The sequence below is a fragment of the Euprymna scolopes genome, chromosome 9 (assembly GCF_053919585.1).
Source record: "Euprymna scolopes isolate OS-2025 chromosome 9, ASM5391958v1, whole genome shotgun sequence".
NCBI classification, from domain to species: domain Eukaryota; kingdom Metazoa; phylum Mollusca; class Cephalopoda; order Sepiida; family Sepiolidae; genus Euprymna; species Euprymna scolopes.
Genome location: NC_136490.1, coordinates 83,098,301 through 83,242,479, shown reverse-complemented (window position 1 = coordinate 83,242,479; position 144,179 = coordinate 83,098,301). Strand labels below are relative to the sequence as shown.

The window sequence follows — 144,179 nt, the reverse complement described above, 5'->3', positions numbered from 1 at the left end:
CGGCTGGAGCGTATGCACAACGGAATCGCAAGTGAACTCCCCATTTACATGCAAATGCTTGGAACATATTGCTGTAGAAAGCTGTGTCATTGTCTAAAAGGAGTTCATGCGGCGTGCCACGCTCGAGGAACACTGCCTCCAACTGATGAATCACGCTTGCCGAGTCCTGCCTTGCCAATTTCCTCCAAATGGAGAAATGCGATGGACCACAGTCTGTTAAAGTTAAAAAATGGAAGGTGCCATAATGCGTGATATCCATTCCAATTCTCTGCCAATTCTCGTTAACTTCCAGCTTTCCCTTTTCCCACCTGACTGGCGCTGGGTCAATGGACTGACATCCCTCGCATTTCTGTATGACCGTTCTGACAGTTGCTTTTGTCGTGGTTGGACATATTCTCCTGACAAAGTAGGTACTGCGTCGCACCCCCGGATGTCCACTATCTTTGTGAATAGCGATGATTTGACTCTCATCCAGCTCGTCTGTGTGGACCGCGCCTATCACTGGGTCAAGACCGTTTTTCTTTTTCATTGCCTCAAACCACTGCTGTGGCACTCGTGTCAGTCGGTCAGCAATGTTTCGTGCTGATGGAACCAGCGTCACATCCACTGTCAGCCCGTACTCTTTCACAAGCTCCTTAAGAGTGCTTAATCCCAGCACCTGTGCACCATCCTTCAACTGCTCCGGGTTCTTGCACTCCAACCCGAACTGCGCGAGGTGTTCTCTCACACGGGTCGCGGGCACCACGTCTTCATTGACAAAAATGTCATCAATGTAAGCAGATGCTGCGCGGCTTATAACTTCTTCCTGAGATAGTACTTCGCTGACAATTGCTCTCATTATCAAGGGAGCCACATTCAAACCAAACCCCAGACGGGTCAGACAGTATTTTTTCCCATCGATTTCCACAGTCGGATATGGCCACAGTGTCTCATGGACCCGGACTTGTAGGTATGCTCTTCTGAGGTCCAGTAGAGACACGTTAGCACCTTTTTGTCTCCACTCACGCAGCTTAGCCGCACAAACATCTGCGTTGGCCGTAAATGCGTCTACGTAATGATTTAGCTCCCGGTAGTCCATCACCGGGCGCACTTTGGCTTTGTTCTGCTGTATCACAGCCATCAGGGGAATTAGACCTTTGGGGGGTCCCAATTTATCCTCTGGGTATGGCACGAGCCAACCATTATCTATCCAGGTGTGGAGCTCCTGCATGTATTCTTCACGAATTTCTGCTGGCACTGGGTACTCTGACACTCGATTATGCAGCCTTTCAGGGGGGTGGTCCACAGACCATTTCCACGATGCGGTCCACGTTCGGTTTTGATGGTCAAAGGTAGCAGTGAAATCTGGTTCATCGATAGAAATGGCTGCGCATTTAATACTTTTCCTGGCGCCCAGCCGCACTGATCCTGTAGGCTTGACAACGACACCTCCTAGAGCTTTTATAGTGTCGATCCCTAGAAGCAAGTCAAATCCCAGTGGCTTGCCATGCACCACCAACACATCGACTCTGGCAGACACACCTTCATCAGTGGATACAGAGACCGTTCCAACACCGCAGCATGCATGGGACATTCCACCAATTGTGTTGACATTTACGTTTGTTTTTCTCCAAGACCGGCACCGGTCTGCATGTAAAATTGTCCTGGAGCATCCTGTATCAATAAGCGCCAAACATCGCGTCCCGTCAACATGGATGCTTATCACTGGGAGCGTTGTGTTCACATCTTGGTTGGGAAGGAGACTGGCGCTTATGCGTCCTCCCCTTGCTCGTTTCCCGAGCAGTTCCGAGCCCAGTGTCCACTCTCACCGCAACGGTAACACCGTGTTCCACGTTTTCGACAGTCCCTTGCAAGGTGGCCTTTAACGTTGCATTTGAAACAGGTCACGTTAACAGGATTATTCTGGGCCCTGTTGTTGGGTGAGTGTGTGGCCGCAACCACATCCTGATTTTGTTCGCCAGTCGTCGTCAAAATTCTCGCTCTCGACATTAGCTCCCCCATGGTCAGGGCTTTGATGTTCGGCACCTGTTGAAGGGCAATTGAGATGGTGTCAGGGAATCCAGTGACAAAAATTAATTTTGTGAGTCTCTCTAAGCTTTCTCCTGTGAATCCGGCCAATCCAACCAACTGCCTGATTTTGTTGGCGTACACATCCACACGTTCACCAGCCCATCTAACCATAGTTATTTTTCTATATGCTGCAAACGCGTCATCAGTAAATGCCTCCTTTAATCGAACCTCAATCTGGTCTATTTTCTTTTGATCATCCTCCTCCATTTCCATGTAGAGGGCCAGCGCATCGCCTTCCAGGTATAAAGGTAGCAGACTCGCTACGTCATCCACCTACTAAAGTTGTGCGACAAGTCTCACTTTTTTCAGCCACGCTACAACGTCTCACTCGCCAGAGAACGGCTTGATAATATCACTGCTTATCCGCACCTTCGCCATATTCGGGCCGAAATAGCTTGAAACAAAAATGTAGTAGGCAAAAAAAAAAAAATGTTCTGTCAGCAACAGTACAACTTCAAAATAGTCAATATCGCCCACCTCCAGAAGAGAGGGAATTCCTGTCCGTGATAACCGTGGTGAAAGAAGACACACTCCAATCGCCAGAAACACCCACACACACAATTTGCAGGACACTGCCGACTCGTCTCTAGCCTCCTGCTTTTATAGTGGCCGGGAATTATCCATTTGCATAATCACATGAGAAAGAAACGTGATTTTCCGAGAGTTGCATGGGGTAAACGCTAATAAAAACCCCTGGACGTCATCTTGGAATTCTCTTTTCCCCCCAACCGGTGACACAACAGACGTACCCGAGGTAAGCTCTTTTTCCCCTCATTTTAGTTATTGCTACTTCTGCTACAGTAACTCATTACATTGAGACAAAAGGCCATTGTAAAGCCAGACGTTTAGCACCTGAAAAAATAAAGGCTGCAAAAGCAGAATTTCAGCAGATGATGCAGCTTGGCATAGTTCGTCCTTCAAATAGCGAATGGGCCTCGCCTCTTCATCTTGTTAGTAAGGGTCCAAATGCATGGTGGGCATGTGGGGACTACCGAGCTTTAAATGCCGCTACGAAACCGGATAGGTACTCAGTACCACATATCCAAGATATAACAGCAGTGGCCCAGAATAATAGGGTCTTTACTAAATTAGACCTTATTCGGGCATACCACCAGATCTCTGTGGAGCCCGAACATATTCCCAAGATGGCAATTACCACACCGTTTGGAATGTTTGAATTTTTGCGTGTTCCATTTGATTTACGCAATGCAGCTCAAACGTTCCAACGTTTTATAGACCAGGTTCTGCGAGACTTGCCATTTGTGATGACGTCCTCATTGCTAGCAAGAATAGGCAGGACCACATAGATCATGTGCACCAAGTATTCGATCGCCTTAACCTATATGGTGTTGTTTTAAATCCATCGAAATGTACTTTTGGTCAATCCGAAGTTATATTTTTGGGGCACCATATTTCAGAGAAGGGAATTTCCTCATCCCCAGAGACAGTCAAGTCCATCTGAGATTTCCCTATCCCTGCTACAATGAGACAGTTTTTAGGATTAGTTAACTTCTATCGTAGGTTCCTCCCTCATGTTGCCCAAGTACTTTTTCCATTGACAGGTATGCTGACAAATGTGAAGAACTGCAACATTACACTATCAGAGGAAGCAATAGCAGCATTCAACAAAGTAAAGGCCATGTTAAAAGACACCGCAAAGCTGTCCCACATTCAACCCGATAGTGAACATTGCCTGGCAGTAGATGCATTTGCAACTGGAATTTGAGCGGTCCTGCAGCAAAAATGTAATGGGAACTGGCGACCTAATTCTTTCTTCTCCAGGAAATTGACTGACGCAGAAACACGCTATAGCACATTTTCCAGAGAGTTGTTGGCCTCGTTTTCCGCAATAAGACATTATCGGCAGCTCCTAGAGGGACCGCCATTCTACTTGGTGACTGACCACAAGCCCCTATTAGGCGCTCTGCAGTCCTCCTCAGACAAATACTCTCCCCGAAAGGTTCGTCAGTTGGACTATATCCTACAGTTTACATCAGATGTCAGACACATGAAGGGAGCTGACAATATACCAGCAGATACACTGTCACGAGGAATAAACTCCTTCACATTGGGACCTTCCATCGAAGCCAACACCTTAGCTATGGAGCAAGAAAAAGACGAGCACCTGCAGAAGCTTCTGCAGAATAATGGAACATTACTGCAGCTGGTGAAAATGGCACACCCCAACAGCCCTAGAAAAATAATGTGTGATATCAGCACTAACAAACTGCGCCCATATGTTCCAGCATCCTTAAGGAAAGACATATTCAACGCGGTACACGGGTTATCATACCCAGGGGCCAATGCGTCGATACGTTTGATGACAGACAGGTATGTCTGGCCGAGGATGAAAGCAGACATGCGAGAATGGACAAAGAAGTGCATGCAGTGTCAAAAGGCCAAGGTCGGTCGACATATATGTGCGCCACTAGGCACATTTCCAGTACCTGATGAGAGGTTCAAGCACATACACCTCGACATCACCGGTCCATTTCCGACATGTGAAGGCCAATGCTATCTTTTGACATGTGTCGACAGATTTTCAAGGTGGTTTGAAGCCTTATCAATGCCGGATATGACAGCATACACAACAGCCAGAACTTTCCTCGCTGGATGGGTAGCAAGATTCAGTGTCCTGGAAAATGTGACAACTGACAGAGGTAGACAGTTCGAGTCTGAACTGTTTCATAAACTCTCAGGACTTTTGGGCACCAGAAGTATACACACAACAGCATACCACCCATAAGCAAACGGAGCAGTCGAATGTCTACATCACAGCCTAAAGGCCTCTTTATGCGCAGTGCTTACCAGCAATACAAAGTGGTTAGAACACCTTCCTCCAATTTTGCTGGGTTTGCGCACAGCAGTGAAGAAGGATATGAATTGCTCAGCAGCAGAAGCGCTGTATGGTACCACACTACGCCTGCCAGCACAATACTTTTGTGATACACCAAATAAAGTTTGGGACCCTGCATCATTTGTTGATAGACTGACAAGAACCATGGCCAAAATAGCATATTCTCCATCAGGAATAAACAAGTGCGCTAACACATATGTGCCAAAGGCACTAGAGACATGCACACATGTGTTTGTTTGCAATACAGCTAAGTCATATACCCTGCAACCACCGTACCGTGGACCTTTTAAAGTCAACAAGAAAAGCAAGAAGTATTTCAGCGTCCTCATTAAGGACGAAGAACAAAATATCTCAATTGACAGGTTGAAACCCGCAACACTCGAGGATGCATATTTAGAAGTAGATCCCTCACAAAGGATGCCAGTCGAAGTGACATTGGAAAAACGCCCTTATAAAAAAGCATGTTCGGGCAGACAGGTAAAATGGCCTGCCTATTTAAGAAACTTTGTCTCTACATAAAAAAAACAAAAAGAAAACAATCCTCTCACAACATTCAATTAAAAGTACTCCGTATTTTGGGGGGAGGGTGTTGTAGGGGACTAAAAATTAGAGGACACCGGGGAGGAGTAATCTGCCCCTGCTCTAAGGCTGGTTGGTTTTTCCCTTTGGTCACGGGCAGACGTGTTGCCTTTTCCCTCTCAAGAAGAAGAGAACCTTCGTTCCACCACGAGGTGAGGTCTGAGAACTTTTTCTACCAGTCGGTGAGTCTTATCGAACTGTCGCTATTGTATTGTGTTTTATTGTTGTTTAAATATTTGTCAGTGTATAATAAATGTGTAAACTTAATTGGGCAATTGTGTTTATTCATATATTTTTTGTTTAGAACTTAGTATCATCACTCGTAATGTGTCTGAGATGGAATTGAGCTTCTATTATCAAAAATCATCCCTCGACACTCGTTTCCATAAATTGTGTAACAATAATAATAATAATAATAATAATAATAATAAATAGTAGTAATAATAGTAATAATAATAACTAATAATAATTAGTAATAATAATAATGGACGCACAATCAGTTAGCGTAAAACCCCCACAATTTATGGAGACGAGTGTCGAGGGATGGTTTTTGATAATAGAAGCTCAATTCCATCTCAGACACATTACGAGTGATGATACTAAGTTCTATACAGTTATTAGTGCATTTCCGCCTGACATGGTAATAAATATACCTCCAGCAATTCTGCAGTCGCTAAACTATGCTAAGTTAAAGGAGTCTGTGTTGTCTGCATATGAAAAGACCAGACCTGAATTCCTGGAGAAGGGGATGAGGACCACTACGTTAACTGGTCGTCTGTCATTATACCTCCAGGAGATGGTAACGGTCACACATAGAATAGGGGCAAGCGACGAGATAGTGCGCCATAAATTCATACACGAACTTCTGAAGCAAACCGCCCCAGTAATAGCAGCCCACACTGAAATGCCGTTAACAGAGTTGGGTCGACTATCCGACAACTTGATGCCATTAATAGAAAATACATCAGTATTTCAGGCGGTTGAGAGTTGAGTTCGGTAAAACGAACATATTACCACACGACAGTCTAGTGAAACCATTCCAGCCGGCCTATGTCCATATAGAAGGAAACAGCAGCCGAAGATATGTAGAGCCCATATATATTTCGCGGAGGAGGCTCGTACATGTAAGCCATGGTGTAAGTGGCCAAAGAAAAAGAGTAGCTTACAGACTCTGCCTAACTCGTGCCCTTCCTCTCCCACCCGTAGTGATTCAGAAAACTAGAAAGGCAGACTGCGCTTGCTCCAGTAGTGCCACCGTTATTAGAAGTTTCTGTAAAAATAGGAGCCCCTAAAGTCAATTTTATCATAGATACAGGAGCCAGTGTTTCCATTTTACCACATTCTTTAGTAAATGGAATTATTCTGGAGCCAACTCCTGTTCATATCTCTACCGCTAATGTTGAAAGCATAAAATGCTATGGTCAGACAAACCTCGAAGTTAAGATACCCCGTTTGAGAAGATCTTTTCAATGGAGTTTCGTGATCACAGATGTCACTAACCCTTTGTTAGGATTTGACTTCTTAAACAAATTTAACATTATAGTGGATTGTAAAAATAGATCCATCTGTGATAAGGTAATGGAGCGTGAAATTACAATCAATGCAGTAGCGGGAACCCGATGCTGTAGTGATTAACAAAATAGACCTAGCAGATTATGTTACCGAAGTAATAGGTAAATATAATAATGTGTTTTCACCACATAGCGACACAAACAAAGACTACGGTGTAGTGTATCACAGGATTGATACAGGCAGCCACGTACCAGTGTTTGCTAAAGCCAGACAACTTTCCGGTCCTAAGTTAGACGCAGCACAGTCAGAATTTAAAAAGTTACTAAATACGGGAGTTATCCAGCCTTCCAGTAGTGAGTGGGCAACCCCTTTGCACTTGGTGAAGAAGCCGAATGGGTCATACCGAGTGTGCGGTGATTTCCATGCATTAAATAGCATTACCAAAAACAGACCGCTACCCGGTACCAAATATAAATTCCTTCTGCACACAGTTAGCTAATAAATAATATTTTTCCAAAATAGATTTAACTGCAGCATATCATCAGATTAAGGTACACCCTGAAGATGTGCCTAAGACAGCAGTAGTGACACCTTTTGGTTTCTTTGAGTTTAATTACACCATTTGGTTTAAAGAATGCTGCGGCTACATTTCAGCATTTTATGGATAAAATATTTTAAAAATTAAATTGCATATTTATATATTTAGACGACATACTAGTTTTTAGCAACTAGGTTTTCACGTAAGCAAAGAAGGCTTTACTTTAAATAAAATCAAAGAGTTTGAAAATTTTCCGATACCTAAGGACTCAAAAAGCTTACGTAGATTTCTGGGGATGACAGGTTTTTGCCGCAAATTAGTCCCTAATTATGCATCCATAATTTTACCACTATCCGAACGGATGAGGTTGGATCCTGAAACAAAGACCGAGCTTAATGAGGAAGAAAGTAACGCCTTCAAAACAATAATAAGCAAATTATCGGAAATTACGGCGTTAGCTCATCCACAGTCTTCAGCTACAGAATACCACTTAGTTACGGATGCTAGTCAATATGCCGCTGGTGCTGCATTACACCAGTTGATAGATAAGAAACCAGTACCTTTAGGTTTCTTTTCCAAGAAATTTTATCACACCCAAGCCAAGTATTCCATGCTTGATAGAGAGCTACTAGCAGCTTATTTTTCAGTGATACATTTCCACCACCTCAAAGAAGGTCGTCACGCGACATTATTCACTGATCATAAGCCATTATGCGGAGCCTTTTATAGTCAGACACCAGCAAAGTCAGATCGACAATAGCGACATTATCAGTGCTTGCCGAATATATTGCTAACGTGGAGTACATTAAAAGAGCTGAGAATATAGTTGCAGACTGTATGTCTCGGCCTGCATTAGCTGTGCAGATAGATGCATGCGGCTTGGTTGAAATAGCCCAGGCACAAAAAGGTATGGGAGCATCTATAAAAAGAATCCAGATACTTTTGGCCTAGTTTAGATAAAACGAGTAAACAATTTTGTGTAGAATGTGTAGTGTGTCAACAATCAAAAGTTCACAGACACACAAAGTCTGCAGTCCAAGAATTTGAGTTACCATCTGCACGTTTCCAGACGGTACATATTGATATTGTTGGACCCCTGCCCTTAACGCACAATGAGTCCGGCCCTTATCTGAGCCCTTACAAATATTTGCTTACCTGCATCGATCGTGCAACTCGTTGAATTGAAGTACAGCCTATGATTGAGATAACTGCACAGTTGGTAGCAGAAGCGGTTATCAATGCATGGATATCTCGATTTGGAGTTCCACTGCATGTTGTAACTGACAGAGGTAGTCAGTTTGAGAGCGAATTTTTTGAGGAATTAGCTAAGGTAGTACGTTTTTACCAATTGAGGACAACTTCGTATCACCCTCAAATTAACGGGATGATCAAAAGAGCACACCATACCCTGAAAGCGGCAATAATGGCTCGAAAAGAATCATGGATTAAAGTGATACTGGTGATTCTGCTGAGTATAGGTAACACGCCTAATGAATCAGGCTTTTCCCCTTTTACGTCTGTTACTGGGGCTCCGATATTGATTCCTCAGCAGTTGATACACAATCAGAAAGTAGGAGAAACTCCAGTTAATACCCAGTACATATGTGAATGGATGTCCCAAATTGATGTACTCAACAACAGAAAAGGATATATCCATGACAGTCGCAAAACATTTATACCGAAAGGTTTATCTTCCTGTGAAAAAGTATGGTTCAGAGTTGATCGAGTTAGGAAACCATTAGAAGCACCTGTCGTTAATTTACGTTTGTTATTATAAGTAATTGATAACCAAGTTGTGGTTTTATTTGATATAGAACTTTATTACATATTTACATAGGAAGAGAGATTGAAGGTACGTGTGTAGAGGTCTACGCCATGTTGTCGAATACGATATGTATTAGGCGGTTTACATCAATATTCATACGCCATGATTTCCTTGTTACACGTATGAAAGTAGTTCTATGATAACACTACATCCCCCTTACCAGAAGGAAGAAAAGTAGTACACATTGTTCAGATGTTTATTGTTTAAATCTGTTTGGCCTATGGATTTCACGACCATGTCTTGTTATATTTGATGCGTGTTTCTTAGTGTTTATTTGGTTTGAGATGCTTGTGTTAGGGAGTTCAGATTGAGATTGGGTTTGGTCACTGAAGTGAACATGTTTATGGGTTGCTTTTCCATCTGCTCTGATATGGACTCTGTTACGTCTTTTTGACGATCCATCTGGCAATTTGAGGATGTACGATCTAGGTTCTGTACATTTGCTGAGAATTGTTGCTGGTTTCCATTTTCCAGTTTGGTTATCCCACATACGTACGTGTTGTCCAGGGACAAGTGCTGGTAAGTCATGGGCTGTTTTATCGTGATAGGTTTTTTTGTATATCCTGTCTGTGCTTTAGTTCTTCGTGGATATTGTCACGGTTGGGAAATCTGTGATTCGTGATTTTTGCAATCAGGTTCGATTTCATGATGCGACTGTTTAGAAGTTCAGCTGGGCTTGGAAGTTTGTGGCTGATAGGTGTTGTTCTTAAACACAGCATTGCAAGGTTAATATCTCTTCCTGCTTGCTTTGCTTTGACTATTGTTCTTTTAATGGTTTGAATCTGTCGTTCAATGAAACCATTTGATTTAGGAAACCTTGGAGATGATGTGATATGATCGAATTGCCATTGTTGAGCACATTCTTTAAATGCTTCACTGGAGTACTGTGGTCCGTTGTCACTGATAACTCTGGTGGGAATACCATGTTCTGAAAATATCTGCTTCATTGTTGATATGACCATGTTGCTTGTGGCCATACCATTCATTTCCGTATGATTGGGAATTTACTATAATAATCAGCAATTATGAGGTATTCCTGGTCGTTACAGTGGAACAAGTCAGTGCCAACAACTTCCCATGCTCTGCTAGGGATGTCGTGTGGTTGTAACGTTTCTTTTGATTGTGCTAGGAGGTTTTCCTGGCATATTGAACACTTTTTGATCATGTTCTCAATATCAGTGTTAATTCGCTCCCAGTAGACAGTATCTCTAGCTTGCAGACGTGTCTTTTCTATACCTTGATGGCTGTAATGTAGTTGGTCCAGGATAGTTTTCTGCTGATTTTCAGGGATAATAATCCTTGAGCCTTTCATGATTATGCCATCACTGACAGATAACTCATCTCTGTATGACCAGTATGACCGAATTGTCGGTGGTACTTCCTTAATTGAGTCTGGCCATCCTGTTGTTATGGTTTCATGTAATTGGTTGAGTATTGGATCAGACTTTGTTTCCTTTTTTATTTCATTCAGGCGTTCGCTCCTGAATCTCACCAAGTCAACTCGAATATCTAAGTCGATCATGTCAGTGTTTTGAGTACTGGGGAGACGACTTAGTGTATCAGCTATAGTCATTTCTTTGCCTGGTATGTATTCTATTTGTATCTGGTATCCCTGTAATTTGGTCATCATTCGTTGTAGCCTAGGAGGTGCACTGGTCAGTGGTTTCTGTAGTATCATGACCAAGGGTTTATGGTCGATGTGTACCTTGAACTTCCGTCCATATAGGTAGACATGATACCTGTGCACACCAAATACAATTGCTAGAAGTTCCCTTTCTATGCACGAATACCGTTGCTCGGCGTCTGTTAAAGATTTTGACGCGTATGCAATAGGTTTTTTGTTTTGCATTAATGCTGCTCCAAGTCCTTTTAAACTCGCATCAGTTTGCAGTATTGGTACTTCATTCGTGTCGAAGTATGTTAGTGTGGAGTCTTTGGTGATTATTGTTTTAAGCATCTCAAAGCATACCTTGTGATGCTCTTCCCAGAGAAAAGGTACGTCTTTTTTCAACAAGCCTCTTAATGTATGTGTCTTGTCAGCTAAATTTGGTATGAATTGTGATAAATATGTGACAAGGCCTAATAATTCTTGTAGTTCTTTTTTGCATGTTGGATATGGCATGTCTTGTAAGTCTTTAAGTTTTTCTGGGTCTGGGCTAACACCATTTTCACTATATATCATTCCAAAGAAAGATATATTTTTTGATTTTATTTTGCATTTTGCTGAATTAAACACAAGACCATTTTTTGCAGCTACTTGCATGAACCTGTATAAGATCTTATGCTCTTTGTCCGTTTTACTATACACAACAATGTCGTCTGTAATTCCAATTGCTCCGTCAACTTGTTCGAGTATCTGGTCCATTTTCATTTGGAAAATGTCCTGAGATACACTTAACCCAAATGGTAATCTCTGGAAACAGTATCTGCCAAAAGGGGATTGGAATGTCGTTAGCAGCTGAGATTCCTGATCCAAATGTATGGACCAATAACCAGCTTTGGCATCAAGTTTAGAGAACAGCTTGGCACCTGCAAAGTGGTGTGTTAGCTCCTCCACTGTAGGGGTTGCATGGTGTGGTCTCTTTAGCGCAATGTTAAGGCGTCTTGGGTCTAGACAGATTCTCAGGCTTCCATCTTTCTTGTGTGAATAAGCTAGGCTGGAAACCCAGTCTGTTGGTTCTGTGACTTTTCTAATGATCTTGTTGCTGACCATTTTGTCTAGTTCCTGTTTTATGTTGTCCTTTAGGGCAATTGGGGTTTTTCTTGGTGGGTCAATGTGAGGTTGTACGTTTTTGCTCGTTGTTAACCTGACATGTCCAGGCATAGAGCCTATTTTGTCGAATTGATCTGGATAGATCTGTACCAAGTCTTCGATTTTGTTGATTGGTTTGACTATATTTTGTTCTTTCACCGTGCAGTGAAGAGTGACCATTTTTAGTATTTCCAGTGATAGTAATCCTAGAATTGCTGGTCCATTTACATCTACTATATAGAAGGTGCTTTTGTGCCAATCAGGGGTTTGGTAGTTGCATGGTATACTGATATTGCCATAGCACTTTATCGGTGTTCCATTGTAGGCTATTAATTTTTTGTCCTTACTGTAGAGAATAGGAACGACCATTAAGATGGGACACACAAAAGAGTGACACCGTCGTCTGATTAGTAGTATATATAGAGCACGCATGCACGCACCGGAAAAAGAACGACGACTACAACGATAGTCGACTCGGAAACCTTACATGGCGTTACGAACAGGATTTATTTTTCAACATAATTTCTTTTGCACGATTTTTGGAGTATAATGGCGTCAGGACAACACGAGGACGGCCAATACATGCAGTTGATTCAACAAATAATAAATCTGCAAAGAGAAAACAATGAGCTTCGCGGAGGGAGTGCCTCGAGTCGGTCTAACACCAAGAAACCAGACCGGCCACGTATCGAACATGGATTCACCGACGCGGACTGGGCGCTTTTCATCGACTCGTGGGCCCGATACAAACAAATGTGCGGCCTTACCGACCCCGTGGAAATCCGCAATGAACTAAGGACAGCCTGCTCAAATGAGGTAAATAAACTTTTATTTGACTTAGTTGGGCCTGAAACCCTCAATTCTGTCACAGAGGAACAACTCTTAAGGCATATACAGTTCATTGCGGTGAAAGGTCTACACCCGGGGGTGCATAGACATAAATTTCATAAAATCAGACAACAGACGGGGGAGGGACCCGCACAGTTCTTGGCAAAGCTTCGGTCCCAGGCACGGTTTTGCAATTTCACGGTTCTGTGCCCCAACGAGAACTGCCGGCAAGCCGTAAACTATTCGGAGGACATGGTAGCTGGCCAACTCGTAGCTGGTCTGGCAAATGCGGAGTACCAGTGTAAATTGTTGGCCGAAGCAAATATTCTAACCACTGTGGAGCAGAAGCTTCACAGGCTGGTTAGTTTAGAAACTACAGAGACGTCTGCTCCTCAGTTGCAACGAGGCTCAGAGGGACACTCGACTTTTGGCCTACTAACAACTGAGAAAAAACCATCTCGGAAGGAGCAGCCGCTCAAAACCCCTCAGAATAGTCCTTGTGAAGGGTGTGGGAGGATCTCACACCCCAGTGGGTTAAAAGGGCGGAAGAACTGCCCGGCGAGGGGGCTAAAATGTTTTAATTGTGGCGTCACAGGCCACTTACAAAGAGTGTGCCGGAAACAGGAGAGGTCGACGGCGGAGTCAACAAACGATGCCACACGTCAATCGAATATTTTCGGCAGCAGAATGGAGGGGGCACCGGCATGTTACAATAAAAAAGGTAGAATAGCAGCAGTGCCACACCTTGCATGGAGCAGTGGTGGGTTCAGGAGAAGTCCCCCTGAGCCACCACCCTCATTAATGGTCGATGTGTCCCTGATACCAGAGTCTCAGGCTAAATTCGGGTGCGCTTTGGATAAGGGAGTAAGCCGTCGAAAACACTGCATCCAGGCCATTGCAGATACCGGTGCCCAGACGTGTTCGAGTGGCCCAGAAATATTGAAAATATTAGGGTGCACCAGCAGGATCCTGATACCTACCACCCACAGGATACGGGGAATCACAGACGAACCCCTAGATATCAAGGGGGTGGTCCTGACTCAGATTAAGCTTGGTCAGAAGGAAACGCAACAAGTGGTCTACGTTTCAGAAAACACGTCAGGATTCTACTTGTCAGAATCGGCCCTCAAAGACCTAGGAGTAATCAATCGCGACTTCCCGCATCAAGTATCAAAGGCCGATTTATCGGCTTCAGAAAGTGGGACAACACCGTGTGGATGTCCGAAAAGAGAATCCGTCCCGGACAAGCCAGCGAGGATCCCGTTTACCCCCACTGGAGATAATAGGGAACGGTTAGAGAAGTGGTTACGTGAACACTTTAAGTCCAGCGCATTCAACACCTGCCCCCATCAACCATTACAAGTCATGTTAGGGAGGCCACTGGATATAACTTTTACCCCGGGGGCGAAACCATCGGCCATACACACACCCATTCCAGTCCCTCATCACTGGAAGAAAAGGGTAAAGGATGATTTGGATCGAGATGTTGCGTTGGGTATTATCGAACCGGTACCAGCAGGCACACCTACGATCTGGTGTTCGAGGATGGTAGTCGCTCCAAAGAAAGACGGGTCACCAAGAAGGACGGTAGACCTACAAAAATTGAATGCAGCAACGATGAGAGAGACTCATCACACACCGTCCCCTTTTAATCAGGTGTCCGTGGTGCCTGCCCAAACCAAAAAGACTGTCTTGGACGCATGGAATGGGTACCATAGTCTGCCACTCTCCCCAAAAGCCCGGGACGCGACCACGGAATGGGGTCGTTATCGGTATCTCAGGGCTCCCCAGGGTTTTCACGCATCCGGGGACGGGTACATGCGCCGGTTTGATGACATCACAGTTGACATGCCTCGAAAGACCCGGTGTATAGACGACACACTCCTATGGCACAGGTCCTTAGAATTGGCTTTCTGGCATACTGTGGACTATATTACCCATTGTGGTAAAAGTGGGATAGTCTTTAACCCTGACAAATTTCAATTTGCTGAAGATGAAGTTGAATTTGCCGGCTTTGTGATAACCTCGGACGGCGTGAAGCCAACTAAAAAAATGACGGAGGCTATTCTCAATTTCCCGACCCCAACGAGCATTACTGGTATCAGGTCCTGGTTTGGTTTAGTTAACCAGGTGTCGTATACATTTGCAAAGGCCGATATAATGGCCCCTTTTCGAGAGTTGCTGCGGACAAAGAACCGTAAATTTTACTGGGATGATGCATTGAATAGACTTTTCGAAGAGTCGAAGAGGAATATCGTTCAGAAAATCGAAGAAGGGGTGAAAACCTTCGATATGAACAGAGCGACCTGCCTTTCAACTGACTTCAGTAAGGTTGGCATTGGGTATTTTCTGTTCCAGAAGCATTGCCAATGCCCAACGGAATTAGGTCCCAACTGTGGTAAGGACCACTGGAAGATGATTTTGGCCGGGTCTCGCTTCACGAAAGATGCAGAATCTCGTTATTCCCCTATAGAGGGGGAGGCTCTAGCACTGATTTATGGCTTGGAGTCTTGTAGGATGTTCATCCTGGGATCCCCAGACCTATTGGTCACCGTGGACCACCAGCCCCTAGTGAAAATTTTCTCGGATCAGATCCTGGAGAATATAAAAAATCCCCGCCTGTTCTCATTCAACGAGCGGTCGTTGATGTACAGGTTCCAGATTAGGCATGTTCCTGGGAAACTCAACGCAGCACCGGACTGCACATCCCGATACCCGGCGCCGTCAAGACACAGCAGACTAAAAGGCACTGACACTTCCCAGCAAATCGAGGGGAGTATACAAGCATCCATCATAGCTGCATACGCACATGACCCCAAGTTCCGAGCGATCACCTGGGATAGGATAGTCGCAGCTGCAGCCACCGATGAGGAGTGCCGAACGTTGGCGTCATACATTCAAGACGGGTTCCCAAGGTCACGCCACAAACTACCACCAGAAATCCGGCAATTCTGGCCGATGGCAGACCAACTATATTGTCTGGAAGGGGTATCCATAAAAGGGGACAAAATTTTGATACCAAAACGGCTTAGAGCCGAGGTGTTAGAGGCATTACACTCCGCCCATCAAGGGGCGAATGGTATGTTGGCTAACGCCAGACAACGGTTATTTTGGCCTGGTTTAGACGCCAGCATCCGACAAACAAGGGCGCAATGTCGGAGTTGCAATTCGATCGCCCCATCCCAGCCTAGGGAACCACTAATGCCACCCATAAACCCGGAATTCCCATTTCAAAAGACAGTCACTGACTTGCTAGATATGCACGGGAAAAGTTACATGGTATACGCGGACCGATATACCGGTTGGATTGAGGTCGCACCACTACCATCAGGAAGGGCTGCAGCGATGTGTAACGCCCTGAGGGTTTGGTTTTGCACGTATGGTGCGCTGGAGGAAATATCATCCGATGGAGGGCCACCATTCAATTCACTAGAATACAAATCGTTCCTAGAAGACTGGGGCATAAAAAGGCGCATATCATCTGCACATTACCCCCAGAGTAATGGCCGAGCTGAACTGGCCGTAAAAACGGCCAAAAGAATGCTGATGGACTGTGTTGATGGCTACGGACACCTACATCATGATCGGGCAGCACGGGCGATGATGACTCATAGGAATACGCCCAGTCAGGACCTTGGATTGTCGCCGGTGGAAGTACTATATGGTCGAACAGTAAGGGGCCATCTCCCCGCACTTCGCAAAAAATACTGCATCCAAAAGCGTTGGACGGAGACCAGAGATTTGAGAGAGAGGGCGATGGCGAAAAGGCACGTACTTAACAAAGAACAGTACGACATACACAGCCGCCCCCTCCAACAGCTCCGAGTCGGCGAGTCTGTGCAGGTGCAGAATCAGGAGGGACCAAATCCACGACGATGGGCGAAAACTGGGAGAGTCGTCGAGACAATGGGTAACAGGCAGTACAGGATACGGTTGGATGGTAGCGGCAGGATCACATTACGCAATCGCCGTTTCCTCAGGAAAATCAAACCGGTCATGGATACGCCGGAGTATCCACCCACTCAACAACCCCATCAACCACCTCCCCAAACACCAAGAAGGGAGGACAGCAAACCACCGTGCAACATGCATGAGATGATGGAGGTGGAAGAAGCTGATTGTGACACATCAGAAACAGATATGGAGGTGGACCAAGATCCGATCAACCACAAGCCAATGCAGACGAGTCCGGTCCCACGACGCAGCATGAGGGTAACACGAGCACCAAGGCCACTTTCCCCTCAAATGCAAGGACCAACTCACTACTACACGGAATTCTCCAATCACATGACCACAAAACGACGGTAGTGTGGTCACATGGTGGGGGGAGGGCATGTAGAGAATAGGAACGACCATTAAGACGGGACACACAAAAGAGTGACACCGTCGTCTGATTAGTAGTATATATAGAGCACGCACGCACGCACCGGAAAAAGAACGACGACTACAACGATAGTCGACTCGGAAACCTTACACTTACTTTGTTTTTTTAGTTTTGGGCAGCCATCAGTAGTTAATTTCTCAGGAAACATTCTACGGAATGTAGAAATTGGTAATGTATTACCTTAGGCTCCAGTATCGACTTTAATTCGTAGTCTGTGAGTCCCGTTTCGATTAGGTAATTTTATATTTATATAAGCGAAGGCTTCATCTCTCTGTGTTTGAGAGGGTGTGTTAATGGTGGAAAAAGTTAAATTTTCGACTTGTTCATTTAGTTCCTGGCTGTTGTTCCTGGATAATATATCAGTTTGGATGAAGTGTTTTTTCTTGGTCTGGTTCATGTTTAATGGTTTTTGTTTTCCACGGTCTCTGTTTTGCGATCTTGACCTTGATCTTCTGTTATATAAACATACTGTTGCCCAGTGGTTATATTTCCCACACGTTTTGCATTTGGAACCAAATGCTGGGCATGCTTCACATCGACGTTCGTGACTTTTTCCGCAATTAAGGCAGTTGTTTGTCTTTCTATTTTGTTTATATTTTTTAATTGCCTGTATGTCAGTATTGGCGCTATTGTCCTCCCCGTTATTGGTGTTTAACATCTCTCTAAGCTGTTTAATATGTGCGTTTGTTGCCTCATACCTTTTACCAATTCGGATGGTTTCATCCAGTGTTAGCGTATTATCTTTTCGTAATAGTTCTTTCTGGAATTCGACAATTGGGGTACTCGCAATAATTAGTTCTATAATTCGCTGTTTTTGTTCAGTGTCGGTTAGTGAGCATTTTAACGTAAGTTGACGACATCTATTGACGAAGTCGTCTATTGTCTCATTTTGTTTTTGTTTATAAGATATTAATTTTAGTCTGTTAATCCTAAAGTTTTCTTTAGGTTCTAAATGTTCCAAGAATTTATTAAAAATAGTGTCGGGAGAACGTTTTTCCTCATCTGTTAATTTCCAAGTGTTAAATTTTTTGAGACCTTCGTTGCCGGTCTTTAGCAGTATGTAATTCACTTGTTGGTCGGTTTTTATTTTGTTTATAGCAAAATATAGTTCTAACCTCTGTTTAAAAAGTTTAAATGTTTCCGCTGGATTTGGCATTTCCCAGTCCATAAACGGAATAATGTCATTATTGGTAGACATTATTATTAACGCCTATGTATTTTTTTCAATAAACAGAAAAATAAATATGTCTGCCAATGTGCGAAAATCCACACGTGTTTACGGGAACACATACGATAACAACAGTTGACAAAAATTCAAAATGTCTGCTATTGTGCAAAAATCCACACGTGTTTATAGCATCTACGAGAATGACAACAAAGTTTTATAAAATGCACATCAATGGTAAATTAATGAAAATTGGTTTACATGCCTTGTTTTGTCTTCTGTAAACGTATTTTTCCTCTCGTATCTGTTGCCGAAGTTTTTTTTTTTTTTTTTTTTTTTAACTGTTATAAATGTTCGGTATCCATTTCACTGCCACCATGTCGTTAATTTACATTTGTTATTATAATTAATTGATAACCAAGTTGTGGTTTTATTTGATATAGAACTTTATTACATATTTACATAGGAAGAGAGATTGAAGGTACGTGTGTAGAGGTCTACGCCATGTTGTCTAATACGATATATATTAGGCGGTTTACATCAATATTCATACGCCATGATTTCCTTGTTACGCATATGAAAGTAGTTCTATGATAACACTACACATCGTACTCAGAGATGTTATGTCCCTTGGATCGGTGGGAGTTGTCCCCCTTTGTTCAATGTTTATAATGTAAACTCTCGGACGTAAACGTGAATAAACGAGACTTGATCAGTCGGCCATGTTGGTCTGAACGGTCACATATCCTTGTCCTGTTATTATTAATAGAAACCTGACATAACAACTCGCACCTTACTTCAACAAAGAAAACCACCACAGAAAACCGCACAGCAAAAGACAAAACCAAAATATAAAACACGAACATCACAGCAAACACAACTCCTAAGCATATAAACACCAATATATAATTCACATAACAATGCAACCATACAACACCGACTAGATTACATTCACAATTTTATTAGCTTCAAATCGATATAACACATGCATACATACACAAAACAGGCGGTTCACTACAACAAATTATAGCACGATAAACAAACACAATTAAGATAGCAAAATATAAGCTAATTATCAATTTGCCCTGTGTCTTCACCTACGTCCGCAACATCACTATAAAAACAGTAGCCATCATGACAAAAAGTCAGTCGAGCCCAGAGACCGACCCTAGCGTGGCACGCTGTGAATGCGCTCTGTCGTCAACCAGCACCCGATCCATCTCAGCGACATCAGACTCGGAACGTACTACATGGCCCGCGATCCCGATACAAGCCCCTTTCCTTCTTCAGCTGATACCAAATCATCACCTCTCACCAACCCCACTCGTGCTACCAAGACTTGAAGCTTACTATACACAGGTAGTATCGCCCATCTTACCCGCAATCCTGATACAAGCCCCTTATACTGACTCACCACCTCTCACCAACCCCGCCAAGCAACATCAGCTAACAAGGATCGCCGGACACGCTAAGCCACATTCCTACCATCACCGCCTCACACCCAACCGAAGCCAAAGAACTTTGATCGTTGATAAGTTTATCTCAACACCTGAACGGCCGTCATAACAACGACGCCTTAACTCTTTAATTTGGTGAGAAATAAAATATATATTTATTAACCTTACTCGATCGTCTGTATTTTTCTTGCAACCATACGCTTGTTTATTGCAGGTAGTACTAATGATGAACTTATTAAGACAGATGATACCGACAAAGTTGAAGATAAAATTGCTGACACATATAAGTCTAGATCTGGTATGAAAGTAACATGGTAAAAGAAAAATGAGTACTTTTATTTTTAAACAAATTTAGGCAATATACATATTTAATAATTCTGTGGAAGGTATTTAACTCCGTTATTTGGAGGGGAGCTCGTGTAGTGAACTACTACTATGATGCTGCTACGGTATGCTTCCCTTATTTCTCTCTTTCTCCCTACTCTTCTACTTTCCCCTTTCTTTCTTCTCTCAACGTCACCAAAGGTTTCAGCCAATCGGAATAGAGGACTGTCCTGAAGGGAGATACAAAGAAGAAATCTGTCTCAGATATTTAAGGAGGAGATAGGTTCTGTCTATCGCCCGGCTTTCATACTTCTTTGCCTATTGGCCAGGTGTAGAGGTACTATCACAGAGACTCATCTGAATCACCCAATGGTTGACCTTGTTTCCTGACTAGGGCAATGAACGCTGCTTTTCCCCGCTCCCGTCACATCCCATCCCCCTAAACTGGACACAGTGGGGTGCTTCAGTGCCATATGTGTCAGTGCAGTTGGACTGGGCTGGCTTTGCCTAATGGATTTAGGGTACCGGATTGACAGTTCCTGGCTGCTGTTTCCAACTGATAGTACGGGAGCCCTAACTCTTTGGTAGTGCTTAGAGCGGCTGCTCCATCAACAGTTGTATAATATTGGGATGTTTGTAGTGCCATGTCGCGCATGGAAGGGGACCCTGCACTCATCCTCGGTGGGCTTTCCTGAGGCCACAATCCTGTGGGTGAGGACAGCTGATGATATACTTGTATTGCATGTCTGGTATTCTGCACAACCTACTTGTCCCGCACCCTCTCACTCATTCACCCTAACTGAAACTTTTAAATAAAATGAAATGACAGCTCTAGCAAAAGTTACGTTTAAACCAGGACCAAACTCAAAGAAAACCAACCTGCCTCCTCCCTTGAGGCTTGCATTTACAAATATCTGTGGGCTTAGAACTAACTTAGATGATATTGAGTCATTTCTGCTTGTAAACACCCTGGATATCTTAGCATTAAGTGAAACTAACCTTCACTCCTCCATTCCCTCTAACCACTTTAACTGGTTATCTTCCACTCTACCATAAGGACTCGGACAGACATATGCATGGGTTTGGAGTCTATATTCGTAACACCCTCCCCCTGACTAGAGAAATAAAACTAGAATCAGACGACCAGGCCTTTATGTGCTTCAGACTAAATATGCAACACAATATTAGCTACTTTATTTTCTCTATATGCAGAAACGATAGAAGCATCAACACCTGACGGACCAGTTTCCCTGGGTAAAGACTTTTATCAAAGAAATGTACCATCCTCTTTGTATCCTATATCTCGGAAACCTTTATAAAACATCATCAATCCTAAAGTCTCGTCGCACTTAATTATAACCGATGTTTTCTTTTCCACAGCCTTTCTTTTTCAGCATTCTTTTTCTCTCTCTAATGTCGGAGGTGCCCCAAAAAGGGAATCGACCGAAATGGGGACCCTTTTTCAAACGTCCATAGACCTTTTTTTTTTATCATGCGTGTATTTATTTATTTCTAAAACAATCAATTATTAAAAAAAAATTGTTTTCTAATATTGTCAATTTCAATATCGTTTCTTTTTATCATTTCTAATTAATTGAAATGACGCTTAAAAAAATTGTTTTTAAAAAATCCTGCAATAATAAAAATCATCTATTAAAAAAAAAATTCTGTTTTCTAATATTGTCAATCCGTTTTATTTATAAATTGACGTCATAATTTCTCTATCCAATCAATGGCATTCTTTCAACTGGTGTAAGACGATTGCTGTTCCTTTTTTATCTTCCTAATTTCCATTTACTCAAAGTGCAAGAGGGCCAATCTGTGTGATAGTATTCACCATTACCTCCCCTTAAAGAACTCTTCAGTAAAGAAGTCTCGGATATACCTGCACTTCCGTTTGACACGGAACTGGGGTTCAATAAAAAATGGAGACTGTATTCCGCTTCTCATAAATGAATCTCATGTTTTGGTATTCTTTTACATAATGTTTCATGGTGGGAAGCGGTGGTGTTTCCCATTTGGGAAACCTTACGAACAGGTCGTCCCTATTATATATACCCGACAGTAAAAGAAATAAAAAAAAAAATAAATAAATGAATAAAATTGGCCACGTTCTGTCAGTTTATTTAAAAAGAAAAAAAATAAAATAAAATAAATAAACGGAAGACTGAATTTATATCGTCTGGAATTAAACGAAATAAATATAATGGCTACAAACAAACCGTCGATGAATTGGTCGTCCACAGACCTAACCGAAGCATTCCGATTATTTAAGCAACGTTGTAATCTTTACTTCTCAGTTAAAAATATTTTGTTGGAAAAACAGGTCGACCACATCCTGCTACTGTCCGGAGAAGAAGGCCTTAAAAAATACAACACTTGGTCATTCGAAAACGAGGCCGACAGGAATAATCCAGAAATAATGTGGGAAAAATTCGAGGAAAGACTGCAGCTGCAATTAAACTTCTGAATCGCTCGTTTTTACCTGCGCCAGTATAATAAAAAGGAATCAGAGAATTTCGATGACTTTCTGGCCCGGTGTAAATCGCAGGCATTGAAATGCAAGTTCCGGGATATCCAGGAAATGGAGGAACGCCTCATCGAGCAGGTTATATCAGGAACAAAGCACCCAGAACTCCAAAAGCAGCTTCTAGTGAAAGGCGAACAATTGACACTGCCGGAAGCTATAAACTGTGGTAGGACACATGAAGTTTCCATAACCCACATGAGATAGTTGGCTGAACTAGAGCAGAATAAGCATGAAATAGATGCAATCAAGTACAAACAGTGTAACAGATGCAGAGGCTCCCATCCGAGGCAAAAATGTCCAGCATGGGGTACCACATGTTCCGCGTGTGGACAACAAAATCATTGGGCTAAGGTCTGCGCAAGCAAAAATAAAAACGCAGCAAGACGCACAACATGGAAAGATGGAGGTAATAAACCAGGACATGGAGAAGCACAAAAGGACCAGTACAAACACTGGAAACACGGCAACCGTGTGCACTCGGTAAATACCTCTCAGAGGGACAATGAAGGGATTTATAACAAGTTTGAACAAATGTCTTTCGACTCTATTCTAGAACAAGGTGACAGTCGGACAGAGGTTTTCACAGACCTTGTAATCAAGCTTCCCAACCTCCCAGGCACCCATTTTCTGAAAGCTAAGGTTGACACAGGAGCCGAAGGCAACATACTTCCATTACGTACCTTCCGGAAGATGTTCCCACACCTAATAAGTGCAGCAGGACAGCTACTGCCCGGTGCAACAAAGGATGAACCAACTGTTCTAACAGCCTATAATGGTTCTCATATTACCCAACATGGATCCGTTAAAATAGCTTGTTCACACAAAGGAATATGGAAGACCATCAAATTCTTTGTAGTGACAACAGAAGGGCCTACCATCATAGGACTACCTTTAATCAGAGACCTGAGACTGGTAACGTTACACTGTGCAATCCAGGAAACACCAGTCTCAGTACGTTCAACATAGGATCTGGTAAATATGTACCCAAACCGTTTTGACAATATCGGCAATTTTGAGGGTGAATATCACATTGTCCTGAAACCAGACAACACCCCTGTCATACATGCACAAAGAAAATGTCCTATACATATGAGGGAGGAAATCCAGACCGAATTGGAAAATATGACAAAACAAGGCATCATACGGAAAGTAACCGAGCCTACACCATGGATCAGCAGCTTGGTTTATGTGCGGAAAGGCAATGGAAAGCTCCGTCTGTGTTTAGATCCAAAAGATTTAAACAAGACCATCATGAGATGCCATTACAAGACCCCAACAATGGAAGAACTTGCACATAAACTCTCTGGTGCCAAATATTTCTCCAAGTTGGATGCCAAGAATAGATATTCGTCCATCAAACTAGACGCAGCCTCACAACTGTTGCCTGCCTTCAACTCCCCTTTTGGAAGATTCTGTTTCCAGCGGATGCCTTTTGGTCTGGTGATGTCTCAGGATGTGTTTGCCCAGAGAATGGGCATGATTCTGGAGAAGTGATTTTGTCATTGACTTTGGAAAAACCGAAGAGGAGCATGATAGGAACCTCCACAATCTAATGAGAATTGCTCAAAAGGAAGGACTGTGCTTCAACCGCGAAAAGTGTGCCATCAATAAGAAACAAATTTGTTTTTTTGGCGCAATCTATGATCAGAATGGTATGCACCCTGATCCCAGCAATCCCTGATAACAGAAATAAAATGTTACCTAGTCCAGCAAACACTACCGACCTGCAGAGGGTGTTGGGAATCATCACATATATGGCACCTTTCATTTCACACCTGTCCGATCTCACAGCACCTTTGAGAGATCTCCTAAAGAAAGAAGTGGAATACCAGTGGACAGAAAGTTACCAGAGACCCCTCCAGCAAATCAAGGATCTAATTTGCAAAGACATGTTGCTATCATACTTCGACCCTTCCAAGCAAACTGTTATCCAAGTCGATGCATCAAGTAAAGGTCTCGGCGCCACACTCCTGCAAGGAGGTAAACCCATAGCTTTTGCATCCAAGTCCTTAACAGAAACTGAACAACACTATGTCAACATAGCGCGGAAGCTCCTTGCAGTTGTTTTCGGCTGTGAATGATTTCAGACTTATATCTATGGAAGTGCGTTCCAGGTGGAAAATGATCATAAACTCCAACGCATGCTACTACGTTTGCAGGGGTATGATATGACAATTGTATATTGCCCTGGAAAAGATATGGCACTAGTAGATGGATTCTCAAGGTTACCAAATAAAAAAGCTAAAGAAGCTATTTACTTGGATCTGAGGGTGGATTTTGTTCAATTTTCAACCCAAAAGCTAGCTCAGCTAAACCAAGCAACAAGTGAAGATGCCACACTATGTGAATTGAGGGACATTATTCTGAAAGGTTGGCCCGACACTCTCAGAGAAATGGGCAAGAATATGAAACCTTATTGGCCCTATCGAGAAAAACTGTCCATTGAAAATGGTATATTATTGAAAGCAAACAGAATAATAATACCTAAATCGATGCAACAAGAGGTATTACAGAAAATACATTATGGGCACCAAGGGATGGAGAAATGTAAACTCCAAGCCAAAAGTTGCGTTTTTTGGCACAACATTAACAAAGACATCGACAACATAGTACAACAATGCACCATTTGCCAACAGCACCAAAAAATGCAGAGTGCTGAACCCCTGATGCCCCATGAGATTCCGGTGAGGCCATGGCAGATAGTGGCTACCGACTTATTTCACATTGAAGGTCTCAACTTTATGCTCATTGCGGACTATTATTCCAAGTTCCCATTTGTGCAAGTGTTGAAGGAGTTCTCCAGTCAGGAAGTTATTAAACTGACAAAGCAAATATTTGGAGAACAAGGAATTCCAGAGAGAGTGATAAGTGATAATGGCTCACACTTCAGCTCGATACATTTCAAGCAATTCGCAAAAGAATGGGGTTTTGAACACCACACATCCTCACCTAAGTTTCCGCAGTCAAATAGCTTTGCTGAACGCTGTATCCAGGGAGTGAAATCTGCATCAAAAAAGCTGCCTCAAGCGGTCATGACTTGGATATGGTACTATTATGCTTGTGTTCGACTCCTTTAGATCATACCCTTCCCTCACCAGGTGAGTTTATATACCAAAGGAAGTTAGCAGGGAACACCCCAGTCAAATGCACCAACCAAAATGCTAACAAGGAGAAAATAATGGAACGACTGTATCAGAAGCAAGAAAAACAGAAGAGGTACCATGATCAACATACAAAAGAGCTGGCCAGACTGCTCATCGGACAACCTGTACGTGTGTTAAATAAAGAAGCAGGTGAGTGGTTTCCTGCAGTTGTCACACAATTGGACCGAGAACCAAGGTCGTACATAGTACAGACCCCTCCGGAAAAACTCTTTGTCGAAATCGACAGCATCTTAGAGTAATCCCCCCCAGAAGCATAGCACATCCAGAGATGCACTCCACTGAAATTCCTCAGGAACCTACCAGGACGGTTCATCGAGTATAGAGACGGATAGTACACAATGTCAACAGGCACCTTTCAAAGGTACACCCCATGGAGTGCCAGACACGGGCACCTATAGCAACCATACGACAGTTCAAACCACCAGATCTGGACATGTCGTCAGACCCCCCCACCCCACCCCCAAAAAGATTCAGAGATGAGACAGTTACTAACTGACTTTTTCTTTTCTTTTTTTTCTTTTTTTTTTTTATTCAATTTTCACCCCAAACAAGACACAGTGCCACTTTGAAGCAGGGGGCTACTATCAGGGACTTAATTAGCGGGGTCATTATGAAGGGAGATGAGTAGAAAGATGTTTGTTAACATTACACTTGAACTTCTGCATATCATTGCAGTTGGGAAAGCAGAATCCCGGAAGGGAGTTCCAAAGACCCGCAGTTCTGGGGAAGAAACTATTAGAGTAAAAGGCTTTCTTGCACCTAGGGATCTCTACTGTAAAGCGATGAGACTTAGTAGCTTGTCGGGTTTGTCGGGGGTAGTTACGTCGGGGAGGTACAAGTGTTTGCAGTTCGTCAGAGCATTCACCATTGAAGTATTTGTAGAACAGACAGAGGGATGCAACATCTCGTCGATGGGACAGAGGCTGAGGCCTAGATGACAGTTCAGGACCTATCAGGTTGGCGACTCTCTTTTGAACCCTGTCCAGGAGCGAGAGACAAAAAGCAGATGCACCAGCCCAGATGTGACAACAGTACTCCATACATGGGCGAATGGTTGTCTTATAGAGGTATAGGATACTGTCAGGCGTAAGTAGTTTTCTAGCATGGTAGAGGGAGCCAACCTTCCTTGCAGCAGCTTTGGCAATGCTCTCAATGTATCTATTCCAGTTCATATTCCCTGTAAACGTTAGGCCGAGGAGTTTAAAAGAAGTACTTTCAGGTAATGTGTTCTTGGCCATTGCTATTGGTGGTAGAGAAGGTTTCTTGTAGTTATTGAAGGAAACAAGCTTAGTCTTAGCAGCATTGAATGTGACCAACCATTTTTGTCCCCATTCCACTACGGATTGGAGGTCATCCTCTAGCGTTTCTGCCATTTCCTTGGATATGTGTTCATTTGTTTTCCCTTCATATCTGTTATAGAGAGTGGTGTCATCGGTAAATATACCCATCTCTGAAACAATTTTATCAGGGAGGTCGTTTATGAATATCAGGAATAATAGAGGTCCAAGGATAGACCCCTGAGGTACTCCCGCATTTATGTCGTATTGTTTGGATGTACGACCGTCGAGGACAACTTTGATTTTTCTATTACTTAAGAAGGATTTAATTACATTATGAATTCTTCCAGTGATTCCATATGATCTAATTTTCCTTAGAAGACCATCGTGCCATACCCTGTCAAAAGCCTTAGATATATCGAGGGCCACCGCTCTACCTTCCCCTGTTTTATCCAATGAATGGTATATACGTTCAGAAACTACAGTTAAGATATCTGCTGTTGAACGGGCTTGCCTGAATCTATATTGTTTGTCAGTCAGGAGTTTAGCAGCTGTTAGGTGCTGGACTAGGGCTTGATTAACTAAGGACTCAAATATTTTGGTGAAAAGCGGGAGGAGGCTAATGGGGCGATAATTTAGTGGGTCAGTTCTTTCACCAGAATTCTTGAAGACTGGTACCACAGAGACGGTTTTCCAGCAGTCGGGAAAACAAGATTCGTTAAGGCATTTATTGTAAAGTTTGGACAGAACTGGAGCAACCTCGGCAGAGCATTTTTTTATCTCATCATTGTAAATAAATTCCTTTTTTTTGTCTTTCCATTTCAATTATTGAAAGAAGAGGGATGTGATAGTGTGAACCACTACCTCCCCTTAAGAACTCTTCAGTAAAGAAGTCTCGGATATACCTGCACTTCCGTTTGACACGGGACTGGGGTTCAATAAAAAATGGAGACCGTATTCCGCTTCTCATAAATGAATCTCATGTTTTGGTATTCTTTTACATAATGTTTCAATCTGTTTATATTGTTTTGTTTTGTTTCATTACCAGCGTTTTTTTTTTGTTTTTTTTGTGTGACATCAACGAAGTAAACAAATATCAGTAAAATTGAATTAAAATTAATATTAATGCCTTTTAGCGATAAAGAAAAAGACTAATATCAAAATACGTCAATATTAAAAGAAATTCAGAATATTGCTAAGAATAAAACAAAATTCTATTTATATTGTTTACTTTTGGAAAATAAGTTCAGCTTATTTGTAAACTGAACGATATATGGTCACTGTTTCTATGGATAAAACCCGGTGAACGATATAATGTGTCCCTTTCGTTTTTGGTTTGAGTTGTTTTGGGTTCAAAGTTAATCGCCACCTACACTCCAAACCTGCCTATTTTTTTTTTTTTTTTGGAGGGAGGTGTTGCATGAGGAACTAATCTCAGGTTACATCGCTACAGTAATGTCCCTTGGCGGTGACAGACTTGTATTGTAAAGAATGTCGCGAGAATAGAATAAGATGCCAGTAAACCAAGTGTAAACGTTGTGTTGTTTTCATTAATGGGAATCCACATGCAGAGATGTTGGCATAAACAGAGTTCCAAGGAAGAATACAAAATGAAAAACGTATTTTAAGAAAAATAAATTAAGATAAGCAATGTTTGATTTATTGTGTTACATTGCACACACACACACACACACACACACACACACACACACACACACACACACACACACACAAAAGTTTGTTTTGCTTTATCTGGTCATTGTGATCTATTTGCGTTTAAATAATATTAAAAAAAAGTTTAAACTAATTCAATCAGCCGTAAAACACAAGATTGTATTGAGGGGAAAAAAAGTGTCCGAACTTAACATGGAAGAGATAAATAGACCAGTGGCGGGGATATAATCCCCACAACCCCTTGTGTATGGAAAATAATCTGTCAGCGAACTGGAAGCTGTTTAAATTAAGATGGAATAACTATGCTATCATCACGTATCTAGCGAGACAGCCAGCAGCCAGTATCATACCAAACGGCAATGTTGCTGCATACACTTGGAGACGAAGCATTAAAAGTATATTATGGGTTTCAATTTCGGACTCCGGAAGAAGAGAGAACACCCAATTAAATTCTCCAAGCATTCGATAAGTATGCCATTAGAGAAATTAATGAGACATACGAACGATATATCTTCCACACAAGAAAACAGGGAGAAGGTGAAACAGTGGAAGCATTTATCATGGTACTCCGTACGTTGATAAAGACATGCAATTTCTATGAGAATTGCATCTCTTCCATACTACGAGACCAGATAATTCTTGGAGTACACAAGCCCCACACCCAAGCAGAACTGCTTATGAGACAGTTGGATTTACAGAGATGCATAGACATATGCAAACTATCAGAAATTGCAACACTACAATCTAGAATTCTGAGACCCGAGGCAGTTAACAGAGTGGACATGAAACCTAAGGGAAGGCCAACAACCAGAGAAAGTAACAGAGGGTGTAGGGTGTGTGCATTGCAACATGAACCCAGAAAAGAGTTTTGTCCAGCTTTTGGGAAGACGTGTTTCAAATGCAATGGAAAGAACCACTTTGCAAAAAGATGCAAATCAAGAAAAAAGAATATTCGGTTTGTTGGAAAACAAGATGATAGCGATAGCAGTAATGATGGTTTGGACTATGGACACGTGGACAGTGTGACCACGAAAGAAGGAATCAATTCCATCAGACCTGAAGTGATAAAGGCAGAAATGATGGTCAAAGGAAAGCCGGTTGTTTTTCAGCTAGATAGTGGAGCCTCAGTGAACATCGTGAACGAGAAACATGTGGCGGGAAAAACACTTGAGCAGTCCAATAAGACCCTTGTCATGTGGAACGGGTCACAAATGAAACCGTTAGGAGAACGTCGGATAAAAGTGATAAACCCAAAAACAGAACTCAAGTATGCAGTGAAGTTTGTCATTGTAAAGGAAGACTTCCATCCACTACTTAGAGTGAATGCCATCCAGCAAATGGCACTCATTAGTGTGAACAATGACAAATTTAAGAGGGTTGCAAACATATCTCAAAAAGACAGCAGCCAGCACCCGGAGAGCATCATATCCGAATTTCAGGATGTATTCCAGGAAGAATTGGGTACGTTACCTGGAGAGGTTCATCTGGAGGTGAACTCCAACGTAACACCACATGTTGCAGCGGCTCGAAGAATACCAGTGGCTATCAAGGGAAAAGTGAAAGCCGAATTAGAAAGACTGGTCAAAAAGAAGGTAATTGAACCAGTGAACGAGCCAACACCATAGGTAAAGGCCTTATCACTGGTAATCAAAAAAAAAATGGAAAGTTACGGGTATGTATTGACCCCAGACCATTAAATAAGACTCTTAAATGTGAGCATTCCCAGTTACAGGTACTGGACGATCTCCTCCCAGAACTTGCTGATAGCAAAGTTTTCTCAACTCTTGATCTAAGAGATGGATTTTGGCACCTGAAGTTAGATGAAGCCAGCAGTCGCTTGACCACTTTTGCCACTCCATATGGTCGGTTTCAATGGAAGGTTTTAGCATTTGGAATTGCTCCAACCCCGGAAATATTTCAAAGAAAACTTTATAATAATGTGGCCGATTTGAAAGGAATCATCAACAAAGCAGACGATCTTCTGGTGGTCGGGATTGGTAAAACGATGGAAGAAATAACAGAGGACCATGATAGAAAACTCAGAAGGCTGTTGCAAAGATGTCGTGATCGTGGGATGCAATTGAATGCTGAGAAAATGAATTTACGGAAAACATCTGTATCATTTCTGGGTCACAGGATAACAAGTGAGGGTTTACTTCCAAATCCTGAGAAAATAAAAGCCATAAAAGATATGCCACGGCCAACAGACATTAAGGGAGTGAAACGATTGGGAGGATTCGTGAATTATTTGGCAAAGTTTCTGCCCCAGATCTTTGACATAATGGCTCAAATTCACAACTTAACAAAGGCGGATGTGTCATGGACGTGATCTCAGATCCATGAAGAAGCTTTTGAGAAAATCAAAAAGTTGGTGAATGAAGCACCAGTATTGAAATACTATGACCCCAACAAACCATTGGTCGTTCAATGTGATGCAAGTGAGAAAGAAATGGGGGCTGCATTGCTACAAGAAAGTCAATCCTTAGCATATATTAGCCGAGCACTTACACACAGAAACCTTATATGCACAGATTGAGAAAGAACTATTGGCAGTGTGAACGGTTTCACTAATACACATTTGGTAAACAGGTTACAGTACTGACTGATCATAAACCATTAGAAGCAATAATGAAAAAGGAATTGGGGAAAAGCCCAAAGCGACTGCAAAATATGTTAATGCGGTTGCAAGTTTACAATGTGATTGTTTTATACCATCCTGGTAAGAAGATGTTCCTAGCAGACACATTATCAAGGGCATACATTCATGGAATAGGCAATGAATGTATCGATGATGATGATGATGTCCAGGAAACAGAATATATTCCAGTAACTAAGGGAAGATTGCTCGAATTGCACTTATATTTCAACATGCAGAATGAAATGACAGTACAAGATGGATTAATATTCAGAGGAAACCAAGTAGTAGTACTAACAACACAGCTAGCAGTGTTAAAAGAAAAATTGCAGGGGTCGAAGGATGCTGCAGAAGAGCAAGAGAATTCTTATACTGTCCAAATATGAATCATGACATCAGAGACTTTGTCTCAAAATGCCCAACGTGCAGGAAATATGAAGTAGCCAATCCTGCAGAGCCTTCAATGTTTCATGAAATTCCGGAGAGACCCTGGTCAAAAGTAGGAGTAGATCTCTTTAGCTTTGCAGATAGTGACTATCTCTGCACCGTTGATTATATGAGTAATTTCTGGGAAATTGACCATCTCCCGACTACACAAGCTAGAACGGTGATCACTAAGCTTAAGCACCATTTTGTACGACATGGGATACCAGATAAGGTGGTCACTGATAATGGACCACAGTTTAGTAGTCAAGAATTCTCCACCTTTGCAAGAAAGTGGTGTTTTGCACATACATCCGTCAGTCCTTACAATAGCAACACAAATGGAAAAGTAGAATCTGCTGTAAAGATGGCAAAGAACCTTTTCCGGAAATCAATGGAAGATAAGGCTGACTCATACCTAGCGATGCTGGATCACAGGAATACGTCAGCCAAAGGTCACTTATCACCTGCGCAGAAGCTAATGTCAAGAAGAACAAAGACACTTCTTCCAACCAGAGAGGACCTACTCAGACCAGAACTCTACAAAAATCTAAGCAAAACAGTTAAGTGGGACAGCAGAAAGCAAAAGCATTATTTCAACCGGAAAGTAAAACCACTTCAGCCAGTGCAACATGGAGATGTGGTACGTATTAAACCACAAATAAAAGGTCAGTGAGAATGGAAGAAGGCAGTTGTGTGGCAGAGAATGGATGAGAGGTCATACCATGTCAAATCTGATGGGGAGTTGCTCCGACGTAATAGGGTGGATTTTAAAAAAACAGCAGAAGCACTTCCATCACCATCATTGATCCCTCAGTCATACCAAAGGCCTAGCGAGGAGGTACCAATAACTGAACTGCTAAGTACAGAAGGGGTTTGTAATTTGAAAATACCTCATCTCGAAAGTAATAGAAGAGAAGGAATGAGGCTGGCGACACCATCCCCAGCAAACCAAAATACTGAAGGAATGAGGATGACACGTTCAGGAAGACTAGTAAGGAATCCGGCAAGATTCAAAGACTATACGAACTAATTGAGTCCAAGTGAAAAGGGCAGAATAATCCCTGTTAGGCCGGAGGGTAGTCAGCCCAGTGAAGGCCTAGGTCACAAGGAAAAAGCATTGTTTTGTTTTTGTATTTTAGTTATTTTGTGTTTTTGTTAGTGGATCTTTTTTCTTTGTTGTTGTCTTAAAAAGGGAAGATGTTGCATGAGGAACTAATCTCAGGGTACACCGCTACAGTAACGTCTCTTGGCGGTGACAAAATGTCGCGAGTATAAAAAACCAATTATACGCGTTGTGTTGTTTTCATTAATGGGAATCCGCATGCAAAGATAATGAAACAAGGGGATTGATTTAGCAAGATAAAGGACCGTTTGAATAAATTCATGATTTAAATTTGTAACTATAAAAAAACATTTTATTTTCAGTTGCGTCCACTTATGTTACCGAGCGGGTGTAACTATTCTGTACTTTCAGCTAACAATTTAATAAACAAAAAAGATATTCTAAAACTTGAATTTAACTTGAAAATACTATTTAAAAATAAAGCAGTGTAACATAAGTGCATGTGCCGACAACAGTACGGTCACACATAGAGCGACACTTCCAACATTTCATTAAAAACTGCAGAATTTTATAATGTAAATTAACTGAATACGTGTTCCTTTTTGTTGTTTGTTTCTGTTGATAAATTGTTCGTTTGAAAATAATTTTAATGCTGGTTCTTTCTTTGGATTGAGTGCATTCGAATTTAAAATGTTTTCTGTTGAAAAAATTTAATTCACTTCTTGTTGCTTTTGGTTTGTCTGATTTGAATTGAATTGATATATTGTAAAGAAGTAAATAAACGAACAAAAGTGTCAAAAAATATACAATAAAAAATGTTACCATGACTAATATAAGTTTCTTTTCTATGTACATGGCTCATTATTTTTTACTTATATTTTTAGAAATAATCACACAACACTTTAATTTTAAATTAATTTATTCAAACGGTCCTTTGGAAGAGAAATATGTAAAATTAAGTGGTGCTTATGCACTTATGTTACCGTGCTATTTTTTAAACAGTATTTTACAGTTTTACAATATCTTATTGTTTATTAACTTGATAGGCGAAAACAGTGGCGTAGCAAGGGCGGGGCGAGGGGGGGGGAGGGCGGTCCGCCCCGGGCGGCACATTCCAGGGGGCGGTATTTTTAGAGGGTAAAAAAAAAAAAATCAAATAAATGAAAGCTAACAAAAAACTGAAATTTTATGCTGAAAAGGTTGTAAAACATCGGGACTTTTAGAGATATTGGAATCAGAAGAATGTGTCCCTGTTTTATGAGCGGCACACGTCAGGGGCGGCATTTTCAGAGGTTAAAAATAGAACACAGAAAAAATAAATAAAAGCCAACAAAAAAATCATAATTTTTTTACCGAAAATGTTGAAAAAATCGGAAGTTTTGGAGGTATCGGAATCAGAAAAATGTGTACCTATTTTACGAGCAGTTCACATCAGGGGCGGCATTTTGACAGGGTAAAAATAGAAAATAAATATATGAAAATAAATAAATACAAAATATCTCAAATTTTATACCGAAAAGTTTTTTAAAATATCGGAACTTTTGGGGGTATTGGAATCGGAAAAATGTGTCCCTATTTTACAAACAGCACATACCTGGGGGAGGGGGAAATTTAATGAGGATAAAAATAGAAAATAATAAAATAAATAAAAGCTAATAAAAAATTTGAAATTTTATACCGAAAAGGTTGTAAAAAATCGGAACTTTTGGAGATATCGGAATCGGAAAAATGTGTCCCTAATTTACGATTCCAAACCCGATTGTTTTAAATTTTTAATTTAATCTTTCATTATTGGTACTAATAATAAATATTTTTTGTTTTTAAATTATCATTAAATCTAAAATGATAATGACATCAAAATACGAAGTAAATTCATTTATTTGTAAAACAAAGTTTTAAAAAAGTTGCATAAATTCTCTAGGTAACATTTCAAAGAAAGCAGTTGATTTACATGTTCCAAAAATGTTGAAAAAATAAACAAAACATTTTTGTCAAGAAAAATACTTTCAAACATCACTGATAATTACATGATACAACAGAAAATAAGCAACAGAAAAATACGTAATTTTGGAATTGTATGTAGAAAATGTGTAAGGAAAGTCCTTTAAAATTACTGCGCCCTCTGTAGATGTATAAGGAAAATCCTTTAAAAGTACTGCGCCTTCTGTAGATGTGTAATGTTGTAGCAACGTAAAGCAATTCAATAACCAGTAAACACCGGTTCTGCACGGAATCCAACTAGCAAGGTACCTAGACGGACGCGAACGGTTACTCAGAACGGACCTAACAATCGGTTACTCAGAACGGTCCCAACAACGGTAAGATATGCTCGCACCCACACGGCACGAGAAGCAACAGCAACACGATTCCCGACCAAGTCAATCATCGCTCCCCCAACGTCTTTCAATCACCCGCTTTTATGGCTGTTGCAGGCTGGCTAAATTTGCATATTGCGAGAATTCATGTGACTTTGCGAGATATCATCCTTTACAAAAGACGGCGGCCGCCATCTTGATCTTTCTTTCTCTATTTCCGGTCGGCAACGCCGAGCCGGCCCTGAGGTAAGTCTTTCCTTTTCGTCCGTCTCTCTTACGCCCCCACACAACACACAAACACGCGGGTGCTTGTATCCTGGATGCACATTACATTGTAGAAACATTCAGCAAGTACGAAATAAAAATCGACTGTAAACAGATTTTATGATCGTCATATCAGGCGATAAAATTTTAAATAGGAACAAAGCGCTACACCCAATACTATTTAAGTGGCTTTCTATTTGATAGTTTAAATACTGCTGGATTTTTGTCAAGTTTCGAACAATCACAGAGTAATTGATTTGTTTCAAACTATTAAAAAATTTTTATAATCACTGATGTATATATGATGAAACCGAAATTTATTATGATGAATTAATTCTGGTAATATGATTTTAATTTTTTACTTCTTTTATTAATATAATAATTGTAAAAGATAACACAAGAAAATCTCCTTAGAACTCATACCTAACTTTAAAAAATCGACTTACTTGCTTTCAAACAAGAGTAAATATTTAAAAATATGTATATTTACATGAGAGGCACTTGAATCCTATTTAGAAAAATTGACTTATGTTGCGGACCAGGGTATAATAATACCCTAACTCACTACAAGAAAATAATGAAACGAATTGAATTGAAGGAAACAAAAACTCAATTGGTGGATAAGATAAACATGTCATTTATTTACTGTTGAAAGAATTAATGTTTTAGATATAACACGTGTTCATGTCTGCGCAGGTGTAACCATCGTTTGTTGCGAGACTGGTGGTGTAGAAAGAAAAAGGAAATGTGTGTTCATCTCACTATCGTTTGTTCGCGCGTAGGAAGAGAAGTGAGTAATGTCGTAGAAATGAGAATGATAGTCCAGCGTGTAGACAAAGACAAAGATAGTGGGTTAAGCTGTATGCCTTGTTAGCAGTCAGCTACGCGATGGTATTCTCAGGGACAAGTTGTATATGTAGAGAGAGAAAGAGTGTAAAGGTGTACATACGGTCCGTAGACCGACCAGCTCGAAAGCTGGTCCTAAAAGAGGAAGAAGTCGCTTATTGCTCTTTCTTTTATACTTGTTTCCAGTGGTCTTTTGCGCATGTGTGTATTTCCTTTGAAAGGGGAAGTGACGTTGTCCATGCGTGCGTGTATGTTCTTACGTTAGAGTGTGTGTGTACACGTGAATGTGAGTGTATGTACGCGAACGTGAATGGACATGTGTGGACGTGGGCACGTATGTTTGTGTGCGCGTATGTATATGACAAGTAATATAGCTTGAAATGTGAACGTATGTTTTTGTGTGAGACTAGAAAAGGCTCGCGCACTTACTTGCTTTCAAACAAGAGTAAATATTTAAAAATATGTATATTTCTGTGAATATGTATATTTCTGTGAATCCTTTTTAAAACTATATCGCCTTTAAGAATGGTCTTAAACTCTATCTTCAATTGACATTTATTCCTTGAGTCTTAATTTTCATACCTTGGCAAAATTAGATCCCCGGTGTCTAATTTTCCTAAATTTTATTGATTTCAAATAAAAAGTGATTTTTTATGTTTTTGATTCATTTGGGACTTTATTTGTTTTTGCTTTAATTAGCTGATGGGTTTTGTCTGGTGTTCTTTTGTCCGATCTCCTAGGTATATATATATATATATATATATATATATATATATATATATATATATATATATATATATAGTAGAAATGGTAATTAATAAAAACTGAAGAAAGTGCTCAATACTGTTGTAGAGCAAATATGCGTTTTATTTTTCATTACCGTATCTTTCAAGTCTTAATGTCAAAGTTTTTGCCGTCTCGTTGGTCAGATGATTTCTTGATAAGTATGTCTTCACCTGTTGGGTGTTCGCTTAGGTTCGGAGGCGAGCACACACATGCGCACGTACACACATATGTATATATGTGTGTACGTGCGCATGTGTGGCTCGCATGCGTGGCCGCTAGCTAACCCTCTTCAAACAATTAACAACTAATAAAAACTAAATAAATAAACCGAATCATAGCCCCCCCACTGCTTCCGAACCTAAGCGAACACCCAACAGATAAAGACATACTTACCAAGAAATCATCTCATCAACGAGACGCCAAAAACTTTAACATTAAAACTCGAATTTTAAAGTAACCCCCCCTCCTCCTACCCCCACATATTCCCCTTCCCCGTCCATGTATCCCTATGCCCTCAGCCACACCAGAAATTAACTTCCCAGACCCTCACCCACAAGTTCTTTAAACTCCAAAACTAAAACAATACCAATATACCAAACACCCCCTCCCACCTTTCCCTCTTGTCCCTTCCTCTTTTTTCCCCCGCTCTTCTCGCACCCCTTCCCTGTTCATTCTTCCACTCTTTCATCCCATAACAACGAACATTTCTGTAAAAGTCTGAGGAAGCTACAGACGGCAAAAAAAAAAACGACCAGGTAGCTGAAACAATAATGTAACTTAACAGAAAGATACGGTAATAAAAAATAAAACGTATATATATATATATATATATATATATATATATATATATATATATATACGTTTTATTTTTTATTACCGTATCTTTCTGTTATATATATATATATTTATACATATGTGTATACATGTATATATATGTGTGTATATACTAGTGATGGGATGATTCCAAATTTTTCCCCGATTTTGATTCAATTACCGATTCTGTCTTAAAGTCCTCATCCGATATGTGTCCCGATTTCGATTCCGATTATTTTTAAATTTCTAAATATTTAATTAGTGATTTGTTTTTGTCTTTTTTTTTTTTGAATCACTCTAAAACCTTTTCATGTCTGCATATATTTTCGCAAACAAAAAAATGTGTGTGTGTGTGTGTGTGTGTGTGTGTGTATAAGGGACATGTATTAAATATACGGGGGGGGGGTCTAAATATTTTTCTCGAATGTTTTCCTTTTAATTGATTGAAAATAATGAAACAACTAAAGATGCGTTTCTCTTTTAAAACAAAGCCGCTTTGCATTTGCAGTTGGCAAAATGCTATTTGAATATTTCATAAACAATTGAAAATAATTAACGATTATTATGAAAAAAATAAAACGGTATAGGAACAGAATAGTTAACAAAGTCCCCTCTCTATTTTAAACATGAGTTTCTAAATAACATAGTTACTATATAGAAAACAATTTTTAACTTAAGAACGGATATGAATGCATTCTTAACTATTCTATACGTTCTCTGTATCAAAGAATGTTCACGTGTTTATCCTAATCATAAATATTTGCCCGGTTATTACTACTGACGATGTCATAGATATGTAGTAGATTGATTTGTTTTAATGCAAAAAAAAAAAAAAACGAAAAAAAAACAAAACAAAAAAAACGAAAAAAAACAAGGTACAGATAATTATAATAGAAATACTTTTTACTAATATTGTGAGAATTTTAGACTAACACCCTTGGCTAAAAATGATATTTTCCTTTTGTTTTATTCGACTTTCATTTTGTTTTATGCGATTGCATATGGACACCTTGAAAATCATGGGGGGAAACGCACAAACAATTATTTTTAAATTTAAACTTTCGTACATTCATTTAACCTAAAATGTTCCAGGCTACCCTAACATTGTAGAAATGTTCACTAAAGTTGTAAAACTATGCATAATCGTTTAGACCTCCCCTCCAAAAAAAAAAAAAAATAAAGCTTACAGAATTTATTCCCATAAGGAAAATAATAATTTTTGGTTAGTGTTCTAAAATGCTACAATGTCTCTGAAATGAAAAATCATTTTATGTCCAATTAATATTGCTCAAGCGTTTCTCAACTGGAAGGATCTAGAGATCTGACTTGCTGAAGGAAACATAGCTGACAACGTAGAGCAACATCTTATTGAGAAGGAAACTAAGGAGTAGCAGGAAATTGTAGCTAGATTGCTGGACATCATCAGGTTTCTCGCCAAGCAGAATCTTGCACTACGGGGTCACCGGGAAGACATCCATAATGATGAAAGAGATCAAGAAAACAAAGGGAATTTTTTTAGAATTGGTAAATTTATTGGCCAAATATAACCCTGTGCTCCGTGAACATTTGGTGAAAGTTAACCTGGGAAAGAAAATTGCTACTTCTTATCTGTCACCTGAAATTTAATATGAATTTGTGGGCATTTTGGCAAAACAGATGAGAAAAAAAATCATCGATCAGATCAAAGAAAGCATAATTTTTTATAGCACTCCTGATGTATCTCACAAGGACCAGATGAGTGAGGTGTTGCGCTACGTAAAAATTGATGAGAATAAAGTGACAGCAGAGGAGTCGTTTCTCCACTCCATCGAGACAAAAGATAAAGCGCAGAAGACATTTCTAAACTGATTTTGAGAGAAATGGAGAACGATAGGATTCAGATTGGTGACTGTATTGGCCAGGCATTTGACAATGCTGTTATTATGGCAGGCCACCGATCGGGTGTGCAGAAACAAATCTCCGAAATCAACCCAAAAGCTCTATTTGTGCCATGCACTAACAATTCATTAAATCTGGCTTGTGTACATGCCACTTCTGTAGCGGTTCACTCTCTTACATTTTTTGGCATACTGGACCGGTTATTCTCGTTCTTTTCTGCATCTACACATTGCTGGGACGTCTTGAGTCAGTTGATCGGTCTAATATCAAGCGGACTATGGAAACTAGATGGAGTAGTCGAGCAGATGCTGTAAATGTTGTGGTAAAAAAATTATTGGAAGTCGTCATTGCCCTGGAACAGCTTACAGAAGGAGAAAATGCAACCACAAGATCAGATGCATCTTTAATTCTCAACTCGGTATTGTCATTTCAGTTTCTTTTATTTCTGAGCTTTTGGAGAACTATTCTCCCAGAAATCAATGATGCCCAGAAGTATCTTCAAGAAAAGGGGCTGGATCTGCAACAAAGCTCTGTCAGGCTGACAGCATTGAGAGATTGCCTTCTTCAGAATAGAGAAAAGATGGTGGACACTACAATAGACGAGTCAAAAAAACTCTGCTCTGAAATGGGGATAAACATGGCACATCATATTTGCAAAAAGAAACGAATGATTGGTGAATGATTGACTGATGCAGCACTGGGGTTTGATACTGAGTTGAGACGGGAAATGCTGTCTGTCATGGATAGGTTGACTGAAGAAATATCTTGCAGATTTCCACAAGTTCACAATCTTGCAAGTAAATACGCTTTTCTTACACTGTCAAATCTGCTTGATGATAATTATGGTTGTCAGCTTGGTGGAGTTGACGAAGATATAGAAAAAGATACATTCTTTGCTGAAAAGAAGAGATTACAGTATTTTGTGAAAGCTTTAGGAAAAGACAAAATCAATGGACCTCTTGAACTTTTGAACTTTGTACAGAGATTCCACCTTGGGGATACTGTTCCTAATATTGTGATCATGCTGCACATTTTCCTTATCCGAGCTATTAGCGTTGCCAGCTATAAGCGCTCTTTCTCAAAATTGAAACTCATAAAAAACTACTTTCGATCAAAAATGAGCCAGACAAGGCTTACAGACTTGGCAATCCTTTCCATAGAGAGGGAACTTGTCGATAAAGTGAATTTTGATAGAGTTATTGATAACTTTACCGAAAAAAAGCGCGAAAAGTATGTTTGTAAATTTTCAACTGACTTGATGCTTTGCGATAGTTCTCTCACAAAAAATAAATTTATAGCCTTATTTTCAATTCATTTAAACAAATTCTGGTAACTATTTTATAAATGATTGAAAAATTATTAACAACAACAAATTTCTTAAATTTTGCGCTTACACCGAGCGATTATACTCATGGATTTTAAAAAGCACGGATACAAGACGTTTTTTTCTCTTCTGGAGGCTCGACCTCTTAATAATAATATTATGACGAAAAAGAAAAGAAAACTACATCAAACTATCCTCTTCTTGATACAGCCATGTTTTTTGTGAAAATTCGGAAATGACAATAAAAAGTAAATAAAAATGATTTTATCATATTCATGATTTCATGCTTTCAAATGTTCTCATTTAAATTTATAAAAAAATGTTTTCTAAAATGTGTAACTTTCCATTTCTTAAATTTTGCACTTAAACCAAGCGATTACACACAAGGATTTCAAAAAGCGCCGATACAAGACTTTTTTTCCTCTTTGAGAGGCTCAACCTCTTAATAATAACATTGTGGAGAAAAAGAAAAGAAAACTACATCGGAATATCCTCTTTTTGATACAACCATGTTATTTGTGAAAATTCGGATTTTAACAACAACAAAAAGTTAATAAAAATGATTTTATCAGTTTTTAACATTTTCAGGTGTCCAAATGTTCTCATTCAAATTTATTATTATATTTGCTTGTGTAGCCAATTAATTTAACAGTTTTTGATAATTTGAATTATAGGTTTTTGTTTTGGAAAAAAAATATTTCGTTTCTTTTGTTTCATATAAACATTTACATAATTCCTTTCAGATTAATGTTTACATACTTATAATTATTCAAATTATTGAAAAGAAATTGTTTAATGAAATTAAAATTTAAAAAAAGGGGGAATTGTGTAAACATTAATCTAAAGGGAATTGTGTAAACATTAGTTCAATGGAAATAAATATTTTGCGGGCTTTTTGGAATTTTGTAGGTTTTAACAGGTTGTCATATGCCAGCAGTAGGTGGGGGGGCGGCAAAACAGGTAATCATATGCCAGCTGGGGAGGAGAAAAACAGGTAATCATATGTCAGCGGGGGTGTAGCAAAACATGTAATTATATGCCAGCGAGGGGGGTTGGGAACAGGTAATTATATGCCAGCGAGTGGGGAAGCGGCAAAACAGGTAATTATGTGCCAGCAGCGGGATGGGGGTGGCACATTTTCCGACCGCCCCGGGCGGCAAAAACTGATGTTACGCCACTGGGTGAAAGTACAGAATAGTTACAATGCACCTGCTAGTTCGGTAACGTAAGTGCATGCAACTGAAAAAATTTTTTTTTTTTAATAATTACAAATTTAAATCATGAATTTATTCAAACGGTCCTTTATTTTGCTAAGTCAACCCCCCAAAATATATATAATAAAATGATTATATATATATATATATATATATAAATTCAAGTTTTACAATATTTTTTTTATTTATGAATTTGTTAGGTGAAAGTACAGAATAGTTACAAAACACACACCAGCCTGGTAACATAAGTGCATAAGTACCAATAAAGTGATTTTTAATATCCTATTTAGCTAAATCCATAACAAGTGGAACTTGACTAACTGGTTTATTTTATTGACGCTACACCATAATCACTTGATTAAAATTTTCTTTTTTTTTTTTTTTTACACAGTGGTCACCACTTATCAAGGCCCGGAAGCCACTCAGGGATAAGGGTTATTGCAAGTACAGTACGTTAGTGTGGAGATTTGATGAAGTGTTTACTTAAGGGGGCGGTTCATTTGGAATTTGTTAACGTTGGACTTGAAGACATCCAAGTTGTAGTCAGGTGGGAAGCAGACATATGGAACAGAGTTCCACAGGCGTGCAGTTCTAAGAAAGAAGCTTTGTTCATGGAATCCACATTTTGATTTAGGCACAGATATAGAGTGGGGGAAATTTTTCACAGTGGATTCAACTAGACGGGTGTTTTTTGTGAAAGATTGGCAAGGGGGGACCAGAGATTGGAGTTCAGACGAGCACCTGCCATGGAAATAACGATAAAACAAGGATAGGCTCGCAATGTCTCTTCTGTGGAAGAGAGGTTGCAGGGTAGAGAAAAGGGCATCCCCCACTAAGCCACAAAGTCTATTTTGTACTCTGTCAAGGCAGGATAGGCTGTTTTTAGCAGCTCCTGGACAGATATGGCAGCAGTATTCCATTCTTTGACATACTTGGCTTTTATATAGATAGAGAATTGCATCAGTAGTGAGATATCTTCTGGAGCGGTAGAAGGATCCCACCATCTTTCCAGCGACTTTGGCAACAGACTTGATGTACGTGTTCCATTTCAGATCAGGAGTAAAGGTCAAACCCAGAAGCTTGTCAAAACACGGGGCCTCTCCCAGACGAGAGCCATCCATCACAATTGATACAAGATGGGGATCAGAGCGTTGATGATGTAAGGATAGGAGTTTGGTTTTAGATGCATTAAAGGTAACCAGTCACGTCCTTCCCCACTGAACCAAGAGCGCCAGATCAGAGGAGAGAGAATCAGAGAGAACTTTGTCATTTACAGCCTTTGATGTGTTGCCACAGATGGTCGTGTCATCAGCATAGATGTCAACGAATGATTTAAGTATGTGTTTAGGGAGGTCATTGATGTAGATTAGGAAGAGAGTTGGACCCAGGATTGACCAACATTAATACTGCAGGCCTCTGATTTTTGTCCATCGACCACTACTCTTATGAGCCTATCGGAGAGAAATGATTTAATGATTGAGAAAACATTTCCAGTTATACCGTAGCTGGAAATCTTGTGAAGTAGACCCTTATACCATACCTTGTCGAAGGCCTTTGATATGTCAAGAGCAATTGCCCTAGAAAGACAAAAAATTGGGAGAAAAAAGAGTAAAGAGTTCCAAAAATTGATTCTAAAGAATCTTTTTTTAAATAATTATTGAAAATATTGCGAAGTGTTTACATAGCTGTTGTTTGGGATACGAGTAATAGGGGCACCTGACTCCTCTTCTAAAACAAAAAAAAACTTTAGTGTTTTTACTATTTTAAAGCGATTTTTTTCTTTTTTTTTAAGTTTGAGACACAAGTAGAACAACAAGTGCGCACGGCGGAAATTCTTCAGGGTTTAAATGTATTGTAATGCTTTTATGGTGGTCGAAAATCGTTTTTCAATCGCCATATTACTTCCTATTTACTTGCCTCCCCACGAGGGCAGAGTTAAACACAAGTTCGGTTTTTAATGTAGAGAAGCATTTATTACTAAAAAACGAAATGGTGAAATATAAAAGCAAGTTAAGCTAAAAGTAAAAAATCAAATGTTTTTAATTCAAAGAATTAAAGATAGAAAAAAAATTCCAAGAAATTTCGAAACTCATTAAGATAAATGAAGATTACCTTTAAAGTAGTTAATAAAATTCTTGTACATCATATTAAATATGTTCATGACGTTTTTATCATAAATCTTTGAGAGCATTAATCTCACTTCAAACAAACAGTTCAACTTAAAAATATGAGAGAATCCTAATGAAAGAATCGTAAATCTAAGGTATTTTTAACGATGCAATTCTGATTCCGATACCCCCCCCCAAAAAAAATACAATTCTTACGATTAAAGATTCCGATTCTGATTGATCATCCCACCACTAGTATATATATATATATATATATATATATATATATATATATATATAAAAATATATATATATATATATATTTTTTTTTTTTTTTTGACGTTTGTGAGTGTTGAGGTACGTAATTATTTTCTGACACCATGTTGCATTATGTGAACTGTATTAGTAAAGGGTTAGTGAGAACATCGAGAGAAAAGAGAGACACACATGTGAACGAAACAAAAGCTTTATTAACACTGAGAAAGAGTAGTAGTTTTTGCTACTATGATATATTACGTGATTGTGTGGTGGGAGGTTGTAGGCAATGGTGATGGTGGGAGTGATCCCAGTCAAGGGGAGATAACTCGTGTTACTTGATGTATATAACAGAAGGGACACAAGGTAAACAAGTTCGTCTGAGCACATTCTATTAAATGCAGCATGATGGAACAGGGGCTGGAGCTTGCTAGGCAGTGTGGGATCTCTTAGATTAAAGACATTTTTTGGACTATGTAGGAGGGAGAGACTAGTGGTTGATGCACCAGCCCAGATATTGCAACAATATTTTATGCATGAGCGAAGGCTGGCTTTATAGAGATATAGAATAGGGGCAGATGAGTTTTCTAGCACAATAGATGGAGACTAACTTTTTGGCGGAAAATTTGGCAGCATCTTTTATGTGAAAGACCATGTGTCCTCCACTCGATAATATCAGTGACCTCAATACTGTGTGCCGTGGATTTCTTCGTTTTTTCTTCATATGGTTGTATTATCTACTCTCACATTGGAGACTTTCGATGGGGTGCATATGGGTTCACAAGTATACAAAAATAAAATGACAGAAATAAAATGGGCGCAGGCTACAAAAATTTCTGTAAATTGAATTAAGTTCAGCTCTAAGTACGAGTGTAACACAATTTGTGGGAAACTACTCTTTCAGCACTAACATCCATATCTTAGCAGTTGTCTGCCGAGGCTTATTTGTTATCGATTGATCAATTCATTTCCCCATCTCCTCCAAGCCACGATCTGCCTTCGACTCTGTCTAACTTGTCAACTGTGTCCAAATGGCAACTCTGATTATCGTAAAAGCCCTTTGCCAATTCTAAATATATCTCAGATCCTTTTGTTCCAGTCATCTGTCATTACAATAGTACCTAAAAACAGCCCACACATTAATTTTTATATTAACCACACATTAAAATATATTGACCACACATTAAAATATATTGACCACGCATTAAAATATATTGACCGATCTGCTGTTCAGTCCTTTATCCTAACCCTAACTGCACACCTTGTTATTTTAATAACTGCCACACTTTGACTAACTTCCCCAGCTTTCTTTTATGATCCTTTGTTCTCCCCCCAAATTATGTCCTCTTTTCTTTTGTCATATTTCTTTTTCCCCTTTTCCTCTACTTCCCAACATCCAAGGTGAGGGCTCAATAGTATCACATCTGTATTTGTTCCAATTCATATTACCTGTGAATGTTAGGTCGAGGACTTTGAATGTTAAACTCTTGGGTAGAATGCTTTCAATAACATAACAATCGATGGTTTGTAATGTTTCTTATAATTGCGAAAGGAAAAGAAGCTTTGCCTTAATAACATTAAGTGTAACCACTCATTTATATCCCCATTCCACTATAGACTAGAAGACATTTTATAAAGATGCAGCCTTTACCTTGGATATGTGCATATTAGTTTTGCCCTATGTAAAGAATACAGCATGATGTCATCAGCAAATATGTCCATCTCGGAAGCAATTTCATCAGGGAGGTTGTTTAAGATCAGGAATAATAAAGTTCTAATGATCAACTCCTTGAGCACATCTGCATTAAAATCATGTATTTAGGTGTGCGGTTATCTTTTGTCTGGGAAGAATCCGATTACATTAAATGTCTCTCAAGTAATACTGTAGGCATTACTTTTCATGAGAAGACCTTCATGCCAGATCTTTTCAAATGCCTAAATCCATAAAAGTTTGACATTTACTAGATTGATTAATGATGCAAAGATTTTAGCAAAAAGTGATGAAGTGATAATTTTGTGGGTCACTTCTGTCACCAGAATTCTTACACTTTATATTACAAAGACAGTTTTCCAGTTGTCAGAGAAGCAGCATTCTGGAAGGCATTTGTTACAGAGTTTCGAGAGGACAGGTACCAGCTTTGCAGAACATTTTTTTTATTACTGAAACAGGGATCAAATCAGGCCCATTTGCTTCGGATGTGTCAAGTTTTTTGGGGTTTTTTTTTTAACTAGGACATGAGAAGGGATGGTGACTAGATCATCAAATGTTGCTTCTGTACATAGTGGGAAATTTGGGAGTGATTTGCAGAGTCTAAAGCGAACCACTAGGTAAGCGACATCATATTGGTTGCATAATGGGAGAAGTATTGATTGTCTTCTATTCACCATGCTGTTCTAGATTTTCCCGAAATCACAAGTTGCTGATTTATATGAGTTCATGCGTTTTCAAGGTATCTCATTATACACTGGTTTTATGATACTAAAATTATTTGTTTATTGGTAGAGATAACTAATGCCGGTTGAATTGAAAGAATGTTTGTTGCCTCTGCACAATACTAACTGCAAAGGTTCAAGTGAGCCATTGGAAAGAATGGGACTTACTAAAAAATATCTGCATAGAGACTGCTTTGACCCAATCCTTTACCTCCTTTTGTGCATTGTTCGACAGAGAAAAGGTTTTATTTCATAGGGCGTCTCTAATGTGATCGCAGATGGATTCTCAATCAGTCCATTGATAGTATCTTGTTATTTTGAATAACAGCGCCTTTGGTTTGGGGTTGAGAGGTTGGTGATATATATATATAATTATTGATTTGATTTAATAAATTTAATATTTACTTTAAGAAATCCAAGAAAATGAATGAAAAATAAATAGAAACAAATACCACATTTAATTTTGTTTGTATTTTCATGATATTTTACTTTTAATATATAGCGAATCTTTATCCTAAGATATGTATGAAATTGAATTTCTTACATTGAGCTCTGAATATGTGACTATCTTTTATTCTCTTTTCTATATGACACTTTTTCCTGCATCGTCCGTGGTAGATTTTTGGTATCTCATTCAACAAACATTTATTATATATATATATATATATATATATATATATATATATATATATATATATATATATATATATATATATATATATATTGCCGTTTATATATTTGCTCTGAAATTGTATTGAGCACTCTCTTCAAGTTTTTACTAATTACCACACACACACACACGCACACACACACACACACACACACATAATAATGGATCTATTAAATTATTTAAATGTACAAATATCAATCAAGACAAGTTTACATTATTTCATTTGAATTTGATTTTAAAATTGTTTTTAAATGAAAATCGTTTCAGCCACTTGATGTAAGAACTTGAAAAGAACGAAAGATTACTGCAAAAGTCTTGACCTTAATTTTGATCTGACTGAGGTAGGAGGAAAACAGTGAGCTTCTACCAGCCTGCAGTCCTTTGAAAGAAGCTGCTGGAATAGGAAGGTATCTAAACAGCGAATTTGTGAAGAACGCCAGAGTCAAACAAGCTGGAATAAAACAAGCAGAGAATAGAGAAGACAATTCTAAAGAATGTAATTGATATGTCGTGTATAACGCTAAGTAAGTGTTCAACAACCACCTGTTCTAGTTGGTGTCAGTTTATAAATATGAGCTATCTGCTCATATGTAAATTATACTTTGCATATCACCACATCTCCCTATAACCGAGGGGTTTTATGTACTTCTTCTCGTGCCCTCTTGAACATCTTCCTTTATCTCTCTTTCGCTTGGAGATCTGGCTCTATCATGTCTTTCCCTAAAATCGCAGTGTTCCTCCTGCAGATTCTCATCTGTCTTTTCTGCCTTGTCCCATTCTACTTCTTCCTCTTCTAACTCGTCCCTCTCTACTTCTTTCTCTGCAGTCTCATTTTGCAGTAACTCTTCTGTTACGTCAATAATGGGCAGCTCTGAAGGCATTTCCTCATCTGATTGTTCTCCTTGGGATCTTATTTGGTCAGCATGAGCTAAAACACTGTTTCCATTTTCTTTATTTAATATTGCAGTATTATGTTTTTTTCTGCATAATAAATTCTGCTGTCAGCTTCCATATTCCTATTTATTTTTTACCACTTCTTTTGATTTGTGGCATATGACGTAGTCAAAGGGGATCTTAATTATCTGCCCATTAAGGCAGATGGACTTTCTGGTCTGCCTACATGCGAAATTGTTCCATAACTTAGTAATAGTCTTGGTAGGAAAGCATTGATTTTCTCCTTCTGTTGTAAGCATACTTTTATGCTCTTCTTTACTATCTGGACCATCCTTTCCGCTATCCTGTTACTTTGAAGGTGGTAGAAAGGGGTCTTGTAAGGTCTGCATCCTATTTTTCTCAGCCATTTATGCAAATCAGCATCCGCAAATTCTGCCGCGTTATCTTTCACCAATGTTCTCGGTATCCCCTGTCTCTTCTGTGTTTCTGGGGGAACTGCCAAGTCTTGATTACATATTACCCCGTTTTCTATAGTCAGTTTATGTCTTATTTCTTTAAATGGTCTTTCAGTCATTGAAAAATTTCCCCAGTGATTCTCTTTCATCCTCAACACTATTCTATTTAACATTGGTTCATTTGTAGTTTCAGTAGCCATTTTATCTACAGATATTACATCGGTTTCTAAAAGGTGCAGGAATGTCTCTTCAAATTCCTTGTCGTTTTTGTATTTATCATCTCTATAAAACCTCACTCTAGATAAAGCATCAACGTGCGGTATCGTTTCCCCTTAATATACTCAATGTCAAAGTCGAACGCCATCAGTCTGATCGCCTGGACGTTGTCACTTTCGGTACTTCTTTTCTTGGGTTGAAAATAAATTGCAGTGGTCTGTGATCACTTTCAACACGAATTTTTTCCATCAAGAACTGTCTTGCTCTATCCATTGTCCACATTATCGCTAGTGCCGCCCTTTCTATATTAGAATAATTATGTTCAGTCGTTGTTAATCTCCTCAATAAGTACATTACGAGATGACCATCTTGTGACAAAATACCAGATGCGGAATGCTCACTAACGTTAATAGTTAGAGTTATGTCCTTCTTAGGGTAAAAATTTGTACTATTGGCTTTTTTCGCCAGAATTTGTTTTAAGTTTTTAAAAGCTTTCTGTTGGTGTTCTTGTAGCAACCCCCCCCCCCAATGAACTATACTCTCTGGCGGATCAATGCTTCCCTGTAAGTTCTTCGGCCATAGACTGGCCAATCAACAGGCAGGGCGCATTGATCCTACTGTCCCCAAAAAGAGTGCAGGGGACATCCAACAGTCAGCACAGAGCCGCGAGCGAAGACACACCTTCCTCTCCTCCTCGCCCAGCACCGACAGTCCGACGTAGACTTGACTCAAGAACTTCGAGCTCCACCACTATTATCTCGTGGAATAAAGACTTGCAAAGGTTCAATGTTAAAAGGAGTTTGTCGTTTTTTATCGAGGGTTCTAAAAGATAAATAATTAGCTGGGGTACAACTACCCCACTAAAAATGGTGACCCGATGGAACGCTCCTCGTTAAAAAAAAACTTCTCAAACAAAAAAGAATATTTTTTAAAGAGAACGTACAAACTTTCTTCCAAACATTTGCAAAAACAAAAAGAAATTACGGAGAGCACACAAAACGAACAACAACTACAGACTGAAAGAAGAAATAATATTTCATATATATATATATATATATAATTCTTCGAAGGGATTCGCACAAAAAGAAACAAAATTTTTTTTTTACCAACCAAAGAAAAAAAGGACAATTCTTTGTGTTAAAAAAATCCCACGTGGCCCCTCCCTCACCCACCTCCAAAACGCACATACACGTCAAAAGTATCGGCATCAAGGTGTCTGCGGCTTACAAACGAAGGAAACTAAAAAAAAAAAAAAATGAATTTTGGTTAAAACAGCCATTTCCAGCTAACAAGCTCTCTATTTCCCCCCCCCCCCCCCGATAAAAAAAAAAAAAAGCGGCCTGATATTCTCCATAGAGAATATTTTACAAAAAAAAAAAAAAACCCGAAATCATCTTCCAAAAATCAAATACTTATCACCGAAAACCATTCAACAACACCGGACATATTGTTCCCCGGAAAAATAAAAAAACATCCCCGCCGGACACATTCATGCAGTTCAAACACCACGTGTCATATATAGACTTAAAAACGTTTTAAACGGATATTCTTCCCCTGCCAGCAAAAGAAAAAAACAACGTGAGTACTTGCTTCATTTAAAAAACCACACACACACACATAGTTTTTCTATTTTACCAGAAATATAAAAAAAAAGAAAAAGCATAGTCAATCAATTTATTTTATTGTTTTAAAAAAAAAAAAAAAAAATTTTTTTCTCCTACTACGTACAGTTCGATACCTTTTCTAAATACCCCCCGCCACACGTGCTTCGGCTTAAATGTTCCTTTTCCTATTAGAATAGATTTTTTTTTTGTCTCGGTCCTCCCAGAAGGGACCCATAAAAGTATATTTCTTCATTTTTTTTTAAATTTTTTATTTTTAGTACTTGCAATATTTCTCGTGTTCCTTTGGCATTATCCTTCAAGCCGGATAACTGAATATTTTTTGGTCTGTTCCTTTTTTTTTCTTTTCGTTAGTTAAACATGTCCACCGTATTGCCTGCCTTTGCTGGCGACGTGCGAGTTTGGTTTGCCCAATTGGAATCGCATTTTTTGGCAAACAACGTATTGGAGCAGACAAAACTGCACATATTATTCAGTGCATTCCCCGCATCGTTGACGCCAGTTATCAAGGATTTGATAACTGACACCCCCATTAATTCTACCTATGAAAGCATAAAGCGGGAGGTGCTGCTCCGAACCTCAGTCTCAGCAGAGAGGCATTTCCAAACGTTGGTGCATGATGAACTTTTAGGGGACCGTATGCCAACGGAGTTACTCCGTAGAATGAGAGAACTGGCAGAAGACGTCCTGGCCGACAGTGCCCTTATAAAGCAGCTCTTCATTTCGAGGCTGCCGTCTCAAGTAAAGGCAATTTTGGCACCTATGGTTGAGAAGCAATCTGTAGATACCATAGCAGCATCGGCGGATAGGGTGATGGAATTCTCTAGGGGACCTACCACCGCTGCGATCCCTCAGCCACAGGCTGAAGTTTTTACACATGCTGTGCGACTGGGAATGCAAGCCGAGACGCCACGTCTTTGGCTATACTTGACGCTATTGAGCGTCTCACCAAAGAGGTAAAACAATTAAATGCAACTAGAGCACCATCACCCAGACGCCGCTACCGAGGTCACTCACCATCTCCCCATCACTGCCGCCAGTCTAACACGCCAGGGCTATGCTTTTACCATAGCCGTTTTGGAGCAGAGGCACAGAGGTGCACAATGCCCTGTTTGTTTTCGAACCAGGAAAACTAAGGTCTGGGGACTTGAGCACGGCAAGCTCTCCACCAGGTATGCACACAAACCGTGCCTATTTTATTATAGACTCGCTATCCCAGGCACGTTGCTTGGTTGATACGGGAGCCGCTTGCAGCATATGGCCGCTAAAACTCCTCGGTAAAAAACCACCAGTATCGCCAATCACACTGCAAGTGATAAATCACTCGGCAATACCCACGTATGGTCAAATTTCTCGTTCTCTAGACTTGGAATTATGGAGAGACTTTACGTGGGTCTTCACGGTGGCCGACTTACCGTACCCCATACTAGGCGCGGACTTTCTGCACCACTTTAACCTATTAGTGGACATGCGAAGACGTCGGCTGATAGACGCTAATACGGAACTTTCCGTCTCTGGGGTAAAAACAAACACCCCCGCTATCAGCCCTGTATTCTTCATTGCTGCGTCTGATGACCCATACCAGACTTTACTGCAAGCATACCCAGAATTGACCAATTTAAATTTTGTGGTCAGCAAACCCACTCACTCAACAAAGCACCATATTGAGACCACAGGTGCACCCGTGTTCTCACGACCACGCCGCCTCCCTGCTGATAAACTTAAGGCAGCAAAGGCAGAATTTAGCCATATGCTGCAGCTGGGAATAATTCGCCCCTCGTCCAGTCCATGGGCTTCTCCTTTGCATATGGTCCCTAAGCGTGATGGGGATTGGCATCTGACTGGGGACTACCAACAACTGAATGCCATGACGGTACCCGATCGTTACCCAATCCCACACATTCAAGACTTTGCTTCCTCGCTGCATGGTTGTAAGACCTTCTCTAAGCTAGATCTGGTTAAGGCTTACCATCAGATCCCTGTGAATCCGGCCGACATACCCAAGACTGCGGTTACAACTCCATTTGGAGCGTTTGAATTTTTAACTATGCCCTTCGGTTTGCGAAACGCGGCTAGTACCTTTCAGCGCTTCATGGACGAAGTAGTGCGTGACTTAGACTTTGTCTATAGTTATATAGATGACATTCTCGTGGCAAGCGCTTCACCTGAGGAACATGCCACTCACCTCCGCCTACTGTTCGAACGGTTTCAGAAATACCAGGTGAGGATTAACCCTAGTAAATGCGTTTTCGGTGCTTCGTCGCTAGTTTTCCTGGGCCACATTATCAGCCCAGACGGTATATCTCTGTTACCAGAAAAGGTGAAGGCCCTACAAGACCTTCAACCACCTACTTTACTTCGCCAACTAAGGCACTTTCTTGGTCTGTTGAACTATTACAGACGTTTCATCCCACACTGTGCGGATCTTCTAGCCCCTCTTTCCGACCTGTTATGCAACAGGAAGAAGAAAAACGAGCAAATCTCACTTAATGAGGTCCAACTAGAAGCGTTCAACGAAGTGAAAACAAAGCTAGCGATGACATCCTTACTTGCACACCCCATACCTGATGCCCAGTATTCTCTAGTCGTTGATGCATCAGGCACAGCTGTAGGTGCAGTGTTGCAACAGCAGCACCAACAACAATTACAGCCTCTCGCATACTTTTCGAGACAACTGAAACCGGCAGAACAACGTTACAGCACGTTTGGCCGCGAACTCTTAGCAATATACCTTGCAGTGAAACATTTCCAACATTCACTCGAAGGCCGTCAATTCGTGATCTACACCGATCACCGTCCGCTTACATACGCACTGCGTGCTAAGCCGGACAAATATTCTCCCCGTGAAACTCGCCACTTGAATTTTGTTTCACAATTTACTAGCGATATCCGACATATTTCCGGTGAACAGAATGCTGCGGCAGATGCTTTGTCTCGCCTTCCCATTAATTCTCTGTCCTCACCATCGGATATCGACTTACCGCAAATGGCCCTAGACCAGCCAAGTCTGGACACTTTGGATCCGTCGTCACCTGAATTTGCAACTTGCAAATTCGCATACCTGCCTGTGCCCACTTCAGACACACAGATCATTTGTGACACCGCAACGGATTCACCTCGACCACTAGTTCCAATGACTCATCGTAGAGTTGTTTTTGACACCCTACACAATCTGGCACACCCCGGATGCAAAGCCACAGTGAAGCTGATTACAGCTAGATTTTTCTGGCCAAATATGAGGCGTGATATCACTGCCTGGACACGTTCCTGTGTATCCTGCCAAAAGTCAAAGGTGAACAAGCATATCCGTGCACCCCTAGGAGCGTTCAGCACCCCAGACGCTCGGTTTAGTCATGTTCACATAGATCTGGTTGGACCATGGCCGGTCAGTCAGGGATTTACTTATCTCCTGACCTGCATAGACCGTTTCACACGGTGGCCCGAGGCCATTCCCCTCACAGACATTTCGGCTGAGTCCATAGCGCGAGCCCTTATATCAGGCTGGATATCGCGTTACGGAGTTCCCACCACTGTAACCACGGATCGTGGTGCACAGTTTAAATCCCACCTATTCCAGGAACTTTCCAGAATTCTAGGGATCCAACGTATTCGCACGACAAGCTATCACCCAGCTTCGAACGGGATGATAGAGCGCTTCCATCGCCAATTAAAAGCTGCACTACGTGCTTATCCTGACCAACAGAGATGGAACGAATACGTACCTGTTGTTCTCTTAGGCTGTCGTGCTGCCATTAAAGAGGACCTGGGATACTCTCCAGCCGAACTAGTTTATGCTGCACCTCTATCGTTGCCAGGTCAAATGCTGAGCCCGACAGAGTCTGCACAAATGGATTCAGCTCTGTACGTTGACAAACTGCGAGCTTATTTCAATAAGCTCCCAACTATGCATACTAGGGAACAGACCATAAAATCTTCGGTCCCAAAGGACATTTCGTCTTGGACTCACGTTTTCCTTAGGAAGGACTCTGTGAAAGCCCCTCTTACTCCACCTTATACCGGTCCTTATCGCGTGCTTTCACGTACTAACAAACTTTTCACCATAGACATCAGTGGTAAAAAAGAAACTGTCTCTATTGACAGAATAAAAAAAGCCTTTCTGGACACGAAAACGCAAGAGCCACACATTCCCCCTACATACATGCATCATCAACATACACCTGAAGCAAGTACTCCCAATGCAGACAACGACGTTACTACCACGCGTAGTGGTCGTAGAGTGCATTGGCCAAAGAAGTTGTGCAAGACTGTATATATATAAAAAAAATTTAAAAAAAAAAACATTTTTTTTTTTCCTCACACAAAATTTTTTTTTGCACAAAGACATTTTCTTCTTTTATAAAAAAATAAAATAAAATCCTTTTTCTTCATCCTTAGCATGAAAACTCAGCTTTTCACTGAAAAGCAAGAACATTTTCTCATAAAAAAAAAAACAAACTTTTATGAACATTTTTTTTTTCTCTCTTAACAACTGCTACATTTCTTCTTTATCGGCTTTCCGCCTAAGCAGGGGGTGATGTAGCATCCCCCCCCCAATGAACTATACTCTCTGGCGGATCAATGCTTCCCTGTAAGTTCTTAGGCCATAGACTGGCCAATCAACAGGCAGGGCGCATTGATCCTACTGTCCCCAAAAAGAGTGCAGGGGACATCCAACAGTCAGCACAGAGCCGCGAGCGAAGACACACCTTCCTCTCCTCCTCGCCCAGCACCGACAGTCCGACGTGGACCTGACTCAAGAACTTCGAGCTCCACCACTATTATCTCGTGGAATAAAGACTTGCAAAGGTTCAAGGTTAAAAGGAGTTTGTCGTTTTTTATCGAGGGTTCTAAAAGATAAATAATTAGCTGGGGTACAACTACCCCACTAAATTCTAACCAAATGAATTCCACATTTTTTTCCTTAACTTCGCAAATGGTTCTGTCAACTCATATTTTGGTACATATTTTCTATAAAAATTTACCAAACCGAAGAAGGACTCCAACTCTTTTTATTTTTTGGTGTAGCCACTTTTAGAATTTTCTCTATTAGTACTTTATCTGGGGAGATCCCTTCCTTTGATATTGAGTAACCTAAAAATGATATTTCATCACTGTTGGTTACACACTTCTTTGTATTTACTGTCATACCAGCGTCTTTTAGCCGGTTCAGTATATTTTCCGTTTTTTTTCTTTAAATCATCTTCATTTAAATCTCCAACACATATATCGTCATATCATCTTGATAACAGATGATATTTTCAACATTTCCTATTACTTTTTCAATAGCTTTCTGAAAAATTGCACTTGTGCTTTTTATGTCATACGACATCCTTTTCCATCTTAACAGGCCTATAGGTGTGTTTATGGTCGTCACTTCTTTAAAATTTTCATCTATGAGTATTTAGTGGTAAGCTGATTTTAGGTCTATCTTCGAAAATACTTTCATTCCGGCAAGTTTACGTAGAGCTACTTCCATATTCGGAATAGGGTACGAGTCGGCACAAACTTGATGGTTCACCCCTATTTTATAATTTCCATAAATTCTCAAATCACCGTCTTTTTTTTATACCACAATGGCCAGGTTCTAATAAGTCTTCCTTTATTAACTTTCATAACTTAGCTACTACTAATGGTAATAAATGCACTGGTACTTTTCTCGCTTCGTAGGAGGAGGGAACATTTTCTTTTAATTTCAGGCTAGCTTCATAATTTTTTAATTTTCCTGTTTTTCCATTTTTATCTCGTTAATCAACTTCAAATTTATTTTTGAATACATCATTTCTCAATAGTCCATGCGTTTTTCAACAATTTGTAACTATAATGGGTACTACTTCATATTTTTCTTTAAGTTTTATTGAACCTTCAAAGTAACCCATAATTGCTATAATTGAGCCATCAAACTGACGTAATTGTACGTTACCTTTTTTAAAACGATTTTCCCATTTTTTTCCACAGATTTCTGGGTATTATAGTCACTTCACTGCCAGTGTCCATTTGTATTTCAACAATACAATTGTTGATTTGGATTTTTATTTTGTATCTCCATTCGTATATCCAGCATTTTGTATATTACCTTTCTTTACATTAAAAATGTGTCTATTTTCATCCTCTACTCTATTCTTTCCACATTTTTCGTTTTACATACTTCTTTGAAGTGATTCTTTTTTAAACACTTTGAACATGTTTTTCCAAACGCTGGGCATTTTTCTTTTTTCATTTCATGAATTTTTCCACAGCATGTACAATTTTTTCTTTTCGTTTTTTTTTATGCATACGTTTCAGCCATTATTTCTTCGTAGGAGTTATTTTTATTTTGGTTGTAAGTATGTATTAATTCCTGCTGTTGTATAAATTCTAGACACATATTCAAGGGCATGTTTGTAAGTTGTAACTGTTCCATTATCTATGTGCTGAATTATGCATACCTGCAATTAATCTTAGTTGGATTAACTTTTCTTCTGTTCATAGTTTTTCGAATTCACAGTATTAGCTCACAATTCTTAACCGGTGTAAATATTTTACTATCGGTTCATCCACTTCCTGCTTCATTGCCATAAACTTGGTCCTTTCTGCAATCACCAGTCTTTTCTTCAGCCTCATGTTTCCCTTGATAATCTGACTTATTTCTTCAAAAGTCATTTCTTCTAGTCCTCGCGAGTAAACCATTGCAGCAACCTTCATAATTGCTTTACAACCAGCACTAGTCATGAACAAGTCGGTGATTTCATTTTTCCTTCCGCTGTTTTTGTTGTCTTTCGACATTTTGCTTCTGGCATTAGCAGCGGAGCAATGAATGCACATATCTATGTATTCTAGTCTTCAAGGACCAGAGAATATCCACAACACCATTGATATGTCGTGTATAACGTTAAGTAAGCACTCTACAACCAGCCTGTTCTAGTTGGTGTCAGTTCATAAATATGAGCTATCTGCTCATATGTAAATTATACTTACTTTGCATATCCATACAGTAATAAAAATGAAGACCTTTTTGAATGAGCAAAAAGGTTTTATTCAACATAAAATACAACCAGTAGGAATGCATAACAAACAAACGACAAATAGAACTAACGAATTTCCAACATTATTTTTAAGTTTATACGGCACATGCATACTAACGCTACACATCACATCATAACACTCTCCATCACATTTTTATTTAAATTTCGGGTTACGGATGATCTTCCTTCCCTGTTTTGTTGATACTGGAAGAAATCTCAAAGTGTCCTTCTTTGAGTCTGACTTCTATTTTTGGACACTTCATTTTGTCGACTGAAGAGAAAGATTCACCATTTGGTGTGGCATTATTCTTAGAGGGTTCCTGTTGATCAGTCACACTCGATTCAGATTTGATGGGGTAGAATCTGGTAGTTCACAATGATCAGTGAAGACGAGACATTCCAGGTTTGTAAAGGATGGATCAGTGGCAGGAGTGGGAGCTAGATTTTCTGTCAAGACTGTTGACTGATGGCCGTCAGGGAAAAAGGATTCTGGCAGAATTGGGAGTTGCAGATATTATTTCTACTGGTTCCACTAAGAGGTCAGACTTGTGTTGACGGACAAACTTTCTAAAGAGAGCTGGGCCTTCTTGCAACCACTTAGGGAGAGTGTATCCAGTACCCGACCTTCTTGAAAAATTGAACATTCTCTCATGTGGAGTTGTGTTAGTTGCTGTACAAAGGAGAGATCGAATAGAGTGCAAAGCAATGTTAAGTACTTCTTGCCAATGGCAATCATCCAGTTGCTTGGTCTTGAGGGCGAGTTTAATCGTTTTCCAAATGATATCATTTACTCTCTCGCATTGTCCATTGCTGATTGGATGATATGGAGTTGAATTGGTAATCACAACTCCATGTTGCCAGAGAAACTCTTTTAGTTTACCTGAAATGAACTGACTTCCTCGATCACTATGGATGGAATCTAATCAACCAAAGAAGGTAAATAGATTCTGGAGATATTTTATGACAGTTTTTGTTGATATATCTTGGCATGGATAAACAAAAGGATAATGTGATTATTCATCTACGATCACGAATATTTGCAATTATTCGTAGATGGTTTTGGACCCATGAAATTTATTGAAAGGCGTTCAAAGGGAGAGTGAGAATGGATTAAATGACCGGGGGAAGGGGTTGGAGAATCTTGGTTTTAGTTCAGCACATATTTGACATTCAGCACAGGTACATTTAACATCTTCCATAGAGAATAGTAGATTCTTCTCTCACAAAATGATTCAGCCTCAATATTCCTGGATGACAGAGCACTGCGTGCAGATCTTTTAGTGATAATGAGCATAAAGTAGGGCATGAACGATGAAGGAGTATCTGTAGAGCTATTAAGAGAACCTGGTCCAAATACTATATCATAAGAATAGCTGGAAAGTTCAAGTCTTCATCAAAGTAGATTATCATTTTTAATGCGGTTTGGTGTCTTAGTGTTGAACATATATGAAGCGGCCTATTGGTCAGTAATGATGGTAAAATGTCAACCAAGTAAGAGATCACGCCATTTACGCACAGATTCAATAATGGCTGCTGATTCATGTTCTACTGCTGAGTGTCAACACTCCGACTGCGCCAGGGTCCTGGAAAAATACGCTACTGGACGTCCATTTTGAGAAAGGTAAGCTGCTAATGCTGTTGCAGATGCATCAGTTTCTATTGTGAATGGGGCTTCATCCTCAATGGCTGCAACTGAAGTCTTACAAATTTTATCTTTTATTGCCTGAAATAATTGATTTTTGAGATTAGGAATAGGAAATGATGTATTATTTAACAAAGGTGAAATTTGATCAGAGAAATTCTCTACCCATAGTGAACAGTATGAGAAGAGACCTAAGGCTACAGTTCGGAATTGGTAATTCTTTTAGTGGTATGTGTCTGCCTGGATCAGAACTGATTGTTCCATTTTCCAATACGTGCCCTAAAAACTTGAGTTTGGTTATACCATATTCACATTTTTCAGAGTTCAGTTGCAGATTAAAACGATTGACAACTTTTTCAAATGCTTTCATATTTACGTCCAATTCTTTATAAGTTTTTCCTCTGATGACAATGTCATCTATGTAGGCAAAGATGCCTTTGAGTTCGTGTTCTTTGGATTATATTGTGCATAATACGTTGGAACATAGCTACCGAGTTTGTTAACCGAGAAAATTTGTATAGGCCTCCGTCAGCTTCTAATGCTGCATAAATTCTTTCATCTTTATGAATAGGGCATTGGTAATATGCAGAATTCAAATCTAATTTATTAAAAATTTTATATTGCGATAGTTGGCGTATTTGAGATTTTGGGGAGTGAAAAAGCATCAAGAAATGTATATCGATTAATAGTAGCAGAATAGTCAATGACCATGCGACGCTTTTGCCTTTCATTGTGGATTACCAAGACTTGGGTTCTTCATGGGGGATTAGATTTAGTTATGATTCCTTCTTTTAAGAGTTTTTGTACTTCATTCCGAATAAATTCATGATCAGATGCAGAGTAATTCATACCTTTTGTTGCAATTGGTTTACAGTTATTTGATGGCAAAAAGAGCAGGTGGCTCTATTTTCATCTGTGCGATGTTACAGATTTGTAAGGGAGGTATTTTTCCATTAAAAAGGAATTCTACACGGTTATGTAGTTGCATGAATTCTTGTCCAAGTATAATAGTACACATGTTGGCTAAAATAGACAAACGCATATTAGGATACATTTGTCCATTAATTGCGATAGATGCAACACAGTAACCTTGGGTTTTGCTTGTAAGGTTTGAAGAAGCCATACTTACTATGTAACTGGAAGGTAGTATACGAAGGCTGAGTGATCTCACGATGTTCATTTTTATGAAATTATGAGTGCGTCCGCTTTCTACCATAGCTTTCAGACAAGTGCAGTTTATTGTTGCCTTTACAATAGAATATTGTGAACGAGGTGTACATTGAGATGACGCTGTGAAAACAATATAAGCAGATCTAGTTCTTATATTAGGAGGTGTCTGCTTTCTTTTAGATCGACAGACTTTAGAGAAATGGCCTCTCTTTTCATATGTAAGACAGTCAGCATTCCTAGCAGGGAAATAGTTTTGAGAATGATTTTCACACCCACAGAATTTACATTTGTCATAGTGAACTGCTTCATTAGTTCTAAAAAAAGCAGCACATTCTTTAGTTAATTCAGACGTAGGATTATTTTTAGATTCTTCTGGATACATTGATATTTTTGCTACAACTGACGAAGTGTCATAAGCCACTGCATTGTGTTGAGCCATTTCGAAACTTCTTGCGGTTGTTACTGCATTATCCAAATTAATTTCACAGCTTTCTAGTGGTCTTTGTCTAGTTGAGGAAATGAGATCTGTGATAAAGGCATCCTTTATAGCTAGTTCAGCATGCTGAGAAGCAGTGATGTCTTCGAACTTACAATCTTTTGATTTTTTGAAGTTAAGAGGAACTGATCAATAGATTCATCTGGTTGCTGTTTTCTAGTAGCGAGTTGGTGACGAGCAAAAACAGAATTAACTGGTTTGACGTAAGTAGATTGAAGAATACTAATAGCTTTCTCGAATGTTATACAGTTTGATGTCAGGAAATAGACTTTAGGCGATCTATAGTTAATAAGTATATTTAGCTTATTCGGCGGCTTTTCAGGATGAACAGCTGTCAGAGAGTCAATACAATTGACGAGGGTACGATACTAGTGGTTCCATTCGTCAGTGGTTGTTTCCGATAATCCTTCAAATTTACTAGGTCTCAAAATCATATCCGTTGTTACTATTTTTTTATGTTGAATAAATTGTAATAAAAATGAAGACCTTTTTAAATGAGAAAAAAGGTTTTATTTAACATAAAATACAACCAGTAGGGATGCATAGCAAACGAACTACAAACAGAACGAACGAACACGCCAATTTCCAACGTTATTTTTAATTCTATACGGCACATGCGTACTAACGCTACACATCACATCATAACAAAGAACACATGTCATAATAATATTTATAGAAAAAACTGAGATTAGTAATATCATGTCTGTGAGATAGAGGATGCAAAGAGTAAGAAATATGACAAGAGCACACCATAGAAGGTTTGATAGTAGATTTTGTGAGGAAATGTTTGTAGCAATAAAAACAATTGACTTTACGAGAAGCAGAAAGAGCAATGGATCTTTAAAATCCAAAAAGATTTAACTTATTTGAGCATATATATATATATATATATATATATATATATATATATATATATATATATATATATATATATATATATATATAAATTTATTAAAGCAAACCTTTAAATAGAAGAATTATTATTGCTATAATTCTAGACAACATTCTTTACATTAAACATGGAACAGCCACCCGGTCATTCAAAGTGTCATTTGGAAGTAGGAGGAGGAGGCGGAGAGGGAGAGTTTCTTTGAATTCCATTTAAATATTTTTCTCGCTTTTACTCACATTTTGAATGGTTTTCAATGAAAATACAATTATGACGTTAAGAATGAATAATATTAAGCAATTATTTATTAAAATATTGTATAAATTTTCTTCTTTTTTTTCGACTTATTTCTTCCTCTTCTTTCCTTTTCACTTTCTCTCTGTAAGAAATTGGACGCAATTAGATTAATTGTTCTGTGATATCTGTACAATCACGTACAACATGAATATTTAAAATAAAAACATGTAAATGTGAATTCATGAATTCTAAACTACCGTTACACCTACTGAAAGAAAGACACCCAAACATGTATACATGCTAAGGAACGTTTCAAGAAGTACCAAAATATCATCTTTGTTGAATTTTACATGCATCTCCAACTAACTTTTCTTTGTAAAATATTATATTTTAAGACAAACACAAATTATTTGCAGTCATGAAGGAATAAGGTAAATTTAACATTTGTTAAACAACAGCTGAAAAGAAGGTTTAATCATCATCATCATCATCATCATCATCATCATCATCACCACCACCACCACCACCGACCAAAAACACACACAAACGAAGCATTAAGTGTAGTATAATTCATTAAATAATTTAGGAAATATAGTTCTTTTATGATTTTAGCGATAATCTTTAAGCCAAGTTTGATGAACTACTAACAAATTGATTTCGATTGGCAAAGGAAAACATTGAATTGGAGTTCAAATTAATCGTTGAAAAGAGATTACATAAATCGCTTTAGATGAGCCATTATTTTGATGATGTCAGATTAAAATCTGTTTTATCTTTTAATATGGTGCTTATGTTTTAATGCTTCTTTCTGCATACACACACTATGATATTCTGATCAAATAATATTAATTTATATTATCTAAACAGCTCTTTTTTTAGTTGTAGGTGTTATATTTGATTTTAAATGTGATTTTAAAATTGTTAATCTCTTTTTTTTTCTTTTTTTTACATAGGCATCACCACATTATCAAGGCCAAGAGGCCACTCAAGGATAAGGGTTAAAGAGTGTACAGTAGAAATTGGACAATATAGTAATCATTAGTAATGAAAATTTGGTAAATTTGATAACTTATATGGAACGGTTCATCAAGAACTTATTTACGTTAGGCTTGAAGACAACCATATTGTAGTCAGCCAGAAAGCAGGAAAACGGAAGACAATTCCACAGGCGTGCAGTTCTAAGAAAGAAGCTTTGTTCATGGAATCTACGTTTAGGTTTAGGCACAGATAATCTCGTAGCTGTTTCTGTATTTATAAGTATTTTATTTTCATAATAATAGCTTTGAAGATTTGTATGAAGGGTTACATGTTATGATAGTTTATCTAAGGACATCATAAAATTTTTATGCAGAGGAGGGCACTTCAAATATAAATACGTATGACATAGATGTTGTTAGGGAAAATATCAAGATTATATATTTGCAGATTTTTTGCCTGCTTGCCATAAACGCCAAAAGTATTTGACAAAATTGCACTAAATTCGACATGCATCCTCGAGGTGCAGGATGGAGGAAAGAGGCTACTACTACTACTACTACTACTACTACTACTAAAACAATAATAGTGTGCCACAGACCGCTCAGAATTAGTAACTACTACTAATAATAATTATAAACACTTATAGATTACAAAACTTTTGTGTAAAATTTCGGCAGGTTTGTCATAAAGAGCCCTTGGCTTGCCAAATATAATGAAAATAAGAGCATTAATTATGATGTTTAAATAAACCCTCAACATTCGGTGGATTTATATCTCGTGATTATTCAAGCATATTTGAAACATTAGATGCATGCTAGAATACATTTTTTGGCAATATTTTTTGAACTTCTCCAAGCCAAGTTTGCTTCAAATTTTTGAGTTTCTTTATATACTCTACCATTCTACACGTGACCACTTAATCAAGGAATATTTAAAGTATGGACTTTCAAGTGCTTGTTCTTGACTATTCAATGTAATACCTTATCGGCAAACATGATAATATTGGAAAAAGGAAATATCTACAATACCAGAAAATAATCCCAATCGCCACGCGATCTTTGCTTTGTAAAGGATTGATCCATATTCACTGATGCCTGGTTTCACAGCCGTGGTGTGAACATAGATAAATAACTCTCAAAATAATAAAATAAAAGGTGTCAGTAATTAGCAATATGAAGACAAGTTTCAACATTTAATATAGAAATTTATTGAGGAGTCTGTTCCAACCTTCCAGAGGTTCAAACTCTATTACAGAAGACTAAACCAGACCTATTATCCCTTAGCGAAACTGGCATTGGACCGAGTATTTCTCTAGATGAGTTTGTAATTAAAGGATAGTCTAACTTAACTTCTAAATACGATCCCCAAGATCGCCATGGGCATGGGATATGTGCCTACATTAAAGACGGCTTTCCATGTGGTAGGGGCATCTCCAGAGAAGATCCTAATTTACCTTATATGTGCTTCCGAGTTGCACTTGCTCACACTACTGCGGTTATATTTGCACTCTATCGCCCCACAACAGTGGAATTACTATAAGAAGCTCTTAGTATTAATGCTGGAGTCCCTCAGGGGTCCATCCTGGGCCCAACTCTCTTCCTGATCTATATTAATGATCTTCCAAATTACATCCTTACAGCATTCGTAGACATCTATGCTGATGACACTACTATTTATGGTAGCACATCTTAGACCGTAAACGACCAAGTTCTCTCTGATTCTCTCTCCTCTGATCTTGAGCAAGTGGTACAATGGGGAAAGAGGTGGCTTGTAACTTTTAATGCATCTAAAACCAAGCTTTTATCTTTACATCATCAACGCTCTGATCCCCATCTGGCATCAATTGAAATGAATGGCTCTCGTCTTGGGGAGGCCTCATGTTTTGACAAGCTTCTGGGCTTGACCTTTACTCCTGATCTTAAATGGAACACATACATTAAATCCGTTGCCAAGGCTGCTGGAAAAATGCTTGGATCCTTCTATCGATCCAGTAGATATCTCACTGCTGATGCAATTCTCTATCTATATAAGAGCCAGGTACGTCTGGGCAGGAGCTGCTAGACATCCTGCCTTGATAGAGTTCAAAAAAGACTTCATAGCCTTGTGGGAGATGTCCTTTTCTCTTCCCTGCAACCTCTTTCTCACAGAAGAGATGTTGCAAGTTTGTCTCTGCTTTATCGCTATTTTCATGGCAGGTGCTCGGCTGAGCTCCATTCTATGCACCCCTCTCGCCAAACTTTCACAAGAAACATCCGTCTAGCAGAAAACACTATCACTAGTTTCCTCCACTCTTTATCTGTGCCTAAACCTAAGCGTAGATTCCATGAGCAAAGCTTCTTTCTTAGAACTGCACGTCTATGGAATTGTCTTCCATTTTTCTGCTTTCCAGCTGACTACAATATGGTTGTTTTCAAGTCTAATGTAAACAAGTTTTTGATGAGCTGTTTCATATAAGTTAACAAATTTATCGAATCTCCATTACTAACGGTTACTATATTGTACAATTTCTACTGCACACTCTTTAACCCTTATCCTCTAGTGGCCTCTTGGCCTTGATAAGTGGTGATGCCTATGTAAAAAAAGAAAAAAAAAGAAAAGAAAAAGTATATCTGAGAAAATTGATCACATCCTGTCTGATCATCCTTCAGCAAACATTCACGTCTGTGGAGACTTCAATGCAAGTCTCCTAAAGCTTTTTCTCACAACTTGCCCTGAGCTATGTTCATCTTCTGTTCTGTCTTCACTGGAATCTTCTAACCACTCTGTTGTATCAGTTAAGATAAAAACGAAATGTAATAGGTCCTCAGACATACCTCTCCATCATACAGTATATCGGTAGTCTATAGCTGACTGGGATAGCTTTTGTACATTTATATCAGATCTACCTCTGCGTTCCATGTTTAAAAAGAATGTGTCCTTTATAGTATCAGACCTGACAGAATGGTTAATTGTAAGTATAGACAATTTCATACCCTCGAAAAAGTTCAAGTAAAAACCTAACAACCAACTGTGGTTCTCTCCAGAATATGCTGCTACCATTGCACATAAAAATCACTTTTTCCATTTCTTCCAACATAATAGATGTACTGAAACTAAAGCCGCTTTCAGGACCATCAGCAACCACTGTAAAAAAGTAATAAAGAATGTAACTTTTAATGCATCCAAAACCAAGCTTCTATCTTTACATCATCAACGCTCTGAAGCCCATCTGGCATCAATTGAAATGAATGACTCTCGTCTTGGGGAGGTTCCATGTTTTGACAAGCTGTTGCATCAGGGACTGAACAAGAGTTTTCACTGGCTGGAGTTACGCCCCCTTACCGGTGTACTCATGTTTGTCAGATGTAAATAAAGACGCCATTTTTATAGAAGCTGATCTGTCGTTATGTCTTATTCAATCTATTGACATCCTCGATAATGACACATGGTGGCCGCGAGTGGGATAAAGATATGTCTAAGTAAGATGTACAAAAGGATAAGAAGCGGAAAGTTATTTGCAGAAACAGATAAGTAACTTTATTGTTCTTGTTTAAAATTGTAATTCGTACGTACGTCACGTGGAGAAAAAAAAAAAAAAATGTCGGAAGGAAGCATGGAAGAAACAAACAGACCAGTGGCTGGCATAAGACCACCAGCGCCCTTATGTATGGAAGATAATGTATCGGCGAACTGGAAGTTGTTTAAACTGAAATGGCATAACTACGCCATTATTACGTGTTTGACAAGACAGTCATTACAATATCAAACGGCACTTTTGCTTCACACGTTGGGAGATGACACATTGAAAGTTTACTACGGATTTCAATTTCTAACACCTGAGGATGAAAGAACACCCACCGAAATTATTCATGCATTCGATAAATACGCTAATGGGGAAACGAATGAAACCTACGAGCGTTACGTATTTCATTCTAGAAAGCAAGGAGGATCAGAGACTGTGGAATCCTTTATTACGGCACTTCGGATGTTAGTAAAAACATGCAATTTTTGTGACAATTGCGTTTCATCAGTACTCAGAGATCAGGTAGTGCTGGGAATACACAACCCCCAGACACAAGCTGAATTATTGAAAATAAGACAGTTAGACTTACAAAAATGTATTGACATTTGTAAGCTGTCTGAAAATGCCACGGTCCAGTCCAGAATCGTAAGGCCTGAAGGAGTGAATAAGGTTGATTTTAAACCGAGGAGAAAGACATTGGCACAAACTGACAGAGATTGCTGGGCGTGTGCACTGCGGCATGGACCGAGAAAAGAGTTATGTCCTGCATTTGGCAAGACCTGTTATCAATGTAATGGGAAAAACCACTTTGCTGCGAAATGCAAAGTATCAAGGAAAAAGAAGGTGCAGGCTGTCAAAACCCAATATGAGGACCAGGAAAACGACAGTAGTAGTTCAGACTATGGACAGGTAGACAACATAACGATTAAGGAAAAGGTGAATGCTGTGAGTCAAGAGGTGATAAAGGCGGAAATGATGGTGAAAGGAAAACCAATTGCTTTTCAGCTCGATAGTGGTGCGTCTGTGAACATATTGAATGTGAAACACGTGATTGGAAAAACACTGGAACATTCAAATAAGACCCTTGTCATGTGGAATGGAGCAGAAGTGAAGCCGTTAGGAGAGTGTCGAGTTAAAATGATAAACCCCAAAACTGGACAGAAATATGCAGTTAAGTTTGTCATTGTGAAAGAGGATTTCCATCCCTTACTGGGAGCAAATGCAATCCAGAAAATGGAACTCGTCACAATCAATAACGACAAATTCAAAATGGTCGCTAAAGTTTCCCAAATGAATGAATCCAGCACCCAGTACTCGGACAGCATTATCAATGGCTTCAGAGATATATTCAAGGAAGAATTGGGTCAATTACCAGGAGAGGTACATTTCCAGGTGGATCCAGGAGTAACACCAAATTTTGCAGCAACACGGAGAATACCAGTGGCACTTAAAGACAAGCTAAAAGTCGAGTTGGAAAAACTGGTTAAGAAGAATGTTATTGAACCAGTGAGCGACCCAACATCATGGGTAAGTGCTTTAGCACTGGTAACTAAGAAAAATGGAAGCCTGCGAATATGTATAGACCCAAGACCACTGAATAAGGCTCTGAAGAGGGAACATTTTCAGTTACCTACACTGGATGATTTACTACCAGAACTGGCTGACAGCAAGGATTTTCTACCCTGGATCTACGAGATGGATTCTGGCATGTAAAATTAGACAAAGTCAGCAGTCGCTTAACAACATTTGCTACACTATACGGTAGGTTCCGGTGGAAGATTTTACCTTTCGGTATTTCTCCAGCTCCAGAGATATTTCAAAAGACCCTTTTTAACAATGTGTCCGATTTAGAGGGGGTGGTTAACAAAGCGGATGATCTTCTGGTGATTGGGAAGGGTAAAACGATGGAAGAAGCAACAATTGATCATGACCTAAAACTCAGGAAACTGTTGCAGAGATGTCGTGATCGCGGGATGCGATTGAATGCTGGAAAATTGAACTTACGACAAACGTCTATATCTTTCCTGGGACACATAATAACCAGTGATGGTTTACTTCCTGATCCTGGGAAGGTAAGAGCCATAAAAGAGATGCCGTGTTCAACAGATGTGAAAGGAGTGCAACAATTGGTTGGATTCGTGAATTACCTGGCAAAATTTCTACCACACATATCTGATGTGATGGCCCCAATTCGAAATTTAGTGAAGGCAGATGTGCCATGGACATGGTCCCAAATCCATGAAGAGGCTTTTGGGAAAATTAAAGAGTTAGTGAGTGAGGCACCAGTGTTGAGGTACTATGACCCCAACAAATCTTTGGTCATTCAATGCGATGCAAGTGAGAAGGGCATGGGGGCTGCACTACTACAAGAAAGTCAACCCCTAGCCTATACCAGCCGTGCACTGACCGACACAGAAACTCGGTATGCACAGATTGAAAAGGAACTACTAGCAGTAGTCTACGCATGTGAACGGTTTCATCAATATACGTTTGGTCGACAGATAACAGTGCTAACCGATCATAAGCCACTGGAGACGATTATGAAAAAAGAATTGGTGAAATGCTCAAAACAACTTCAAAACATGCTGATGCGACTACAGGCTTACGATGCTACAGTTCTGTACCATCCAGGTAAGAAAATGTTCCTTGCAGACACGCTATCAAGAGCATACATTTATGCATTGAGCAGTGAAGATATGGACGATGAAGATGATGTCAAGGAAGCAGAATATATTCCTGTAACAGAGAGAAGGCTGCTTGAACTGCGCTCAGCCACGAAGGAAGACAGAAGCATGCAGCAGTTACAGCAAGTAATTCTGGAAGGATGGCCAGAAGAAAAAATACATCTTCACCCATAGGTGAGACCATATTTTAACATGCGGAATGAAATGACGGTGCAAGATGGTTTAATTTTCAGAGGAAACCGGGTAGTGGTTCCACTGACACAGCGGGCGGTGTTGAAAGAAAAGCTGCATTCCACACACCTGGGAGTAGAAGGATGTTGCAGAAGAGCAAGAGAATGCTTGTATTGGCCAAATATGAACAGTGACATCAAAGACTATGTGTCAAAGTGCCCCACATGTAGAAAATATGAAGTGGCCAACCCGGCAGAACCATTAATGGTCCATGAAGTTCCTGACAGACCCTGGGCGAAAGTGGGAGTAGATCTCTTTAAGTTTGCAGATAGAGACTATCTGTGCACAGTTTATTATATGAGCAATTTCTAGGAAATCGATCATCTTCTCAATACACAAGCAAAGACAGTGATAACTAAACTTAAACACCATTTTGCACAACATGGAATACCAGATCAGGTCGTAACTGATAATGGGCCTCAGTTTAGTAGCCAGGAATTTTCTACCTTTGCAAAAAAGTGGTGTTTTACACATACACCTGTCAGTCCATACAATAGCAAGGCAAATGGCAAAGTGGAATCTGTGGTAAATATGGCAAAGAACCTTTTCCGGAAAGCAATGGACGATAAGGCTGATCCATACCTAGCAATGTTGGATCACAGGAATACACCAGCCAAAGGTCTCTTATCACCAGCTCAGAAGCTGATGTCAAGGAGAACAAAAACACTTCTCCCAACCAGGGAGGATTTACTCAAGCCAGAATTGCCCAAAAATCTGAGAAAATCAGTGAAGCAAGACCGCAGGAGGCAAGAACATTCTTTCAACCACAAAGTAAAACCACTTAAACCATTGTATCCTGGAGATGTAGTACGGATGAAACCACACATAAATGGTCAAAAAGAGTGGAGGAAAGCTGTTGTATGGAGGAGACTGGATGAGCGATCATACCATGTAAAAGTGGATGGTGACTTATATCGACGGAATAGAGTAGATTTGAAGAAAACTGCAGAGACACCCCCACTCACATCAGGAATACACCAGCCATATGAAGTGCAGAGCGAGTTACCCAAGAATACAGGGCAGAGTACAAAAGAGATATGTAACTCAGAACCACCTCAATATGAAGGTGAAATAAGAGAAAACCTCAACCCGACCCCATCCCCAACAAAACCAAGTCCGGAAAGGTTGCGGACAACACGGTCAGGAAGAATAATAAGAGACCCTGTGAGATTCAAGGATTTCACAACATAAGTGAAAGGGCAGAATAATCCCTGTTAGGTAGGAGGGTAGTCAGCCCAAGGAATGCCTAGATCACTGTGTTTTATAGACTGTTTTAATTCTTATCAGACTTTTTGTTGTGTTTTTTTTGTTGTTTTTTTTGTCTTTATCTTCTGTTTTTATTATTGAGAAAAGGGAAGATGTTGCATGAGGTACTGAACAAGAGTTTTCACCGGCTGGAGTACACCAGTGTACTCATGTTTGTCAGATGTAAATAAAGACGCCATTTTTATAGAAGCTGATCTGTCGTTATGTCTTATTCAATCTATTGACATCCTCGATAATGACATACAAGCTTCTGGGCTTGATCTTTACTCCCAGTCTAAAATGGAACGCATACATCAAATCCATTGCCAAGGTCGCTGGAAACTTGTTTACATTGGACTTGAAGGATCCTTCTACTGCTCCAGTAGATATCTCACTCCTGATGCAATTATCTACCTATATAACAGCCAGGTATGATCGCTCATCCAGTCTCCTCCATACAACAGCTTTCCTCCACTCTTTTTGACCATTTATGTGTGGTTTCATCCGTACTACATCTCCAGGATACAATGGTTTAAGTGGTTTTACTTTGTGGTTGAAAGAATGTTCTTGCCTCCTGCGGTCTTGCTTCACTGATTTTCTCAGATTTTTGGGCAATTCTGGCTTGAGTAAATCCTCCCTGGTTGGGAGAAGTGTTTTTGTTCTCCTTGACATCAGCTTCTGAGCTGGTGATAAGAGACCTTTGGCTGGTGTATTCCTGTGATCCAACATTGCTAGGTATGGATCAGCCTTATCGTCCATTGCTTTCCGGAAAAGGTTCTTTGCCATATTTACCACAGATTCCACTTTGCCATTTGCCTTGCTATTGTATGGACTGACAGGTGTATGTGTAAAACACCACTTTTTTGCAAAGGTAGAAAATTCCTGGCTACTAAACTGAGGCCCATTATCAGTTACGACCTGATCTGGTATTCCATGTTGTGCAAAATGGTGTTTAAGTTTAGTTATCACTGTCTTTGCTTGTGTATTGAGAAGATGATCGATTTCCTAGAAATTGCTCATATAATAAACTGTGCACAGATAGTCTCTATCTGCAAACTTAAAGAGATCTACTCCCACTTTCGCCCAGGGTCTGTCAGGAACTTCATGGACCATTAATGGTTCTGCCGGGTTGGCCACTTCATATTTTCTACATGTGGGGCACTTTGACACATAGTCTTTGATGTCACTGTTCATATTTGGCCAATACAAGCATTCTCTTGCTCTTCTGCAACATCCTTCTACTCCCAGGTATGTGGAATGCAGCTTTTCTTTCAACACCGCCCGCTGTGTCAGTGAAACCACTACCCGGTTTCCTCTGAAAATTAAACCATCTTGCACCGTCATTTCATTCCGCATGTTAAAATATGGTCTCACCTATGGGTGAAGATGTATTTTTTCTTCTGGCCATCCTTCCAGAATTACTTGCTGTAACTGCTGCATGCTTCTGTCTTCCTTCGTGGCTGAGCGCAGTTCAAGCAGCCTTCTCTCTGTTACAGGAATATATTCTGCTTCCTTGACATCATCTTCATCGTCCATATCTTCACTGCTCAATGCATAAATGTATGCTCTTGATAGCGTGTCTGCAAGGAACATTTTCTTACCTGGATGGTACAGAACTGTAGCATCGTAAGCCTGTAGTCGCATCAGCATGTTTTGAAGTTGTTTTGAGCATTTCACCAATTCTTTTTTCATAATCGCCTCCAGTGGCTTATGATCGGTTAGCACTGTTATCTGTCGACCAAACGTATATTGATGAAACCGTTCACATGCGTAGACTACTGCTAGTAGTTCCTTTTCAATCTGTGCATACCGAGTTTCTGTGTCGGTCAGTGCACGGCTGGTATAGGCTAGGGGTTGACTTTCTTGTAGTAGTGCAGCCCCCATGCCCTTCTCACTTGCATCGCATTGGATGACCAAAGATTGTTGGGGTCATAGTACCTCAACACTGGTGCCTCACTCACTAACTCTTTAATTTTCCCAAAAGCCTCTTCATGGATTTGGGACCATGTCCATGGCACATCTGCCTTCACTAAATTTCGAATTGGGGCCGTCACATCAGATATGTGTGGTAGAAATTTTGCCAGGTAATTCACGAATCCAACCAATCGTTGCACTCCTTTCATATAGATAATTTATATAATTACATGGATGCTATATTACTGTTGTGTAGTGGGGGGATCTATACGCCACTAGAAGGAAAATGTTGTATTGTTGGGGGTTGTGTATTACATGGACGAGTACATATATTATATATATGTGCCCAACTCGTGTAATGTCTAGTGGTATAAAAATTATAACAACAGATACTAGGTACAGGCAAAAATGGGGGACCTAGTTTTGTAAAGCCGATTTATCATAATTTTTTGTAGGTTTTCGACTACTTTTTGATTGTGTTTGAAAGATTAAGGACTAAACTTAATTTCCAAAAGAAAAAAAGTATTTGTACACATGAAAAAAAAAGTTATGAAAAATGTTTTCACGGCGAGCTAACCAATTCAGCTAAATTTTGAAGTTAAATAAATTGATTGTAAAAATCCTTTAAAAGATAAATATTAGTTTTCTGGGTCTATTTCAAAGATAATTAGTGAAGTAAAGTCCTAAGATATTGAATTAATTAAAAACACACACACACACACACACACAAACACACACACACACACACACACACATTGTTTGTACAAAACATAAATTAATTATCCGAAAACCGAGTGATTCTGTCGTTTGCAAAATGCAACAAACTAAAATTTTGTAAACACGAAAATTATGAAGGCCCAAAATTTCAGACATTCGAAAGACTGTGACAATGACTTCATATAATTTTAAAAGAGAGCAAGTTCTTTTTTTTTTCCCCTCCAGTCACGCATCTGCACATTTCTTTTCTGAACATTTGTATTAATTTTTGTATTTTTTAATTTAATTATTTTTCTATATTCCTGTTGTTAAATTAATTTTTTTTTTAATTATTGTTCAATATTATATAAAAATTATGTTACGCCGAAAGTTTCACATTCTTGCGAGTAAGGAAATTATTAAAATCTTGCTTATAAAAATTATGCAAAACCCGTAATTCAAAAAAAAAAATGTAGAAATATTTTTTGCAATTATAATTTTTTTGTGTGAAAATATTAAATAAGCGATGCTTAATTCAATGGTAATATCGGTAGTTCGAGAAATTCATTTTTCTTCAAGTTATACAGAATTCATTCATACGGATTTATAGGGCTTTTTTCGTAATGTTCCTATAAAAATTATTTTATTTTATTTTTATTATTACAAATTACGATGCTTTATTTATATAAAAAAAGCAAAAATAAATTCTTGGGTTTTTTATTTACTACTGAAAATCATAACTTTAGTAAAGGTATTTTTTGTTTAAATAAAATAATACATTTCCACTAACATGCATTTTTACAACAGACATATAACGAAAGGGACTGTTTCATTATCTTTACATGCGGATTCCCATTAATGAAAACAACACACGTACACGTGGTTTAGAGGCATCTTATTTATTCTCACGCCATCATCTTCAATACAGGTCCGTCACCGCCAAGGGACATTACTCTAGCGGTGTACCCTGAGATTAGTTCCTCATGCAACATCTTTCCCCTTTTAAGACAACAACAAAGAAAAAAGATCCACTAACAAAAACACAAAATAACAGAAATACAAAAACAAAACAATGATTTGTCCTTGTGACCTAGGCTTTCACTGGGCTGACTACCCTCCAGCCTAACAGGGATTATTCTGCCCTTTTCACTTGGACTCAATTAGTTTGTATAGTCTTTGAATCTAGCTGGATTCCTTACTAGTCTCCCTGAACGTGTCATCCTCATTCCTTCAGTATTTTGGTTTGCTGGGAATGGTGTCGCCGGCCTCATTCCTTCTCTTCTATTACTTTCGAGCCAAGGTGTTTGCGAATTATAAACCCCTTCTGTACTTAGCAGTTCAGTTATTGGTGCCTCCTCGCTAGGCCTTTGGTATGACTGAGGGATCAATGATGGTGATGGAAGTGCTTCTGCTGTTTTTTAAAATCCACTCTATTACGTTGGAGCAACTCCTCATCAACTTTGACATCGTATGACCTCTCATCCATTCTCTGCCACACAACTGCCTTCTTCCACTCTCGCTGACCTTTTATTTGTGGTTTAATACGTACCACATCTCCATGTTGCACTGGCTGAAGTGGTTTTACTTTCCGGTTGAAATAATGCTTTTGCTTTCTGCTGTCCCACTTAACTGTTTTGCTTAGATTTTTGTAGAGTTCTGGTCTGAGTAGGTCCTCTCTGGTTGGAAGAAGTGTCTTTGTTCTTCTTGACATTAGCTTCTGCGCAGGTGAAAAGTGACCCTTGGCTGGCGTATTCCTGTGATCCAGCATCGCTAGGTATGGGTCAGCCTTATCTTCCATTGATTTCCGGAAAAGGTTCTTTGCCATCTTTACAGCAGATTCTACTTTTCCATTTGTGTTGCTATTGTAAGGACTGACGGATGTATGTGCAAAACACCACTTTCTTGCAAAGGTGGAGAATTCTTGACTACTAAACTGTGGTCCATTATCAGTGACCACCTTATCTGGTATCCCATGTCGTACAAAATGGTGCTTAAGCTTAGTGATCACCGTTCTAGCTTGTGTAGTCGGGAAATGGTCAATTTCCCAGAAATTACTCATATAATCAACGGTGCAGAGATAGTCACTATCTGCAAAGCTAAAGAGATCTACTCCTACTTTTGACCAGGGTCTCTCTGGAATTTCATGAACCATTAACGGCTCTGCAGGATTGGCTACCTCATATTTCCTGCACGTTGGGCATTTTGAGACAAAATGGTGTGTGGAATGCAATTTTTCTTTTAACACTGCTCGCTGTGTTGTTGGTACTACTACTCGGTTTCCTCTGAATATTAATCCATCTTGTACCGTCATTTCATTCTGCATGTTGAAATATAAGTGCAATTCGAGCAATCTTCCCTTAGTTACTGGAATATATTCTGTTTCCTGGACATCATCATCATCATCGATACATTCATTGCCTATTCCATGAATGTATGCCCTTGATAATGTGTCTGCTATGAACATCTTGTTACCAGGATGGTATAGAACAATCACATTGTAAACTTGCAACCGCATTAACATATTTTGCAGTCGCTTTGGGCATTTCCCCAATTCCTTTTTCATTATTGCTTCTAATGGTTTATGATCAGTCAGTACTGTAACCTGTTGACCAAATGTGTATTAGTGAAACCGTTCACACTGCCAATAGTTCTTTCTCAATCTGTGCATATAAGGTTTCTGTGTGTAAGTGCTCGGCTAATATATGCTAAGGATTGACTTTCTTGTAGCAATGCAGCCCCCATTTCTTTCTCACTTGCATCACATTGAACGACCAATGGTTTGTTGGGGTCATAGTATTTCAATACTGGTGCTTCATTCACCAACTTTTTGATTTTCTCAAAAGCTTCTTCATGGATCTGAGATCACGTCCATGACACATCCGCCTTTGTTAAGTTGTGAATTTGAGCCATTATGTCAAAGATCTGGGGCAGAAACTTTGCCAAATAATTCACGAATCCTCCCAATCGTTTCACTCCCTTAATGTCTGTTGGCCGTGGCATATCTTTTATGGCTTTTATTTTCTCAGGATTTGGAAGTAAACCCTCACTTGTTATCCTGTGACCCAGAAATGATACAGATGTTTTCCGTAAATTCATTTTCTCAGCATTCAATTGCATCCCACGATCACGGCATCTTTGCAACAGCCTTCTGAGTTTTCTATCATGGTCCTCTGTTATTTCTTCCATCGTTTTACCAATCCCGACCACCAGAAGATCGTCTGCTTTGTTGATGATTCCTTTCAAATCGGCCACATTATTATAAAGTTTTCTTTTAAATATTTCCGGGGTTGGAGCAATTCCAAATGCTAAAACCTTCCATTGAAACCGACCATATGGAGTGGCAAAAGTGGTCAAGCGACTGCTGGCTTCATCTAACTTCAGGTGCCAAAATCCATCTCTTAGATCAAGAGTTGAGAAAACTTTGCTATCAGCAAGTTCTGGGAGGAGATCGTCCAGTACCGGTAACTGGAAATGCTCCCGTTTAAGAGCCTTATTTAATGGTCTGGGGTCAATACATATCCGTAACTTTCCATTTTTTTGGATTACCAGTGATAAGGCACTTACCCATGGTGTTGGTTCGTTCACTGGTTCAATTACCTTCTTTTTGACCAGTCTTTCTAATTCGGCTTTCACTTTTCCCTTGATAGCCACTGGTATTCTTCGAGCTGCTGCAACATGCGGTGTTACGTTGGAGTTCACCTCCAGATGAACCTCTCCAGGTAACGTACCCAATTCTTCCTGGAATACATCCTGAAATTCGGATATGATGCTCTCCGGGTGCTGGCTGCTGTCTTTTTGAGATATGTTTGCAACCCTCTTAAATTTGTCATTGTTCACACTAATGAGTGCCATTTGCTGGATGGCATTCACTCCAAGTAGTGGATGGAAGTCTTCCTTTACAATGACAAACTTCACTGCATACTTGAGTCCTGTTTTTGGGTTTATCACTTTTATCCGACGTTCTCCTAACGGTTTCATTTGTGACCCGTTCCACATGACAAGGGTCTTATTGGACTGCTCAAGTGTTTTTCCCGCCACACGTTTCTCGTTCACGATGTTTACTGAGGCTCCACTATCTAGCTGAAAAACAACTGGCTTTCCTTTGACCATCATTTCTGCCTTTATCACTTCAGGTCTGATGGAATTGATTCCTTCTTTCGTGGTCACACTGTCCACGTGTCCATAGTCCAAACCATCATTACTGCTATCGCTATCATCTTGTTTCCCAACAAACCGAATATTCTTTTTTCTTGATTTGCATCTTTTCGCAAAGTGGTTCTTTCCATTGCATTTGAAACACGTCTTCCCAAAAGCTGGACAAAACTCTTTTCTTGGTTCATGTTGCAATACACACACCCTACACCCTCTGTTACTTTCTCTGGTTGTTGGCCTTCCCTTAGGTTTCATGTCCACTCTGTTAACTGCCTCGAATCTCAGAATTTGTGACTCTAGCGTTGCATTTTCCGATAGTTTACATATTCCTATGCATCTCTGTAAGTCCAACTGTCTCATTTTAAGCAGTTCTGCTTGGGTGTGGGGCTTGTGTACTCCAAGAATTATCTGGTCTCGTAGTATGGAAGAGATGCAATTCTCACAGAAATCGAAACCCATAATATACTTTTAATGCTTCATCTCCAAGTGTATGCAGCAACATCGCCGTTTGGTATGATACTGGCTGCTGGCTGTCTCGCTAGATACGTGATGATAGCATAGTTATTCTATCTTAATTTAAGCAGCTTCCAGTTCGCTGACAGATTATTTTCCATACACAAGGGGTTTGGGGGTTGTATCTCCGCCACTGGTCTATTTATCTCTTCCATGTTAAGTTCAGACACTTTCTTTTTTTGATACAATCTTGTGTTTTATGGCCGATTAAATTGGTTTAAACTTCTTTTTTCATATTATTTAAACGCAAATAGATTAGAATGACCAGATAAAGCAAAACAAACTTTTTTTTTTTGTGTGTCCGTGCGCAATGTAACACAATAAATCAAACATTACTTATCTTTGTTTATTTTTCTTACAATACATTTTCCATTTTGTATTCTTCCTTGGAACTCTGTTCATCCGACCACTGCCAACATGTTTCATTATCTTTACATGCGGATTCCCATTAATGAAAACAACACAACGTGTACACGTGGTTTAGAGGCATCTTATTTATTCTTGCGGCATCATCTCCAATACAGGTCCATCACCGCCAAGGGACATTACTCTAGCAGTGTAACCTGAGATTAGTTCCTCATGCAACAGGAGCAAATAACAGTTCTCTGCGATTGTAACATCGATTGTAACATTAGGCCAATCAAAGAAACATACCTGTCCACCCATGATCTTGTTTGACAGATTCTCAGGAACAGCTGTAACAAAGAAACATACCTGTCCATCCATGCTGCAAGGAAGTTTTAATCACAATGAATCAAAAAATCTTGTCTGCAACTTTTATATCCAATATTATTCCATTGGAAAGTTGGCGCTGGTCCTAAACTAATGCATTTTGTATCCCCTCTACTAGGAGCCATCATCCTCCGACTCGATCGGCTCCCTCATTTTCCAATCCTTCTGGGTCTGCTCCCTCTCGCGCTTCCAATCTCTAACTCATCAAATCATTGTATTTTTCCCAAAAACTTTAACTAAAGTCCATGTCACTTTAAAATGACCTCTAGGTAAGAATTGTCAGACTCTAGAGGTCAATCTATTTTAAATTGTTGTTTATGTTCTATATTTCTTAATTTTCTAAACATATTAACATAAACAATTTTCTCTGTAAATATTTATTTTGCTAAGAGTCATTTTATCTATGAAAGCGTATATAGGACCGCATCGATTAGGTGATGAAAATTTAGACAGTGGGGTTTGTCATGATATCGATTATCTTACCCTGCATTGTTGTTTAGCTGTACGAGTTACGTCTCCTTGGGGAATAATAAAAATTGTTCCCTGTAGCTCAATAACGTCTCATTATTTTTTCTCCTTATTATAACTTATTCATACTAACAAATATTTCAAAAAGGTACAACGTAGTGGGAGCAGGGGGGGGGTTAATTATGGAAAAAAAAAGAAGAATCTTTACAGAGTCCGACAATATGTCAATCTTATTACCGACCAAAGAGAATTTCGCCCACGTGTGTCCATAAAGATGCAATATTGAATTTACACCAGTGAACTGCGAATTGTCTAATGATTTCTCTTCCACCCCTTATATTGTTTTAAAAAATAACAAGAATAATATCGAATCATATATGTTGCTGGAAAACGACGAATTTGGTGAAATTCTTCCAATTTTTTAAGCAAGCAATGGGAGTTGATTTTTCCGTAAGAGATAGTGAATCACATTTTTGTTGTCAGGGAAAGAAGGGCTAAGGTGATATTATTCTTAGTCATTTGGAAACGAGGCTCAAAGATGCAATTCTGCATTCTTGCAGGATTGCATTCGGAGAAATTTCTGGAACAGATAAACTCTGAAGTGTCGGAATTTTATTTTTTTATCGACGTCGCCTTCAACAGTGCAGAGGAAAGTGGGGTGGGGGTCAGCTATTTTGGTTAGCCTGTAGCATTCATGTTACCCCCTTTCCTTCTCATCTTGGCCCCGTTGTCTAGCAGTCGTTTGAATCTGAAAGGCATTTTCAGCTGGCAAATGTGGGTGCGTGCGTGTGTCACTCACTCACTCACTCTCTCTCTCTCTCTCTCTTTCTCTCTCTCTCTCCCTTTTTTGTCATATAGTCCTCACGGACATTTCTTTCTCTCTTTCTCTTTGTAGCGTCTTTCCTTTTTCTTAGTAGTATTCCATCATCATTGCTTGATGATGATTGGCTGTTCTGAAAACAATCCCAGAGATCCTTTCTTGCGCCCTTGTTCAAATCAGTTCCGGATAAGACTTTGTGAGAGCAAGTCTCTTTTCTGGGATTCCGTCGAGAGGAGATTGGCATAAAAACACTCAACCTCTTCACTAAGGATAGAAGGCCTTTATTCGGCAGTCGGAAATTGGTGTTTTAAAATACACCATTTATTGAAGAAGTCAACCCTTTCAGTGAAAAGGATTATTATTTCTAAAGAAGCAGAAGAAGAAAAAGACAACTCTTTAAAAAAAAAAAAAGGGAATATCATTTCAAATGAAAAAGAAAAAGAAGACAACCCTTTTCAGAGAAAAGGATTTCCAATCGGACACTCCATGCTACGAAGAGAGAAAGCCAAACTTAAAAAAAAAAACTTTTGAAGGTTTTGTTTGTTTGAAAAAAAGGGGAAACAGGAGAGAAGAAAGAAAAAAAACTTAGAAAGAACTTTGCCACTCAGCCTTACATGTTTACTTTCCTGAAAAAAAACCCTTTGTTGAAAGACTGAATTTAAACACTTGAAAGAACTATCTTCTATTTTGTGTATGTGCTTTTCATTTCAGCCTTTCTTTCAAGTAAGAATTGTTTTCTTGTATTTGTTTTTTAATTTCATGTTACATTAAAGGTTTTTTTAAAACCTTGGCTTTGGAAAATAAAAGCAATCATAGCATTTTATTTTCTTTTAAATAATTCATTTTAATCTCATTTCGCGTCTGTATTTCATTTGCTCATTTCTTTAGTTTCCCATTCCCGGAAAATTTGCTTTACTTGTTTTTTTATTTATTTACTTTCTCTTTTAATTGTTACCCTAAAAAACGGATTTGGGTGACGACCCCAAAATTCCATCATTTTGCTTTATTATTTCCTGCATTATGCGTTTACAAACGGCATAATACATTTATATATTGTTACACATGCGATAAAAGGGGGGGGGGTAGATAAAAAGCAAACAAAGGGATATAAAAAGAAATTTACGAAACAGCAAATATTTATCGCACATGTGATAAGGGTAAAAATAAAAGGAGACACGAGGACAAATATAGCAACATGTGATAAGGGTAAAAATAAAAGGGGACACGAGGACAAATATAGCAACATGCGAGAAAGAACGAACACGGACACACAAGTGGTAACGTTTTAAAGTTAATTCTATTATAAAAAATTTAACTACGGTAGGGGGATGAGATTAAATAAAAAAAAACAAATTACGAGTATGTGGAAGGGGTATCTTAATCTACTATCTGAAAATGCCGACGAGAAAAATATTGATACAAAAAAAAAAAAATATACCAGTCCAAACAAAACAATGGCAAAATAAACTCCCTAACTTTATATACAAGAGAGAGGTATGCAGTTACAGTTTTTATTTTTTTTTTTTCCTTTTTTTATTTTTTACGTGAAGTTTAACCACCATTTTATTCACTTCGGAACATGCGACATATTCATTATGTATTATTCATCCACTGTTTTGGTTATTCTTTGCTGTATATCTTTTGGTGCACCGTGTTCCTCACCATTTTACGGTCGGTATTAGCTCATTTCTTTTGCTGTTGAGATAGAGTTTCTCCCCAGCATTATCTCTTTTCTTTCATTTTGTCAGGATGAGAATTTTGCATGTCCTGCTGGCTCGGCGGCTCTGCGGAGTGTCTTGTACAAACATGTCTCTTTCCCTCTCTCTCCCTGTCTCTCCCCTGTACTTTCCTTATTCTTCTCTTTCTTTCTTTGTTCGCTTAGTAACTAACAGGGGTCAGAAAGCGTGTTGCTGACCGGGTGACCAGGTCACCTCACCTGCTGAAAGTCTTTCTCACCTCCCTCTCTCTCTCTCTCTCTCTCTCTCTCTCTCTCTCTCTCTCTCTCTCTCTCTCTCGTTAGATTTGGCCTCTCTTTCTCTCTCTCTCTCTCTTTTCATTTTTGCCTTGGCCACAATCAAACAACAAAAACGATATTTTTTCGTCTGCCTAAAAATTAAATTTAAAAATTTTCTTAAAACACATAATCCAATTTAAGGATTATGTCACATCACCCCACCAAAACAAGTGAAATAGGCTCGAATTTCGGGCAAGTGGCATAGGTAATTATTGCAACAATTCTCATGGTTTCCGACACCTTGCAAAACGCTAAATTCAGTGGGAGTGTCTTCAAACATTTATCTGACGAAAGGCCTTTATACCATATTTTTATGTGGATGTAAATTATTTCTCTTGACTGTCACCGTCTTTGACTTTTAGGTGACGTTAAAATATTACCCGTTGTTGTTAACTTCACTTAGTTGTATGCTATTTCAGAGTTATAAGAAACTAGTTGGAGTGGTAAATTTGTACAACTATTATTAAACATAGCTATTACCCCTAAATGTTCGTCTATTATCTCGTTTATTTCTTCGGTCATTTTATTATTTCAAAGTCTTATGTATTTATGAGATACATAAGATATTTCTCATAATTTCCTCAGAAGTTAATTTTTGGATTGCATGCTTCTGCTTACAAAATTACTCGCAAAACAAAACAAAAAACATTGATTATTTTGCCATGAGGTGCCGGCTGCAAGTGCACAAATATAAGTGTGAATTGGAAGAACGTATGTTTGATCAAATAATTGTTGGAACTAATTTTTCAGGAGTTGTAAAAGCAACTAAGCAAAAACGAGGCCATGCCCGTGCTAGAAGAGCTAAATATGTGTAGAAGCTATGAGGCTTCAATTGACTACATGAAAAAAAATAGCTACAAGGAAAGGGTGACAAATAAACGTAAACACAGACATGCAAGCACAGACATCCAGATCTCCGGGAATGATGTCAAAGAAAAGTCGGTTAGAAGCCTGAATGCAGGAACTCCCGGGAATGACGTCAAAAAACTCAAAATACGGGGACATAGAATCCCCAGAGATTAGGTCAGTGAGATTGACCGACGATTTCAAGACAATGCCTGTTGGAATGTTCATGTCATCTGGGCCAATAAAATAGATGTGCAGACAACAGGAAAGAGAGGGAGAAAGTGCGATCACAGCAATATCATAAGTGACTTTTTCTTCACTAAAAGAACACACCAACTCTCTACCCCGCACACTGTCACTAATTACCAGTATTAGTTGATAGCATAAATAGATGAGGAAATTGCATTCATTTTCAGTTAGTGAGAGGGGAATCTTTCACCATAACTTCCCCATAACACGCCAAATGGACCTTTATTAAGTACAATACTTAATTTTTTTTTAATGGAGAGTAGACAATGCACTGTGAATGTGTTATCGGCAGCTCCGTTACTCTCACTTCTCTTTATTTGCCACTCAGTCCTCATTTTTTAATGAGTGATTTTTCTGACAAAGGGAGAAGAAAAAGCTGTATTCTAGGTTGGCAGTATTTTGCGTGAACAGCCGCCAGAGATGTCGGAAATTTTCTGTTTCTATGTCTATCCTTGTAGCCATGTCACTAGTAAGGGTGCTGGAGGTAAACTTTTTATCTGGGCTGACGTTATCCGCCTGAGAGTCAGAGACCCGAACCTTGGATTAACCACTAAGGAGGCTGTCCTATATGCAGGTGCAAAGTACTGGGGCTGCTGTATTGCCATTTGGTGAATGAATTCTGGACCATGCAGTAGCTTCTGGTGGGGCCTCTCGATGCCATATTAGTGGGTAATTGTTACGGCTTTACATCATGTGCTAGAACAAAAATAAATTTCTTCATTTCTGTTTCTCTCTTACTTTCCCTCTCTGCGCTGCTCCAAGCAAATTTGTCGACCTAGTTCACAAATCCCAAAACTCCATCATGAAAAGTTTCAAGAAAAAATACACGATTAAACCCGGATCTCCAACTTCTAACATAGACCGACTACCATGTCTCCTTCTCGAACATCAGGGGTCTAATTTCTAACCTTACACAGGTTGAAACCCAATTACAGGAGACTAAGCCAGACATATTATTTCTAAGTGAAACTGGCATTGGACAGACCATTTCCCTAGATGAGTTCGTAATTAAAGGATACTCTAATTTAACTCCCAAATCTGACCCCCTAGATCGCCATGAGTATGGAATATGTGACTATATAAAAGATGGCTTTCCATGTGGTAGGGATATCTCCAGAGAAGATCCTAACTTACCCCATATGTGCTTCTGGGTTGCACTTGCTCAAACTACTGTGCTTATATTTGCTTTCTATCGCCCTCACAACAGTGGATTTACTATCTTTAAAAGCATATCCTTCAGCTAATATTCATGTCTGTGGAAACTTCAATGTTCACAATGTGGAATGGTAAACTCACTCAAATAAGACAGATGATGAGGGCAGGTTCTGTCATGATTTCTTCATTGCTCATGACCTTACTCAGATTGTTCATGAACCTACCCGTGTGCCCGATACTGACGGCCAGTATGCAAGTCTCCTAGACCTTTTTTCTCACAACTTGCCCTGAACTGTGTTCATTTTCCGTTCTGTCTCCACTTGGATCTTTCGACCACTCTGTTATATCAGTTAAGATAAAAATGAAATGTAATAAGTCCCCAGATGTACTTCTCCATCGTACTGTATATCGATACTCTATTGCTGTCTGGGATAGCTTCCGTACATTTATATCAGATCAACATTTGCATTCCATGTTTAAAAAGGATTTGTCCTTTATAGTATCAGACCTGACGGAATGGTTAATTGTAGGTATAGACCGTTTCATATCCTCGAAAAGTTCCAGCAAAAGCCTAATAGCCAGCTGTGGTTCCTTCCAGAATTTGCTGCTGCCATTGTGCATAGAAATCACCTTTCCATTCCTTCCACCATAATAGATGTACTGGCACTAATACCACTTTCAGGATTGCCCACAACTACTGCAAAAAAGTAATAAAGAATGCAAGAGAGTTGTATGCTCAGTCCGTTAAGTCCAAAGTAGCTGAGCAGCGACTTGGTTCCCACCAGTCTTGGCAAACAGAATCCTGAACAGAAGCATGTGCTCCATCCCAACTATCATCAATGGACCTGAGGTAATCTTTTCAGCATCAGACAAAATAAAACTATTTGCCAAGAACTTTGCAGCTAATTCTACCCTTTGTGACCAAGGCTGCCAATCCCTAATATTTCCTCCTGTATCAGAAAACACGCTATGTGATATACAAATATCTGTATGAGAAGATGCCAAGCTAATCAAAATCCTTGATTCCAGTAAAGCAACCAGCCCTGGCGGTATTATAGTACTCAAAAAACTTCAACCTGAACTAGAGCCCATACTTACAAAACTGTTTAAACGTTGTCTTAAGGAGAATTGCTTCCCATCGCCCTGGAAAATTTCATCAGTATGCCCTGTATTTAAGAATTCAGGTGATCGCTCATCCCCCTTTCAGTACAGGCCAATAAGTCTCCTGTGTGTCATGAGTAAGTTGCTGAAATCTGTGTTAAATACAGAAGTAATCAACCATCTCAACAAAAATAACCTTCTTAGTGACACTCAATATGGTTTCCGTTCTGCTAGATCTATAGCAGATGTGCTTACAGTTATATCTCATAGGATTAGCAAATCTCTTGACGGAGGCAACCTTTCTAGGGCAATTACTCTTGACATATCTAAGGCCTTTGATAGGGTATGGCATAAAGGTTTACTTAACAAGATCTCCAGCTATGGTATAGCTGGAAATGTCTTCTCAATTATTAAATCATTTCTTTCTAATAGGTTCATAAGAGTAGTAATTGAGGGGCAAAAATCAGAAGCTCACAGTATTAATGCCGGTGTCCCTCAGGGTCCATCCTGGGCCCAACTCTTTTCCTGATCTACATTAATGATCTTCCAAATCACATCCTTACATCATTTGTAGACATTTTTGCTGATGACACTACCATCTATGGTAGCACATCTCCTCTCTCCTCTGATCTTGATCATGTTGTACAAAGGAGTGGTTGGTTACTTTTAATGCATCTAAAATCAAGCTTCTATCTTTACATCATCAACGTTCTGATCCCCATCTGGAATCAATTAAAATGAATGTCTCTCGTCTTGGGGAGGCCTCAAGTTTTGACAGGCTTCTGAACTTGACCTTTACTGCTGATCTTAAATGGAATACGTGTATCAAATCTGTTGCCAAGGCCGCTGGAAAAATGGTTGGATCCTTCTATCGATCCAGTAGATATCTCACTGCTGATGCAATCCTCTATCTATATGAGTCAGATACGTCCAAGGATGAAATACTGTTACCACATATGAGATGGAGCTGCTAGAAAAGACTTGTTCTGCCTTGATAGGGTTCAAAATAGACTTTGTGGCCTGGTGGGAGATGTCCTTTTCTCTTCCCTGCAAACTCTATCTCACAGAAGAGATGTTGCGAGTTTGTCTCGGCTTTATCGTTATTTTCATGGAAAGTGTTCGACTGAGCTTCAATCTATGGTTCCCCCTCGCCAAACTTCCACAAGAAACACTCGTCTAGCTGAAAACTCTATCAATAATTCCCCACACTCTTTATCTGTGCCTAAACCTAAACATAGATACCATGATCAAAGCTTCTTCCTTAGAACTGCACGCCTGTGGAAGTGTCTTCCGTTTTCCTGCTTTCCAGCTCCCTATAATATGGTTGTCTTCAAGTCCAACTTGAACTAGTTTCTGATGAGTCGTTCCACTTAAGTTAACAAATTTACCGCACCTCCATTACTATCGATTATTATATTGTCGTTTTGACTACTGTACACTATTACAATAAGTAATATTACAATAAGTAATATTGTAATAAGTAATATTACAATAAGTAATATTGTAATCAGTAATATTACAATAAGCAATATTGTAATCAGTAATATAACAATAAGTAAAATTTTAATAAGCAATATAACAATAAGTAATATTGTAATAAGTAATATTACAATAAGCAATATTGTAATCAGTAATATAACAATAAGTAATATTGTAATAAACAATATTGTAATAAGTAATATAACAATAAGTAATCTTGAAACAGGTAATATTGAAATAAGTAATATTACAACAAGTAATATTACAACAAGTAATATTGTAATAAGTAATATTACAATAAGTAATATTGTAATAAGTAATATAACAATAAGTAATATTGTAATAAGTAATATAACAATAATATTGTAATAAGTTATATAACAATAAGTAATATTGTAATAAGTAATATTGAAATAAGTAATATTGTAATAAGTAATATTACAATAAGCAATATTGCAATCAGTAATATAACAATAAGTAATATTGTAATAAGTAATATCACAATAAGTAATATTGTAATAAGTAATATTGTAATCAGTAATATTGCAATAGGAAATATTGAAATAAGTAATATAGCAATAAGTAATATTGTAACAAGTAATATTGAAATAAGTAATATTGTAATAAGTAATATTGCAATAAGTAATATTGTAATAAGTAATATAACAATAAGTAATATTGTAATAAGTAATATTACAATAAGTAATATTGTAATAAGTAATATTGTAATAAGTAATATTGCAATAGGAAATATTGAAATAAGTAATATAGCAATAAGTAATATTGTAACAAGTAATATTGAAATATGTAATATTGTAATAAGTAATATTGCAATAAGTAATATTGTAATAAGTAATATTGTAATAAGTAATATTGAAATAAGTAATATTGTAATAAGTAATATTACAATAAGTAATATTGAAATAAGTAATATTGAAATAAGCAATATTGCAATAAGTAATATTGTAATTAGTAATATTGCAATAAGTAATATTGTAATAGGAAATATTAAAATAAGTAATATAGCAATAAGTAATATTGTAACAAGTAATATTGAAATAAGTAATATTGTAATAAGTAATATTGCAATAAGTAATATTGTAATAAGTAATATTACAACAAGTAATATTGCAATAGGAAATATTGAAATAAGTAATATAGCAATAAGTAATATTGTAATAAGTAATATAACAATAAGTAATATTGTAATAAGTAATATTACAATAAGTAATATAACAATAAGTAATATTGTAATAAGTAATATAACAATAAGTAATATTGTAATAAGTAATATTGTAATAAGTAATATTACAATAAGTAATATTGTAATAAGTAATATTGTAATAAGTAATATTACAATAAGTAATATTGTAATAAGTAATATTGAAATAAGTAATATTGTAATAAGTAATATTGTAACAAGTAATATTGAAATAAGTAATGTTGTAATAAGTAATATTGCAATAAGTAATATTGTAATAAGTAATATTACGATAAGTAATATTGTAATAAGTAATATTGAAATAAGTAATATTGTAATAATTAATATTACAATAAGTAATACTGAAATAAGTAATATTGAAATAAGTAATATTACAATAAGTAATATTGTAATAAGTAATATTGCAATAAGTAATATTGCAATAAGTAATATTGCAATAAGTAATATTACAACAAGTAATATTGTAATAAGTAATATTGCAATAAGTAATATTGTAATAAGTAATATTACGATAAGTAATATTGTAATAAGTAATATTGAAATAAGTAATATTGTAATAATTAATATTGTAATAATTAATATTACAATAAGTAATACTGAAATAAGTAATATTGAAATAAGTAATATTACAACAAGTAATATTGTAATAAGTAATATTGCAATAAGTAATATTGCAATAAGTAATATTACAACAAGTAATATTGTAATAAGTAATATTGCAATAAGTAATATTGTAATAAGTAATATTACGATAAGTAATATTAAATAACTAATATTGTATTAAGTAATATTAAATTAAGTAATATTACAATAAGTAATATTACAATAATATTACAATAAGTAATATTACAATAATATTACAATAAGTAATATTGCAATAAGTAATATTGAAATAAGTAATATTACAACAAGTAATATTGTAATAAGTAATATTGTAATAAGTAATATTGCAATAAGTAATATTGTAATAAGTAATATTACAACAAGTAATATTGTAATAAGTAATATTGTAATAAGTAATATTGTAATAAGTAATATTACAATAAGTAATATTGAAATAAGTAATATTACAATAAGTAATATTGTAATAAATAATATTGCAATAAGTAATATTACAATAAGTAATATTGTAATAAGTAATATTGCAATAAGTAATATTGTAATAAGTAATATTACGATAAGTAATATTGTAATAAGTAATATTGTAATAAGTAATATCGCAATAAGTAATATTACAATAAGTAATATTGAAATAAGTAATATTACAATAAGTAATATTGTAATAAGTAATATTGCAATAAGTAATATTGCAATAAGTAATATTACAACAAGTAATATTGTAATAAGTAATATTACAATAAGTAATATTGTAATAAGTAATATTATGATAAGTAATATTAAATAACTAATATTGTATTAAGTAATATTAAATTAATTAATATTACAATAAGTAATATTACAATAAATAATATTACAATAAGTAATATTGCAATAAGTAATATTGAAATAAGTAATATTACAGCAAGTAATATTGTAATAAGTAATATTGTAATAAGTAATATTGCAATAAGTAATATTGTAATAAGTAATATTACAACAAGTAATATTGTAATAAGTAATATTGAAATAAGTAATATTGCAATAAGTAATATTACAATAAGTAATATTGTAATAAGTAATATTGTAATAAGTAATATTGCAATAAGTAATATTACAATAAGTAATATTGCAATAAGTAATATTGTAATAAGTAATATTACGATAAGTAATATTAAATAACTAATATTGTATTAAGTAATATTAAATTAAGTAATATTACAATAAATAATATTACAATAAATAATATTACAATAAGTAATATTGCAATAAGTAATATTGAAATAAGTAATATTTCAATAAATAATATTACAATAAGTAATATTACAATAAGTATTATTAATAACCAGACAAGACCTCTCAACCAAAATTCCATCTCTCTTCTAAATTTATTTATGTGAGATACCTCACATAACAAAGTCTGCAGGATTATCTCCTGTGTTGATATATTTGAATTTTACTTTATATTTCTTGTTACGTAAATCAACAATCGTTTCTTTTTATATCCTTTAAACAATTTCCGGTAAATTGACACTTCAAGTTAAGAATATCGGACAGAAGCCAGGATACCACAACTTGAGCATCCACAGCTATAATGATTTCATTCAACATTTTGGAATAGAACATATTAACCAGCACAAAAACGTGTTTGACACACGTATAAACAGCTAATAATTCCAATGTGGGCAAGGTCCTCTTAACAGAAGGAGTTACGTTTGCCTTGACAAAAATCAAATTATATTATATTTATTTCAGTTTTTAATCTTTATCCTTATTTCAATGTTTTATTTATTATGTAAATGGTTTTCTTGTGGAAACATCTGCCGATTCTATCTGGCAAGTTCATTTGGAATATATATTGTTTTATTTTTTTATAATAGATTTTTCTCGTCCATAAATGTTGTTTATTATATTTTCCAAGTTGAATTACCAAAAAGGTCATTTTGAAGAAGCAAAATATTTTTATAACTAGCTGTGTGTGTTTTTATTACGCTGCTAAATGTATATATCGAGACAATGACAAAGGTTGATTTTTAGACATAATATAGCCTGAAAAACACATTTGATGATCACTTGCAACAAATACAGGAAAGGGGTTCACAAACTGAAGATCAAGGTGGACAGAAAAAAAGGTGCAGAGGAAAATGCACTTCCTTTCTGTGCATTCCAGTAAATGTTTCAGCATTACATTAGCATAAAATTATATTTTCTCTGTCACTCTCCCTCGATCCAGGCCGGTACCCTAATAAAGTCTTTGACAGCATAGATGCAGTACGCTCTCTCGATACTAGCACACACATGTATTTGGTGACTTCAATGTCCAACACAGTAATTGGCTTAGATTCTCTACTTACACAGACGCAGCTGATAGCATAACACATAGGTTCTCTATATCTCATTCGCTATCACAAACGGTTACGTTTTCGACATGTTTCTCAGACCAGCAAGATCAACATGTTTTACTTCTAGATCTATTTCTGACCATAATTCCTGATGATTGTGTAATGAATGCCCACAGCCCACTTGGAAATGCTGATCATGCTGTGACAATGGTAGAAATCGCCCTAAATTCTTAACCCAAAACTGAAGAGCCTTTGCTCAAAACAACAAGGTATTATAAAAAGGCTGAATGGGAAGCCATCAGAGATCTCCTCAGAGATGCTCCATGTGGAAATATATTTTCTCTTCTTGCTGAAAAGTGTGCAAAAATGAAACCACTGAATGGGTCAATTCTCTAGTAAGCTTGACTCTCCCCAATAGTTTAATTCAACTTGTGCAGCTGCCATTGCTCAAAGGCAGCATGCATACCACAGATTTTACCAACATAAGTCCAGTTCAAACAGACAGAAGTTTATAGAAGCAAGAAGTAATTGTAAGAGATAAATAGCAATAGCTAAGAGAGATCATACCGAAACCACCAGAAAAATGCATCGAAGCACAGAAATTAGTAACCCGTGATATCATGAGGTTTGCTTGACAACTGAGAAGGTTAACATGCTTGCCAGTCGATTTGCTTCAAACTCCACATCGGACCCAGCAAACCACTCCCTTCCTAACTTTTCTTTGTGGACAGATGCCACACTAGATGATCTGAAAATCATCCCTTCTCAGGTGCATGATATCATAAAAAACTTTGACACCTAAAAAGCATGTGGACCCGATCTCATCCCGGCTGTGCTATTAAAAAAATGCTCTGCTGAAGTTGCTCCAGTCCTCTCCAAACTTTACAATAAATGCCTTAACGAATCTTGCTTTCCTGACTGCTGGAAAAATGCTTCTGTGATACCAGTTTGCTGAGTTGGAACAGAATCATTGAGAGCATTGCCAATGGTGCTGCAAAGAAGGTGGGCTCCCTCTACCATGCTAGAAAGCTACTTATGCCTGAAAGTATCCTGTACCCCTATAAGGCCACCATTCACCCATGTATGGAGTATTGTTACGTTTGGACTGGTGCATCTGCTACTTGTTTCTCACTCCTGGACAGGTTTCAAAAGAGAATCACCAACCTGAGCTTCAATCTCTGCCCCATCAACGAAATGTTGAATCCTTCTGCCTGTTCTACAAGTATTTTAATGGTGCATGCTCCGATGAGCTACAAGCCCTTGTACTTCTTTGACGTAAATACCTCCGACAAACCCAACAAGCAGCAAAATCCCACCCCTACACAATAGAGATCCCTAGATGTAAGAAATAGTTTCTTCCCAAGAATTACTAGACTTTGGAACTCTCTTTTGGAATTCTGCTTTCCCAATTGTATTGACATGCAGAAGTTCAAGTGTAATTTGAACAGACATTTTGCTGCTCATCTCCATACATCTAAACAATATGCAACTTATGTCCTTGATAGTAGCTCCCTACATCAAAGTGACACTGTGCATTGTTTGGGGTGAAAGTGGAATAAAAAATATTTCGAGAACATGTAGACTAAAATGGACATACACATCCAGACACAATGCAGAATGAAACAGCGCTTTTTACTGTGTACAATGGTTCCAGTATCCAACAGCATGGATCCATAGAAATTCAATGTGCCTACAAAGGTGTATGGAGATATGTGAAGTTCTATGTAGTAACCTCCAATGGACCTACCTTTCTTCAAGAATCAAAATTGGTCACATTACACTGTTTCATCGAAAGAACAAAATGTGCTACACTCAATTATGTAACAGGTGACCCAGTTGCTACTACAAATTATGCTCCAATCAACTATTATAAGAGAGATCATATGGAAACATATCTAAACTAATTCGATCAGATTAGCAATTTTGCAGGGAAATACCACACTGTACTTCGTCCAAACAATTATCCCATAATTCATGCACCCAAGAAATACCCCATCTACATGAGAGATGAGATAAAGGCAGAACTGAATGGACTGGTATCCCAAGAAATAATCCAAAAGGTTAATGAGCCAACAGATTGGGTGAACAGCATTGTATATGTACACAAGAGCAACAGCAAACTTCACCTATGTTTAAACCCTAAAGATCTAAACAAGAACATCATTTGGCTGCAAACGTTTTCGAATATATATTCACGGTTGTTTACTGGAAGTTGAAAATGGCCACAAACGATTGGGAATGATTTGCCTCAAAAACTTAAAATCATTGACTTCAACGAATACTATTGAGACTCCAAGAATATGACATGATCATCAACTATCAAACAGGCAGTGAGATGCTACTGGCTGATGGATTATCTAGGCTGCCCAGCAAAAGAAATAAGGAAGTCATTAAGCTAGACATCAAGGTAGACTTTATGCAATTTTCAATTGAGAAATTAACACAGATCCATTAAGCAACGAACACTGATGCAATTTTGTGTGAGTTGAGAGTGCTGATTCTGAAGGATTGGCTAGAATCTTGCAAAAAACTACAAAAAAGACCTTCAACCATACTGGTCTTATCGAAACAAGCTCTCTATTGAGAATGATGCATTGCTCAAAGATAGGATACTGCTCCTTAAATCAATGCAGCCAGAAACATTAGAAAAGTTATATTATGGGTACCAAGAAAGTGAGAAATTGAAATAAGAGCCAAAACATGCATTTTCTGGAGTTGCATCAATAATGACAGTGATGTGAAAATGCAGCAATGCAGCATATGTCAAGAATTCCAAAAGGCCAAAACTACTGAGACCCTCATGCAACATCAGATCCCTGTACGAGCATGGCAAATTGTAGCTACTGACATTTTCAGTCTTAATGGGATTAATTGCTTCCTCATTCTAGATTACTATTCAAAGTATCTACAAACTAAGGGAATTCTCCAGCAAGGAAGTCATCGGTTTTATCAAGCAAATCTTTGTTGAACAAGGAGTGCCAGAAAGGCTTATCAGTGGCAATGGCTCATAATTTAGCTTTCAGCATTTCAGATAATTTGCTAAAGCATTGAATTTTGAGCACATCACCTCTTCTCTCAAATACTACCAATCGAATGGCATGGCAGAACGTTGTGTACAAACTATCAAAGTAGCCATGATGAAAGTTATCAGGACATAAACATGAGCTTGTTGTGTTCCTGATCAACTGCAATAGATCATGTTATTCCATCCCGAGGACCACTACTATTTAATCATAGATTGGTCAGCAATCTCCCTACAAAATGCACCAAACAAAATGTCCAAAAAAGTAAATTCAGGATCACCTACTACAGAAAATACAACATGATAAATGTGCTAAGGATCTCCCTAATGTTAGCACAGGACAACGGGTGTGTACAAGACCAGGACACAAAAAGATGGATTCCACTGGTCATCAGACAAGCCTGCACTGAATCATGATCCTACATTGTTGAGACCCCAACAGGATAAATTTTTTGCAGAAACCATAGACATCGCAAGGAAGATGCCAATATTTCCAATACAACACAGACATTTTTGCATAATACACTCCCCGTATCACACTTAGCATACACCATTCAATATTCCAAACATGCATCCTGCAGAAACTCCCAACACACACCAACATCTGCACTCCCTCTGCAGAAACACACAGACATGCACATAATACACAGTCCAGTAATAGCAAACCATCTGGAACAATTACAAGATTGGGTCATGTCGTAGAAAAAACCCAAAAGGTACAACCTACAAAAAAGGTTCATACCTGAAACCCTTTCCAGCAAACTCTGCTTGAACACTCATTTCTTTAATGAAAAAAGGTTGTCATATGGATTATTTGACCCTGTTTTTTCGTTTAGCTGTACGAGTTACATCCCCTTGAGGAATAATAAAAATGGCTCCTGTAGCTCAATGACGTCTCGTTATTTCTTCATCTTATTGTAACTTATTTGTATTAACAAATCTTTCAAAAACATACAAGGCTCAAATTGAATCTTGTCAGAGCAAAACGATATACTCGGATAGCTTTTAGGCATTATTTATTAAACCAAGATTTATATTTGGTTTGTAAATGACGTTGGTACACAATCTTTAATTATTTCTACCGGTCAGCCTGTCAGGTTATTGTACCTCAGTGCAAATATGTATTGCCTTATTTGTTGTAAAGATTATTTTGTCTAAAATATTTCAATAAGCTTTTCTTTTTTATTTGTTCTTTTACAGCTCCATATTTCATTATGACTTAGATTAAACTATGATCTGATTGTTAGCAGATAGATGGAACAAATTGTGATGGTTTTGATGCAATATTGCTAATGTTGCAACCACCTGTGTATCTGTGGCAAGTAATAACTGGCTCTTCAGAATTTTATTTTAGTTTATTATAGATGTTCAACCAGAAGTTCTCTTAGTACCTTCATTTGTATATACTCTAAATTTGTCACACCACAATATAAAACTAAATTTGTCACAACAGAATATAATCAAATTTGTCAGGCCCAAATATACTCTAAATTTTTTACACTAGTATAAACGCTAAATTTGTCACACCATAATATAATCTAAATTTGTCACACAAGAATATACATTAAATTTGTCACACAAGAATATACTCTAAATTAGTACCACCAGAATATACTCAAATTTATCATACCCGAATAAACTCTGGATCTGTGTCACCTGGATATAAATTTTTCAAACCAGAATGTACTCAAATTTGTAACACCAGAGTATAATCTTAATTTGTCGCACCTGAATATACTGTAAATTTGGCACTCTAGAACATACACTATACTTGTCACATCAGAATATACTTAAATATGCCACACCAGAATATAATCAAAATTTGTCACACTAGAATATACTCTAAATTTCTCACAACTTAATACACTCATATTTTTCACACCAAAATATACCTTAAATTTGTCAAAACAGAATTTATTCTAAATTTGTCTCATCAGAATATATTAAAATTTATCACACCAGAATATACTCAAATTTTTCATGCCAAAATATACTTTAAATTTGTCACACAAGAATGCATTCTTAATTAGTCATACCAGAATCTACTAAAATTTGTCACATGAGAATATTCTCTAAATTAGTGACATAAGAAAATATTCAAATTTGTCAGACGAGAATATACATTTAATTCCTCACACCAGAATAAACTTAAATTTCTTACTGTTAAGGGTTGAGACATTATGTTGTGAAGAAGCATTGCAGTACGATCCTGAGTGTAATTGCCAATAACAAAGATGGTGGCGAATTGATTGAATCCAAAATTCGATAATTTTTATAGTAACTTTGGAAATTTTTCATTCAATATGGTTCATTGTTATAGTTTCATTTTCACGGGTAAATTTTATACCAAGGAACCATGACAATTGAAATTTTTTATTTAATTTATTTTTAACATTTTTTAAAGTGTTGTCACAATTTGAGGCGAGTAATATATCGTCAACCCAAAAAAAAACAAAATCAACAAATTATTACCTATATTTTTGGTATACATTAACGCGTCTAAGGGACATTCTTGTTTTATTAAATAATTATGGAGTGTTAAATTCTAATTCTTTGTCTTAGTCCATATAACGATTTATTCAGTTTCCACACAAAATTTTTATTTTTCATTTTAAATCCCTCTGGAGGGTAAATATAGATTTCACAGTCAATTGGGGCATTTAAATAAACATTTTTTTACATCCATTCGATGTATTTTTAAATTGTATTGAGCGGCAAACTGTAATAAAATTCTAATTGTCGTTAAATTTGTCGTTGATAAAAATGTGGCAAAATATTCCACTCCAGGAATTTGTGGAAAACCTTTTGCAACAAATCTTGCTGTCAGAAGCTGTGATTTTTTTGGAAAAAACCCAGCGTGAAGAAATTATATTCTTATCTTTTGGTTTTGCCACTATTTCGTATGTGTTATTTTCAGATAAAGTTTTCAATTCGGATATCATAGCTTTTTTCCATTCTTGGTGATTTTCTGAATTAATCGCCACATTATAACTTTCCGGATGCTTTTCAACGAGTAACAGTAATCCACTGCAGAATCTTGTATCTTTTCAATTTTTAAGAAGTCTGGCCATTTTCACCCCCTTATCGGGTATCGACATGTCTGGTTAATATTTTCGTTAGTAGTTCTACTGCAATTGTCGTCATTATTTATATTTTCATTGATTAAGATGCTAGGTAATATTTCCTCATGTTTTTCATCCACTGGATCGCCATTTTTTAAATTTAATGTATCATTGGATTTTACACATCTAACCCTTTTCTATGGCATTTTGGGCTGGAAAGTAGATTATGCTGGACTGTTTTTATCGTAACCTACGAAAATACCTTTTTTGCTGTTAATATTTAATTTACTGGTATTTTCTATAAAGGCAAAATAATCTGAACCAAATATATGCATTCAGTTCATTTTGGGTTTTACACCGCAAAACGCTTCATATGGTGTTTTGCCTAATCTTCTATTGAATGATTTATTTCTGATATATGCTGCTGCCATTAAAGCATACATCCATAAACTATGTGCTAATTTCGATTCAATAAGGGTTTGCGATGCACTTTCAGTGGTGCCATTTTGGAAGGAGGAATACGGCGCAGACTTTTCATGTTTAATACGGTGGTTAATTAATAGAAGCTCAAAGTTTTTACTAGTAAATTCAGTCCCATTGTCTGAGCGAATACATTTTACTGAGACATACGGGGCAATATCAGCTAAATATTTCTTAGTGGGAAGATAGTGTCGGATTTGTTTTTTTAGAAAATAAACTATAATTAAACCGGAAAAATCATCAACAAAATTCAATGCATACCTTAGATTATTTCTCCCCATCGGGCTGATTGGACCTGCCAAGTCACAGTGCATAAGTGAGAGAATTTTTGTGGCTTTTTTGCTGGTATTTTGCTTATATATTTTGTCATTTTCTCCTGTGCACACACATCACAATTTGGGAGATCGTCTGAAGGTATTATTTTCATGCCTTCGACTACATTTGATAATTGTTTATATCAGCTGTATTGCAGTGTCCTAGAATTTTATGCCAGGTTTCCGTGACAGGCAGTTTTTGAGGAAACCATACTTTTTAAATAATATAGTCGGCCATTTTCTTTAATGTCAAATACAGTTCCATTGGGGTATATCAATTTTGACTTGTTTTGGCCAAACTTTATATTTGCACCTTGTTTAATGGCAGCCTACACGGAAAATATGTCTTGCTTAAATGTAGGTACAAAAAGGGCATTTTTTAGAATTCAGTTACAAATTTCACCTTTATTATTTTTTAGGTATATTTTAGCATCTCCTCTTTTCAAGACTATATCATTTATTTGACTACTGTTGGAAAGTTTGACAAAATGACTTTGTGGATTAAATCAAACTTAATGACTTTGTGGATTGAATCAAACTTAATAAAATCACATTCCTTGGTGATAACGTGTGCTGTAGCGCCAGTCTACAAAGAGATTTTTACCATTTGTGGTATTGTCAAAGTTACATGTGAATAGAAATGTATGTTTTTCATACGTTTTTTACGGAGTTCATTTTGGAGCTTTTATATCGACATTGGAAACTTTTGTGGTTGGGTCGTCCACAATTATAGCCGATAATTTTATTCTCTTTTTTGGGAAAATTACTTTTGGGGAAAACATTGCGGTGAGATGTGTAATTTGGTGGTGCCTGTTTTTGAGAAGCATTTCTGAACGTCATGATATTGCTGAAGTTATTATTGTCCACGAGCATACGATTCGTCTCTTCGTAACTACGCAATGCTACTTTAAATTCACTGAAATTTATGAGTTTGTCTTTTTGCATTTTAACAGTTGTAAATGGTTTAAAATCGGCTAGAAGTCCTTTGATGGTCATTAATATCAACAGGCTATCGCTTATTTCACCTGAGAGGCATTGGCGGTTGTTTCTGCCCTTATAACGTAGTCGGTAATAGTTTCATCCTCGTTACGTTTCAAAGACGTTAATTCTATATATAGGGATATAATTTTCAATTTCCCTTTTGATAAATAATGCTCTCTTAATATGTTCAATGCTTTCTGTCCATCATCCAAGGCATCTCTGATAATTAGAGACAAACTTCTATTGTCTAAGCATTGAATCAGTTTTGCAAAAACAGTCGCATTCTTTTCGAGAAATTTGGCATCGTTAGGATTCTCTGTTGGAGATTGTATCACTTTGTGTAGTTTCTGAATCCTTAGATACCCCAGAAATTTTACCTGCCCCAATTCGAATTTAGATTCCGAACCATCGAAGAAAAGATGATGGCGGGATGCAGAACCTGTTAAGTGTTGAGACATTATGTTGAACAAAGATGGCGGTGAAGAAGCAGTGCAGTTCAGAGCCTGAGTGTAATTGCCAGTAAAAAAGAGGGCGGCGAACTGATTGAATCCAAAATTTGATAATTTTTATAGTAACTTTGGAAGCTTTTCATTGGTTGCTTATTGTGACTTGTGGTTATAAAAACGATCGTCGAAATCATTAGTGTCATACCTCCCATTAGGAGTCAAAAACATTCAACACTTACACTAGAATATACTCTTAATTTTTCACACCAGACGATACTCGAATTTTGTCATAGCAGATTATACTCTAAATTTATCACACCAGAATATACTCCAAATTTGTCATGCTTGAATATACTGTAAATTTGTAACAATTGAATATACTCAAATTTGTCACACCAAAAGATACCCGAAATTGTTACACTAGAACATACTCTTAATTTGTCACACCAGAATATACACCAAATTTGTCAAGCTATAATTTACTCTAAACTGGTTACACCATAATATACACAAATTCGTTACACCAGTGTATTCTAAAATTTGAAACACCAGAATAAATTAAAAATTTGTCACGCCAAAATATACACCAAATTTGTCACACCATATTCTATATATACTCTACAAGAATATACTCTGAATTTGCTACATGCGAATATACTCTAAATATATCACATCAGAATGTACTACAAATTTTTCACACAAAAATATATCCAGTTTGTAACACAAAGATATACCTACGTTTGTCACATTAGAATATACTTTAAATTTGTCACACCAGAATATACTCTTAAGTTTTCAAACCAGAATTTATACAAGTTTTTCACAGCAGAATATACTTACATTTACAAAATAAGCGTTATACTGTCTCCAGGATGCGTTTGTTTAGAAACATACGATCTTTAAACAGTTAGCATTAAATGTGTACTAGCAATCAAAACTCTGAAGACAGGAAATCCTATAAACAGGTTTATTGAAGGTAGATATGGTAAAAAACTGAAAGAAATTAAAAAAAAAAAACATTGTTCAGAATACAAAGAGAAAAAAAGGTCCCGAACGAGAAGTTATAAAAGGGCTGAATCGGGAAGTCTTATGTGTAAGGAAATCAACGACAGCTAGAAATAAGGAGGCTGAACACGTGGATAAAGAAAATAAAAAAAGTTTGTAGTTAAAATGAAATAATATAAAAATAACATTAAGGTATTAAAAAGTGTCTTTAAGAAGGGGATAAATAATGTTTCTTACTGGAGATGGCTTAAAATGGCGAAGGATAATGGGAGATAAAAAACCGAGCCATGCGGCTAGAAAGGCAGCTAGAATAAGGGGACAAAACACTGGTCAACCTGCCGGTGTCAAGTCAGGGGAAACTCTATATGAAAAATGTCTGGCCAAGAGAGATAACTGTTGAAGGGACAAAACTAAGAGAAATAATAAGCATAAACTCTTAATTTATGACACCAGGATATACTCTATATTTTGCACCCGAGATTATACTCTAAATTAGTCACACATAAATGTACACTAAACTTGCCACATAAGAATATACTCTAAATTTGTTACACTAGAATTTACTCTAAATTTGTAACACCAGATTATACTTTCAATTTGTCACACCAGAATATACTGAAATTTGACACACCCAATATACTCCAACTTTTTCCCAAACCAGAATATACTCTAATTTTATAACACCAAAATATACAGTAAATTTTTCACACCAAGATATACTTTACATTTTTTACACCAGAATTATACACTTTATTTGTAATATTAGTATATACTCTAAATCTGTCACACCAAAATATACACTAAATTTGTCACAACGGAATATAATCAAATTTGTCATACCAAAATATTTTCTAAATTTGTAATACTAGTATAAACGCTAAATTTGTCGCACCAGAATATACTCTAAATTTCAACATCAGAACATAATTTAAGTTTGCAACAACAGAATATACTCTAAAATTCTTTACACCAGAATATACTCTAAATTTGTCACACCGAAATTTACTCTTAACTTGTCACACCAGAATATATTCTAAATTTGTTACACTAGAATTTACTCTTAATTTGTCACACCAGAATATATTTTAAATTTTTACACCGGAATATACTCTGCATTCGTCAAACTAGAGTATACACAAATTCAATACACCAGAATTTACAAAAATTTGAAACACCAGAATATTTTTAAAATTTGTCACACAAGAATATATTCTAAATTTGCTACATGAGAATATACTCTAAATTTTTCGCACCAGAATATACTGAAATTTGTCACATGGGAATATACTCTACATTTGTGGCACCAGAATATACACTAAATTGGTCACACCAAAATATACAATGAATCTGTTACAGTCGAATATACTTTAAGCTTTTCAGATTATACTAAAAATTTGTCACACTAAAATATACTCTAAAATTTTCACACCAGAATATCCTGTAAATTTGTCACACCAGAATATACTCAAATATGTAACATCAGAATATACTCACAATTTGTCAAACTAGAATATACTCTAAGTTAGTCAGTCACACTAGAGTACACTCAAAGTTGTCTCACCACTTGGCTGGTCAGAACAGAATATACTCAAATTTGTCAGACCAAAATATACTTATCACACTCAAAATTCGTCACAATAGAATATACTCTAAATTTGTCACACAAAAATATACTCAAATTTGTTACACAAGAATAAACTAAAATTTGTTACAGATGCATATACTTTCAGTTTGCTACTCCTGAATGCACTTTTAATTTGTCACAACAGACTGTACCAAGGCTTACTCACAAATGAATTTAAGAAAATGGCTGGTCTACAAAAAACCGACCAATGCAGATTCTGTCACTCAGCTGTTGAAAGCCCAAGCCACTTAATGTCTGGATGCAAGATCCTTCTACCTGATGGTCATTACATTGCTCGCCATAACAAAGTATGTAGATACTTACATTGGAAGATCTGTGGAGAGATGCAACTAGATAGGTCGTCGAACATCTGGGAACATGAACCACCACCGATAACATCAAATGGAAAAGTGACAGTGTTCTACGACAAAGACATACAGGCAGGCAGATACATAAAAGACAAGGCCATCAAGCCAGATATAGTAATATGGAACAAGCCCGAAAGAACTGCACTCATTATCGATGTCACAGTTCCAAACGACTTTGGTCTTAATAGAGCAGAACGGGAAAAGATAACAAAATATCAGGACCTTAACAATGATCTAAAAACAACATGGTCTCTGAAAGAAATAAACATTATACCAGTTATGACAGGAGCAACTGGCCTAATAAAAAAGAACCTTAAAATACTTAGAAGCAATCCCTGGAAAACCAAGCTGTAAGGAAATACAGATAGCAGCCATAAAGGAAACAGTGTCTATTCTTAAAAGAGCCCTCGGATATAAATTTAAACTATAATAGAATCAAGTGTTAGCCCCAGGAAGGAGCCCCTTGAATCTCTTCAAACTAACAAAAGTAAAATATTTCACACCAGAATATACTCTAAATTTGACACAAGATTACACTCTAAGTTAGTCCCACCATAATATACTCTTGGCTGGTCACACCAGAATATACTGTAAATTTGTCACACAAATACACAAATTTGTATCACCAGAATACACTCAAATTTGTTACAAATTTATACTCTTAATTTGTCACACCAGAATATACTCAAATTTGTCACACCAGAATATATTCTCTACGCTTGTCACACCCAAAGTTACAGAGTCAGAGTTGGAGAGAGTCGGAAGTTTTAGCTGGAGTGGGGGTCAGAGTCGGAGTCAGATTTCTAAGAGTACTAGGAGTTGGAGTCGGAATTTTTTTATCTGATTCCGACTCCTTAAGTCCAATAATTTTTTTTTTTTTTTTTTTTTTTACACAGTTTTCTTGTTTGGTTTCACCAGTTGCACAATTTAGCAGTTTTTGCATGGTTTTGCTTTTATTTGTGGAAATATATCAATTTTATATTATACTGTAATACTTTTTTTTTTTTTTTACACAGTGGTCACCACTTATCAAGGTCCGGAAGCCACTCAGGGATAAGGGTTAATTCCAAGTACAGTACGTTAGTGTGGAGATTTGATGAAGTGTTTACTTAAGAGGGCGGTTCATTAGGAATTTGTTAACGTTGGACTTGAAGACATCCAAGTTGTAGTCAGGTGGGAAGCAGGCAGACGGCACAGAGTTCCACAGGCGTGCAGTTCTAAGAAAGAAGCTTTGTTCATGGAAGTTTTGATTTAGGCACAGATAAAGAGTGGGGGAAGTTTTTCACAGTGGATTCAGCTAGACGGGTGTTTTTGATGAAAGATTGGCGAGGGGGGACCAGAGATTGGAGTTCAGACGAGCACCTGCCATGAAAATAACGATAAAACAAAGATAGGCTCGCAACGTCTCTTCTGTGAGAGAGAGGTTGCAGGGTAGAGAAAAGGGCATCCCCCACTAAGCCACAAAGTCTATTTTGTACTCTGTCAAGGCAGGATAGGCTGTTTTTAGAAGCTCCTGCCCAGATATGGCAGTAGTACTCCATCCTTGGACGTGCTTGGCTTTTATATAGATAAAGAATTGCATCAGTAGTGAGATATCTTCTGGAGCGGTAGAAGGATCCCACCATCTTTCCAGTGACCTTGGCAACAGACTTGATGTACGTGTTCCATTTCAGATCAGGAGTAAAGGCCAAACCCAGAAGCTTGTCAAAACACGGGGCCTCACCCAGATGAGAGCCATTCATCCCAATTGATGCCAGATGGGGATCAGAGCGTTGATGATGTAAAGATAGGAGTTTGGTTTTAGATGCATTAAAGGTAACCAGCCACCTCTTCCCCCACTGAACCACGCACTCGAGATCAGAGGAAAGAGAATCAGAGAGAACTTTGTCATTTACAGCCTTTGATGTGTTACCGTAAATGGTCGTGTCATCAGCATAGATGTCAATGAATGATTTAAGTATGTGTTTAGGGGGGTCATTGATGTAGATCAGGAAGAGAGTTGGGCCCAGGATTGACCCTTGAGGGACTCCAGCATTAATACTGCAGGCCTCTGATTTTTGTCCATCGACCACTACTCTTATGAGCCTATCAGAGAGAAATGATTTAATGATTGAGAAAACATTTCCAGTTATACCGTAGCTGTAAATCTTGTGAAGTAGACCCTTATGCCATACCTTGTCGAAGGCCTTTGATATGTCAAGAGCAATTGAAAGAAAGAAAGGAAGCCTTTGTCAAGAAGTTCACTAATCCTGTGAGATATAACCGTTAGCACATCTGCGGTAGATCTTGCAGAGCGGAAACCATATTGTGTGTCACTAAGACGGTTGTTTCTGCTGAGGTGGTTGACTATTTCTCTATTTAATATGGATTCCAGCAACTTACTCATAACACACAGGAGACTTATTGGTCTGTACTGAGAGAGAGATGACTTATCACCTGAATTCTTAAATACAGGGCAAACTGATGAGGTTTTCCAGGGAGTCGGAAAGCACTTCTCCTTAAGGCAGCGCTTAAACAGTTTTGTCAGTATGGGAGCAAGTTCTTCTTTCATCAAGATATTTCAGTCCATTTGGCAATTGGATTAGTTTAGGATCGATCCGGCATCTTATCTGTAAAAACAGGTATAAATAAATAAGAAACGACCCATACTACTATAGCCCTTTACAGGTTTTTCCTTTTTTTTTTTTATATGTAGGAGTATGTCGGACTTGAAGATCAAATTGTAGTCAGTTTGAAAGCAGGCAAATGGAAGAGAGTTCCACATGCATGCAGTTCTAAGATAAAAGCTCATGAAATCTGTTTAGGTTTAGGCAGAGGTAAAGAGTGAAAGAAATTATGGATGGTAGTTTCAACTAGACGAGTGTTTTTCATGAAAGTTTGGCGAGGGGGGGGATACATTGGAGTGAAGACGAGCACTTGCCATGAAAATAACGAGAAAGCAGAGAGGGGCTCGCAAGTCTCTTCTGTGGAAAAGAGGTTGCAGGGAAGAGAAACAGGCATCCCCCACTAGGCTACCAAGTTTATTTTAAACTTTGTAAAGGCAGGATAAGTTCGTTTTAGCAGCTCCTGCCCAGATGTGGCAACAGTACTCCATCCTTGGATGTAACTGTCTCTTATATAAGCAGAGAATTGCATCAGCAGTGAGATATCTACTGGAGTTGTAGAAGGATCCCACCATTTTTTCAGCGACCTTGGCAATGGATTTGATGTACATGTTCCATTTCAGATTAAGAGTAAAGGTGAAGCCCAGAAGCTTGTCAAAACATGACGAGAACCATTCATTTCAATTGATGCCAGATGGGAATTAGAGCGTTGATGATGTAAAGATAGAAGCTTGGTTTTAGATGCATAAAAATTAACCAGCCACTTCTTTCCCCATTGTATTACATACTCAAAATCAGAGGAGAGAGAATCAGAGAGAACTTGGTCATTTGCAGCCTTTGATGTGTTGCCAAAGGATAGAATTAGGTGCAAAGTTCTTGGAAAAGAGTTTGACCTTGTCTAATGCTGATGAGATTACCCCAGCTCCATTGATGATGATTGGGATAGAGCACATGCTTCTCTTCAGAATACTGTTTTTTTCTTTTTTACAAAGGGGTCACCACTTATCAAGGCTCTGAGGCCACTCGAGGATAAGTGTTATTGAGTGTACAGTAGTCAATGGGATAATTTCTTAGTAATCGTTAGAATAAGAAATTTAGTAAATTTGATTATTTAAGGAGACGGTTCATCAAAAATTTGTTTACGTTGGACTTGAAGACAACCAAATTGTAGTCAGCTGGAAAACAGACAAACAGAAGAGAGTTTCACGTGCAGTTCTGAGAAAGAAGCTTTTTTCATGGAATCTACATTTCGGTTTAGGCACAGATAAAGAGTGGGGAAAATTATTGAAAGTGGTTTCAGCTAAACAGGTGTTTGTCATGAAAGTTTGGCGAGGGGGGGGGCTATAGATTGGAGCTCAGACGAGTAATTGCCATGGAAATAATGATAAAGCAGAGACAGGCTTGTAACGTCTCTTCTGTGGGCATCCTCCACTAAGCTACGAAGTCTATTTTGAACTCTTTCAAGGCAGGATAGGCTGCTTCTAGCAGCTCCTGCCCAGATGTGGCAGCAGTACTCCATCCTTGGACGTACTTGGCTCTTATATAGATAGAGAATTGCATCAGCAGTGAGATACCTACTGGAGCGGTAGAAGAATCTAACCATTTTTCCAGTGACCTTGGCAACAGATTTGATGTACGTGTGTCATTTCAGATCAGGAGCAAAGGTCAAGCCCAGAAGCTTGTCAAAACATGGAGCCTCCCCAAGACGAGGGCCATTCATTTCAATTGATGCCAGGTGGGGATCAGAGCGTTGATGATGTAAAGATAGAAGCTTGGTTTTGGATGCATTAAAAGAAACCAGCCACCTCTTTCTGCATTGTACCACATGCTCAAGATCAGAGGGGAGAGAATCAGAGAGAACTTGGTCATTTATTTCCTTTGATGTGGTGCTATAGATGGTAGTGTCGTCAGCATAAATGTCTATGAATGATCTAAGGATGTGTTTTGGGAATCATTGATGTAGAGCAAGAAGAGAGTTGGGCCTAAGACAGATGATGAGGGGAGGTTTTGTCATGATTTTGCCATTGCTTATGACCTCACTCAGATTGTTCGCGAACCCACCCATGTGCCCGATACACCCAATCAATATGCAAGCCTCTTAGACCTTTTTCTTTCAACTTCCCCTGAGCTATGTTCATGTACCGTTCATTCTCCTTTAGGATCCTTCGACCACTCCGTCGTATCAGTTAAGATAAAAACAAAATGTAAGAAGCCATCAGACGTACCCCTCCACCGTACTGTATACTGATACTCTATGGCTGACTGGGATAGCTTCCGTACATTCATATCTGATTTACCTCTGCACTCCATGTTTAAAAAGGAAGTGTCCTCTATAGTATCAGATCTGACCGAATGGTTAATTGTAGGCATAGACCAATTCATACCATCTAAAAAATTCCAACAAAAACCTAACAGCCAGCCATGGTTCTCCCCAGAATGTGCTGCTGCTATCGCGCACAGAAATCACTTTTTCCATAACTACCAACGTAATAGATGCATTGAGACTAAAGCTGCTTTCAGGACTGCCAGCAACCACTGTAAAAGAGTAATAAAAAATGCAAGAGAGCTATATGCCCAGTCTGTTAAATCCAAGGTAGCTGAGCAGCGGCTTGGTTCCCACCAGTTTTGGCAAATAACAAATAGGATCCTGAACAGAAGTGTGCGTTCTATCCCAACCATTATTAATGGACCAGAGGTTATCTCGTCAGCGTCAGACAAGGCCAAACTATTTGCAAAGAACTTTGCAGCTAATTTTACCCTATGCGACGAAGGCCATCAACTCCCCATATTTCCTCCTATAACACAGAACAAGCTAGGTAACATACAAATATCCGTGCATGAGGTCGCCAAGCTAATAAAAAACCTAGATTCCAGTAAAGCAACTGGCCCTGATGGCATCCCAATTATAGTGTTAAAAAAGCTTCAACCAGAACTTGCTCCCATACTTACGAAACTATTTAAGCGCTGCCTTAAGGAGAAGTGCTTTCCGACCCCCTGGAAGACCTCATCAGTTTGCCCTGTATTTAAGAATTCAGGTGATAAGTCATCTCCCTCTCAATACAGACCAATAAGTCTTCTCTGTGTTATGAGTAAGTTACTGGAATCAATATTAAATAGAGAAATAGTCAACCACCTCAGCAGGAATAACCTTCTTAGTGACACACAATATGGTTTCCGCTCTGCAAGATCTACCGCAGATGTGCTGACGGTTATATCCCACAAGATTAGTGAATCTCTTGACAAAGGCTTCCTTTCTAGGGCAATTGCTCTTGACATATCAAAGGCCTTTGACAAAGTATGGCATAAGGGTCTACTTCACAAGATTTCCAGCTACGGTATAACTGGAAATGTTTTCTCAATCATTAAATCATTTCTCTCCGATAGGCTCATAAGAGTAGTGGTAGATGGACAAAAATCGGAGGCCTGCAATATAAATGCTGGAGTCCCTCAGGGGTCAATCCTGGGCCCAACTCTCTTCCTGATCTACATCAATGACCTCCCTAAACACATACTTAAATCATTCGTTGACATCTATGCTGATGACACGACCATCTACGGCAACACATCAAAGGCTGTAAATGACGAAGTTCTCTCGGATTCTCTCTCCTCTGATCTTGAGCGCGTGGTTCAGTGGGGGAAGATGTGGCTAGTTACCTTTAATGCATCTAAAACCAAACTCCTATCCTTACATCATCAACGCTCTGATCCCCAGCTGGCATCAATTGTGATGGATGGCTCTCGTCTGGGTGAGGCCCTGTGTTTTGACAAGCTTCTGGGTTTGACCTTTACTCCTGATCTGAAATGGAACACGTACATCAAGTCTGTTGCCAAGGTCGCAGGAAAGATGGTGGGATCCTTCTACCGCTCCAGAAGATATCTCACTACTGATGCAATTCTCTATCTATATAAAAGCCAAGTACGGCCAAGGATGGAATACTGTTGCCATATCTAGGCAGGAGCTGCCAAAAACAGCCTATCATGCCTTGACAGAGTACAAAATAGATTTCGTGGTTTAGTGGGGGATGCCCTTTTCTCTACCCTGCAACCCCTCTCCCACAGAAGAGACGTTGCAAGCCTATCCTTGTTTTATCGTTATTTTCATGGCAGGTGCTCGTCTGAACTCCAATACCTGGTCCCCCCTCGCCAATCTTTCACGAAAAACACCCGTCTAGCTGAATCCACTGTGAAAAATTTCCCCCACTCTATATCTGTGCCTAAATCAAAATGCGGATTTCATGAGCAAAGCTTCTTTCTTAGAACTGCACGCCTGTGGAACTCTGTTCCGTCTGCCTGCTTCCCTCCGGACTACAACTTGGATGTCTTCAAGTCTAATGTTAACAAATTCCTAATGAACCGCCCCCCTAATTAAACACTTCATAAAATCTCCTCACTAACGTGATGTACTTGCAATAACCCTTATCCCTGAGTGGCTTCCGGGCCTTGATAAGTGGTGATCACTGTGTAAAAAAAAAAAAAAAAAAAAAACCCTGAGGGACTCCAGCATTAATACTAAGAGCTTCTGATTTCTGCCCATCAACCACTACTTTTATGAACCTATCAGAGAGAAATGATTTAATAATTGAGAAGAGATTTCCGGCTATACCATAGCTTTATATCTTGTGAAGTAGGCCTTTATGCCATACCCCATCAAAGGTCTTTGATATGTCAAGAACAATCGCCCTAGAAAGTAAGCCTTTGTCGAGAAATTCACTAATCTTATGAGATATAACCATTAGCACATCTGCTGTAAATCTAGCAGAATGGAAACCATATTGCATGTCAGTAAGAATGTTATTTCTGCTGAGGTGGCTGACTACTTCTTTATTTAACACAAATTCAAGCAACTTACTCATGACGCACAGGAGACTTATTGGTCTGTACTGAGAAGGAGATGACGGATCACCTGAATTCTTAAATAAAGTTTGCTATTTGCCTAAACTGGTGGGAACCAAGCAGCTGCTCAGCTACTTCGGACTTAACGGACTGAGCATACAACTCTCTCGCATTCTTTATTACTCTTTTACAGTGATTGCTGGCAGTTCTGGAAACGACATTAGTCTCAGTACAGTTTCCTACTTTTCCTTTGATCCTTTTACCATAAAGGCAATATTATCTTTTAAAAAATGTCTTCTCAGTATAATATGTGTTGTTACTCTCCTTTTCTGATGAGAAATGTTTGCTTCGAAATGCCATGGCCTAAATAGGTTTCCCTATCCCTAAATATTGTATTCCCTTTTGAACTGAAAGCATAATAAAATTTCATTGTAAATATTTTATCCCTTTGTTATCTTAACTTATTCTATAAAGCTGGTAGAGTATATATGTGAGTATATTTATCATACAAGTGAATGTTAAACGTAAAACATGATATACATGAAAAGTATTTATAAAATGCTTGTTGAATAGGTGTGAGAGGTTGGTATATGGAATAATATTTTCAAATTTGTCAAACTATACTATAAATTTGTCAGACCAAAATATTCACTAAATTTATCACACTAGAATATACACAAATTTGTCACACCAGAATATATTTCAAATTTGTCACACTAGAATATATTTTAAATTTGTCACACAAGAATATACTCTAAATTTGTCACACAAGAATATACTCTAAATTTGTCACACAAGAATATACTCTAAATTTGTCACCCAAGAATATACTCTAAATTTGTCACACTAGAATATACTTAACATTTGTTACAATGAAATATACACAAATTTGTCACACCTAGATGTACTATAAGTTTGTCACACCAAAACATATTTAAAATTTTTCACATGAGAATATATTTGAAATTTGTCACACCCTGCATACTTTAACATTGTTGCACCAGAATACACTCTGCATTTGTCACACCAAAATATACTTTACGTTTGTACCAACAGACTGTACACTGAATTTTTTCACACCAGAATATACTATAAATTTGTCATATCAGAATATACTCTTTATTTGTCAAACCAGAATATATTCTAAATTTGTCAAACGAGAATATACTCTAAATTAGTTACACCAGAATATACTCTAAATTTTTCACACTCAAATGTATTTTAAATCTGTCACAACGGAATATGCTCAAGTTTATTAAACTAGATTATACACTAAATTAGTCAGCAAAGAAAATACTCAAATTTGTAACACCAGATATACTCTAAGTATAATACACTAGAATATATTTTAAATTTGTCATAAATTGTCACACTAGAATATGCTCTAAATTTGTCACACAAGAATATTCTCTAAATTTGTCACACAAGAATATACTCTAAATTTGTCACACAAGAATATACTCTAAATTTGTCACACAAGAATATACTCTAAATTTGTCACACAAGAATATACTCTAAATTTGTCACAACAAAACACACAAATTTTTCACACTAGAATATACTTTAAATTTTTCACACCGAAGCATACTATAAAGCCACAATTCGCTTATGCATGGTGTATTGTTACTAGTTGTTTCCAAAAATGTCTCAAATATGCAAAAATTTAAAAGGCAATGTGAACAGACATCTCGCTGCTTAACCCCTTCAGTTCCTTGTTAAACACATTTCAAGAGGCAATGTGCTTTGTTTTTAATTGAAAGCCATGTTTAATTTCAGAACAGTTTCTGATGGATAGCTAATCTGTATAAGTTCTGGAAATTAAAAAAAGTTTTTGGTGGGTAGTTGATCAGTGACATAGCAACTATCTTTGTCGCCTATGGTGGTCGTAAGATTGCCCCCCTCCCACTTCCCGCTGGCATTTGATAACCTTTTAACCTTCAAACTTGAAAAAGCCTTCAAAATGTTCATTTTCATGGAATTACAATCAAGGGTCTAATTTTAGAGTGCTGCTATTATTCCTAGACTTTCACCTTATTACAGTACTCCTATACAATGTTCTGCAGAAATAAGCAGGCACCTCATTGGTTGGTTTGACCACCCACGTTTTTGTTTAGACCAATCAGATGGGTCCTTGTTATTAATTGCTGATGTTTATCATAATTTTTTTGTAGGTTTCCGACTACTTTTGGATTATATTTGAAAAATTAGAGACTAAAGTTAATTTCCTAAAGGAAAAAAGTATTTGTACACGTGAAAAAAAAAAAAAAAGTTATGAAAATGTTTTCACCACGAGCTAACCAATTCAGCTAAATTTTGAAACTAAATAAATTCATTGAAAAAATCCTTTAAAAGATTAATATTAGATTTCTGGGTCTATTTCAAAGATAATTAGTAAAGTAAAGTCCTAAGATATTGAATTAAATATAAAAAAAAAAAACACCTTTGTACAAAAAATAGCTTAATTAACCCTAAAACAAGCAAGTAATTCTGATGTTCGCCAAAACGCAACCAATAAAGGTTTGTAAACACGATTATACGGAAACCCAAAATTACAGCCAATTGAAACGCTGTTTCAAAATGAAGTCATGATAGTAAAAGGGGTACTCTTGCATAATTTGACGCGGATCCTCGTGATTTCCCGTCAAGCCCGGATCGGGCGAGACTGGCAATCATCGGCGTCCGCCAAGCGTTGTTCAAATGTGGAAACGCTAATCCGACTTTAGTTTGTAACTAAGCAGACGACAATCGAATTGGAAGAAAGTAACTACTGAAAAAAATGACAGCCATGGGAATAAATCTGTGCATGCTTGCAAAACACATGGAAACGCTGATGCAGACAATTTCCTTTTGTCGGAAAAAGAAATTGCTTTCTCAAAGAATGAGATGCAACAAATATTTACTAAAAAAAAAAAGAAATTGCGTAAAGGATGGCTTCTCCTGCGGTGTACCAGTGGTCAGTGTAGACAGTGGGTGTCATTGCACACAGGATCGTTTTTTTGCATGTTCCAATTTGGATATTGCAACAATAGTGAAAATAATCTATTTATGGGCCTTCAAAATGGCGACACTAAAAAATATTAAGAGAGAATGCGGTGTTATATCCGAACACACGTACACGGATTGGAAGAACTTTCAGAGGGAAATTTGTCAGGAGTATTTCCTGAGGAATCTCTGGCCGGCAGATAGGAGGCCCAGGGGCACACTGTAGAAATTGACGAATCCTTATTCAACCGAAGAAAACATAACATTGGGAGAATCCTAGGAGGGTTTTTTGATCACCGTGCCAAATCGAAACGCCGAACCCTCCTTCCAATAATAAAAAAATATATTCTGCCGGGTGCAACAGTCGTTTCCGACTAAAAGAAAAGAAATCAATGATTTGATTAAAAAAAAAAAAAAAAAATAATAATTAAACAAAAAATTGTACTTATATCTAACAATTATACGGGTGAAACAACCCTTTTTTTTTTGCAGATAAATTAAAAAAAGATTTTAAAAAAAACTTGTTGCTGATAAATATTATGCAAAAAAAAAAAAAAAAAAAAATTGTACTTCCACCTAACAGTTATACCGGTAATCAACCTTTTTTGCAGATAAATTTAAAAAAACAAAAATTTCTTGTTGATAATTATTAAAAAAAAAAAAAAAAAAATACTGCAATAAATTAAATAAACATGTTTTTTTAAAGGTAGGTTTCTTGTTATCATTTGAAAACTTTAATGTTTTTTTTTTGTTTGTTTTTTTTTCCTTAGCCTACGTCTGTTACGCCGCTTGGTTGTCACCGATGATTGCCAGTCTCGCCCGATCCGGGCTTGATGGGAAATCACGAGGATGCGGGTCAAATTATGCAAGAGTACCTTAAAAATTTCTTCTTTTTTCTTCCTGGACGTGCATTCGTACATTCCTATTCTGAACGTTTGTATCAATTTTTATCATTTTTTAATTTAATTATTTTTTATGTTCCTGTTTTTAAATTAATTTTTTTTAATTATTGTTCGAGATTATATAAAAAATGTTACGCCGAAAGTTTCACATTCTTGCGAGCAAGGAAATTATTAAAATCTTGCATATAAAAATTATGCGAAATCTGTAATTAAAAAAAAAGTAGAAATATTTTTGATATTATAATTTTTTATGTGTGAAAATATTAAATAAACAATGCTTGATTCAATGGTAATATCCGTAGTTCGAGAAATTCATTTTTCTTCGGACTTTAGGGCTTTTTTCGTAATGTTCTTGTAAAAATTAAATATTTTTTAAAAAATTGTTATAATTTACGATGCTTTAGTTACTAAATATGGGAGTTATCCAGCCTTCCAGTACTGAGTGGGCAACGCCTTTGCACTTGGTGAAGAAGCCGGATGGGTCATATCGAGCGTACGGTGATTTCCGTGTGTTAAATAGCATTACCAAAACAAACTGCTACCCGGTACCAAATATAAATCCCTTCTGCACACAGCTAATAAACAATATTTTTCCAAAATAGATTTAACTGCAGCATATCATCAGATTTAGGTACAACCTGAACATGTGCCTAAGACAGCAGTAGTGATACCTTTTGGTTTGTTTGAGTTTAATTTCATGCCATTTGGTTTAAAGAATGCTACGGCTACATTTCAGCGTTTTATGGATAAAATATTTTTTAAATTAAATTGCATATTTATATATTTAGACGACATACTAGTTTTTAGCGAAAGTGAGCAACAGCACAATGAAGATTTAGATTGAGTATTTAGGATCCTTAGTGATAACAATTTAAAGATTTCCTTAGATAAGTGTGTATTCGGAGTACCAGAGTTAGATTTCTTAGGTTTTCACGTAAGCAAAGAAGGCTTGTTGCCTACTTTAAAGAAAATCAAATAGTTTGAAAATTTTCCTATACTTAAGGACTCCAAAAACTTATGTAGATTTCTGGGGATGACAGGTTTTTACCGCAAATTAGTTCCTAATTATGCATCCATAATTTTAACACTATCCGAACGGATGAGGTTGGATCCTGAAGCAAAGACCGAGCTTAATGAGGAAGAAACTAACACCTTCAAAACAATAATAAGCAAATTATCGGAAATTATGGTGTTAGCTCATCTACAGTCTTCAGGTACAGAATACCACTTAGTTACAGATGCTAGTCAATACGCCGCTGGTGCTGCATTACACCAGTTGATAGATAAGAAACCAGTACCTATAGGTTTCTTTTCCAAGAAATTTTCTCAAACCCAAGCCAAGTATTCCACGTGTGACAGAGAGCTACTAGCAGCTTATTTTTCAGTGATACATTTCCGCACCTCATAGAAGGTCGACACGTGACATTATTCACTGATCATAAGCCATTATGCAGAGCCTTTTATAGTTAGACACCAGCAAAGTTAGATCGACAACAGCGACACTTATCAGTGCTTGCCGAATATATTGCTAACGTGGAGTACATTAAAGGAGCTGAGAATATAGTTGCAGACTGTATGTCTCGGCCTGCATTAGCTGTGCAGATAGATGCATGCGGCTTGGTTGAAATAGCCCAGGCACAAAAAGGTGATGACGAAATAAAGTCATACACTAATTTGAAAGAATACTGCATGTCAAGCGAAGTCGGCTCAGTCCTCTGCGATATTTCAACTAAGTACCCCAGACCGTTTATCCCAAAAGAGCTTTGTCAAGCTATTTTCAACAGTTTACATAGTTTGGCGCATCCTGGTATGGGAGCATTTATAAAACTGGTCAAATCCAGATACTTTTGGGCCTAGTTTAGATAAAACGAGTAAACAATTCTGTGCAGAATGTGTAGTGTGTCAACAATCAAAAATTCACAGACACACAAAGTCTGCAGTCCAAGAATTTGAGTTACCATCTGCACGTTTCCAGACGGTACATATTGATATTGTTGGACCCCTGCCCTTAAAGAGCAATGAGTCCGACCCTTACCTGAGCCCTTAAAAATATTTGCTTACCTGCATCGATTGTGCAACTCGTTGAATTGAAGTACAGCCTATGACTGAGATAACTGCACAGTCGGTAGCAGAAGCGGTTATCAATGCATGGATATCTCGATTTTGAGTCCCACTGAATGTTGTAACTGACAGAGGTAGTCAGTTTGAGAGCAAATTGTTCCAGGAATTAGCCAAGGTAGTAGGTTTTTACAGATTGAGGACAACTTCGTATCACCCTCAAAGTAACGGGATTTTCAAAAGAACACACCGTACCCTTAAAGCGGCAATAATGGCTCGAAAAGAATAATGGATGAAAGCGTTACCAGTGATTCTGCTGGGTATACGTAGCACCCCTAATGAATCAGGCTTTTAATAAAAAGAGTCCTGCGACTGAGATATTAAATGTTCTTAATATAAAAAAGTAAAAATAGTTCTGCGATTGAGTTATTAAATGTTCTTTATATAATGGAGTAGAAAGAGTCCTGCAACTGAGGTATTAAATGTTCTTTATATGATAAAGTACATATAGTTCTGCGAATGAGGTATTAAATATTCTTTATATGATAAAGTACATATAGTTCTGCGACTGAGGTATTAAATGTTCTTTATATGATGGAGTAGAAACAGTCCTGCGACTGAGGTATTAAATGTTCTTTATATAATGGAGAAAAAAGAGTCCTGCGACTGAGGTATTGAATGTTCCTTATGTAATGGAGTGGAAGAAGTCCTTCGACTAAGGTAATAAATGTTCTTTTTATAATAAAGTAAAAATAGTTCTGCAGTTGAGGTATTATATATTCTTTATAAAATGGCGTAGAAAGAGTCCTGCGACTGAGGTATTAAATATTCTTTATATAATGGAGTAGAAAGAGACCTGCGACTGAGCTATTACATGTTCTTATAAATAAAGTAAAAATAGGTCTGCTATTAAGGTATTAAATGTTCTTTATATAATTAAGTAAAAAATAGTTCCGTGATTGAGGTATTAAATTTTCCTTAAATAATGGAGAAGAAAGAGTCCAGCAAATGAGGTATTGAATGTTCCTTATGTAAGACTGAGGTAATAAATGTTCTTTTTATAATAAAGTAAAAATATTTCTGCAGTTGAGGTATTATATATTCTTTATATAATGGCGTAGAAAGAGTCCTACAACTGAGGTATTAAATGTTCTTTATATGATAAAGTATATATAGTTCTGCGACTGAGGTATTAAATGTTCTTTATATGATGGAGTAGAAACAGTCCTGCGACTGAGGTATTAAATGTTCTTTATGTAAGGGAATAGAAAGAGTCCTACGACTGAGGTATTAAATGTTTTTTAATATAATAAAGTAAATATACTTGTGCGATTGAGGTATTAAATGTTCTTTATGTAATGGAGTAGAAAGAGTCCTGCAACTGAGGTATTAAATATTCTTTACTTAATCGAAGAGAAATTGTCCTACGACTGAGGTATTAAGTGTTGCTTATATAATAGAGTAGAAAGAGTCCTGCGACGGAGGTATTGAATGTTTCTTATGTAATGGAGTAGAAAGAATCCTGCGACTGAGGTATTACATGTTCTTTATATAATAAAGTAAATATAGTTTTGCGATTGAGGTAATAAATGTTCTTTATATAATACAGTAAAAGAATTTTGCAATTGAGGTATTAAATGTTCTTAATATAAGGGAGTAGAAAGAGTCCTGCAACTGAGGTATCAAATGTTCTTTATATAAAAAAGTAAACATAGTTCTACGATTGAGGTATTAAATATTCTTTATATAATAGAGTAGAAAGAGTCCTACGGCTGAATTATTAAATGTTAATTATACAATGGGATAGAAAGAGTCCTGCAACTGAGGTATTAAATATTCTTTATTTAATCGAAGAGAAAGTGTCCTACGACTGAGGTATTAAATGTTGTTTATATAATGTAGTAGAAAGAGTCCTACTTCTGAAGTATTGAATGTTTCTTTATATAATGGAGTAGATAAAATCGTGCGACTGAGGTTATAAATATTCTTTTTATAATGAAGTAAAAATAGTTCTGGGATTAAATGTTCTTTATATGATGGAGTAGAAAGAGTTCTGCGATTGAGGTGTTACATGTTCTTTATATAATAGAGTAGAAATCGTCCTGCGACTAAGGTATTAAATATTCTTTATATAATAAAGTAAATATAGTTTTGCGATTGAGGTATTAAACGTTCTTTATGTAATGGAGTAGAAAGAGTCCTGCGATTGAGGTATTAAATATTCTTTATGTAATGGAAAAGAAAGTGTCCTACGACACAAGTATTAACTGTTTTTTTAATATAATAGAGTAGAAAAGTCCTGCGACTAAGGTATTAAATGTTATTTATATAATGGAGTAGAAAGAGTCCTGCGACTGAAGTATTACATGTTCTTTATATAATAAAGTAAATATAGTTCTGCGATTGAGGTATTAAATGTTCTTTATATAATAGTGTAAATATAGTTCTACGATTGAGGTATTAAATGTTCTTTACATAATGGAGTAGAAAGAGTCCTACGACTGAGGTATTAAATGTTCTTTATATGATGTAGGAGAAAGAGTCCAGTGACTAAAGTATTAAATGTTCTTTATATAATAAAGTAAAAATAGTTCTGCGATTGAGATATTAAACATTCTTTATATAATTGAGTAGAAAGATTATGCGAGTATTCATTATATAACGGAGTAGAAATAGTCCTGCAATTGAGGTATTTAATGTTCTTTATGTAATGGAATAGAAATAGTCCTGCGATTGAGGTATTAAATATTCTTTATACAATTGAGTAGAAAGATTATGCAACGGAGGTATTAAATGTTCTCCATATTATGGAGGAGAAAGAGTGCTGCGACAAGGTATTAAATGTTCTTTATATAATAAAATAAAAATAGTTATGCGACTGTGGTATTAAATGTTCTTTATATAAGACGGTAGACTGAGGTATTCAATGTTCTTCATATGATGGAAGAGAAATTCCTTTGACTAACGTATTAAATATATATAATAAGGTAAAAATAGTTCTGGAACTGAAGTATTAAATGTTCTTTACATAATGAAGTAAAAATAGTTCTGCGACTGAGGTATTAACTGTTGTTTATTTAATGGAATAGAAAAAGTCCTACGACTGAGGTATAAAAGGTTCTTTGTTTAATGGCGTAGAAAAAGTCCTGCCACTAAGGTGTTAATTGTTCTTTATATAATAAAGTAAATATAGTTCTGCGATTGAGGTATGAAATGATCTTTATATAACGGATAATGTTTAAATGTTCTTTATATAATGGAGTAGAAAGAATCCTGCGACTGAGGTATTACATGTTCTTTATATAATAATGTAAACATAGGTCTGCCATTGAGGTAATGCATGTTCTTTATATAATGGAGAAGAAAGTGTTCTGCGACTGAGGTATTCAAAGTTCTTTACATAATAGAGTTGAAAGAGTCTTGCGACTGAGGTATTAAATGTTCTTTATATGATGGAGTAGAAAGAGTCATGCGACTGAGGTATTACATGTTCTTTATATGATAAAGTAAAAATGGTTCTTCGATTGAGGTATTTAATGTTCTTTATATAATGGAGCAGAAAGAGTCCTGCGACTGAGGTATTTAATGTTCTTTATCAAAAAAAAAAAAAATAGTTGTGCGATTGCGGTATTAAATTTATATAATGGAGTAGAAAAAGCGCGGCGACTGAGGTATTAAATTTTCTTTATATATCATGGAGGAGAAACAGTCCTGCGATTGAATTATTAAATGTTATTTTTATACTGAATTAGAAAGAGTCCTTCGACTGTAGTGTTAAATGTTCTTTATATAATAAAGAAAAAATAGTTTTGTGACTGACGTATTAAATTTTTTTTATAAAATGCAGTAGAAAGAGTCCTGCGACTGAGGTATTCAGTATACATATGATGGAGTATTAAGAGCCCTGCGACTAAGGTATTAAATGTTCTTTATATACTTAATTAAAAAAAGTTTTGCGATTGAGGTACTAAATGTTCATCATATAATGGAGTAGAAAGAGTCCTACTACTGACTGAGGTATTAAATGTTCTTTATGTAATGGAGTAGAAAGAGTCCTGCCACTGAGGTATTAAATGTTCTTTATAAAATGGAGTAGAAAGAGTCCTGCGATTAACTATTCTATTATATAAAGAACATTTAATACCTCAGTCGCAGGATTCCTTCTACTCCATTACATAAAGAACATTTAATACTCCGGTGCAGGACTCTTTCTACTCCATTTCATAAAGAACATTAGATACCTCAGTCGTAGGACTCTTTCAACTCTATTATATAAAGAACATTTAATACCTTAATTGCAGAACTATTTTTACTTAATTATATAAAAAACATTTAATACCTCAGTCGCAGGACTATTTTTACTTTATTATAAAAAGTACATTTAATACCTAAGTCGCAGAACTCTTTCTACTCCATTATATTAAGAACATTTAATAACTTGGTCGTAGGACTCCTTCTATTCCATTAAAGAAAGAACATTAAATCTATCAGTCGCAGGACTTTTTCTACACAATCATATAAAGAACATTTTATACCTCAGTCGCAGAACTATATTTACTTTATTATATAAAAAACATTTAATATCTTAGTTGTATTCTTTCTACTTCATTTTATTAAGAACATTTAATACCTCAGTCGTAGGACTCTTTCTATTCCATTATATAATGAACATTTAATAGCTCAGTCGCAGAACTATTTTTACTTTTTTATATAAAGAACATTTATTACCTCAGCCGAAGGACTTTTTCCACTCCATTAAATAAAGAACATTCAATACCTCAGTCGCAGGAATCTTTCGTCTCCATCATATAAAAATATTTCTGCGATTGAGGTATTAAATTTTCTTAATATAATGGAGTAGAAAGAATCCTGCGACGGAGGTATTACATGTTCTTTATATGATAAAGTAAAAATAGTTCAGCGATTGGGGTATTAAATTTTCTTTATATAATAAAGTAAATATAGTTCTGTGACTGAGGTATTAAATGTTGTTTATATGATGGAGTAGAAAAAGTCCTGCGACCGAGGTATTTAATGTTCTTTACGTAATGGAATAGAAAGAGTCCTACAACTGAGGTATTAAATATTCTTAATATAATGGAGTAGAAAGAGTCCTGCTACTGAGGTATTAAGTGTTCTTTATATGATGGAGACGAAACTATTTTTACTTATTATATAAAGAACATTTAATACCTCAGTCGCAGGATCTAGAAGTGTAAGCCATGTTTAGTTTCAGAACAGTTTCCGATGGTTCGTTGTTCTAAACAAGTCTTGAGAGGTGACTGGTTTGCAGTAGACAAAACAGCTTCCGATGGTTCGTTGTTCCACACAAGTCCTGAGAGCTGATGGGTTTGCAGTAGACAGTTCCACAGAGCAAAAGATTCTTACCGTCTCGAGACGGAAAAAACATGTGAAATTGCTACAGAAAAGGTTTAATATTTATGGAGCAATTCTGGTTTCTGATTGGTTGGTAGCAGAACGTGAATTAATTTGATTCGTCAGTTCCTAGCAACATCGTTTCTAAATAGAATCGTCCGACTGTGTGGGATAGTCTACGCTGCGATTATTTTGTAAGTTTGTTATCTCCTCTTTGTCTTTTTCCTTTTCTTCCTCTTCACTGAGCCGGATTTTTTTTTCTACACAACTTTTTCCTTCTCCTACTGTTTTTACTGTTAATTATAACAGTTTTGTGAACTTTTTTTAACCGTTTTTTAAACGGTTCGGCTATGGCCGCTTCCGCGAGCCAGACGCCCGTTGTCGTCACCATGGAGACGGAGAACATCGCAGCTGATACACCGAACCCGTGGACCAAACCTCCAAAGATAGACATTGACGTAAACCAGTTTGTTGAGAAGGCAAAACAATGCCTGGATCAAGTAACCAATACAGGACTCATCGTAAACATCCCGAAATTAGACGAAATTAAGAAAAGATGCCTAACATTATTCGTAGTGGATAGGAAGACAAAGAAGGTTATAAGAGCATCCGTCGACATCATCATAAACCTTCTGGCCAATGCAGGACTAAGGCCCTTACGCGTAATTAAGTGCAAGGGATACAATACATGGAGCGCACTGTTCAATTTCCCACAAGAGTGCCTCACTATTTCCCAAAAGGAAATCATCACCCAACAATTTATACTGAGAACTGAATACTTGGGGAAAAGACGCACCACAGTTTCTGTCTTCCATGTTCCACATTACATAGACGGCAAACACCTCGGCACCTTTTTTCTAAAATTTGGAGAAATGGTCCACGTTGAGGTAGACGAGTTCCACGGCGTGTGGGCGTTCGATATTCTGCTGAACAGAGAAGATTTCCTGAACATCCCTTTCTTCCTTGAGGTAGGAGAAGAAAAACTCCCCATCATAGTGGCCGGCAGGAGACCCAACTGTTGGAGTTGCGGCGAAATCGGACACCTTACGTCCGAGTGCATCATTAAAAGACTGACGCCTAACTCCAAGAAACTAATAGGCCAGCACTTGGGAACCAACACACCACAAAGTGTTCCCGGCCAGCCTACCACCAAAGCAACCAACACCACAGATGAGACTCTCAGGAGAACCCTGGCAGATCGCCCCTGGGAAAAAGACCCCTGGACGGATATCCCTTGACGAAATGAGAGAAACAGCAATGCTTGAGCACGACCCCGGAAGGGAGAAATATATCGAGATTGTTAACCTTAAAAAAAAACTGGACGCAAAAAAACAAACACCTCAATCCCCATGCAAGTCACCTTCACCTAAACAAAGAATAATCACCAACCCCATCACGCAGTCTCCCACAACATCCAAAACTCCTTCCCCTTGCAAAATGCCTCCTCCAGTCACAACTATCCTCCCCAAAATGCCGAAACTAATACCACTAAGCCCCCTTAAGAAACATAAATCCTCCACTCCTGTTCCAGCCATCTCTAAGTCCCCTCACAATACTCCTCCTGCATCTCCTGTAAAAACCCCTACTAACCCTACTAACGCACACACTGCCATGGACATCACCCCTTCACTTGAACAAAAGAAAAAAAACCTCTACCTCCCTGGAAAAGATATATGCATATTGAACACGGCTGCCATTAATAATAATAAGAATTTCAAGGGTGCAGACCTCACTAAATTAATTGATTTCAGGGAGGTAGGGGGAAAACTAATAGACATCCCCTCCAACTTCCCTAAAGCAAAACGTATTTTAACAGTAGTCCGGAAAAAAGAAGCCAAAGATCTATGGCAAATGCTGGAGGAGGCAAACAAGTCATTTAATCTTTCCCCTCCCCTAGCTATATTCAAAGACACTGATATCAAAAACCTGAAAAAATGTTGTGTTGGGAGGGTCCCGGTTAAAATGCACCCCTCCCTTTATAGGATAGCCAAACTAACTTATCCTCTGCATGTCGGTGGTATCTCTCGTGACGGACTCATCGATACTGCGATGGGGACCTATTCCCTCATGAGAGCTGTCGGCACGCTTACGACCGCGATGTTTGTTTCTGATTCCCAACCCTAAGGCTCAATCATGGATCTCAAGCTTGCAAGTGTGAATGTCCGAGGGCTAAGGGCCAACTCGCAAAAATGGCGCTTGAGTTTGGACCTGCAGCACCTCGGAGTGGATATTTGCTGTGTGCAGGAAACCCATTTTATTCCTGGTGACCATTTACGTGCGCTGTATAAGACCTTTAAGGATTATTCAGCGTACTTTAATTCTCACTCTAGAGGGGTCTCTTGGCTAGTTAAAAGGTCTCTAGATGCGTCGTGTGACCCGTGCTATATGGATACGGAGGGAAGACTATGCGTTTTGGATGTTACCATAAAGGGTAGGGCATTACGTCTTATTGGGGTTTATGCGCCCAATAGCCACGTTGAGCTGGCTGCCTTTTTTCGGCGAATCGAGCGGTTCATGGATACTTCTCGAACGGTTATCTTAGCGGGAGACTGGAACGCGGTCCTGGATCCCGAGTTAGATCGTTTTGGGTTACCTTCTAGGGGTACTAACAGAGATCGGGATGCTGTTTTATTTCATGAATTTGTGGATAAGTTTGATCTTATCGACAAATTCCGAAATGAAAAGCCCCGTGACTTAGTGTGGACTTGGACAGGTAGACGCGGCTCCGGTTCGGTACAGCTCTCAAGCTATATCGACCGTTCTTAGTTAGGAGAGTCGATGTAGGAGTATTGAATTGTCCAAGTTTCCACAACATAGTTTACTCGGATCACAGACTTGTCCATGTACGGGTAAACTTAGATAGACCTAAGCCTAGATTAGCCGGTTACTGGAAGCTCAACACGTCGTTATTCGACGTGAAGGGCTTCCGGGAAGGGCTATTACTAACCATACAGCGGGAACTGACGGGGGCAATTATAGGTAATAGGTGGTGGGTAAAAATTAAGGAAGCCATTAGGTCCTTTTCTGCCAATTTTAGCAAAAGACTCAACCTAGAATCTAGGGCAGCTAAAGCGACACTAGAATCTAGATTAGATCGGGCGGTGGAGGAGGGGGATAGTGCTAGCGTTAATTTAATTAAGACTCAGCTTACCTCCCTTACTGAAAAGGAGCACCAAGCTTTAGCGATTAGGACTAGGTTAAAAAGAATGCCCCAGGAAGCAACAAACATGGCCGCTGAACTGCGTGCAGAGGAGCTGAGGCAAGCGGCCAATAGGCACATCGCTCATGTCACATTGCCGGACGGGCGTACCGTGACAACAAACCAAGGTGTGCTGGAGGCGTTTAGATCTCATTTCCAGGAGCTTTTTTCCATGGAACCCGGTCTGTCATTAGAACAGTTCGACACCTATTTGGCTGACTTTTCTCGTCTTTCGACGACCGAAGCGGCTAGGTGCGAAGGTGGCATAACGGAGGATCAAGTCATTGAAGCCTTAAAGCGGGTCGGCCTTAATAGGTCTCCAGGGATCGATGGTCTGCCCTACGAAGTGTATTTGAGGTTGTCGCACATCTTTGTCCCTTTGCTGACGGTTTTATTTAACTCATGGTTTAGGAACGGCTCAATCCCCAAGTACTTTACCATGGGTGTGATAAAGCTTGTTCATAAAAGCAAAGATGGTGGGGATGGGTTAGGTAATTTCACGCCCTTAACGATGCTTAACGCAGAGTTAAAGATTTTGGCCAAGATTCTCGCAAATCGTCTGCAGCTTGTCCTGGCTCGTCTAGTTAGCCCAGAGCAAACGTGTGCCGTGAAGGGCAGGACAATCCAGGATAACTTGCACACGATACGCCTGATGATAGAAAAAGTCGACACTGAGGCCGCGCTGATCAATTTAGATCAGTCCAAAGCCTTCGATAGGGTTGATCATCGGTACTTGGGGGCTGTTTTGTCGGCGGCCGGTTTTGGCCCACAATTTCGCTTGTGGGTTCATCTTCTCTATGCTAACCCCGCGGTGATGGTGGAAGTAAATGGGAGGAGGTCGAGACCCTTCAGTTTGTCACATTCTATTCGTCAAGGGTGCCCGTTATCACCCATGCTGTACGTGCTTGCAATAGAGCCATTTTTGCGCAAGCTAAGAGTGAACCCGGTCCTACGCGGAATCACTTTGCCAGGTGCGGATGCCCAGGTAAAGTACTCCGCCTACGCCGACAACGTAACTGTGCTTGTAACGAGCAGTGCTGAGATTAGTGTCGTCGGTGTAGAAATCAGATTGTATGAAACGGTAACAGGGGCCAAAATTAACTGCGACAAGTCTTCGGGTTTGCGCATCGGTGCCTGGAGGGGTATGCCCCTTCAGGGACCCTTTAGTTGGAGCGACGGGCCTTGCAAGATACTCGGCGTCTGGTTTGGTCCTGACCTCCAGCTGGAGAAAAATTGGTCGGAGGTTCTGAAAGCGATCCGATCCGCAGCTGCGCTGTGGATCAGTAGAAACCTTTCATTAAAGGGGAGAGCGGAGGTGTGTAATACCCACATCTATCCAATCTTCATTTATCGTCTATCAGTGCTTCCAATCCCGTCAGATACACTGCTTTATTTGCAGAGGGCTCTTTTCAACTTTCTTTGGCTTGGAAGGGCCCCTATGGTCTGTCGCGATGTCTGCTACCTACATCCTTCTGAAGGCGGTCTAGATATGCCAAACGTGGAGATTCGGCTCCACACATTACGGCTCTACTACCTAGATCGAATGTGCACACAAGATAGGGAAGACGGTGCCCTCTGGATGGAGGACACCAAGAAAGCCTTTCCGGCTTTGAGAGGGGTGCACCAATCTCAGGGGGAGGCACACAGGTTGCCCCGAGGTGAATGCCCCTTCTACCGCGAGTGCCGGCGCGCGCTGAAGTTCCTCTTAAGAGTTAAGGAAAGCCTCTCCAACGCTCTGCTGTTGTCCCGAAAGGCATTATATCGGGTACTAGTGAGGGGATCTGTAAGGGATGTTATTGGTGAGGGGCTCCCTTTGACAAAGGAACAGCTCCGCTCAATCTGGCCTTGGGCGCCTGGGTCGGGATGCCTCACTAATGACGAGGCATCCTTGACCTGGCTGGTAATTCGGGATACTCTCTGGGTAGGTAAGAGACTTCACTCAGCTGGCTTGGCAACTTCGCCTATTTGCAAGCGATGTGGCGATGAGGTCAAGACTTTATGTCACGCCTTCGTCTACTGTCGCATCGTGGTGCCGCTGATTGAGTCTGTTGCAGGTCTCATGGTTCGCATACTGAACATATCGTCATTAACTTTGGTTCCTATCAATGTATGTAGCAATTGGGCTCCGACAACGGATAGGATTAGAAAAGAATTGTGTTTGACCTTGCTAGCAGTTATGAGAGGTGTTATTTGGAAAACACGTATGAGAGTGGTCTACGGATCTGAGGACTTCGCTCCCCTCGACCTTATACGAATCTTCCGTTATCATTTGAGGAGTCGTATCAAGGCCGAGAGAGTTAGACTCTCTTCGTCAGACTTTGTTGAAAGGTGGGTGTCAGTTGCACGTGTGTGTCGGGTGAGAGAAGCAAGTCTTGACTGGTTCTTGGATGTCCCTTAGGAAAAGAATTTTGGGTAACAGAAACGAACGTCAGCCCTGACTCGTTTAAAGTCCAGAGTAGGTCACGGTTTAGGCTAGGTTAGGACCACTTTTTAGACTCCTGTGTTCATAACTTAACTAGTGTGTGCTAGAGATCATTAGGCCCTTTTTAAGTTTGTCTCGTTTTTTTTTTTTTTTTAAGCCCCGTTCCCTCCCCAATTTAGGTGACAGATCGCTTGATTCGCCAGAGATACGGGTCTCCTTTCGAAGTTTTCATAAGAGGTGTTGTAATAAAGCGTTTTCGTAAGAGGTGTTGTAATAAAGCGTTCACCTTTTCGACTGGCGAATCAGCGCACCTGCCACAGTTTAGTAACAGGGGGGTCTTTTGTTACTAACATTGTATATATAATTCTTTTTGCTGTATTATAAAATTTTTATATCCCAAACCCCCCTTTCTCTTATGGGTTTTAATTAGTTTATCATGGTATGATGTTCTTATGGTGAACGACGAAGGATGTATACGCTGATGGATGTATAGTATGAATGTGGTATTGTGGTGAGAGTAGAGTGAATGTAGGAACTAGTTAGGTTAGATTAGTTAGCTTTAGACAAAGAAGACCGCCCTTCCCCCTCCCCCATGTTCGGCCTTGTGCCCAATTTTTCTAAAAAATAACATGTATATATTTTTTTGAAAATAAATATTTACCCCATTACTCCACCTGGATGATGGGATGTCTCCTAGCGGCTTTGGCTGCAGGGAGACAGGGTAGTACCAGTCAAGGATTCGTCACTTGACACTCAGCCCAACAGGTGAGGGGCCAGGAACCGGCCCAGCACCTGTTGGACTGAGGTACACCGCCTGGGTAATACCCACTTTCCGGCCTTGTGCCACATAATGCTGAGGTGGGCAGCATTTAAATAACTACTCCATTATGATATCTCATGATGGGATGTGTCTTCTAGCGGCTTCGGCTGCAGGGAGACAGGGTAGAAGTACTCGTCAAGAATTCGTCACTTGACACTCAACCTGACAGGTGAGGGGGCCGGGAACCGTCCCAGCACCATTCGGACTCAGGTATGCTACCTGGGTAATCCCTAGGAGGTCCACCCTCCCAGGCCTTGCCACTGGGCTTTTCGGAGGTTTATCGCTTACTGCCTTACGCGCGCCCCTACCGGGGAATGCCGACGGGGTTACTCAGGCAATTTTTACAATTGCAGGAGTACCCCTCCTTTAGGGGAGCCTGCTGGATCCCCACTTTCCGGCTTTGTGCCACATTTTGCTGAGGTGGGCAACAAATAAATACTCTACCCCATTATGAATCAAAAATATTGCAACACAGGACTTTTTCTACTCCATTTTATAAAGAACATTTAATACCTAAATCGCAAAACTATTTTTTTCTTTATTATATACAGAACATTTAACACCTCAATCGCAGGACTCTTTTTACTCCATTATATAAAGTAAATTTAATACCTAAATTGCAGAACTATTTTAACTTTATTATATTAAGAACATTGTATACGTAAGTCGCAGGACTCTTTATACTCCATTATATAAAGAACATTTAATACCTCATTAGAAGGACTCTTTCTATTCCATTACCTAAAGAACATTAAATACCTCAGTCGCAGAACTTTTTCTTCTCCATTATGTAAAGAGCATTTAATACCTCAGCCGCATACGCTTTCTACTCAATTATATAAGGAACATTTAATGCCTTAATCGCAGGACTCTTTTTACTCCATTATATAAGGAACATTTAATACCTCAGTCGCAGGACTCTTTCTACTCCATTATATTAAGAACATTTAATACCTCAGTCGTAGGACTATTTCTTCTCCATTATATAAAGAACATTTAATACCTCAATCGTAGAACTATTTTTACTTTATTATGAAAAGAACATGTAATACCTCAGTCGCAGGAGTCTTTCTACTCCAATGTATAAAGAAAATTTAATACCTCAATCGTAGAACTATTTTTACTTTATTCTATAAAGAACATTTCATACCTCAATCGCAGGACTGTTTCTACTCCATTTTATAAAGAAAATTTAATACGTCAATCGCAAAACTATCTTTATTATATAAAGAACATTATACCTCAGTCGTAGGACTCTTTCTACTCCATTATATAAACAACATTTAATACCTCAATCTCAGAACTATATTTACTTTATTATATAAAGAACATTTAATACCTCAATCAGAGAACTATTTTTACTTTATTATATGAAGAAAATTTAATACCTCAGTTGCAAGACTATTTCTACTCCATTATATAAAGAACATCAATGAGGTATTAAATATTCTTTATATAATGGCGCAGAAAGAGTCCTGCGACTGAGGTATTAAATGTTCTTTATATAATAAAAAAAAAAATAGTTTTGCGGTTGAGGTCTTGACTGTTCTTTATATAATTGAGTAGAAAGAGTCCTGCGGCTGAGGTATAAGAGGTCTTTTATATAATGGAGTAAAAAGAGACCTGCGACTAATGTATTAAATGTTCATTATATAATAGAGTAGACAGAGTCCTGCAGGTGAGATATTTAATGTTCCTTATGTTATGGAGTCGAAAAATTTCTGCAATTTAGGTATTAAATTTTCTTCACATAATAAAGTAAAAATTGTTCTGCGATTGAGGTATTAAATGTTCTTTATATAATTGAGTAGAAAAACTCCTGCAACTGAGGTATAATATATTATTAATTTACAAAGCTAGAGCAAGAAGCTCTGTCCCTACAACACCTGCTCACTACTGTCCAACTCGTGGGAGAGCCTTCCATGCCCGGATCGGCCTTACAAGTCATCTCCAGAAGCACAAAAACAATACTTCTACTCACTGATGTCATGGTCATCTTCGACTTTGAAGGACAAACACGACAAATATAATGGAGTCGAAAGAGTCCTGCGACTGAGGAATTAAATGTTCTTTATATAATAAAGTAAAAATAGTTCCACGATTGAGGTATTAAATGTCCTTTATGTAATGGAGTAGAAAGAATCCTGCGGCTGGGGTAATGAATTTTATTATAAAATGGAGTAGAAAGATTCCTACGACTGAGGTATTAAATGTTCTTTATAGTAGAAATAGTTCTGAAACTGAGGTATTTAACGTTCTTTATATATTGGAGTAGAAAGAGTCCGTCGACTCAGGTAATAAATGTTCTTAATATAATGGCGTTGAAAGAGTCCAGCGACTGATGTATTAAATGTTCTTTATAATAAAATAAAATAGTTCTGTGATTGTGGTATTAAATGTTCTTCATATAATGTAGTAGATAGAGTCCTGCGACTGAGGTATTTAATGTTCTTTATATAATAAAGAAAAAATATTTCTGCGATTGAGGTCTTAAATGTTCTTTATATAATAGAGTAAAAGTAGTTCTGCGATTTAGGTATTAAATGTTCTTAATATAATGGAGTAGAAAAGTCCTGTGACTGGGGTATTAAATTTTCTTTGTACAATATAGTAAAAATAGTTCTGCGACTGAGGTATTTAATTTTCTATATATAATGGAGTAGAAAGATTCCTGCGTCTGGGATATTAAATTTCATTATATAATGGAGTAAAAAAAGTCCTGCGACTTAGGTATTTAAGTTTCTTTATATAATTAAGTAAAAATAGTTCTGAGACAGGTATTTAATGTTCATTATATAGAGTAGAAAGAGTCCGGCGACTGAGGGATTAAATGTTCTTTATATAATGGAGTAGAAAGACTCCTGCGGCTGAGGTATAAGAGTTCCTTTATATAATGGAGTAGAAAGGGTCCTGCGGCTGAGGTATAAGAGTTCCTTTATATAATGGAGTAGAAAGAGTTCTGCGACTGGGGTATTAAATTTTTATTATATAATAGGGTAGAAAGATTTATTTAATGTTCTTTATATTATGGAGTAGAAAAAGTCCTGCAGCTGAGGTATTTAATGTTCCTTAAATAATAATGTAAAAATTGTTCTGCGATTCATGTATTACATGTTTTTTTAAGAAAGAGTCCCGCAGCTGAGGTATTAAATATTAATTATGTAATAAAGTAAAAGTAGTCCTGTGACTTAGGGATTTAATGTTCTTTTTTGAGTTTAAAGGTATGGCTTTTGTTTGTGGAATTCATTTGCTACTGCAAGGAGGAAAATTGAGCAGGTAGGAAAGAAATTGCTTACACATTCATTTTTTTGCAAAAACGTTCAGTTTAAGAAGATTCTCGTTTTAATGCAAGCGCTAGTCAATGATTCTCTTATGCAGACGTTTAGATTCTTATTTTGCAAAATGGCTAGTTTAAACATATTCTCATTTTTTTTTGTAAAGCGTAATAAGATCTCATTTTGCTAACGTAATGATTAATTACAATTTGTATAAATTCTTGATTTAATTCGAGCAGAATTTCTTTTCATAATTTGAGTAGATTAAAGGATAAAATATTTTTTCTGTTTCGTTAAATCAGAAATGTAATTACTTCGTTAAGGTAACTTATGTCGCAAAAACTAATAAGACATTAATAAGTTTCGTTTAACGATATGTTGCACTCTTAAAAAAAATTTGGAATTCTTACGTTTAAAATAACGTTAGATAATAATTTGATTCGACCTTGATATTGGGGTTGTAAGTTACTAGAGTATCATAATTGCATTTTTTTTCGACTTGGATCATTTGTATGTGACTAAATTGGGGGAAAAAAATACTTTGGTTCAAATTCTGTAGACGTATTAAAAAATCTCACAGGACTAAAGGTTTCTTTCGTTAATGATTTTTTCGCAATTTAACTGTTAATTGTAAAAGTCACTCTTTGAATGTGTTATATTAATTTGATTTAAATCATTGATTAATTTAAATTGAGATTAATCGCTGGCGGCCATTTCGTTAGTATGTTTAAATTGAAATTGCCAATGTTGATTGTAATTGTGATGCCATGTTAATGTATTAATTGCTTGTGCGGCTGTTGTCAGTTTTCAAATGATAGGGTGAATTGAAATTTTGTTATTAAAAAAAAATCTTTAGGGGACAGGAAAGGGTTTAATCCCCCCACCCCTCCACACACACTTGTTAGGCATCATAGGTAGCTCGGTATTTCGAATTTGGTTATAAATGTGTAACTCGATTATTTTGTTAGAGCTTAGCCCTAAGTTGGCTTCTTAATCGCTGGCGGCCATTTCGTTAGAATGTTTATTTGTGATTCATAATTCCATTTAGAATAATATTAGCGGTTCGCCATCTTAGCATTATACCATTGCTATTTTATTTAACAATAGTGGGAGAGGGAAAGAGTTTAACCTTCCCCCCTACCCCAGTTTTTATTTGTGATTACATAATTCCATTTTGGAATATTGTCGGTTTCGCCACCTTAATATTTGCAGATAATTACATCTGTTATTTTATTAATTGTTCTCGAGGCCCGAAATAAGGCCCTAAAGGAACTAATGTCCAAATGGGAGACCAAAAGGTTTCGCATTGATAGTGCGGTAACGTGGTTGGAAGTTAATGACCCTTCACCTGATTTTTTCAAATCCCGAGAAGCGGTAATTAGACTTTGGTTAAGAAACTTGGATGACCTGATAGACCAAATTCTAGTCAAGACTTCAGAAGATGAGAAATTACAGCTTTGCGAGGTTTCGGAAAAGTTTTCTTCTGAAATCGAAGAAAAGTTGCTTTCATTAAAATTAGATGCACCTCAAGTTATGCAAGCTTCGACGGTTATGCCTGTAAAAATGCAATTGGACTGCCCAAGGTTTTCCAGCATATCCATAGATGACAAATTTCCGTTCAGAACATTTCTGAACAAATTCAAATTTTGCACCGATATTTAAAATAAGCTGACAAACTGTTAGTGCTTAAATCAAAACTAGATGGGGATGCATTTGATATAATCTCTAGTCTAGATGTAACATCAGATAATTATGATATAGCCCTAAAATTGTCAAGGGAAAAATATTTGAACCCTGATTTGATTAAAAACCGGGTTTTTGAGGAAATTATTCCTCCTCTATCTGTTATAACGGATTTAAAAAATTTGAAGTCGTTTCTCAAAAAAGTTAAGAGAGATTTGACCGAAGTTGACAAGTCCTATGAGACTGATTTTTTTGCTGAGGGTGGGACCTCAGGGGCATTGATAGCTCACATATTATTTGCTAAATGTCCTAATGTTACAAGAGGAGAACTGATGAGTAGAAGTGGTGAAAGATTCTCTGAATAATATTATGTCCCATGTGTTTGAAATTACGGAATATTTATTAGCTGCCCCGCTCAATGTTCGGCGGGATATTTGTGCGCCAAAATTGGCGCCTTCTTCACCCAAGATGAAATCTAATATGGCGTCTTCTTCCCCACGTGAAGGGAAGGCCACCTTATTTAAACTGTGCGAACCTACAGACCATTCAATTAAGAACTGTAGTAAGTTTCCTGCCTTTGAGGCAAAATGCCGAAGGGCTAAACAGTTAAAATTATGTACTCAGTGAACACTCAGAGGCAGCTTGTCGTGATAGTAAGGGATTTCCTCACCTGTGTGCGGTCTGTAGGTTGAAAATCCATTTTAGTGTCATGTGTCCTAAAAGAAATACATCCTTTGTGAGCCGAACAACATATTCTGAATCACAGAATAGTATTTTTCCTGTCCTTAGAATATCGATGAAAGCACATGGACGACCAATCTATTTCTTTTGTTTGATTGATACTGGGAGTCAACGTTCGTTTTTTTGCCCAGGAAATTCTCTTCAAATTGCGTTCTGATAAAACCATAAACCACAAGAAGGTTGATCGGCAGTGACTCCTTGAGATTGCAGAAGTACAATATATCGATTAAATTAGGTGATCAAAATCCCTTTAAATTTGCGCCGTTATTTTCCAAAGATTTAAATTTAAAATTCAAAGTGGATAATTTCGATAAAGTTGTCGATAACTTATCTCAAGAAGGTTTCTGACTCGGTCCCGGTTATAAGTTGAACGGAACTCCCATTAAGGATATTATTGGTTTGGACCTTCTGAGCAAGTTAAATAATCTCATGCTAGTTGAGTGCAAATGCATGGCAACATGGAAATTTCATAATTCCGTTTGGTGAGAGCCAACATTTTTTGAATAAAGATTTGAATGAGGTAGATTTGCCTTTAATTGTGTTGTGAAATCCCGCAATGCAACAGCTATTTGATTAATTCTGTGCTGAATCCGACACTCTCTTATGAGGATGGATTGAAGCCTTTCTTTTCCGAGTCCGCAGTTGAACGGGGGGATAGAGACGTTGCTCAGTCTCGACTCATTAGGAATTGATGAAGTTCCTATTGGCTGTGGACAAGGAAAAAAATTCCATCGTATGGGAGGAGGGGAAATATTATGTAAACTTACCGTGGCATCATGATAGGATCCCACTGGTAAAAAGTAACTTTGTGACTTCCTTAAAGGTAATGGAGAGAGTGGCAGAGTCCTTAGAAAGGAAGGGAATGTACAATGAGTACCTCCAAGTGTTTGAGGATTATGAGGAATGTGGAATAGTGGAGCAGTTTTTCGTCCCGCCTGGGAAGTATGAAGATTATATTTGGGTTCCTCATAGACCCGTCATTAAGGAGGAAACTGGAGTGATGACTGTTATGAAGTATGTAGCTACAGCTACAACTAAATACGAAACTGCGTGCGAAGCACACACAGCTCTGTACGAAGACATCTGCCGATAATAAAGCTTCTGGCGCTTAACATACAAACCACGGCCTTTGTCCTCTGTTTACATTTCGCCTCATTACATAGTGTAACGAAGTGGGATTTAATTTTTTCTTCTTTCCGGAACAACGTAAACACTGGATAATTATAATCGTTCAGCAAAACGTACATATTTTAACTCGGACTTTGTGTTTACATATCCTGGCACGGAATTTATCAACCACGTGGATTCGGTCATTTTTATACATTCGTCGGCTACAACATGGCATATGCAATTCCACCACCAGTGAAAATGGAAATGGACGGCGATTTACGAGAGAACTGGGCCCTCTTCAAATGTAGCTGCAACGGAAATTGAAAAAATAAAAAAGCAGCAAAAATACAGGTAGGAACTCTGCTTTCTGTTATCGGTAAAGAATGCTTACAGATATATAAAAATCTGCCAATATCAGAAGAGGAACAAGCGAGTACAAAAATATTTTGGAAAGGCTCACAGACTACTTTGAGCCTAAACAAAACACCATATACCAACGGTACATGTTTAATTCCCGCACACAGGAACAGGTCGAAAAATTTGACAGTTACTTAAATAAATTAAGAAACCTAGTTAAAACCTGCAAGTAAAGTGCGCTTGAGGATGAATTACTGCGTGACCGAATTGTGATAGGTACCAGCAATAATAATGTACGGGCCAGACTCCTTAGCGAATCTGGACTTACCTTAGACCGGACAATAGATATTTGCTGAAGCACTGAACAGGCTGAACAACAGCTCGGCGAACTTAACAAATCAATAGAGAACATCCACTTCACAAAAGCTGACAAAAAAAAAAAAAGACACGTGAATTTATAAAGGACTGCAAATTCTGTGGACAGAGTCACGACAAAGGGAAATGTCAGGCCTATGGACTAATGTGTGCGATCTGCCTAAAGCGCAATCACATTGCCAGGGTATGCCAATCACACAGCCCACCCTACCACAACGGCCAAACAAACCCATGACGCAACGAACTGCAAAAGTGCGCTATGTCGAAACAGAAGTGCCCAGCAGTGACGAAAGTATTTATGTTCTGGGGTCTCTGTCAGACCGCAAACAGTACCACGCAGACATTTGTCTATCCATCCCAGGAAACAGTGCAAAGACCATGTGTAGATTCCAAATTGACACAGGAGCAAGCTGCAGCACCTTGGCCCTTGCTGACTATAAAGATCTCAAAAAAACACCACTACAGCCTTCTCACACAAGGTTAAGGCTGTACGACAATTCCATACTGCAACCCTTGGGCTCAGTAATACTTCATTGTGAGATAAATGGCATAAGAAAAAAAGTCAACTTTCAAGTGGTGGACGGCAACTCACCTTCACTACTTTCCGGACAGGCTAGCTCAGCTCTGAGGCTGATAGCTTTTAATACAGAATGTGTGCAACAACTGAGTGAAGTAAAGGAGACAAGGACAATTACTAAAGAAGATATCCTCAGAAAATATGAAGACGTTTTCTCTGGCCTGGGGAAACTACCAGGCGAATACAAAATCGAAATCAACCAAAACGTCAAGCCTATACAAAATAATCCCCGCAGGGTTCCTCTGCCACTGAAAACGGAATTAGAAAGAAAACTCAATGAATTGGTTGATCAAGGAGTAATAGCCTGGGTCACAGAACCAACCCCATAGATCAACAACCTGGTTGTCGTCCGAAAGCCAAACAAACTGCGGATATGCATTGATCCATACCACCTAAACAAGACGATCAGGCGCAACCATTACCCAACACCAACTATTGAGGAAATTGCAACTAAAATGAAGAAGGCCAGATTGTTTTCTGCTGTTGATGCTAAAGATGGCTTTCTTCAGGTTGTTTTAGATGAATCATCTTCCTACTTGACAACTTGCTGGACCCCATTTGGTAGAATACGATGGCTTCGAATGCCATTCGGAATCAGCTCAGCCCCTGAAGAATGGCAGCGATGACTCGACCACTGCTTTGAAGGACTTGAAAATACCCAAGTTATCGCAGATGACACCATAATCTACGGGTCTGGTGACAGTGATGCGGTAGCGGACAAAAGTCACGATGCTGCCTTTACAGCACTCCTGGAAAGGTGCCGCAAAGTGGGAATAAAGCTGAATCCGGACAAGTTCACTTTAAAAAAATCTTCTGTCAGTTACATGGGACATATCTCAGCGCACAAGGGCTAGCACCCGATCCAGACAAAGTCACAGCAGTATCAGAGATGCAACGCCCTACAGATATTCAAGGTGTTCAACGATTGCTGGGAGTTGTAAACTATCTCGCCAAGTTTGCCCCCAAACTCAGCAGAGTATGTGAACCACTGCGACACCTTCTTGACAAGGAATCTGTGTTTGACTGGCTACCACAACATGTAACAGCATTCACGCAGATCAAACAGCTTATCACCAAAGCCCCTGTTCTTCACTACTATGATGTGAGCAAGGAGGTCTCACTTGAATGTGACAGTTCAGAAGTTGGCCTTGGGGCAGTCTTAACACAAGATGGACACCCAATAGCATATGCATCCCGGGCACTCACAAAAACCGAGCGAAACTATGCCCAGATAGAGAAAGAGTGCCTTGCTATCGTTTTCGCAGCAGAACGATTTGAACAATACATCCTTGGCAAAGAGAAAGTCAAAGTACTCTTCGACCACAAACCCCTAGAGACAATATTGGCAAAACCCATTCATGTGAGCCCAAAGCGACTCCAGGGAATGCGATTAATACTCTCTAGATGCGAGATACAAACCAGGACCCCAAATGTACATTAGTGACACACTATCTTGGGCATCGCCACCTACTGCCCCAGCCACAATGGAAGAGAACCTTACCATATTTCATCTGCAAGAACAGGAACTCGCAGAAGAGTTAGAAAATATCAATATGGAAGACGACCACTTTGTCACTGACCACCGCCTCTCACAGATACAAGAGGAAACTAACTGTGACGCAACATTAAGAACATTAATCAAAGTCACAAAAAACGGGTGGCCAGAGGACAAAAACGACAGCCCACTCAACATCAGGGAATACTGGCCATACCGCGACGAACTGTCCTCTGAAAATGGCCTGGCATATCGAGGCACACGCCTCATCATACCGACAAAGCTTAGACCTGACATGATCGCCAGAGCACAGATCCCATCTGGGCATTCAATACACACTAAACACAGCCCGGGATATAATGTTCTGGCCACGAATGCATGCGGAGATCACAGAGGCTGTTCAAAGGTGTGAAATTTGCCAACTGACAACCACAACAACAAAAGAAACCTTTGATGACCCACCCGATACCAGTTCACCCTTGGCAGTATGTTGCTAGTGACTGTTTTGATATAAACGGCAAACACTTTGTAGTAGTGGTGGACATATTTTCAGACTTTGTGGAAGTTAGCCAACTCCCTGATCTAAGCGGAAACTCCCTTGTCAGGGTGATCAAACCTATGTTTGCCACACATGGCACACCAGCTACCATGATAACTGACAATGCTACCAACTATATAAGCAGCGAGTTTCACAAATTCACAGTCATGGGACATCAGGCACATGACCTCCAGCCCTCACCATCAAATGGATGGGCTGAAGCAGCAGTGAAGCTGATGAAAGGAATCATAAAAAAGTCAACAAAAGAAAGGAAAGACTTCTGGCAAGCCATACTTGAATGGCGCAATGCTATCACACCTGGCATGCATAATTCACCGACACAAAGGTTCTTTTCAAGGCGCACTCGCTCCATGCTACCTTGCAAACCCACAGACTACATACCACAAGCGCAAGCAAATACACAGCAAGCGCTCATAAATAAAAGACAGGTAGCAAAAAAAATACTATGATAGACACACCAAACCTCTGCCGGACCTCACTATTGGACAGTCTGTTAGAGTAAAATGTCACCCGCAGATCCTCACAGCGATTGGAAACCTGGCATCATCACTAGCAAAGAAGCACCACACAGCTACGGAGTCCAAGTAAATGGGAAAATCTACAGAAGAAACCAAATACACATTCGCCAACCAACTACCCGCTCAACCAATACACCCATCATACCTAATCATGTTCCCATACCGCAAGCAGCAGAAGATAATGCTGACCAGACGAAACCAGTGCTGCAACAACTGTCAACACATGACAAACAACCTCGCAGGTCTAGTCGTGTTGTCAAACTCCCTACCCAACTAAGAGACTATACACTAGACGACAAACACACACAAAACATCAACAAAACACAAGAGACATTTAAAATGAATACACAGACACACAAATATCAGCAAAACACATTTAAAAGTAATAAACAAAAACATAAGGCCAGACTGCAATGGGTAATAAAAAAAAACAATAAAACATTATTGAATAAGGGGGATGTTATGAAGTACGTAGCTACGGCTACAACTAAATATGAAACTGCGTGCGAAGCACACACAGCTCTGTACAAAGACATCTGCCGATAATAAAGCTTCTGCCGCTTAACATACAAACCACGGCCTTTGTCCTCTTGTTTACATTTCGCCTCATTACAATGACAAATTTGTCCCATATTTAACTGCTCCCTAAAACATCGAGAGAGGACGTCAATTAATGATGCTGCCTACATGGGCGTGAACTTATCTGCTAAATTATTGGATTTATTGCTGGGATTCAGGAAAAATAAATATGTCCTTCTTGGTAATATAAGAAAGACCTTTTTACAAATTCACCTTAAGTCGGAAGAGGATAAAACAGATTGTTTTTTTTTCCTTAAAAAAAGGTGACAAATTGTGTACTTACAGGTAAAAACAATTATGTTTGAGTTCAACGTTAGCCCCTTCATTCTGAACTTCATTTTGAAATTCCATGCAGAAAAATATGCAAAGGATGCAGCATCGCATGCTATTTCCAAGAATTTTTATGTGGATAATCTTGTCACTACCAGTTGTGATGGAGAGTCCCTACTTGCTATCTATAATAACGTTCGTAACAGGCTGTCAGAGGCAGGCTTCGATTTACGATCCTGCAATTCTAACTGTTCTGAGATACACGAAAAAATGTTGGAGGATGAAACTATTTATGTTTGTGGAATTCATTTGCTTCTGCAGGGAGGAAAATTGAGTGGGTAGGAAAGAAATTTCTTACAACATATTAAATATGGTGCCCGGAAAACTCGTCTCGGGAAAACTGGTCCCTTTTCGCTAGGTAGGGAAACTGGTCCCTTATTGAATAAACATCGATTGAAAACACATTTTATGATTGTTCTTGAAGGAGATATTGTTTTTTAAATAGACTATAACCCCCCCCCCCCATAATATGGAAATTTTTTTTTTTTTTTTAAATAAAATCGATTTTCTAAGTGTCCGTTTTTACCTAACTGGCTAAGTTCTTAGTGGTTTCACTTATTTTAAAGCGTTTATTATGTTCAAAGTTAATTACAAATTTTTGTTTGTTTTTTTAACGATGTTTTTTGGAGTCATAAAAACAATAATAAAAAAACAAAACCAAAAAATTAAAAAACGGAGCGATTATTCGATTCTTCGTTACTTTTTTTTTTTTTTTAATTATGATAGTTTTTTTGTTATGTTTTTGTTTTCTCTCATACCAAATGCACTCATGCGTTATTTAAAATTATAATTTTATCAACATTTATTGTCGTCCTGTCAAATTTTGCAAAAATTAACTAATAAATTAAAAGCGAAATATTTTTTTTGGCGCGAGAGATGCCATGTGTTAACAATCTCGTTAACTCATTTTTAATTTTTACTTCAGAATTCTAAAATCAATCATTAGGAGAAAAAGTAATCACTAAATAAATTTATTAATCAATTTTATTGAAAACTCCACTATCGTTTACCAAGAATCTTTTTAATTTCATTTTTTGTTGGTTGTTTTTCGGAGGGAGATATAGTTTTTGGTGCCCGGAAAACTCGTCTCGGGAAAACTCGTCTCGGGAAAACTCGTCTCGGGAAAACTGGTCTCCGGAAAACTCGTCTCCGGAAAACTGGTCCCCTTTCGCTAGGTAGGAAAACTGGTCCCGTATTGAATAAATACCGATTGAAAACACATTTTATGATCATTCTTGAAGGAGATATTATTTTTTAAAATAGACTATAGCCCCCCCCCTAATATTTTTTAAAAATATTTTTACTTGTTTAATGTTTTCTTTTCTTTTTCTTTTAAATAAAATCGATTTTCTAAGTGTCCGTTTTCTACCTAACTGGCTAAGTTCTTAGTGGTTTCACTTCTTTTAAAGCGTTTATTATGTTCATACAAAGTTAATTACAATTTTTTTGGTTCTTATTTTAACGATGTTTTTTGGAGTCATAAAAACAATAATTAAAAACAAAACCAAAAAATTAAAAAACAGGGAGCGATTCGATTTTTCGTTACTTTTTTGTTTTGTTTTTTAATTATGATAGTTTTTTTGTTGTTATGTTTTTGTTTTCTCTCATACCAAATGCACTCATGCGTTATTTAAAATTATAATTTTATCAATTATCAACATTTATTGTCGTCCTGTCAAATTTTGCAAAAATTAACTAATAAATTAAAAACGAAATATTTTTTGGCGCGAGAGATGCCATGTGCTAACAATCTCTCGTTAACTAATTTTAAATTTTTTAAAATTTTTACTTCGAAATTCTAAAATCAATCATTAAGAGAAAAAGTAATCACTAAATAAATTTATTAATCAATTTTCTTGAAAATCCCGCTATCGTTTATGAAGAATCTTTTTAATTTCATTTTTTGTTGGTTGTTTTTCGGAGGGAGATATAGTTTTAACCCCCCCCCCACTCTCTCTCCCTCTCTCTAAATTATATTTTGAAAAATATTAAAATTTATTATTTTCTTTTTAAAACCAAATCTCCCTCAGTAATTTCTTTAATTTTCTATTTTTTAGCGATTATCAAGACCCCTAAGATGTGATATACCGGACATTATTTCTAGTTCGGGTTTGTATTACTGTACACATAGATTCGAAAAAGTTGTCAAAAAACAAATATATAACAAATAAATGTTATCAAAGGCAAGATAAATTACTTTTCTACCAAACTGGATATAATTTTCGTGTTTTTATTTAATTTAACATGTTTATTCAGCTCAAAAAGCATACAGTCTTTACCGTGGAAAATTCAAAATGGCGGCCGACTCTCTCTTTAACACGGTAAGTTCGGGAAAAGGTGTTATAAATAATAAACTAGACAAAATACTATTAAAAAACCACCGAATATATGTCAAGTTATGTCACGGTAACATATATTGAAAAGGTATTATAAATAATAAACTAGACAAAATACTGTTAGAAACTCGCTCAATATATGTTACCGTGACATAAGTTGACATATATTCGGTTGTTTTTTAACAGTATTTTGTCTAGTTTATTATTTATAACACCTTTTCCCGAACTTACCGTGTTTAAGAGAGAGTCGGCCGCCATTTTGAATTTTCCAATACATCGGTAAACACTGCATGTTTTTCGAGCTGAATAAACATGTTAAATTGAATAAAAACACGAGAATTCTATCCAGTTTGGTAGAAAAGTAACTTATCGGGTAACCCAACTTATCTTGTCTTTGATAACATTTATTTGTTATATATTTGTTTTTTTAACTACTTTTTCGAATCTATGTGTACAGTAATACAAACCCAAATTTTAATATTTTTTAAAATATAATTTAGAGAGGGGGGGGGTAAAACTATATCTCCCTCCGAAAAACAACCAACAAAAAATGAAATTAAAAAGATTCTTGATAAACGATAGCGGAGTTTTCAATAAAATTGATTAATAAATTTATTTAGTGATTACTTTTTCTCTGAATGATTGATTTTAGAATTTTGAAGTAAAAATTTAAAAAATTAAAAATTAGTTAACGAGAGATTGTTAGCACATGGCATCTCACGCGCCAAAAAAATATTTCGCTTTTAATTTATTAGTTAATTTTTGCAAAATTTGACAGGACGACAATAAATGTTGATAATTGATAAAATTATAATTTTAAATAACGCATGAGTGCATTTGGTATGAGAGAAAACAAAAACATAACAACAAAAAACTATCATAATTAAAAAACCAAAACAAAAAAGTAACGCTCCCAGTTTTTAATTTTTTTTTGTTTTTTTATTATTGTTTTATGACTCCAAAAAACATCGTTAAAATAAGAAATAAAAAAATTGTAATTAACTTTGTATGAACATAATAAACGCTTTAAAAGAAGTGAAACCACTAAGAACTTAGCCAGTTAGGTAGAAAACGGGCAATCGATTTTATTTAAAAAAAACAAAAAAAACATTACACAAATAAAAATATTTTTTTTTAAATATTAGCTGGGGGGGCTATAGTCTATTTTAAAAAGCAATATCTCCTTCAAGAACGATCATAAAATCGATATTTATTCAATAAGGGACCAGTTTTCCTACCTAGCGAAAGGGGACGAGTTTTCCCGAGACGAGTTTTCCGGAGACGAGTTTTCCCGAGACGAGTTTTCCTAAATTCATAGTTTTTGGTGCCGGGAAAACTCGTCCCGGGAAAACTCGTCCCCTTTCGCTAGGTAGGAAAACTGGTCCCTTATTGAATAAATATCGATTGAAAACACATTTTATGATCGTTCTTGAAGGAGATATTGTTTTTTAAAATAAACTATAGCCCCCCCCCATAATATTTAAAAAAAAAAATTTTTACTTGTTTAATGTTTTTTTTGTGTTTTAATAAAAGCGTTTATGTTCATAAACGAGACCGCATATTTTTTTATATTAATATAAAAAGAATTTACTTATATACTGTTGTTTATAAAAGGGTAAAATCGATTTTTCTACCTCGCCGACTATGTTGTTTATTTAATTTATTTGGAATCGTTTATTTGGTAAAGAAAAAAAACAGAAAACAAACAAATCAAAACGGTGCCCGGAAAACTCGTTCCGGGAAAACTCGTCTCGGGAAAACTCGTCTCGGGAAAACTGGTCCCCTTTCGCTAGATAGGAAAACTGGTCCCTTATTGAATAAATATCGATTGAAAACACATTTTATGATCATTCTTGAAGGATATATTATTTTTTAAAATAGATTATAGCCCCCCCCTAATATTTTTAAAAAATACTTTTACTTGTTTCATTTTTTTTTTTTTTTTTTTTTTTTTTTTAAATAAAATCGATTTTCTAAGTGTCCGTTTTCTACCTAAGTTCTTAGTGGTTTCACTTATATTAAAGCGTTTGTTATGTTCATACAAAGTTAATTACAAATTTTTTTGTTCTTATTTTAACGATTTTTTTTTGAGTCATAAAAACAATAATTAAAAACAAAACCAAAAAATTTAAAAATAGGCAGCGATTCGATTTTTCGTTGCTTTTTGTTTTGGTTTTTTAATTATGATAGTTTTTTTGTTATGTTTTTGTTTTCTCTCA

At 37.9% G+C, this 144,179-nt stretch overlaps 1 long non-coding RNA gene across 1 annotated transcript; it reads left to right on the top strand.

Annotated features, from left to right (window-relative positions):
- Positions 1-34,161: 34,161 nt before the first annotated feature.
- Positions 34,162-116,579, top strand: LOC145284736 (uncharacterized). The gene is made up of 2 exons (XR_013868871.1): positions 34,162-35,621; positions 114,019-116,579. It is a non-coding gene; the product is annotated as an uncharacterized LOC145284736 (long non-coding RNA).
- Positions 116,580-144,179: the final 27,600 nt, after the last annotated feature.